Source organism: Oncorhynchus masou, chromosome 32 (assembly GCF_036934945.1).
Source record: "Oncorhynchus masou masou isolate Uvic2021 chromosome 32, UVic_Omas_1.1, whole genome shotgun sequence".
Taxonomy (NCBI): domain Eukaryota; kingdom Metazoa; phylum Chordata; class Actinopteri; order Salmoniformes; family Salmonidae; genus Oncorhynchus; species Oncorhynchus masou.
Genome location: NC_088243.1, coordinates 57,845,481 through 57,982,118, shown reverse-complemented (window position 1 = coordinate 57,982,118; position 136,638 = coordinate 57,845,481). Strand labels below are relative to the sequence as shown.

The following is a 136,638-nucleotide window of genomic DNA, read 5'->3' as shown; positions in this document are numbered from 1 at the left end:
AGATTCTTGGTTCCAACAGCCGTGTCTTTGTGAGACGCAGAGTAGGTGAATCTCCGCATGTGTGGTTCCCACTGTGAAGCATGGGGTAGGAGGTGTGATGTTGTGTGGGTGCTTTGCTGTTGATACTGTCAATGATTTATATAGAATTCAAGGCATACTTAACCAGCATGGCTACCACAGGATTCTGCGGCGATACGCCATCCCATCTGGTTTGTGCTCAGTGGTACTATCATTTGTTTTTCAACAGGACAATGACCCAACACACCTCCAGGCTGTCTAAGGGCTATTTGACAAAGAAGGAGAGTGATGGAGTGCTACATCAGATGACCTGGTCTCCACAATCACCCAACCTCAACCCAATTGAGATGGTTTGGGATGAGTTGGATCACAGAGTGAAGGAGAAGTAGCCAACAAGTGCTCAGCATATGTGAGGACTCCAAGACAATTGGAAAAGCATTCCAGGTGAAGCTGGTTGAGAGAATGCTAAGAGTGTGCAAAGCTGTCAAGGTAAAAGTTGGCTACTTTGAAGAATATATTTTGATTTGTTTAATACTTTTTTTGTTACTAAATGATTCCATATGTGTTATTTCATAGTTTTGATGTCTTTACTATTTTTCTACATTGTGGAGAATTGTAAAAATAAAGAAAAACCCTTAAATGAGTAGGTGTGTCTAAACTTTTGACTGGTACTGTATACAGGGTTGGGTAGATTACATTATAAATGTAATCCGTCACAATTACTAGTTACCTGCCAAATTGTAATCAGTAACGTAACTTTTGCATTACCCAAACTCTGTAACGTAATCTGATATTAGATTACTTTCCCCTTAAGAGTCATTTGAAGAAAAAACTGTATGTTACCAATTGAAAGACATCTATTGCAGGATCAATCAATGTTAAAGTTTATGTAGTTGGCCATATATGGATGTTACATTTAACTTTTTATGTTGGTTATGTTGGCTTCCTCTAACCAATCTCTTTCTACTCCATGTAATAATACAATTAAATTATATCTTTACATTAAAAAACGAAGTTGATCAGAATTCCAGTCATTCCAATAAATGTTATATCCCCTGATCTTCAAGAATAGGACTAGGAAATATGGTAGTATAGATTAGCCAAATTGTTTTACCTGAGCATAACCCCAAAACAAAAGACTTATTAGCCAGTCCTACTCTGGTTATGATTTTGTTGTCATGGAGGATTTTGTTGTCATGAAAAGTGCTATTTACAGTTGTGTCTAAAAGTTTTGAGAATGACACAAATATTAATTTTCACAAAGTCTGCTGCCTCAGTTTGTATGATGGCAATTTGCATATACTCCAGAATGTTATGAAGAGTGATCAGATGAATTGCAATTAATTGCAAAGTCCTTCTTTGCCATGCAAATGAACTGAATCCCAAAAAAGCATTTCCACTGCATTTCAGCCCTGCCACAAAAGGACCAGCTGACATCATATCAGTGATTGTCTTGTTAACACAGGTGTGATTGTTGATGAGGACAAGGCTGGAGATCACTCTGTCATGCTGATTGAGTTTGAATAACAGACTGGAAGCTTCAAAAGGAGGGTGGTGCTTGGAATCATTGTTCCTCCTCTGTCATCCATGGTTACCTGTAAGGAAACACATGCCGTCATCATTGCTCTGCACAAAAAGGGCTTCACAGGCAAGGATATTGCTGCCAGTAAGTTTGCACCTAAATCAACCATTTATCTGATCATCAAGAACTTCAAGGAGAGTGGTTCAATTGTTGTGAAGAAGGCTTCAGAGTGCCCAAGAAAGTCCAGCAAGCACCAGGACCGTCTCCTAAAGTTGATTCAGCTGCGGGATCGGAGCACCACCAGTACAAAGCTTGCTCAGGAATGGCCCCAGGCAGGTGTGAGTGCATCTGCACGCACAGTGAGGCAAAGACTTTTGGAGGATGGCCTGGTGTCAAGAAGGGTAGCAAAGAAGACACTTCTCTCCAGGAAAAACATCAGGGACAGACTGATATTCTGCAAAAGTTACAGGGAATGGACTGCTGAGGACTGGGGGAGAGTTATTTTCTCTGATGAATCCCCTTCCCTATTGTTTGGGGCATCCGGAAAAAAGCTTGTCCAGAGAAGACAGGGTGAGCGCTACCATCAGTTCTGTGTCATGCCAAAAGTAAAGCATCCTGAGACCATTCATGTGTGGGGTTGTTTCTCAGCCAAGGGAGTGGGCTCACTTACAATGTTGCCTAAGAACACAGCCATGAATAAAGAATGGTACCAACACATCCTCTGAGAGCAACTTCTCACAACCATCCAGGAACAGTTTGGTGACGAACAATGCCTTTTCCAGCATGATGGAGCACCTTGCCATAAGGAAAAAGTGATAACTAAGTTGCTCGGGGAACAAAACATTGATATTTTAGGTCCATGGCCAGGAAACTCCCCAGACCTTAATCCCATTGAGAATTTGTGGTCAATCCTCAAGAGGCGGGTGGACATTTTCTATAGGCCTATTGTTTACCTTTTTGTTGGTGACACTTTGATATCTCGATAATATGCAGCTGTTTAAAGGGCAAATCCCCAGATGAAACAATAATAAAATGGCCGCCACACCTCTGTTTTGGTAAAAACTGAGGGATGGGCCTGGAGAAATGTAACCACTCTCAGATTAATAGACAGAGCTATGACGCAAGGACTAGCCATCCATGATATCAAAATGATTGTTTTAACCATGTTATGAGGCTAAAAACAAGCTTATATGTTGGGTTCTCATTGAGTGTGACAACTCATCCATTACTGAGTTCAAATACACATTAGATTTGTGAACAGCCATCCACAATCCGTAAGGCGCAAATAGCTAAATGAGAGAGCAGCAGTGTGATTCACATCAATGCGTTATGTGGATATCAATAATGAGTGATATCCATACGGTTGTAGATTACACCACTGCTGTCATCCTACAACACCACTGCTGTCATCCTTACCTCCAAGCGTTTATTCAAGTTGGATAATCTTTGGATGCAGACAGCAGTCGCACCATTGGAAGGCAGCTTGGACTGTAGCCTACAAAAGCCTATTCCTGCTCTTTTCCCGCGATCCATCAAACACATTTGGTGTGTCATCATAGTGGTCTCTGACTTGTGGTCAGACTTGCTCAGGTGGAACAAACTTAGACTTGCGCCTTTTTCAATGCTGATTTGAATGTCATTGAGAAAACTTTCTGAATTTATAAGTAATCCTCAAAGGAATCATCTAGTTTTTCAAAAGTATCTGTAATCTGATTACAATATTTTTGCTGGTAACATAACGGATTACCTTTTTTTTGTAATCCCTTACATGTAATCCGTTACTCCCCAACCCTGCATATATACATACATATACACATCTCTTTTAAATGCATTTTGATTTATTTTCCCTTAACCCTACTACCACTTCCTTAATCGGAGTAAATTAATGAACAACAACACCTACGCTTCTACTTCCAGTTTATGCATACTATATACATTTTATGGACACAATGTATTTTATTATAGTTATCTTTTGTTTGTTTTTAATCTCATCCTTCAGCTACCATCAATTCCTCCCATCTATCTCTGAATCCCATCTAATTTGACTTCATTGGTATCATGTCTTTGCACATTTTGTTTGTGCATGCCGCCACCTACTGTGGTCAATCAAGTTACATTTTGTTTGTGCATGCCGCCACCTACTGTGGGCAATCAAGTTACATTTTGTTTGTGCATGCCGCCACCTACTGTGGGCAATCAAGTTACATTTTGTTTGTGCATGCCGCCACCTACTGTGGTCAATCAAGTTACATTTTGTTTGTGCATGCCGCCACCTACTGTGGTCAATCAAGTTACATTTTGTTTGTGCATGCCGCCACCTACTGTGGTCAATCAAGTTACATTTTGTGATCCAAAAATAAGAGGAAGGGGGAAAGGGAGAAAATAATTCCACCATCAACTAATCCTACGCCTACACACCACTATTTTATCAAATAAACAAAAACACCACCTCATTCCACTACTTTAACCTTAATTTGTCTCTGACCTCTCCATGCTTCTACCATCCATTTTCCCCAGAGATATCACAAAACCTGTAAATATTGGAAAACAATGATGCCGGAGAACTTCACATGCTGACCCGACCGGACAAATTGCATGTGTGAGCATTGTGAGCACAAAGAAATGTACACATACAGTATATGTTATTCAATCATTGCACCCACACTGCTTGTGAGCGAGCGTCTGCATAGCCAGGCTCTAAAATAGAACTTGGTTCTATTTGTGATGCCCAACGCGCTGCAAATCCTGCCTCTCCCATGTGGGTGGACATGTGGTCTGGTCAGCATGTAATAATAATGAAGAAAAAAAGAAGGAATCGTTTATGGAAAGATACAACTTTGAGGTTTCCAGCAAGGAATAAGGCCCTGTTATAAAAGCTATACCTACTGGGATAAACTCTACTGAGATAATGCATATTTTGGAACATATCCCATTGTAAGTGATATCCAGGTGAATGACATAGGTGTACTAGATAAGAAATTAAATGATTGTTTATTAAGGGATATTTTCTACAGGAATTCTATTCCCTCTGCTATATTTTGTTGGGCTTCATCGTTTGATGTAAACTGGCGCCGTGCTTGGCTCACTCCATACAAATTTAAGGTGACCAATAAAGTAGGAGATCACCTTTAAGATTATCCATAGATTCTACCCGTGTAATAGCTTGACTTCTAAATATATACCTGATGTTACCAGTGAGTGCAGTTTTTGTGAACTAGAAACTGAATCTATTGAACACTTATTCTGTAATTATTTACATAGTGAGGTGTGCTGGACTGAAGAAAATCGACCATTAACATATGGGGAAAAAAAGGGAAAAAGTACATTTTATAAAATATTTCCATATAACATTTATTGAAATCACTATTTGATCCACTTCCATTGGGGTCCGGGTTCAGGGTGAGCCAGGGGTCCCAGAGTGGAAAAGAAGTGCATAAGAGTGAAGCTGCAGGGTACTATCACTTGCTCTCTCCTCTTTCTCCCTTTTCATGTGTTCCTCTTTCCAGCGCTCACTTCATTCCTCACTCATCACAGTGAACCAGATAAAAGTAGGAATGCACATGTGGTTCAACGCTGAACACAGTAGGGAAAACAAGGATGTCTATTCAATTGAATTTAAAAACATGACTGTAACAGCACTATGTAATTTGATGTCTTAATAACTTTTGTGTACCATAATAAAGCATAGTTCTGTAAACAAAAAAGAAGGAACTGGAAATGGTGGAAAATGTCACTCTTGCACTTTCTGCTCATGGCAGCAACATTAAAACTTCCGGTTTTCCGATTTTGCCTTCAAAATAAAAGTATTCGGGAAAACGCTATGTGTGTGATACGAAATCAATCATTTTTGCAGCTTTGTATAGTGCATAATGTTAAAATAAAGTTACAAAATTACATCGGGGTCTAAATTTAAGAAAATTACTAATTTATATAAAATAATACTATTACAAGCAAGGTGGAGCACATGTAAAATGGTTGGAGTATAAGTAAATGAATGTAAAGAACAAAATTTTCTACAGAATCTATTGATCTAGCACTAGAGTCTATACAGTGCCTTGCAAAAGTATTCATCCCCCTTGTTGTTTTCATATTTTGTTGCATTACAACCTGTAATTTAAATGGATATTTATTTGGATTTCATGTAATGGACATACACAAAATATTCCAAATTAGTGAAGTGAAATGAAAAAAATTACACCACCACCCCCACCACTACCACCAAGCAAGCGACACCACCACCACCACCAAGCAAGCGGCACCACCACCACCACCACCACCAAGCAAGCGGAACCACCAGCACCAAGCAAGCGGCACCACCACCATCACCACCACTACCACCAAGCAAGCGGCACCACCACCACCAAGCAAGCGGCACCACCACCCCCACCACCAAGCAAGCGGAACCACCAGCACCAAGCAAGCGGTCCACCACCATCACGACCACTACCACCAAGCAAGCGGCACCACCACCACCAAGCAAGCGGCACCACCACTCCCACCACTACCACCAAGCAAGCGGCACCACCACCACCACCACCAAGCAAGCGGCACCACCACCACCAAGCAAGCGGCACCACCACCACCAAGCGAGCGGCACCACCACCACTACCACCATGCAAGCGGCACCACCACCACCAAGCAAGCGGCACCACCACCCCCACCACCACCACCAAGCAAGCAGCACCATGAAGACCAAGGAGTTCTCCAAACAGGTCAGGGATAAAGTTGTGGAGAAATACAGATCAGAGTTGAGTTATAAAAAATATCTGAAACTTTGAATATCCCACGGAGCACCATTAAATTCATTATTAAAAAAATGGAAAGAATATGGCACCACAACAAACCTGCCAAGAGAGGGCCACCCACCAAAACTCACGGACCAGGCAAGGAGGGCATTAGTCAGAGAGGCAACAAAGAGACCAAAGATAACCCTGAAGGAACTGCAAAGCTCCACAGCTGAGATTGGAGTATATGTCCATAGGACCACTTTAAGCCGCACACTCCACGGAGCTAGGCTTTACAGGAAGAGTGGCCAGAAAAAAAGCCATTTCTTGAAGAAAAAAACAAGCAAACACATTTGGTGTTTGCCAATAGGCATGTGAGTCCCCAAACATATGGAAGAAGGTACTCTGGTCAGATGAGACTAAAATTGAGCTTTTTGGCCATCAAGCAAAATGCTATGTCTGGTACAAACCCAACATCTCTCATCACCCAAGAACACAATTTTTCCATTGCCAGGGACTGGAAAAACTGGTCAAAATTGAAGGAATGATGGAGGGCGCTAAATACAGGGAAATTCTTGGGGGAAACCTGTTTCAGTCTTCCAGAGATTTGAGACTGGGACGGTGGTTCACCTTCCAGCAGGACAATGACCCTAAGCATACTGCTAAAGCAACACACAAGTGGTTTAAGGGGAAACATGTAAATGTCTTGGAATGGCCTAGTCAAAACCCAGACCTCAATCCAATTGAGAATCTGTGGTATGACTTAAAAATAGCTGTACACCAGCAGAACCCATCCAACTTGAATGAGCTGGAGCATTTTTGCCTTGAAGAATGGGCAAAATCCCAGTGGCTCGATATGCCAACCTTATAGAGACATACCCAAGAGACTTGCAGCTGTAAAAGGTGGCTCTACAAAGTACTGACTTAGGGGGTGAAGAGTTATGCACACTCAAGTTCTGTTTTTGTAATTTTGTCTTGTTTGTTTCACAGAAAATATTTTGCATCTTCAAAGTGAAGATAGGCAAAGGGAAGGTAGGCATGTTGTGTCAATCAAATTATACAACCCCCCCCCCCCCCCATGCCAAGGGGGTGTGTCACAGCTTCAATAAGTAGTGAGTGCAGGAGTCAGGCGCAGAGAGCAGGTTAGTTCAAAAGATGTGGATCTTTAATATTCCAACAAAACCAGAGAGACGGTCACGTCACACACACAAGGGCGCGTAAAGTCCCAGTCCAAACAAACTGGACGAAACTGATCGGAAAAAAGAAACCACAAGAATAATCAAACACCATAAACAGAAAAACAAGCACAAAAGCCGGCGGGCCTGCTGGGTTTAAATAGCCCACAACCAAACCTAAACACGAAACAGGTGCAACACATCAGACACAACTAAATGAAACAGAAAAGGGGATTGGTGGCAGCTAGTAGGCCGGCGACGACGACCGCCGAGTGCCGCCCGAACAGGAAGAGGCACCATCTTCGGCGGGATTCATGACAGGGTAGAACAGGAAGAGGCACCATCTTCGGCGGGATTCATGACAGGGTGACTACTTTTGCAAGCCACTGTGTATGGTTCTATTTCTTGGGTGACTGATCTAAACACCCAACAGTCCTTTCTACTCCACCCATTCCATTAGTCCAAATGCAATACACTGTCGGCCTGTAAATTACGTATTGGTTTAGATAGCAAAACTATTCTAGCAGCGCAAAAACACGGGAAGGAAGTACAATTTCTTGCTTCTCTGAGCATGTTCTTCGTATAGCCTAAACCTATAGTATAGGCTATGGATCATTTGATTGTGACCACACTTGATATTGCGCGGCCAGCAGAAAAACATGGTTCGGCATACATTTGACTTCGCCACCTAGAATAGTTCTCTTTATAAGCCAATATGTAATTTACAGTGCATTCGGAAAGTATTCAGACCTTTTGACTTTTTCCACATTTTGTTACATTACAGCCTTATTCTAAAATTGGTTAAATTATTTGTTTTTTACACTCATCAAGCTACACACAATACCCCACAATAACAAAGCAAAAACAGGTTTTGAATTTTTTGCAAATGTATCAAATTTACAAAAAAAACTGAAATTTCACATTTACATAAGTATTCAGACCCTTTACTCAGTACTTTGTTGAAGCACCTTTGGCAGTGATTACAGCCTCGAGTATTCTTGGATATGATGCTATTTATGTCGTGTTGTCTCTCTTGTCGTGATGTGTGTTTTGTCCTATATATATTTTTTAATTTTATCCCAGCCCCCGTCCCTGCAGGAGGCCTTTTGGTAGGACGTCATTGTAAATAAGAATTTGTTCTTAAATGACTTGCCTAGTAACAAAAAGGTTAAATAAAAAATAAAAAAACAAGCTTCACAGACCTGTATTTTGGGAATTGCTCCCGTTCCTCTCTGCAGATCCTGTCAAGCTCTGTCAGGTTGGATCCAGAGATGTTCGATCGGGTTCAAGTCCAGGCTCTGGCTGGGCAACTCAAGGACATTCAGACTTGTCCCGAAGGCACTCCTGCGTTGTTTTGGCTGTGTGCTTAGGGTTGTTGTTGTGTTGGAAGGTGAACCTTCTCCCAGTCTGAGGTCCTGAGCACTCTGGAGCAGGCTTTCATCAAGGATCTCTCTGTACTTTGCTCTGTTCATCTGTCCCTCGATCCTGATTAGTCTCAGAGTCCCTGCTGCAGAAAAACAGCCCCACAGCATGATGCTGCCACCACCATGCTTCACTGTAGGGATGGTGCCAGGTTTCCTCCAGATGTGATGCTTAGCATTCAGGCCAAAGAGTTAAATCTTGTTTCTCATGGAAAAAGTAATTTAGGGGCCTTTTGGCAAACTCCAAGTGGGCTGTCATGTGCTCTAGGAAGAGTCTTGGTGGTTCCAAACTTCTTCGATTTAAGAATGATGGAGGTCACTGTGTTCTTTGGGACCTTCAATGCGGCTGAAATGTTTTGTTACCCTTCCCCAGATCTGTGTCTTGGCACAATCCTGTCTTGGAGCTCTACGGACAATTCCTTATACCTCATGGCTTGCTTTTCGCTTTGACATGCACTTCTTCTATGGTATAATGGCATTGGCAACAATTAAATGTTCATTCCACCACCTACTGTGCAGATGGATAAGGATCCCAAAAAAGGAAAACATTTGGGTAAAAATTAAAAAAATATCATACAAACAAATCTACTGGCTTTTTTGTACAAACCACATTCTAATCAGGTCCCAACACAGTCTCAGAAGCCTCCTGTGAGGGCGAGACATTTCCTAGCGACAAAAGTCCTTGATGTGCTTCTGCCGTGAAGTCTTGGAGCCCCAAAAACTTCTCAGCTGCAGATATAATGATATCCAGCTTCTTGGACTTCTTAGACACTTGTGCTGTACAATTCATCACTGTGGCTATAAATGCCACAAAATCCACCTTCTTCACAACGAGTGTATCCAGATCACCCAATTGACTTAAAACACTAGCAACTAGTTGAAATGCATCCGCCGCCATATCTTCAACACTGATGCCTCTTGCCCCTTCGACTCTCTTCAGCGCCTTCACAAATTAGATCCGGCTGTGAAGCCTTGATCCTTGACACCTCGACCTCATTCCCCTTAACGGGGCACTCAAGGAAGTCCGGAGTATGATCCTCACCACAGTTGCAACATTTTCCATTCACAGATTCTTCCATATCATAATTATCTTGTTTGCAAACATTTGACACGTGACCATATCCTTTACAATTTCCACACTGTAATGGTTTGTACACAAATGCTCTCACTGCATAACTTACATATCCAAGCTTCACATATTCAGGTAGTCTCCTCAAACAACAATGATATCCACAGGCGTTTCTCCTTCCTTCCATTTACCATACGGGTCAGGCAACATGCACTGACCACTCCTGGGATTTTCGGACATACAGTGCCTTGCGAAAGTATTCGGCCCCCTTGAACTTTGCGACCTTTTGCCACATTTCAGGCTTCAAACATAAAGATATAAAACTGTATTTTTTTTGTGAAGAATCAAAAACAAGTGGGACACAATCAGGAAGTGGAACTACATTTATTGGATATTTCAAACTTTTTTAACAAATCAAGAACTGAAAAATTGGGCGTGCAAAATTATTCAGCCCCCTTTAGTTAATACTTTGTAGCGCCACCTTTTGCTGCGATTACAGCTGTAAGTCGCTTGGGGTATGTCTCTATCAGTTTTGCACATCGAGAGACTGAAATTTTTTCCCATTCCTCCTTGCAAAACAGCTCGAGCTCAGTGAGGTTGGATGGAGAGCATTTGTGAACAGCAGTTTTCAGTTCTTTCCACAGATTCTCGATTGGATTCAGGTCTGGACTTTGACTTGGCCATTCTAACACCTGGATATGTTTATTTTTGAACCATTCCATTGTAGATTTTGCTTTATGTTTTGGATCATTGTCTTGTTGGAAGACAAATCTCCGTCCCAGTCTCAGGTTTTTTGCAGACTCCATCAGGTTTTCTTCCAGAATGGTCCTGTATTTGGCTCCATCCATCTTCCCATCAATTTTAACCATCTTCCCAGTCCCTGCTGAAGAAAAGCAGGCCCAAACCATGATGCTGCCACCACCATGTTTGACAGTGGGTATGGTGTGTTCAGGGTGATGAGCTGTGTTGCTTTTACGCCAAACATAACGTTTTGCATTGTTGCCAAAAAGTTCAATTTTGGTTTCATCTGACCAGAGCACCTTCTTCCACATGTTTGGTGTGTCTCCCAGGTGGCTTGTGGCAAACTTTAAACGACACTTTTTATGGATATCTTTAAGAAATGGCTTTCTTCTTGCCACTCTTCCGTAAAGGCCAGATTTGTGCAATATACGACTGATTTTTGTCCTATGGACAGAGTCTCCCACCTCAGCTGTAGATCTCTGCAGTTCATCCAGAGTGATCATGGGCCTCTTGGCTGCATCTCTGATCAGTCTTCTTTTGTATGAGCTGAAAGTTTAGAGGGACGGCCAGGTCTTGATAGATTTGCAGTGGTCTGATACTCCTTCCATTTCAATATTATCGCTTGCACAGTGCTCCTTGGGATGTTTAAAGCTTGGGAAATCTTTTTGTATCCAAATCCGGCTTTAAACTTCTTCAGAACAGTATCTCGGACCTGCCCGGTGTGTTCCTTGTTCTTCATGATGCTCTCTGCGCTTTTAACGGACCTCTGAGACTATCACAGTGCAGGTGCATTTATACGGAGACTTGATTACACACAGGTGGATTGTATTTATCATCATTAGTCATTTAGGTCAACATTGGATCATTCAGATCCTCACTGAACTTCTGGAGAGAGTTTGCTGCACTGAAAGTAAAGGGGCTGAATAATTTTGCACGCCCAATTTTTCAGTTTTTGATTTGTTAAAAAAGTTTGAAATATCCAATAAATGTTGTTCCACTTCATGATTGTGTCCCACTTGTTGTTGATTCTTCACAAAAAAATACAATGTTATATCTTTATGTTTGAAGCCTGAAATGTGGCAAAAGGTCGCAAAGTTCAAGGGGGCCGAATACTTTCGCAAGGCACTGAAGGTACTCATCATTTATATCCAATGAGACTCCAGCTATAACTCCTTTGGTAGGTGCCCTGCTCCGAAGATCAATACATGTTTCTTCTGACGTGGACAATTCTGCTAGATTCTTCTGTTCTTCATCAACACAATTAACCAAAACAGGGCTGCTTCTAGTCCCTTGATTGAATTCACCTTTCCCACTGCTTTCTTCACAGTCCTCGATATTACAAATGGATTTCCCAAAAGAATCTCCTCCAAAAAAACGCAGCCCAATAAGGCTTTATCTTCTACTACAACTTTTGCTCATTTTGTTCCATTATTTGATTTCATTATTTTCCATTCATTATCACACACTTCCCTTGCCGCACCTTCGGATTCAAGCACAGATGCCATTTCCTCCTTCTCCCAACCTGACATTCACTGTCAACTGTGGTACTTTATATAGACAGGTGTGTGCTTTTCCAAATAATGTCCAATCAATTGAATTTACCACAGGTGGACTCCATTCAAGTTGTAGAAACATCTCAAGCATGATCAATGGAAACAGGATGTATCTGAGCTCAATTTCCAGTCTCATAGCAAAGGGTCTGAATACTTATGTAATAAGGTATTTCTATTTTTAATTTTTAATACATTTGCTAAAATAAAAAAATAAAAAAAATGTTTTGGCTTTGGCATTATGGGGTATTGTGTGTAGATTGATGAGGGGGTAAAAACTGATAGATTTTTTTTTAGAATAAGGCTGTAACGTAACAAAATGTGGAAAAAGTCAAGGGGTCTGAATACTTTCCCGAATGCACTGTATAGATTCTACAGACCCTAGTGAGTAATCCCAACCCCACTTTTACATCAGCACAAATAATGTTTTTTTTCTCTATAAACCGATATTTACTGTATAAAAGTGAACGTTATTGATTTTTGTTTTTGACGCTAAGACTGTATTTTATGTTTTTGAATAATAAAAGTTCAGAATTTGATTTATGAGTAGTGCCTGACCCTAGGGTGGCAATACATACATTCTAAGTGATTTCAATGGGTCGTTCTCCATTCTGATTGTTTTATGCTGTTCACTTCAATCTAAAATAATGTAGGGTTTTCCTGCACTCATTTGAAATCATTTCCACACTGCCACATAAGGACTGATGTGGTCATTCTGTCTGGGTTGGCGCCCGCCCTTGGGTTGTGCCATGGCGGAGATCTTTGCGGGCTATACTCAACTTTGTCTCAGGATGGTAAGTTGGTGGTTGAAGATATCCCTCTAGTGGTGTGGGGGCTGTGCTTTGGCAAAGTGGGTGGGGTTATATCCTTCCTGTTTGGCCCTGTCCGGGGGTGTCCTCGGATGGGGCCACAGTGTCTCCTGACCCCTCCTGTCTCAGCCTCCAGTATTTATGCTGCAGTAGTTTATGTGTCGGAGGGCTGGGGTCAGTTTGTTATATCTGGAGTACTTCTCCTGTCCAATTCAGTGTCCTGTGTGAATCTAAGTGTGCGTTCTCTAATTCTCTCCGTCTCTCTCTCGGAGGACCTGAGCCCTAGGACCATGCCCCAGGACTACCTGACATGATGACTCCTTGCTGTCCCCAGTCCACCTGGCCGTGCTGCTGCTCCAGTTTCAACTGTTCTGCCTTATTATTATTCGACCATGCTGGTCATTTATGAACATTTGAACATCTTGGCCATGTTCTGTTATAATCTCCACCCGGCACAACCGGAAGAGGACTGGCCACCCCACATATGCTCTCTCTAATTCTCTTTCTTTCTCTCTCTTGGAGGACCTGAGCCCTAGGACCATGCCCCAGGACTACCTGACATGATGACTCCTTGCTGTCCCCAGTCCACCTGGCCGTGCTGCTGCTCCAGTTTCAACTGTTCTGCCTTATTATTATTCGACCATGCTGGTCATTTATGAACATTTGAACATCTTGGCCATGTTCTGTTATAATCTCGACCCGGCACAGCTAGAAGAGGACTGGCCACCCCACATAGCCTGGTTCCTCTCTAGGTTTCTTCCTAGGTTTTGGCCTTTCTAGGGAGTTTTTCCTAACCACCGTGCTTCTACACCTGCATTGCTTGCTGTTTGGGGTTTTAGGCTGGGTTTCTGTACAGCACTTTGAGATATCAGCTGATGTACGAAGGGCTATATAAATACATTTGATTTGATTTGATTTGTACGATATGGGCAAACAATATAGGCCTTATTTTAAACCAAATCTTGCAATTTGATTTAGAGCAAAACACTTGGTTGAACTGTTGGAATCATAGAAATAGAATGATTATTCTAATACAGTGTTTGAAGTGAAAACAAATGAAAATGCCAGGGAGGAGTTATTGTGACAGAGTAGACACCAAATTATTATTTTTTTTCGAACCTTTATTTAACTAGGCAAGTCAGTTAAGAATAGTGTAATTATAGAAAGCTATAGTGTAATTATAGAAATAGTGTTATTATAGAAAGCTAGTGGATGTATGTGTGGAAGCAAAGTGAAAACAACCTCTTGGTCATCAACATTGTTGTATGTGCTGCATTTACCATGCAGAGATTGAACGCAAGCGTCTCGTGCTCCAGGAACAACAAATACGCTCACTGATTGACAGGGGGCGGGGCAAGGTCTGTGTGGGACGTATCATGGAGAGAAAAAGCAGAGAGAAATTACTCAAGTAGCGAAGTAAACAACAACAAAAAATGCACGTTACACACGGCGTATGACATTTAACAAACCGAACATTCAAATACCGTTATATATATTTTTTAAAACAGTCAATGCATATCGTATAGTATATCGTAAATATATATCGTAAAATACTGTATATTGGTATATCGTAAAATAAAGTATACTGCCCAGTCCTAATTGTGGCCAATGTAATGGGTGGTTTATTCAGAGCCCCATGAAATGACACCATATAGATTATACAGGCCCTACTGAGTATTCCCTACCCAACTTTTACTGCGGAACCAAGAATAGTTTTTGCTCTATAAATCAATGTGTATACCATCTACAATGATTCACATTGGGGCATTTATGTTTTAAAACACAAATGTAATGCAAATGTAATTTAAATATGAACAAATATGAATAATTGTTAATGTTTAGACAAGTATTTTTACATCATGAATAAATCCAGGTTATTGACACTTTTCTACTATTACATGGGGACTTTTATTTGGAAATGTTCCGAAATTCCGTAACCCGGAAGTACCTTTTTTTGCTGCTGACGAGACACTGATCTCTTTCTAGCGTTGAACATGGCGCCTGAGGTAGACTAGCTGGAAACGTCAGCCAGCATCAACATGAGCAAATAAATGGTTACCAGTTTGACCTTTTATCGTTTCGAATTAAATGGTTGATTAGTTAGTATGCAGGAAAGTGACGCGTGTAATTAACTTTCTCAACCTACAGATTAGGTGAAATAATGGAAACTCGAGGAATAGAACAGATGTTTGACTTCCAGCGGTAAGAACAAGAAGTGTTGTTGTCAAGACAAGCTAGCTAGCAGCTAAATGAGTATCAGTCCACCGATACCCATGGCAGAGATTTCCAATAGTCTTGCTCATAATCGGCTCTGGCTATTAGCTAGCTAAGTCACCGTCTTCTTGGTGTTCATTTAACTTGTTAGTTACTGTAAGCAAATTAGCCTACAAGATAGTAATACTATTATCCATTAGTTTGGTCGGTAACAGTTACATTAGTTTCCTAGTTTGAAGCATATAATCTGTCCCCTTGGACTCGGAATATTCTTCCTGTCAAGGATAACACTGATCTGTGTCTGTCTCAAACAGGTTGCCAAACGATGGACTGGTCCTTTTGCTGGTATTACTTTACTCTCCAGTTGGCCTTTGTTTGATGTTACTACGACTCTTCGTAGGTGCACATGTGTTTTTGGTGAGCTGTGCACTCCCAGACAGTCTTGCTAGAAGGTAAGGGTAGTTTTGCAACTGGTTATCTTACTAAATGTTAGGTTGACTCCGCATAATGACATCATCATACACAGTGGGGTGACTTCCTGCTTAAAATAAAAACAAATCTGTCAGCACTGCCACAGTGGTGAAGGGGCGTAAAGATGTCGGAATTCAGATAAGTCATTGTTAAACCGCTATCCGTAGTGCTGAAACTCCAGGCGGCATTCTGTCTTCTCCCTACAGTTCTGAGCGATTAGTTTCGGTCATCTGAACTACAATCCCGACGCTGTGTTTAGACACGTCAATAATCAAGGCTTTCAAAACATATGGCCCTTGTCTCCTGTCTGTTTTTTGTAAACAAGTGATGTAGCATGGATATATGGCCGTGTGGGAACATTAACCGAATAAAACGTGTGTAGTAATTTAACCTTTTATTTTTAGAAAAGTATTTCTCGCTGATATGAAAGATATGTTCCTTATCTTTCAAAACACTGCCATCAGCGATGCGTGTTAATGTTTAAAGCAAGCGTCAGGGCTTTTAAAAAACTCCCCCAGTCAGGAGATACTAACATCAATAGGCGCTAAAGCAGTTAGCGTCTATAAATGGGGTACACTGTCCACTGAGGATTTAAACGATGGCTTTTTAAATGTTTTTTAAACATGGTTCAATGCACCAATAAATCAGCACAATATAGTTTTTCAAATTGCTGTTAACCTGGAGCTAGAATTGGGATCATGTATACTTTGGTAATGACGACACAAAAAAAGAGTAAAGGAAAGAAATGTACTGTACAACAAACTTAGACAACGAGGCATTTGGTAAGTAAATGGGGTCTAAAAAAACATGAGCTGGCGCACACCAAGAACAATAGTTTGTGTGGATGTGCTTACTAATGGTGAATAAACTATCAAAATAAAGTCCCAATACCCATTAAATTGCTGGGAGATTATACATGGAGTGTGCGACTTTCTTTATTTTGATAGTTTAAAGTACATGGGGGCCACCATCTTTATGCACCTCTGCTATTATTAGCTTCTCCCAATATGGGTATGCCTCAACCAAAGAAGGGTGCACATTTGAAGGAACCAATTGTGGGAAGTCTTGGCAAATTTGCTGTTTGTCTAGTATCTCTCCATTTTAAAACATATCCTGTTTTGTGTTCACTGGATCAAACTCAAAGAATTCTTCCTGTTCCAGATTCATTGTGAGAATAATGTTCTCAGTCCTTGGTATGCACGTCAGACAGAACAGCCCACGTTCAAGAGACAAAAGCACAAAACTGTACATCTGCAATCACGTGACCCAGTTTGACCACAACATTGTCAATCTTCTGACTTCCTGCAATACTGTGAGTGTTTTGTTGAAGTGAAGCTATTCATTGTGTTGCACTTTGAGCTCCTTGAGTTCATCTCAATGATTTTGTATATACAATAGATGACTGATAGGGGGCACTGTGTTGAAGCCACCGTGCCTCCATCTTGGCACTCCCCCACCATTGTAAAAAATATTCTGGAAGCTACAGAAATACATTTAATGTCTACATTAGTTTTTGCCACATTTGTTATATTACAGACACCTTCATGCATACTTTGACATTATATGATATGAGCTAAACATAAAGAAATATATAAATACATTATTTTTTACATATGACTAATGTGATTTTGTCCTTGAAACATTTAATTGAAATACTGTAGAATTCCATTAATTCCTATAGAGGTCCTACTGGGGAGTGCCAATATGGCAGACCGGTGGCGTCAAAGCCGCTCAATGGCCAATACATGGTACCAGCAATCCAGGGTTTGTAAACATCATTGGTTGTTCTTGCCCAGCTGAACAAAGAGATATTTTTCAAAAAATGCACCTGCGTTGACTCAACCTTACACCATCAGCCAGTGTTTGTTTGTTATTTTTACCGTGACCTGTTCCTCTGCTCAGCCTATGCTGGAGGACTCTGCAGGCTTCGTGTGTTGGGCCCGAGGCTTCATGGAGCTGGGTGCCATATCGGGCCAGGATGAGATGGAGGAGTCCCTCAGGAGATACTGCTCCTCTCCAAAAACTCTGCCCCTACTCTTATTCCCCGAGGAGGACACCACCAATGGGCGCGCTGGCCTGCTGAAGTTCAGGTGAGCCACAACACACTGCATTATCCCTGTCATCAAGCTGATTGAGTTCTCACTCTCTCTCGCTTTGGTTTTGAAGTGTTCTTTCATTATTAAACTTAGTGTCCCTGCCCCACAGCACTGGTTTAAGCATAATGTGCAGATCAGTACTATCCATGGGATTTATCTTGTGTATAAGACATTTATTTTTGTAATCGATTATATCTGCCGTCTTTGTATATACAAATACGTTTTTCTATTTTCCCTAATCACCAGTAGAACACAGAACTATTGCTTTTATTAATTTAACTGGAAATAGTGATTTATTAACGGGTCTTTAGAGGAGAATGAGTCCTGAGCAGAATGCCAACACTGCTGTAAGGTGGCTCTGTACTGCCCCTGTATTACTGATTCTAAGAATTACTGAGCTAACAGAACTATTGCTGTTATTAATTTAACTGGAAATAGTGATTTATTAACGGGTCTTTAGAGGAGAATGAGTCCTGAGCAGAATGCCAACACTGCTGTAAGGTGGCTCTGTACTGCCCCTGTATTACTGATTCTAAGAATTACTGAGCTAACCTGTGTTTTATCTCCCTCAGCTCCTGGCCTTTCTCCATGACTGATTCCATTCAGCCTGTGGCCTTACAAGTGAAGAGGCCATTTGTAGCTCTGGTAATACCATCAAAACTAAACTGCCTCTGTCATATTAGTTTAAAAGCAGTACTCGTGACATATTTAACCATCTACATTTGGTGAGTGTTTGTGTAAAAAGTTGGGCTTTCAAAAGTTGAGGGTTTCCTCCAATAGTCCATAGAAGGCCAGTACTTTCTTGTAAAATTGGTTTTCACTCCAGTGATAGACCTAAAGATTTTGTGTTAATTTTTCACTCTGCCTTTACATAATTCTGTCAGACAAATGCAGAGGATTTCCTGAAATGAAAGTACTAATGCAGTTTGTTCCTCTTTCTCAAGAGCACGCCAGACTCCTTTTGGCTGACAGAACTGTTGTGGACCTTTTTCGTCCCATGTACAGTGTACCATGTAAGGTACTAAATAATTACTGTCTCTCACTACTTGTCTTTGTCGGGGCTCTGGTTGGACCTTGTAAAGGTATCACTTTGATAATTGACACATTTTATGTATGTCCTTAAAGTCCAGTCCATTACTCACTGGAAAATTCTGCTAGAATTAACAATGGTTTTTGTAATGGTTTTGCCGTTTCAGAGTTAACATTTTGTCAGGATCAGCAATATATTTTGTGTTGTAATATAACTTTTCATTCAGCTTGATTAGAGGCCAAAGCAAGCTTTCATCACAGGGAAAGTTTAATATCCCTTTTATACTAAATGTTTTTCTGCCAAATTTACCACACTGTCAACTTTTTTTTGTTGTTGCCGTTTCCTTATACCTGAAAGGTATAGTTGGTATCAAAGCCAAAACTTTTTTATTTTCGCCTAGCGGCCTAGTAATAATTTCGGTAAACTTCTGCCTACAGCTTAGTATGAATCGTAGCCGTAAACCTGAGGGGGCATTGGCATGCGCTTTGTTCTTAAACTCTTCATGAATGTTAGGCAGCGCCAGTTAACCATCCTCCTGCTAGTTCTAAAATTTGAATAGCCCACCATGAAGCATGCATTGTTTTCTTAACCACAGCTGGGGGAATAAATATAATTGATTTTATGAAAAAAAAAAAAAAAAAAAGAATCAAGTAGGCTAATGCAATTGACGGCATGTATCTAATTTTATGTTGTCTAGTTTTAACAAGTGGATTATTTTGCTGTTCAGTCGCTTCGTATCCTAGGCCTACTCCCGAACCAAAAGCCTGTGACTTCACTGACTTGTCTCAATCAATGTGATATTGTTTCCCTGAATCTCTGTCTGTATAGGTTCATTGGTTTCTGGCTGGTTTTCTGAGGTCGTACAGCTCGTCTATTTCGTTTGCTCTTCTATCACTGATCAGAAACATGTTGCATGCAATAATGTAGCCTAAATGAAGTGTAAGCCTATTATTTTGCTAGATCGCGGATAGACCACTCCAAAAGCCTGCGGAGGTTGTGAAATATAAACACGAGACTCTTTTGAAAATAGGATTGCTATTATTTTCTATGGGTATCATGATGAAGCTACTCTCAATGTAAGACCTTTACGCCTGCTTGCTAACAAAGTTGAGTGAGGATAGGAAAGAGATGAAGCATGGATAAAACAATATATGTTATTTTATGACAGCGATTCTACACATTCCCTTGACACAAGTTATGTGGGAAAAATATTATTTGAATTTTATTCTGTTATATTCCTTATATTCTCACTACAAATATGCACTGAGTGGACAAAACATTAAGAACACCTAAATTTGTCGGGGCATGGATTCTAAAAGGTGTTGAAAGTGTTCCACGGGGATGCTGGCCCATGTTGACTCCAATGCTTCCTACAGTTGGCTGTATGTCCTTTGGGTGGTGGACCATTCTTGATGCACACTGGAAATTATTGAGTGTGGAAAAACCCAGCAGTGTTCCAGTTCTTGACACAAAACAGTGCGCCTGACACCACATACCCCATTCAAAGTAACTTATATCTTTTGTCATGCCTATTCACCCTCTGAATTGCGTAGACACAATCCATGTCTCAAGGTGGGGAAAAAATCCTTCTTTAACCTGTCTCCTCTTCATCTACACTGATTTGAAGTGGATGTAACAAGTGACATCAATAAGGGATCATAGCTTTCACCTAGATGGTCGATGTCAAGGAAAGAACAGGTGTTTATAATGTTTTGTACACTCAGTGTTTGTGTGATTGTGATTGGATTAGGTGTGTCTTGTCTGTTTATTGAACAAAATAATGAACTATTGATTTCATTCATTTGGACGTAATATACTTTTAGTGTATGTGGACACCCCTTCAAATGAGTGGATTCGGCTATTTATAAAATCAAGCACACAGTCATGCAATCTCCATAGACATACATTGACAGTAGAATGGCCTTACCAAAGAGCTCAGTGACTTTCAACGTGGCACCGTCATAGGATGCCACCTTTTCAACCATAAGTGCTGTTATTGTAAAGTGGAAATGTCTAGGAGCAACATCGGCTCAGCAGCGAAGTGGTAGGCCACACAAGTTCACAGAACAGGACTGCGGAGTGTTGAAGCACGTAGCATGTACAAAAATAAAATAACATTCACTACCGCGTTCCAAACTGCCTCTGGACGTAACGTCAGCACAAGAACTTCGTTGGGAGCTTCATGGAATTGGTTTCCATGGTTCAGGCCAGGCCCCTTAGTTCCAGTGAAGTAAAATCTTAGCATACAATGACATTCTAGACGATTCTGGCGCATCCAACTTTGTGGCAACAGTTTGGGGAAGGCCCTTTCCTGTTTCAGCATGACAATGCCCCCATTCACAAAGTGAGGTCCAGCATGACAATGCCCCTGTCCACAAAGTGAGGTCCATACAGAAATGGCATGTCGAGATCTGTGTGGAAGAACTTGACTGGCCTGCACAGAGCCCTGACTTCAACCCTATCAAACACCTTTGGGATGAATTGGAACGCCGGCTGCGAGCCAGGCCTAATCGCCCTACATCAGTGCCCAAACCTCACTAATGCTTGTCCCCGCAGAAATGTTCCAACATCTTGTGGAAAGCCTTCCCAGAAGAGTAGAGGTTCTTATAGCAGCAAAGGGGGGACCAATTTCATATTATTGCCCGTGATTTTGGAACGAGATGTTCGACGTCCACATACTTTTGTTCATGTAGTGTAATTAAACTCAGTATGCCATTATTTTGAAAATACATTTTATTTATCTTATCTATCTTATGACCTGCCTAAACATGTATTTTTTTTAATGATGTATATTCATACAACTACAACCACTCGTCACTGGCATGCGCACGGGAGGTATAAAAGGCGTATGCAGGAAAGAATGTCGTAAAAATGGGTTATGTAAACATTGACTTTAAAAAAATATTATTTTTTTTTTTACATACCGTAAAACCGTTGTGAAAGCAGAATAAGTTCACTATTAAAGCTCACAAGGCTTGTAGAGACCCTGTTTTGTTTATTTTCACAGATGGCTCCCCCCTGTATCTAGACAAGATGAAGAGTCCCTTCAAGAGTTTGCCAACAAAGTCCAAGAGGTATAAAACCTTTTGTCATTCTCATTTTAGCACCCTTATTCTGCACTGCCTTCTATTCAGTACCGCCCACATTTTATATCAAACAAGCAAAGCAAGTATGTATCTTATCAAAGGGTTTGTTGTATATTGCAAGTTATTATCACATTGGGAGCTGAAAATTCACAATGATATGGAACACTAAAGAGAATAATTATTATATTGTCCTCTGATTGGTCTTTGTGTTGTCCATTTTCAGCTTCTAGCCACTGAGCTCAGCGTGGTCTCTACACAGATTACCAAAGCAGACAAAGCGGAGCACATCAAGAGGAAAAGGCACATTGCACCGCGCACCACAACCTCAAGTAAGTAAGGGAGAGCCCTGGAGAAAACTTCCCTGACAAGGCCCTTCCTACAACATGGCCTTGGTGCTTGTTATGCTTACTTGGAGGGTGGTTGGCACCATTGGTGATGGTGTGTATTTGCTGCTGTCTGTCCAGATGTGGGTGCCAGACCACATCCAGTTCCCCTGGGCTTCATGATCCGCAGCTCTGGGGTGGAGGAGCTCAGGATCAGCAGGATGGCTCAGCAGGTGAAGGAGGTTCTGCCTGACATCCCCCTTGGCATCATCACCAGAGACCTGGGTATGCCACCTTTTTATTTCCACTTTGCATTTCCAGTGCAGTGACTGGGAATTTGGAATGGTGATGATCAGTGCACTGACTCGAGTCCTGTATTTGCATGTGAATTTTATTCAAATGGTGTTTGTATTAGGATCAATGGGAGAAAAAGGCACAGAAGTTTGCAGCTTTCCCCAAATCTTTCCATTTACCCTTTTTACAGTGCAAACCAACTGTGTGGACACCACTATCACTAATCTGCTGGAGAGCACTGAGGTGTTCCCAGTGGAGGCCACAGGCGGTGCCACGTCTGCACCAGGCCCAGCCTGGCGGCCCCTCTCTTCTTCAGCTGCACCTGCTCCCACCATTAAGGTTTGCCAATGATCTAAATGATGTCTTACGTACACTGGTAGTCTATATTACCTTGCTCGCAAAGTAATTAATGTACCATCTTGCTACGCTATTCTATTCATCAGGGGTTTGCTATATAGTCTGATTTTGATCATTTTGACCCATAGCCTGCTGCCACATCTTTTGGGAAATCACCGGTAGACAGACACATGTCCTTACAAGAGAGGAAAGAGGCCTTGTATGAGTTTGCAAGAAGGTGAGATCAAAGCTGCAATTCAATCTCTGATTAATTTATAATTTCACCTACATTTTACACTCAGTCATTGTTGTCCACCTTTCAACTCTGTTAGTTGTTTCCACCCTCCTTTCTCTAGACGCTACATCGAAAAGCATGAACTGGAGCAGGATGAAACCTCTGAACAAGATCTGATTGCTGGGAAACGTGTTAGGAAAGACAGTTGTTAAAATCAAAAAATTGTACAGACAATAAGTGTACTGGAGTGTATGCAGAGCAGAGTGGAGTTTTTGTTGACCCACACGTACAGGAAGAAGACCTGAAGATTTCAATGGATTTATTTGTATTTTTTTTATATATTTTTTTGCATGGCAATCATGCATGTCTTCTTAAATGTTTGTCCTGGTAAAAATATTATTTTGATAACAATTTCTATTAAGACCCAGTGACGTCAAACATCTCATTATTTTTTATAATGGCAGAGGTGGTGGTAAAAACGAAATCTTTCTTGCTCTGCTTTCAGCGAATACTCCTCAGGTCTTAGGTTCATTATGATTTGTGAGTACGTGTTTCTGCAGTATACATTTTTAAAGTCAATAAAATCAGTCATTTATAAATGCAAGAGATTGTCTTGAATAGTATCACAATTCCAGTATTTATCTTTGATTTACTCTGGCTGGAATCAATGAGCGCAAAGCACCATTGGGTCATGAAATCAGTGTATGTCATACTTTTGAACTCTACTTCAGAGTAAATACATTTGTGTATAAACGTTTGCAATTATCAAGTCAAAAACCCAACTATAAAACCGTAAACTAGAGCATATAGCTTTTGAGGGAGGTCATTCAAAGTGATTCCTATTGTTGGCAGTAGATAAGACAGGCTGGTCATCCCTGTGATTAACTATAGAAACTCTTAACATTAAACAAATGTTTAATAGTTAGACGAAACAAGAATAGCACACCATTGTGAATGAGGTGTTATGCTTGTGTAGGCGTGGCATATGAGTGTTCTTCTGTCTCCGCCTGAGGCCCGTGCTCTTGTTGCACAGCGGGTATATCACGCTCCTCATAGGGCTGAGCCCCCCCCCCCCCCCCTTCAGCTGTTCTCCCTCTTTCCTACACTTGTTTGAGAAGTAGGCAGCCACTGACCCGGTACATCACCTATAGTTATCTGCCCCACTATGGGCACTGTGGCAGTATCGTATACACGGGGTGGATTTTACCAGTGACCTCAATATATTATCACAATACTTGGGTGCCGATAAGATATGTGTTGCGAATCAATACTGTGATTTGATTGCAATTTGATGTTCCAAACTTATTGCTCACCATATGTCTGCTACAGAGACAAGAGAGCCATGAGAAAACAAGTTTTGATCAGTCATGAAATAAAAGTGCTGAAAACAAATTGGCAGGTATAGCCAACTAGCTCAAAAATAATCTTGCAATATTGTCAAAACAATATATTTCTTCAAAAATAATATCTCTATAACTAGATTTTTAAAAATATTTTTACCACCAATGTGTATATCTCAGTCAGGAAAGCGAAGGGAAGAATGGGTGATACAAAAAATGTTAATCGAGTAGGCCTATCTGTAATCTGAGTTTTCATCCTAACAATGGTTAGGTGAATGTTGCAGATTTTAAAAAAAATATGTGGAAACTTAAAGGTAAACTATATATTTTGTCTGTAACTCATATAATTCAGATAATGGATTACTGTCTTGAAGATGGCATTGAATCACTTCAGCAAGAGCCTTAACATTTCAAATATCTAGTCTGTCGCTGGTTTGTTGCCTCCAAGGAAATAGACCAAGTCAAAGGTAAAAATAATGTAAATATGATCATAATTTCTCCCTAATTAGTGTAAGTGATGGAGCGCTGTTTCATGATGCAAACATTATGATTGAAGGCATTGAATGCTGCAAAATTGAACAAATTCATTCTGTCACGGCATACATGCTAGATTTTTGAGAAACTGATAACGCGAGTATGACGCACGATCTGAATGTAGGACTGGGTTTATGAAGCCAGAATTTTATTCTAGCTTCATTTCATATGGTCCTATAATATTCGGCCTATTACAACACGTGATGTCGCACTTCCAATCAGAAATCCACCAATCACGTCGCTTACAACGCGGGTACTGCGACCAAACGGACCAATATAATTGCTGTGAATTGAAACGGTTTTAGAGAATGACCTAACAAAAATACCCTGTACGCACCACCGAGGTATATATAAATACACATATGAGCGCAAAAGTTTGAAGATTGTAGTCATTCGAAGAAGGAAGTTAAATTAATTTTACTCCACTAACAAAATGAGAGAGATTGTTCATTTACAAGCAGGGCAGTGCGGTAATCAAATTGGCGCAAAGGTTTGTACATGTTTAGGCTTTTAAAGCCATATATATTTATCTTTTTAAATTATATGTAGAATTATTATTGGTAAAAAAAAATCTACGGCCAAGAGGCCTCAATATTGATCTTTCAAAGTGTGCGCGAAAACACGTAACCCCTTTGTTCTCAGATGATCAGTAATTGTTTGGCGGAAAGTATCATCCTCTCGATTATACTTTGTTTGCCTTCCTGTTCCAACAAGTTCAATGATTTTTAAATTGTATGTACTTGTTTTATTTGGGACCATTCAAATGATCGAGGTAATATAATTCAAGGTTGTTTACTGCCCGGCGTTGGACGAGCTCGCAGTTATGTCTGGTTCAGGTCATGGAGTGCGCCAAACCGGTCAGCGCGCGCTCTTTGCGATTACATTATAGCCTTGCTGTTTTTAGTTTGGTTTATATTTACTTATCGATGTACTAATACATTGAGCCTAATTTTCATGTTTTATTTGTACATTTATCGAAGGACAACGCAGAAAAAAAAATATATATATATATATAAAATGGGTGCCAACTTTTGAAACTCCATTTTGTTTTTGACACTTGACGCATGGGAGCCAGAAAGCAGAACTCTTTTTTTTTTCGTTTTTTTTTGGGCGGGTGGCCTTGTTCAAAATGGCTTGTTTGCATCCATTTTGTATTTAATTAAACTGCAAAAATGTTAACAGTGAATTGACTCTGGATTGGCATTAATTGACGTCTCCCTATACTAGTTCTGGGAGGTGATTAGTGATGAGCATGGCATTGACCCCACTGGAAGTTACAATGGGGACAGTGATCTTCAGTTGGAAAGAATTAATGTGTACTACAATGAAGCTTCAGGTGAGTTAAGTGGTGTGATGTCTTGACCCACAATGGTCTGGTAAATCTGGCAATTGTCCAATTTGGGTTAAATGCAACAATCAAAAATGGATCTCCTAGTTACCATTGTTAGCCAGGTACGATTGTTTTGAATTTCTTTAAGTGTCATTTTTTGACTTTTCAGGTGGAAAGTATGTGCCACGCGCAGTTCTTGTGGACTTGGAGCCTGGGACCATGGACTCTGTGAGGTCCGGACCATTCGGTCAAATCTTCAGGCCTGACAACTTTGTCTTCGGTAAGAAACTTGGGAGTGGTCTATGGACCCGGATTAGTTGCATGTTACTACAATAAACCTTCATTACTTGACTACAGGCACCACAGGCAAACGGTTGGCATTAATTACTCAAAGAAAGGGTTGCCATGTCACATAATTAACTTTGTCATCTCCTGCTTTAGTGTTTGTGTAATCCATCACTAGGGCCCAGTTTCATCTCCTCTTTACTTTGGCATTATACTTCTGTCCATTACAGGTCAGAGTGGCGCAGGTAACAACTGGGCCAAGGGCCACTACACCGAGGGTGCAGAGCTGGTTGACTCTGTCTTGGATGTGGTGAGGAAAGAGGCTGAGAGCTGTGACTGCTTGCAGGGCTTCCAGCTCACCCACTCCCTGGGAGGTGGAACCGGCTCTGGCATGGGCACCCTGCTCATCAGCAAGATCCGTGAAGAGTACCCCGACCGCATCATGAACACTTTCAGCGTGGTTCCCTCCCCTAAAGTGTCAGACACTGTGGTCGAGCCCTACAATGCCACCCTCTCAGTCCACCAGCTGGTAGAGAACACAGACGAGACCTACTGTATCGACAACGAGGCGCTCTACGACATCTGCTTCCGTACCCTCAAACTCACCACGCCCACCTACGGAGACCTCAACCACCTGGTGTCTGCGACCATGAGTGGGGTCACCACCTGTCTCCGCTTCCCTGGCCAGCTCAACGCTGACCTGCGCAAACTGGCAGTCAACATGGTGCCCTTCCCCCGTCTCCACTTCTTCATGCCTGGCTTTGCACCCCTCACCAGCAGGGGCAGCCAGCAGTACAGAGCCCTGACGGTTCCAGAGCTCACTCAGCAGATGTTTGACTCGAAGAACATGATGGCCGCCTGCGACCCTCGTCACGGCCGTTACCTCACCGTGGCTGCAGTCTTCCGTGGGCGCATGTCCATGAAAGAGGTGGACGAGCAAATGCTGAACGTACAGAACAAGAACAGCAGCTACTTCGTTGAATGGATCCCCAACAACGTCAAGACTGCAGTCTGTGACATTCCTCCCCGTGGCCTCAAGATGGCTGCCACCTTCATTGGAAACAGTACTGCCATCCAGGAGCTGTTCAAGCGCATTTCTGAGCAGTTCACAGCTATGTTCCGCCGTAAGGCTTTCCTCCATTGGTACACAGGAGAAGGCATGGATGAGATGGAGTTCACTGAGGCAGAGAGCAACATGAACGACCTGGTTTCTGAGTATCAGCAGTACCAAGACGCCACTGCAGAGGAGGAGGGCGAGTTTGAAGAGGAGGGTGAAGAGGAGTTGGCTTAAATTGTCTGTTTTCTTTCCTTGTGAAACATCTGACTGGTGTTTGTTTTTTTCACTTCATGTTTCCTTAACTGACAAGCTTCAGCTGTACTACTTTTTTATTTTAATTTTTGTTTTGTTTACTTCAAATAAAAGAAACATGGTTAAACACTTGTTTGTCATTTAATACGATCATTGGATAATGGTGATTTCTTAAATGTATACTATGTTACAGTAATTTGTGAGGGAGGTGATGGTGAAATTTGTTTCCTATGCAGTTCAGTGATACTGAACAAATATACATGCAACTATTTTGAGTTACAGTTCATATAAGGAAGTCAATTGAAATAAATTAATTAGGCCCTAATCTACGGATTTCACATAGCTGGATATGCGTCTGTCTGTCAGATACCCAAAAAGGGGGTGTTGGCCAGTGTCTGGTGTGAACACCATTTGCTGCATGCAACGTGACACATAATCCAGAGTTGATCAGGCTGTTCCTTGTAGAATGTTGTCCCACTCAACTTCAATGGCTTTGCAACGTTGAAGGATATTGATGGGAACTGGAACGTGGTTGTACATGTCTATCCAGAGCATCCTGAACATGCTTAATGGGTGACATGTCTAAGTATGCAGGCCATGGAATAACGAACATTTGTAGCATCCGGGAATAGTGAACAGATCTTTGACATGGAGCTGTGTGTTATTGTGCTGACACATATGGTGGCTGCTATATGGCACAACAATGGGCCTCAGTATCTGCATTCAAATTGCCATCGCTAAAATGCAATTGTGTTGTCCGTAGCTTATGCCTACCCATATCATGGGGCACTCTGTTTACCACTGCACTTCCACACAACGCCATAAACGTCTGCAGTTGTGAGGTTGGTTGGACGTACTGCCAAATTCTCTAAAGATACAATGGAGGCCACAGATCTGGACATTGCTGCAGTCAGCATGCCAAATGTATCCTCCCCAGGGAAGCAGGTAGCCAAGTGGTTAGAGCGTTGGGCCAGTAACCGAAAGGTTGCTGGATCGAATCCCTGAGCTGACAAGGTAAAAATCTGTCTCTGAGCAAGGCAGATAACCCACTGTTCCCTTGGTGCTGAAGACTGTTGATTATGGCAGCCCCCTGCACTTCTAATTCAGAGGGGTTGGGTAAAATGTGGAAGATGCAATCAGTTGAACAATTGACTAGGTATCTCCCTTTCAACTTGAGATCTGTGACAAAACGGCACATTTTTTGTGGCCCTTTTTTCCAGCACAAGGTGCACCTGTGTAATGATCATGCTGTTTAATCAGCTTCTTGATATGCCACACCTGTCAGGTGGATTATCTTGGCAAAGAATAAATACTCAATTGCAGGGATTTAAACATATGTGGACAACATTTTAGAGAAATAAGCTTTTTGTGTTTATGTAAAATATCCAGAATGTTTTATTTCAGTTCATGAAATAAACACTTAACATGTTGCATTTATATTTTTGTTAATTGTAGTTGTACACAAGCCTTTGAATGGTATTCATGTTTGCATTAGAGAATATTGTTATTTGCAATACATTTTTTAAAGTTAAATATTGGATCTCAAGGATTTTGGTTCCTAAAAGGCAAATATGTAGTTGATTCAAATCTGGTTAGGAAAATCCCATACTAAGAGCATCTGCTAAATGACTAATATCGATTTTGAGCATGAAACCCAAAACAATGATGCAAAATTATTTTAATTCTAGTGAGGTCAAGGCCAATGCAATCTCATATTCTCTATTGCTAAACATTATGTAGGTAGGACTACAATATAATACAACATGTGAAATTCCTTTCCTGAAAAGGGGTCATCGGGGCCCAGTTTTTCAGAACATTCAACCCTGAGTTCCCCCTTCACTTTAAATTATATTTTGCCCAAATGTCATTGGAATATATAAATGATCTTTGATGATCATATAAATGATATTTTAACATAACATGATGTATGTTAGAGATTTGGTTCAGTTCTCTCTTAACTACATCCAAAAACGAGGGACCCTAACGCTACACAATTTTGATCTGGATTTAATGTTTTGGAGAAACTGGGTTCTCTTTAACTGTTGGGCTCCCGAGTGGCGCAGCGGTCTAGGGAACTGCATCTCAGTGCAAGAGGTGTCACTACAGTCGTCCGGGTTTGGCCGGGGTAAGCGGTCATTGTAAATAAGAATTTGACTTCCCTAGTTTAAAAAAAATACAAATTAACTGTTCATGTCATGTGAGAGTAGTCGGTTGTCTTTTCACCCAAATACCACTAGGTGGCACTAATTGTTCTTTGCCCAGAATGCCAGGGACGAGATGAATGGCAGAGGCCAGGGTTTATGATGAAGCACACCTATGCGCAGGCCGACGTTATGGGCGGGCGCAATCGGGCCTGGCCCCACTCTACCGTATCTCCTTGTCTTTACAAATAAAATACAAAAATATTGATCAAATATTGACAGAGACTCGCGCCGACAGAAAGACCCACCAGTCTCATCTAAAGCATCAGAGCGAGCGAAACAGTGCCCCTCTGTCTCCGTAAGTGTAGACCATGTATCTGAAGCTGTCTGGACAAAAGGAGTATTGCATGTCATACTTTTTCTGTATTGACAGCTTCAGATGATATTGTACATTGGCTACATATCGTAAAACGGGCGCTGTTTCGCTCGCTTGTTTCAGCAGAGGAGAATACGCGAAAGGGCTCACTCTCTCACAAATAAAAAATCTGTGCTGAATAATCCCAATGCGTTTCTATGGGCATAATATGTAGACCTAACTTCTCGCCTGCATTTTCGCCCTTTACAATCTATCACAATCGCGGCGTTGGGACAATGGCTTGTATAGTTAGGGCGGGAAATTAGCATCTCATTAGTATATAGAGATTTCTGGTTTCAGCCATTTGCACTGTTTGTACGCTGGCTTCCCCTACAGTAAATAAAAAAATCGAAATACTTTACCAGAGAGCTTGATTTAGCCACAGATGACCATTAGCTTAAAAAATAGTTGTGGATTGTTTCAAATCACAAGTGCATAGGCTTATGCCTATTTGGGAAGCCAGCAATTTGGGCAGTGTGCGTGGCAATAGGCCTAGCTGTTTATTGAGTTGTGTCAGTCAGTGAAAATCACCTAAAATGTGGGAAGATAATGTGTTTTGAGTATAATTTAAAATGTTGAGACAAGTAGAAGGGAAGGGTGTATGGGTGAAGATATGGGCATCTCTCTCCAGAATGCCTGCACTCAGCTCTCCAGAATGTGCTCTGCTGTCTCCTGACAATTATTGGACATTCATTGTGTGTGTGGTTTGCCCTTTGATTGTTTATTTTGATCAATTCACCATTACATATGTCACTAGTAGGCCTAGTAAATGTACCCTTAATCCACATAATTTAGTTACATTTATTTATGTTAATGCATGTATTAGAGTCATTTACCATTATCATTCTGGAAGAGGAAACGTTGTTTGCAGAGTTCACAACCTGCTACACTAGTGAGAAACATGTTTTGGTTTATTTCATAAGCCTCGTTTAGGAATTTTGTCCACAAAAACAATTCTCCATGTGAGCAATGAGCATGTGTGTGGTTACTCCATTGAGGGAGCTGGAGAGTACCCAACCTGCTGAGTTTATACAATGTTGCACTTCAGTGGTGATAGCTCAAATTAAGACAGAGAAAGGGAGGGAGACAGGCGGAGTAAAGAGCTTAATGCGATTGAAAAAAAAAATGAATTTTCATCAGGATATTTTGTACTGTTTGTATTTGTTGGCTTTAGGCCTTTATAATTTACTTAGTTGGCAATGGAAGTTATAGGCCTATTGCTGCATTGGCCTATAGAGGCTATCTCTGAGTTCCATGACGTGAGTACTTTCTTTATCTTTATACACTACCAGTCAAACATTTGGACAACCTACTCATTCAAGGATTTTCTTTATTTTTACTATTTTCTACATTGTAGAATAATATTGAAGACATCCAAACTATGAAAGAACACATATGGAATCATGTACTAACCAAGAAAGCGTTAAAAACAAATCAAAATATATTTTATATTTGAGATTCTTCAAAGTAGCCACCCTTTGCCTTGATGACAGCTTTGCACACACCTGGCATTCTCTCAACCAGCTTCATGAGGTAGTCACCTGGAATGCAGTCGCAAAAACCATCAAGCACTATGATGAACCTGGCTCTCATGAGGACCGCCACAGGAAAGGAAGACCCAGAGTTATCTCTGCTGCAGAGGATAAGTTCATTAGAGTTATACCAGCCTCAGAAATTGCAGGCCAAATAAATACTTCTCAGAGTTCAAGTAACAGACACATCTCAACATAAACTATTCAGAGGAGACTGTGTGAATCAGGCCTTCATGGTCGAATTGCTGCGAAGAAACCACTACTAAAGGACACCAATACAAAGAAGAGACTTGTTTGGGCCAAGAAACATAAGCAATGGACATTTGACCGGTGGAAATCTGTCCTTTGGTCTAATGAGTCCAAATTTGAGATTTTTGGTTCCAACAGCCGTGTCTTTGTGAGACGCAGAATAGGTGAACGGATTATCTCTGCAAGTGTGGTTCCCACCGTGAAGCAATGGAGGAGGAGGTGTGATGGTGTGGGGGTACTTTGCTGGTGACATTGTCTGTGATTTATTTAGAATTCAAGGCACTGTCAGAACAGAAATTACAAGATAATGTTATAATGCTGTTATTGCATCAAATGGTTGTTTTATGCAACAGAATAAGGGGTTGTTAGAACACTCATCTGTGTGTTTTCTACTGAGGAGGGGCCTCTGTGTGATTTAACACTGACAGAAGGTTTACGATGTCTTTTGGGTGATAAAACCTAAAGAGACCGCATTCCATAGCATGAGTTAATGTTTCTGTTCTACACAATTAGATACTGTCTGCTGTGAATTCTAAGTATCTTTCATACTAATCTTAACCTTTTGACCCATTCCATACATCTGTTGTTTGTCATGTAGGGGTGTATCTTGGCTATAAAATACCTTTGTACTTTTGTCCCGGGGCTCTCAACAAATCATCTGAGGGTGATTCGTCGACCAGCCTTCATTAACGTAGAACACTCAATCGATTCACTTTATATGTGTCTGTTGTATTGACCTGCTCCCTTATAAATAAGTGAATAAAAATTTAGTTTAAGTTTGACTTGTGTGATAAGTTTGTCTCTCCTAATTTGATAGTAAAGAAATTAACCACCACAGCACACTTAACCAGCATGGCTACCACAGCATTCTGCAGCGATACCCCATCCCATCTGGTTTGCTCTTAGTGGGACTATCATTTGTTTTTCAACAGAACAATGACCCAACACACCTCCAGGCTGTGTAAGGGCTATTTGACCATGAAGGAGAATAATGAGGTGCTGCATTAGATGACCTGGCCTCCACAATCACCCAACCTCAACCCAATTGAGATGGTTTGGGATGAGTTGGACCGCAGAGTGAAGGAAAAGCAGCCAACAAGTGCTCAGCATATGTGGGAACTCCTTCAAGACGGTTGGAAAATCATTCCAGGTGACACTGATTGAGAGAATGCCAGGAGTGTTCAAAGCTGTCATCAAGGCAAAGGGTGACTACTTTGAAGAATCTAAAATATAAACTGTTTTTGTTACTACATGATTGTTTTTTTCATCATTTGATGTCTTCACTATTATTCTACAATTTAGAAAATAGTCAAATAAAGAAAAACCCTTGAATGAGTAGGTGTGTTCAAACTCTTGACTGTTACTGTATGTGTCCATAAGACATCATTTTAATTCAGATTTTTATGATTAACCACATTACAATAATTTTGAGAAAAGAAACTGTTATCATCTAAATTAAACTGTTTTACAGCCTCAGTGAAACGACCTGTCCTGATTTGTCATAGACGCTTGCTAAAAAACTTTAATGAGCAAGCCTTCCTTCATGAACTGGCCTCTGTAAAATGGTATAGAGTCAGCTTGATCCCCTCTGTCGAAGATGCTTGTACCTTATTTTTTTTAAATATTTTCAGTGGTATTGTTAACAAACACGCCCCCATAAAGAAAATGAGAATTAAAAACAGGTTCAGCACTTGGTTTGGCAGTGATCTTGCAGAGTTACTCCACCTCAAGAATTGCATTTGGCGAAAGGCTCAGCACACGCGTACTCGGGCTGACTGGCTCTCGTTCAGGCAAATGCAAAATAAGTGCACTCAGGCTATTCGGAAGGCCAAAGTGAGTTACTTTAAGGAGCAGTTCTCTCTCTGTGCGTCTAACCCCAAGAAGTTCTGGAAAACGGTTTAAGACCTGGAGAACAAACCCTCCTCCTCACAGATGCCCATGTCTCTTAATGTTGATGATGTGGTTCTTACTGACAAGAAGCACATGACTGAGCTCTTTAATCACCACTTGATTAAGTCAGGATTCCTATTTGACTCAGCCATGCCTCCTTGCCCGTCCAACATTTCTTCATCTCCCACTGCTTCTAATGCTACTAGCCCCGACGCTCCTCCCTTTTTTTTTATCCCTGCCCTGCTACAAAGTTTCTCCCTGCAGGCGGTCAATGAGTCCGAGGTGCTAAGGTAGCTCGTTAAACTTGAACCCCAAAAAACATCTGGGTCAGATGGTTTAGACCTTTTCTTCTGTAAGGTTGCTGCCCATATAAAGGGGGAGATCAAGCTGATCCTAAATGTTATAGGCCTATTTATATTTTGCTCTGTTTATCAAAAGTGTTGTAAAAAGTTGCCAATAATCAACTGACTGGCTTTCTTGATGTCTATAGTATTCTCTCTGGTATGCAATCTTTCCGCTCAGGTTATGGATGTGTCACTGCAACCTTGAAGGTCCTCAATGATGTCACCATTGCCCTTGATTCTAAGCAATGTTGTGCTGCTATATTTATAGACTTGGCCAAAACTTTTGATACGGTAGACCATTCCATTCTTGTGGGCTGGCTAAGGAATATCGGTGTCTCTGAGGGGTCTTTGGCCTGGTTTGCTAACTACCTCTCTCAAGAGTGCAGTGTATAAAGTCATAACATCTGCCCTCTCAGCCACTGCCTGTCACCAAGGGAGTACCCCGAGGCTTGATCCTAGGCCCCATGCTCTTCTCAATTTACGTCAACAACATAGCTCAGGCAGTAGGAAGCTTTCTCATCCATTTATATGTAGATGATACTCAGCTGGCCCCTCCCCGGACTTTTGTGTTAAACGCTCTTCAACAAAGCTTTCTTGGTGTCCAACAAGCTTTCTCTGCCCTTAACCTTGTTCTGAACACCTCCAAAACAAAGGTAATGTGGTTTGGTAAGAAGAATGCCCCTCTCCCCACAGGTGTGATTACTACCTCTGAGGGTTTAGAGCTTGAGGTAGTCACCTCATACAAGTACTTGGGAGTATGGCTAGACGGTATACTGTCCTTCTCTCAGCACATATCAAAGCTGCAGGCTAAAGTTAAATCTAGACTTGGTTTCCTCTATCGTAATCACTCCTCTTTCACCCCAGCTGCCAAACTAACCCTAATTCAGATGACCATCCTACCCCATGCTAGATTACGGAGACTTAATTTATAGATCGGCAGGTAAAGGTGCTCTTGAGCGGCTAGATGTTCGGACCATTCGGACATCAGAATTGCTACCAGTTCTCCTTATATGACACATCACTGCACTCTATACTCCTCTGTAAACTGGTCATTTCTGTATACCCGTCGCAAGATCCACTGGTTGAGATATCTACTCCAGCCCTCATCCTCCACATACAACACCCATTCTGCCAGTCACATTCTGTTGAAGTTTCCCAAAGCACACACATCCTGGGTTGCTCATCTTTTCAGTTCGCTGCAGCTAGCGACTGGAACGAGCTGCAACAAACACTCAAACTGGACAGTTTTATCTCAATCTCTTCATTCAAAGACTCAATCGTGGACATTCTTACTGACAATTGTGGCTGCTTTGCGTGATGTATTGTTGTTTGTACCATATGTTGTTCTGCTACCATGTTGTGTTGCCACCGTGTTGTTGTCATGTTGTGTTGCTACCATGCTGTGTTGTCATGTGTTGCTGCCTTGCTATGGTCTTGTCTTTGGTCTCTCTTATGTAGTGTTGTGTTGTCTCTCTTGTCGTGATGTGTGTTTTGTCCTATATTTGTATTTTTTACATTTCTAATCCCAGCCCCCGTCCCCCAGGAGGCCTTTTACCTTTTGGTAGGCCGTCATTGTAAATAAGAATTTGTTCTTAACTGACTTGCTTCGTAAAATAAAGGTTAAATTAAATAAAAATAATGCAATTCTTCAGAAACTGGGCGTGGCTTCATAACTTTTCAGATTTTAAGAAAATGGCAGAAAATATGCAGCCGAAGTCCGACGAGAGCGGATATACATTTATTGTTTTAACTAATTATGACAATTGTTAAGAAAATGTTGAAAAATATAATAAAGTCATGCCTTTTCAAATAAGTTGCGTTACATGTTATTTTGGATGACAATTTGTTAGCTACGCTATCCTTATGAACCGCATAGCATTACAGAAGTATGTACTGGTATGTTAGCTAGTTACCTAAGGTTAGTCGGCCACTAATACACTACTAGTCCAGTGTGCGTTCTGAACGCTCCGAGAGCAAAATTCTCTGAATTTACTAATGGACAATCTGACAACGCTCTGGATTTAGGAATGCCCAGAGCGCACTCTGGCACTCCAGATTGAATTTACGAACACACACGAAATCGTAAAAAGTTTAGCTAGCTAATATGCTAACCCTAGCAAGAGGTTGCATAGTAACAGCATCAACTTCCTGTAAGACAGGTGAAGCTCTAGTACGTTCAACTGAAACGATACCATTCGTTTACAGTATACTAAAATAAACTAATAGTATATAGTATGCAGTATGTTAGTATGGGTTTTCGAACACAGCTCAGGTCTACCCTTGTGACTATTCAGCAAAACTCACATAAACCAGGTCTACCATTTGTGCAAGAGACACTAAACAAACCTTTTGACATTAAATATGTGTTAAGTTATTACTCTAATTCAGTTTATGGGTCCATTATGACCAATTCCCCTTGAAATAACAACATTTTATGTTTTTCAGTCAAAATCACTGATTTAAACATATGTAAAGGCTAATGGATAATAGTAAAATCATCTGTAAAATAAGTATATATATAAGTTTATCCATAACCCAACTCAACTTCAATCTACTGAAAAAATAAATAATATGCTATGATTAAATATACTGTATATAATAGCAAATGTAACGCTAAGATATTTTAATATACTGTACCACAAGAATCCATGGATTCAATGTATTGAAAATGAAGGCACATACGTAAACTATACCCTTTAATAAACAGTATACACTGAACAAAATTATAAATACAACATGCAACCATTTCAAAGATTTGACTGAATTAACATTTGGAACATTGGAACATTTCTGGGATTTTTTTTTTTAGCTCATAAAACATGGGACCAGAACTTTACACATTGCTTTATATTTTTGTTCAGTGTATTTACAAATAAAATATTTTTATATTTTTACTTTTTAAGCTGTTGAATATAGACTTCTGGTGCCAAATTCATCTGTGAAAGTACACCTTGGAGATTTATGCTTGTGGTCTTGTGACCATTTTGAGAAATCATATGAAACTTCTCTGAATCATACTTGACACCTTAATAAGGCATAATATATAACACATTTGTTGATAAATACAGCTTTAGCTTCTCTAGAGCCTGTAAAGTACAAAAGTGTTTTTTCTTCAGTATTGTGACTGATGGGATTAAATGGGTTAATATCACAGATTTTCTTAACCCAGGTTATTGAACAATTTGAACAATTTTCCATATCGAAGTAGTGCCTTTGACCGCCTACACATGCACAGTTCTGCGCGAGACGATGAGAAGCCCCTGACTGTAGTGTGCAGTTCGGGGCGGCTCAATGTGGGCTGAGTCAAACATCAGGGCCGGGCTCAATGTGGCGTCGAAGGTATCAACATCAACGAAAGCGAATATTAATCGAACCTAACCTACATGGATAAAAATTATGACCATGGAAGTAAGTGAGAATGTCATTATGCATAATCTACTTTGAAATATTCATGTTATACCAGTGCAGTGGTATATTTTTATATGACCAACTACCGCACCAATGTTAGCATATCGTTAATAGTATATACAATTATGAAGTCACCTGGTCACAACATACATGGCAAGTCAAGAAAAGCAATTGTAACTTGTCCACACTGCAAACTGAAGATAAATAAGAAAAACTTCAAAACACATTTACGAAGAAAGCATACACATTGCTTTGAAAGTGTCCAAGGAAATATTTTTGTCATGTGAGTGCATTGATATGAGGAAATGGTGTGTTTGCAGCCGAAAATACATTTTCTGGTCCAGCAAAACCCATACATGTTGTGAAAAATACTTGGGCTAATTCAGTTCCAACTGTGTTCAAAACGGTTATGCATGCTGGAGTATAAAAAGCTGTTGAATTGCACTTTTTCTTTACTTTGACATAAACTGTGTTCACAGTGCTCGGATCTGGTCCCCTGGACCTTGGAGGACTTTTGGTGTGGATGGTGTTCAGGTTAGATATTCCTTTAAATGATTCCACTGCACTGTACCATTTACATTTACATTTACATTTAAGTCATTTAGCAGACGCTCTTATCCAGAGCGACTTACAAATTGGTGGATTCACCTTCTGATCACCTTTACCTTGTCCAGGTGTTTACAGCATGTATCACCTTTACCTTGTATCACCTTTACCTTGTCCAGGTGTTTACAACATGTATCACCTTTACCTTGTATCACCTTTACCTTGTCCAGGTGTTTACAACATGTATCACCTTTACCTTGTATCACCTTTACCTTGTATCACCTTTACCTTGTCCAGGTGTTTACAACATGTATCACATTTACCTTGTCCAGGTGTTTACAGCATGTATCACATTTACCTTGTATCACCTTTACCTTGTATCACCTTTACCTTGTCCAGGTGTTTACAGCATGTATCACCTTTACCTTGTATCACCTTTACCTTGTCCAGGTGTTTACAACATGTATCACCTTTACCTTGTATCACCTTTACCTTGTCCAGGTGTTTACAACATGTATCACCTTTACCTTGTATCACCTTTACCTTGTATCACCTTTACCTTGTATCACCTTTACCTTGTCCAGGTGTTTACAACATGTATCACCTTTACATTGTATCACATTTACCTTGTATCACCTTTACCTTGTCCAGGTGTTTACAGCATGTATCACATTTACCTTGTATCACCTTTACCTTGTATCACCTTTACCTTGTCCAGGTGTTTACAGCATGTATCACATTTACCTTGTATCACCTTTACCTTGTATCACCTTTACACTGTCCAGGTGTTTACAGCATGTATCAACTTTACCTTGTCCAGGTGTTTACAACACGTATCACCTTTACACTGTCCAGGTGTTTACAGCATGTATCACCTTTACCTTGTCCATTTGATTGTCATTCCTTTATTGAAAAGTGTACCGTGTTCACACCACAGGATCTACCAGAGGATCTACCAAAGATTCTATTCAGTATATTATATTAGTCCTATTTTATGTTATAACATTGAAAAGTTATTATTTCTGTGCTTGCAGCATGCATAGCACACTGTTGTTATTGCTCATACTTTTTCTTGTTTATTATTCTTGACACTTTTTGGTACCTATTTCCTACAGTTTTTACACTACATACACAATTCATACATCAAACTCCTGCAGAGCTGGATGCTGATGTGACATCCTGTGCCTTCTTGGGGGGGGGGGCGTCTTCTATATCCTGAAATATATTCGGGGGGGGTAATTATTTACTATTATCATCATTATTGTTGTTGTCATAACTATCAAACTTAACAACCTACTCTTTCTTAACTTATAGTACGTTCTGTACATTGCAATGGAAGCAGTGATTTCACTGAGGTATGTATAAATTCTCATCACTAGTGGATAAATTGTTTTTTTGGGATCCCCATCCAATTGTGTGATTTTCTTTTTCAAAGGAAAACATGCAGCAAATTAGGCAATGGTGGTGCCTAGTTTTCCTGCAGAACTTTCTCATGCTGTAAGTCTTAAACATTATAAAGACATTTCCTTTGCATCCTTAAAATCACTTGTTTAACTGTAGCCAGAACGACCTGAATATATTATCATATTGAATGTATGCCATTCATTCACTAAGGTCTGAATAAGAGAGGTCGAAAGATCGTAAAAGGCGGCGAAAACAAAACACACTACAGGTAGGTGTCATAAGATGAGTGGTATAGTCTTAAACCAATGTTTAAAGACTTAAACCCCCCTCATATGATGAGTGGTACAGTCTTACACCAATGTTTAAAGACTTAACCCCCCCTCCAATATATTTCAGGATGATGTAGAAGACGCCCAGTCTGTCCCTTTTTTTTCCTGGAGAGAAGTGGCCTCTTTGCTGCCCTTCTTGACACCAGGCCATCCTCCAAAAGTCTTCGCCTCACTGTGCATGCAGATGCACTCACACCTGCCTGCTGCCATTCCTGAGCAAGCTCTGTACTGGTGGTGCCCCGATTCCGCAGCTGAATCAACTTTAGGGACTTTGCAATTCATCTGATCACTCTTCATAACATTCTGGTGTATATGCAAATTGCCATCATTCAAACTGAGGCAGCAGACTGTGAAAATTAATATTTGTGTCATTCTCAACTTTTGGCCACGACTGTATATATCTGCGCTCAATGAAACAATATAATTACAACGTAACATTTATCAGCACAATTTTAACAGTACATGACATACATAACAAGTCTGTTCACTGCAACAATATCAGTAGCTTGTCTTGTAGCATGAAGCAAAACGCGTTACAACACATCTGCTGGTACTTTATATAATATTTCCTACGATCTGTGTGTGCCTTGTGCAAACGTGTGTTTGTAATCAGTGTGTGACTGTCACCTCAGATGGACAAAAAAAAGTGGGTGGGGTCAAATGTGAGCGGAGTCAAATTGAGCCCGGCCCCGAATTGCACACTGCAGCCAGGGGTACTTTTTAAATATATTTTTTGTATTTTAATAATTTTTTTAAAACCTAAAAAGTTAGGTTTTGAATTCGACCATTTGTATTTGTGAATATGAAATTTACCTAGTATTATTAGCAGTTTATTTAAATATACTACATCTTTATTTATGTCAGAATTTCTGAAATAAATAATTAGATCAAAACCATTAAATAGTACAACCAGTCCTATTTTTTTGTAAAAAAATTCTGTATGTCAATCCCAAAAATTCTTCTGTAAATACAGGCAAAAAACAAATGCATTGTGGTCTCCTCCATTCCACAGAATCACATGTATCGGCAATATTCAGCTTGAATCTTTCCAAAACATGTTTCACAGTATAAATTCTATGTAACATTTTAAATGAAACTTCCTTTACCTTGTTATTGATACAATATTTGTTAGCAATTTTCCATGCTCCCCCCAATGTATATCACCATAGATATTTGACCAAAATAATCTTGCTGAGGGAATTGTAGTATCACAAACAATATTCCTATTTTGTTTATTACTACATTTATCTTTGATGCTAATATTGCCAATTAATATATTTTCATGTAAATCTATGTTACTTACCCCCCCCCGATTGGAATCGCATCAAAAACAATTACATATTTTTTCGGGGTGATTGGAATTTTAAGATCATCAAGAAATTCCCCACATGAGAGTAGATATCCATCCTCATTCAGTAACTGACCAACCAAAATAATTTTATTCTCAAACCAGTTATGAAAAAAATATATACTTATTTTTAAATTGTATATCTTTGTTGTTCCAAATAAAGAATCTGTGAGGGGAAATTGTGTTTATACGCTAACATCCAAGCTAAAATTGCCTGCTTGTGGAATTTAGCCAATTTTACTGGGATTTTATCAACATTAAAATTACATCGAAGCAAAAAATTCTAAAACACCAACAGAGTCAAATAAATACTTAGGGAAGACATTCCAAATACTGTTCTGCTTCTTAATATCCAATTTATTTTAAAAGTATTATTTAGAGTATTGAAATCTAAAACCTCAAGACCTCCATGTTCTTGGGTATTAGTGAGAATATCTTTCCGTAGTGAGGCTTGTTCCTCCAAATCAAATTATATTAATCTTATCTAAGTCCTTTACAATTTTAGGGGATAATTCAAGAGATAACGAGACATAAACCGATCTGGATAACCCTTCAGTTTTGGACATTAAAACCAGACCGTGTAACGAAATATCTCTCAGCAACCAGAGGTTAAATTTCTTCTTTGTTTTCTCAATAATGGGGTCAAAGTTTAATTCACTCCTTTGTTTTTCATCCTTGCATATAACAATTCCAAGAGAAGTAAACTTAATCTTTAATTTGGATACCATATACTTCCTGTAAAACACAATCCTTGAGTGGAAATAAGACTGATTTATTGATATACATTTTCAAACCTGAAACGAAGGAAAAGTCTTCAATACAGGAAACTGCTATAGAAACCTCATTCCTGTCTTTCAAAAATATGGCGGTATTATCACCCAGTTGACATAGTTTAAATTCATTGCAGTCAGGGGTACTTGGAGACGACAGATAACCCGATGACGTTTTTCTGCGTCTGAGTTTAGCTCGCCAACGTCGCCATGACATCGCCTACAAACGTTATCGGGGATTTCTATTGGAGAAGCAGTTTCTGCTTATCTTCATACTGTGCTGTCTTTGATAATTTTATCTGACGATAGTCACTCACTCGTTTTGCCTGGACGCGGAGGGCGGATGTAAACGACTACACAGAGCTATGAAAACTGCGGGCGTAAAAAATTAGCTAATTAGTTATGCGGGCATAAAAATTTGCTAATTAGTCATGTTGCTTTTGATGGATTTTCGTTGAACTTGCTTTCTTCCTTGCGAGCAAATGTAGCCTGCTAGCTAACGTTCGTCAGTAAGCTTATTTTTAATGTTTCCATGTGACGAGGGACACGACTCAGGTAAAGTGTATTGTTGTGAATTAACCGTCGTTCTGGATCATTCAAGACGTATTTTTATAAAATATTTTGCAATGCAGCTAACTGCCATGTCTAACGTTATTGTTGTTAGCTAGCTCGCTAACGTCATGCCCGCTTGGCTTCAGCAGCTGTCGCATCTCGTTCCAAGGTGTAATGAATGACACAGCCGCGGGGGATAACGCGTTGCTTGGAGCTCGCTAGTTTACCAGCGGAAACACATTTGAACTAACTAAGTTTTCATTGTACTGGACCCTTGTGATGCACAGATACGATGGCAGACAGCTCTAAGAATGATAATTCCATAATGGAAAGTCCACCCGTTAGCCCCTTGTCCAGGAGGGGAAAGCCTCCAGAGTCCCCTGGCTCTCGCTCAAGGTACCAGGTCAGCGCACCCGGACACAGTTTTAGGAAAGTGACTCTCACCAAGCCAACGTTCTGCCACAACTGCAGTGATTTCATATGGGGTCTTAACGGATTCGTTTGTGAAGGTAGGTTGGTTTACATGAGAACGTGACGGTTGTTTTTGTATCTTAACTTGGCCAGACTGAGTTGGAACCGCTCAACTGAAATGTCAAATGTATTTGACATTGGGGAATTCACTTTGAATTGTTGAATGGATGCACAAACTTAATCATTATGAGCTTAAATAAAACTTTTCTAGATATTGTCATCGTGTACAGTATGTTCATAGAGCAGTACTCAGGGTGATGGCATGCTTGTGTGTGTGCATGATAGGAGAAGCTGTGTGTGTGTGGGAGAGAGAGGGAGAAAAGGTGCCTTGGTTCTGTGTCCAATTCGTTTTTGTATGTGGAAAATCACTGGCTTTTAGGGCCATGCCAATATCATGCACAGACTGTGATCAATTAATGTGAATTGAGTAAATTCCCTCTTTTCCTACATGATTTATCCATCATGGTTGACATCAGAAAATATTGCTCCCTTGAAAAAGATTGAAAACGTGAATAGAACATGTAGTATGCAAAGCTACCCCTCGCCTAGCACTAAAGCATATAGGAGCAGCACTGCACAACACAACAGAAGATGATGGATAACACACAGTGTTAACCATGCAGAGGGGAGATGCAAAGCCTCTGTTGTGCAATCAGCTGCAGATATACTTTAACTGGTCGGCATGGCAGCAGGGACCTGGATGCTGGAGAGCAGAGGCAGAGCATCTGTAAAAGCATATCATCCTAGACACAGCATAAAAAATGTATAATGCTACAATGGTGGTATATTTTAGACTAATGTGCCTACTTAAATGCAGTAACGGCCTATTTGTTAATGTGTCAAATTCTAGCAAAACTATGCTGGACTAGTACCTGAAGCGTATACTGCATGTCGCCTCCATGAAATTGGATGCTTCTCATGAACTCTTGTTGTTAGACAGGTTGCCTTATTAAGAGGGCAATGGATGCACAAGGACTAAAGCCTCCCGAGCCAGCTTGAGGTCGACTGCTCCTTTGTGACAAACCTCTGCTCTAAGTAATGCACTATGACTGAGTTTGAAGATACGTGGATTTATTAGGCTACTGTGAATGCTTAGCAAATACCATAATGCATTATTGGGTGAAGGCATTACTAATGCATTTATAATGCATTAGCCTATAGAAAGGCAATGTTTCCATTTAGGATTTATTTCAGCAGGGGTGGTAAAAGGACATTCTATTCCAAAAAATATAAACTTGTAATTATGTTCTCTTCCTTTGAAAATTGAGGACAACTTAATTTGATATATTGATCTCAATGACATCACCAGCCAATCATATATTAACAAAACATTTTTTTAGCTAGCATAAAGTTACTGTATCTTAGCAAGCGGTGCACGGCTGCTAAAATAATATAGGGGAACACTGAAAGGTGGTTCATAGACGATGTTACAACAAAATCTAATTACAAGAATATGAATGGGACTTTGGATAGCCTAGTTACTTATGCTCCTGATGCGCCTCGACTGACTGACTCTGTTATTTGGTGTCTCCTCCCACCGCTAGTGTGTAACTTTATGTGCCATGAAAAGTGCCTGAAGATGGTGAGGACTGTGTGTTCATGCATGGCCCCAACACAGGTGCGGGTGAGTAACACTTACACCCTAAGGTTACACTGCTCTGTTACTGCCTGTGATCTGATGGATGAGTGCATGCTCCTGTTGAGTGCATGCTCCTGTTGAGTGCATGCTCCTGTTGAGTGCATGCTCCTGTTGAGTGCATGCTCCTGTTGAGTGCATGCTCCTGTTGAGTGCATGCTCCTGTTGAGTGCATGCTGGCACGGCAATCCTCTGTCATGGTCTTTTTGGTCATGTTCCTTTTTTTGTCCATTTGTGAACTCCAGGTCCCTGTCGCCCATTGCTTTGGTCCAGCAGGGCAGAAAAAGAGATTCTGCTGTGTGTGTCGAAAGCATCTGGAGGGAAACACTGCCGTTCGTTGTGAAGGTTGGTTTTTAAGAGCTTTCACAACATACAATGTACAACTTATGGCCAAGGTTTTGCAGGTTCACTTTTGTAGAAGTGTACAGATCATGATGGAACAAATGAGTGAAATGTAGCAAGCTAAACCTCAGCATATGTGTCGATGTGCGTTTACTTTGTCATGTAGCCTAAGTTTACACACATAAAGTACATTCTATGTACATTCAAATTGTATTTCAACTTCCTTGGGGGAAGTCTGATTGGGAGCCAGTCCATCAGTGGAAGTAGTGACTTTTACAGAAGTAACGTAACCATTGGTTCTGCTTTCAGTTTGTGAGCTGCATGCCCACTATGACTGTGCTACGTTCAGTTGTGGCGACTGCCGTCTCTGTCACCAGGATGGGAGTCAGGACTTTGTAAGTGTCACAAGCCTTCTGTCTAAAAGGTGCATTCTGTTCACAATGTTCATTTAATTCCCCCAGTGGCATGTTAAGATACTATAAACTCGTTAGGCAAAGAAGCAAAACAAAAGACAAGTGCACCTTTGAGTTAAAATGAAAGTCCAATGCAGCCATTTTTATCTCAATATCAAATCATTTCTGGGTAACAATTAAATACCCTACTGTGATTGTTTTCAATTACAATGATCGAAAAGAAGCAAAGAGAAATTTCTGAAGCAATATTTTTGCTAGGACTTTCTAGGAGTGGGCTGAGTGGGGAGGGGAAAGCTGAAAACTAGCTGACAGAGAGGTTTGGAACTCTCTTTCTTATTGGTCTAATAACTAATTTACTGCCTATTGATGTCACCAGGTAGGCCAAAATTCCATCCCACCTAAACAGGCTGAAATTTCAGGCAATATTTCACAGTATCATTCCAACCTCCGTAGTGTGAAAAATATATATAAAACACAGGAAAATCACATTTATCACCTGCCACTGTCAAGGGAGGAATCCTCCATAGGAGAGTTCCATAGAGAGGCTTCGAGGGCCTGATTCTGAGAAATCACACTGGAACGACCTGAGAGAAATTACAGCTGTGCTGAGCAATACCAAATATGTTTGGTCCTTTTAGGTTGACATAAAAGCACATCCAACAGGATAATGAGTTTCTTCCTATGTTTTGACTGGTCTACTTTTTGCTTATTGTAACATATCTGTCGGTTGTTTTTAAAATAAAATATATATTTATATTTTTTAATCCTCTTGGCCAAGGATGCATTCCCCCACCACTGGCGGGAGGGGAACATTCCTTCAGGTGCACGCTGTGAGGTCTGCCGGCGCACCTGTAGCTCCTCAGACGTCCTGGCGGGGATGCGGTGTCAGTGGTGTGGTATTACGGTAAGACTCAAAACGAAAATAAAAGTACCGCCACAAAACTACTGGAGCTAATAATGCCAGACAGCATGTTGCATGTGCTTGTTTTAACAGTGTTTGTGTCATACTTTGCAGACACACGCTGCCTGTTATCTCATTGTGCCGCCAGAGTGCGGTCTGGGACGGCTACGCAACATGCTTCTTCACCCTGCTTGTGTGCGAATATGCTCGAGGAACTTTAGCAAGATGCACTGCTACCGCATCTCTGAGAGCTACCAGAATGAGCTGGGTAAGCTTGTGATCCCCAACATCCATGGGGCGGCAGGGTAGCCTAGTGGTTAGTGTTGGACGAGTAACCGGAAGGTTGCAAGTTCAAATCCCCGAGCTGACAAGGTACAAATCTTTCGTTCTGCCCCTGAACAGGCCATCATTGAAAATAAGCATTTGTTCTGTCTTACCTAGTTAAATAAAGGTAAAATAAAAAATAAATCCATTACCCCTCCCTTCCCCCTACCCAAAGTCACATCCTCTCAGCAATTTCACTCACAGAAATGTACATGCAAAGGAATATTAAATTGGACAAAAAATATACACAATGGAAAGACTGAACAAAAATATAACTGCAACATTTAAACAGTTGGTCCCATGTTTCATGAGCTGAAATAAAAGATCCAACAAATGTTCCATACGCACAACAATTTGTTTACATTACTGTTGGTGAGCATTTCTCCTTTAACAAAATAATCAATCCACCTAACAGGTGTGGCATATCAAGAAGCTGATTAAAAAGTATGATCATTACACATGTGCTGGGGACAATAAAAGACCAGTCAAAAATGTATAGTTTTGTCACACAACACAATGTCACAGATGTTTTGAAAGAGTGAAACTGGCATGCTGACTGCAGGAATGTCCACCAGAGCTCTTGCCAGAAACGCTGGAGAAGTGTGCGCTTCACGGATGAATCCCCGGTATGGCGTTGTGTGGGCAAGTCGTTTTCTGATGTCAACGTTGTGAACAGAATGTCCCATGCAGTTGTGGTTTGGGCAGGCATAAGCTATGGACAAAAAATGCAATGCCGTTTTATCTATGCCAATTTAAATGCACAGAGACACCATGACGAGATCCTGAAGTCCATTGTCGTGCCATTCATCCGCCGCAATCACCTCATGTTTCAGCATGATAATGCACGGCCCCATGTCGCAAGAATCTGTACACAATTCCTGGAAGCTGAAAATTTCTCAGTTCTTCCATGGCCTGCATGCTCACCAGACATGTCACCCATTGAGGATGTTTGGGATGCTCTGGATCGACTTGTACGACAGCATTTTCCAGTTCCCGCCAATATCCAGCAACTTCGCACAGTCACCGAAGAGGAGTGGGACAACATTCCAAAGGCCACAATCAACAGCCTGATCAACTCTATACGAAGGAGATGTGTCACGCTGCATGAGGCAAATGATGTTCACACCAGATACTGACTTGTTTTCTGATCCACTCACCAACACTTTTTTGTTTTAAGGTACAGTTGAAGTCAGAAGTTTATATACACTTAGGTTGGAGTCATTAAAACTCATTCTTCAACCACTCCACAAGTTTCTTGTTGACGAACTATAGTTTTGGCAAGTCAGTTAGGACATCTACTTTGTGCATGACACAAGTCATATTTCCAACAGTTGTTTACAGACAGATTATTTCACTTATAATTCACTGTATCACAATTCCAGCAGGTCAGAAGTTTACATACACTAAGTTGACTGCCTTTAAACAGCTTGGAAAATTCCAGAAAATTATGTAATGGCTTTAGAAGCTTCTGGTAGGCTAATTGACATAATTTGAGTCAATTGAAGGTGTGTACCTGTGGATGTATATCAAGGCCTGCCTTCAAACTATGTGCCTCTTTGCTTGACATCATGGGAAAATCAAAAGAAATCAGCCAAGACCTCAGAAAAAATATTGTAGACCTCCACAACTCTGGTTCATCCTTGTGAGTAATTTTCAAACGCCTGAAGGTACCACGTTCATCTGTACAAACAATATTACGCAAGTATAAACACCATGGGACCATGCAGCCATCATACCGCTCAGGAAGGAGACTCATTCTGTCTCCCAGAGATGAACATACTTTGGTGCGAAAAGTGTAAATCAATCCCAGAACAACAGCAAAGGACCTTGTGAAGATGCTGGAGGAAACAAGTACAAAAGTATCTATATCCACAGTAAAAAAAAGTCCTATATTGACAACCTGAAAGGCCACTCAGCAAGGAAGAAGCCACTGCTCCAAAACCGCCATAAAAAAAGCCAGGCTACGGTTTGCAACTGCACATGAGGACAAAGATGGTACTTTTTGGAGAAATGTCCTTTGGTCTGATGAAACAAATATAGAACTGTTTGGTCATAATGACCATCGTTATGTTTGGAGGAAAAAGGGGGAGGCTTGCAAGCTAAAGAACACCATCCCAACATCTCAAGACATCAGTCAGGAAGTTAAAGCTTGGTCGCAAATGGGTCTTCCAAATGGACAATGACCCAAAGCAAAGTTGTGGCAAAATGGCTTAAGGACAACAAAGTCAAGGTATTGGAGTGGCAATCACAAAGCCCTGACTTCAATCCCATAGAAAATTTGTGGGCAGAACTGAAAAAGCGTGTGCGAGCAAGGAGGCCTACAAACCTGACTCGGTTACACCAGCTCTGTCCAGAGGAATGGGCCAAAATTCACCCAACTTATTGTCGGAAGCTTGCGGAAGGCTACCTTAAACGTTTGACCCAAGTTAAACAATTTTAAGGCAATGCTACCAAATACTCATTGAATGTATGTCAATTTCTGACCCACTGGGAATGTGATGAAAGAAATAAAAGCTGAATTAAATCATTGTCTGTATTCTCAGTCATGTGAAATCCATAGATTAGGGCACAATGAACTTATTTAAATTGACTGATTTCCTTGAACTATAACTCAGTATTATCTTTGAAATTGTTGAATTCTGCATTTATAATTTAGTTCAGTGTCAATCAAGAAAATGAGTTTCCATTATGGTAATGTAAGACATAGGCCTAATTCATTCACTGCTAACTCCACACAGTCAACTTTGCACTCCCTTTGTAAGCATTCGTACTTGGGCACCTAGGCTGCCAGGAATGAGAGGTGCTTGGAGCAAGTGACATGTTGTTGGTCACTTGTTCTACGTCAGGCAAGATGAGTCAAGCCATTTGTCAAACAAGATGAGCAATGGTGAATTTGTGCTTTAACCTGAAATGAAAGAGGCATCCATTCTTCAGTAGACTGTTTGCACACAGAAGTGAAACAATGTAAAGTATGTGGGAAAAACCTGTAGCAAATGTAACGTTCATTCTATTTCATTGTTGTTTGCCTTCACGTACCTATAACTTGAACTTTGCTTCATCAGATAACTTGGAAGATGCTGACAGACCTACAAAGGAGAGCCAGCTGGCAACCACACCAGATTCCGGTAGGTACAGGATGAGTTGTCACACTGTATTTAGCCAAGCATGTCACCATTGAAGCCACATGTAAACATTATGATTTTCCCATGTTTCAGCTAGAAAAAAGATTCCCTAACGTTTCTGGTTTAAAGTTATTTTAAAATGCTTTAACTCTGCTATTTAGAGCATGACACAAAGCTAACAGTAGTCCTACCGCTCCTGATGTTCTGCAGCATTTGCTAATGCTTAGTTATCAAATCCAAGTCTACCCTAATCCTAATCATACGGGTCCATAGAATTGACCACATTGGTCTAAATATTTTTTGGTGTGCAAAACTGCAGGGAAGCAGGTTCTCAAGGTGTTTGATGGGGATGATGCAGTCAAGCGTAGCCACTTCCGTTTGCTCTCCATTCCTCGGATAACCAAGAATGTGGAAGTAGTGGTGAGATTCTCCCCATTTACTAAAAACAGATTTACACTAAGTGCTTCGTTGTTTTAAGAGTGCATTCATTTGTGTTACCACAACTCCTACTACTGTAATACTGATCTAATATTGTTGAACTACTACAGCAACAACAGGTACTAATAATATTTATACTATCATCACCAATACTACTATCACTAGTAACATCAATAATGATGATAATAACAATAGTTTTGAACAACCTAATCCAAGGCCAACCCTCCTGGAGAGCAAGCTTTGGCTCCAGCCCTGCTCTAACTCACCTGATTCTTCTAATCAAGGGTCTGACATGCAGCTCAGTAGAATCAGGCCAGGTGTGTTTCTTAGAGCAGGGATAGAGTAAAAGCCTGCACATCCAATAGGTCTCTCCAGGAGGAGGGTCACCAGTCCCTGATCTAATCCTTGTCTGCAGGAGTCAGCGTTGAGGGCCTTTTACATCCCAGATGACCCCCTGGAATATGAGCTCCAAGACAACGGCCAGCAGGCTCTAGTTGATGACGACGTCCTCAACCATAATGGCACCCCCGATAAGGCAATCTTTAAGGAGAATGTGCCCGAGGCGTGGCTCCTAAGGGCCAAACCTCAGGAAACCGAGGTCCTCAGGATCTATGCCGGCTGGCTCAAGTGAGTAATGTATAGGGAAACTGCTCAGTTATGGCGCAAACTAGTGATGCATGGGTCAGCTGTTTGTTCACCCGCCTGTAGTTGCTATTAACCCATCCGCAACCGCCCAACCATATGTGATAAATGGAAAGTCTGAGGCCTGCACCTGACCCTAACCCGCTAATATAGAAAATACGCTGTAGGTTACAGTCAACGACGGCGGAACGATTTGCCTGATTTAGATATGTTTCTGCTTAGAATTTTCAAAGTTTTGGTAAGCTATTTGTTAGACAAGTTGACTATCTATAATTAGATACATCAGCTTCTCTTCTGTCATATGTTGCCCTAGAAGACTAAATAAACCCTTGCTCACCAGAATGTCATAAATCAATAGAATGAATGCTTCAATCTTTACTGAACAAAAATATAAACGCAATATGCAAGAATTTCAAAGATTTTACTGAGTTACAGGTCATATGAGGAAATTAGTCAATTGAAATAAATAAATTAGGCCCTAAACTATGGATTTCACATGACTGGGAATACAGATATGCATCTGTTGGTCACAGATACCTTAAAAAAAATGGGCCTCAGGATCTCGTCACGGTATTTTTGTGCATTCAAATTGCTGTTGATAAAATTAAATTGTGTTCGTTGTCCGTAGCTTATGCCTGCCCATACCATAACCCCACCGCCACCATGGGGCACTCTATTCACAACGTTGACATCAGCTAACCGCTCACCCGCACGACGCCATACACATGGTCTGCAGTTGAGGCCGATTTGGATGTACTGCCAAATTCTCTAAAACAACATTGGAGGCGGCTTATGGTAGAGAAATGAACATTAAATTATTTGGCAACAGTTCTGGTGAACATTCCTGCAGTCAGCATGTCAATTGCACGCATTGTGTTGTGTAACAAAATTGCACATTTAGAGTGGCCTTTTATTGTCCCCAGCACATGGTGCACCTGTGTAATGATCATGTTGTTTAATCAGCTCCTTGATATGTCATATTTGTTAGGTGAATGTATTATCTTGGCAAAGGAGAAATGCTCGGGGCCTCCCGGGTGGAGCAGTGGTCGAGGGCACTGCATTGTCTAGGGCACTAGCTGTGCCACCAGAGACTCTGGGTTCGCGCCCAGGCTCTGTCGCAGCCGGCCGCAGTTAGATATAGTCTGTAGAGGTGCTATCTTTACCGGAATCATCGGACCGGACACAGTGCACGCTAACCAGGTCACCAGGTGCACAGTGTTTCCTCCGACACATTGGTGTGGCTAGCTTCCGGGTTAGATGCGCGCTATGTTAAAGAAGCAGTGCGGCTTGGTTGGGTTTTGTTTCGGAGGACGCATGGCTTTTGACCTTCGTCTCTCCCAAGCGCGTACGGGAGTTGTAGCGATGAGACAAGATAGTATAACTACTAACAATTGGATACCACGAAATTGGTATCCAAAGGTGGTAAAATTCAAAGAAGAAAAGGAGAAATGCTCACTAACAGGGATGCAAACAAATCATTTTTTTTCATCTTCTTTCACGGGGAGCAAAGACATTTAGGGACCGGAGAGGAAATGCAATAACACAAACAAAACTGAAAAATTTCCAAATTACATCAGTTTGACCGGTTGTAAGATAATGGAAATCTGTGAAAACGACCCAACATGTTTCTAAGATTTCAGGTCGGCTTGGATGCATACTTTACGTGGTTGAAATACTGTCAGCTTTTATGATTCTGGTAAAGGTAGCACCTCTACAGACTATATCTAACTGCGCATTCTCTCAAGATGCTGAAATAAATCATATTTCTCCACTCCTGTTCCCGAGTCAAAATTTTGCCTACATTTAATGTATCAATTTACTGCAAGAAATGCTTAATTCTGCGGGAGTTCATATTAAGGCTATGTGAGAGGTTATAGACCTACAGTTTCAATGTAACCCATCTGAACAGTAGGCTCCAGTTCCCTTGACCTGCCATAGGCCTATTTGAAGTCCCCGTCTTGTGGCTGTCGAATTTGTGTAGCGCCTCACAATCATCACATAACATAGCCGGCCCGTACTGCTGTAATTCTATTTTACCACTTCACAAAATCTTTCCCAAACATTACTTTCCTGGCCCTCCCTTTTTAGTTTCAACTCTCCATGTTGCAGCTTTTCTCTTGTATTAAACTGTGACATTGTCCTTTTTGCTTCCGTGGATGAACTTTTTCTGCCCATTCCCAAAAGCATTTGGTGATTGGTGTGTAGGCTATTTGGTGCATATGCATTTCGATCTTAAAGCTTAGGCTTAAGCACTTAGCCTAAAATAATTAAAGAAAAACCTCAATGTAGCCTATAGATGTAAATTGCACAAGAATTATAAATGTATGTATGTGTTTTTAATGTATTGTTTTCTCTTTATTCAACCCGCCTGCCAACCACCTGCCCTTCATCCACACTATTTAATTAACCTAAACCTGTTCGCCCAGCTGATATAACCACATCACTAGCACAAATCTCAAATGCGCTAATGAGTTAATCTCAAAGGACTCATTAGGCATCAGAAAATGCTTTGGTCAAAAGAGCATTGGGCCAGTAATGCAAAGGTCGCTGGTTCGAATCCCCGAGCCGACTAAGTGACAGTTGCCCTCATACTATACCTTTTGATATCTTCCATTGCTACTGCCTGGGTCTGTTTACAGGGTTATTGTGGCGTACATATCCATCTCCAAGAACAGCACTGTGGATTCTGTCATTAAGGAGGCCCTCACTCAACTGGAAAAACAGGTACAGGTTAACAGCAGGTCACCAACATAACACAACCACTCTATCTTAAATACAACTTGGCATAAGTATTGTATGGGCGGCAGGTAGCCTAGCGGTTAAGAGTGTTGGGCCAGTAACTCGCTGGTTCGAATCCCTGAGCCGACTAGGTGAAAAATCTCTTGATGTGCCCTTGAGCAAATCACTTAACCCTATATGCTCCTGTAAAATGCTCTGGATTAAAGCGTCTGCTATATGCCTAATATGTAAATGTATTGTACCCGGAAGTTTCAATTAATGGTTGAACTATTGCTCTGACTATAATATGTATCTGTTAATGACAATACTAGTTCAATACTCTTGTTTGGCGATACTCTTTTCTCCAGAATGAAGACCCATCAAGCTTCAATCTTGTGGAGGTTTACATGGGCAGTAAGCAAGGTAAGAAACAGGAATATGTCTGACCTATACATCAACGCTGTCCTTATCCATAAAATAAGAAGTCTCTTCGTTTATATGCCTTCATTTATTGTATCTTATCAAAGTTCATTGACGGTGTGTTTTTTCTTTCTCCACATCCCAGTTCAGAGGCGAGTGCTGACAGGCCACGAGCTGCTGCTGGACAAACTGCAGGAGATAAGGAAGGTACAGTATGAGGAACTTCCAAGTTGACATTGAAGTTTATGGGTAATTCGGGGGGTGTTTGTTTATAGCTGTGTCTTTTTTTGTTTCTGACAGATCTCCCTGAGGCAGATGAACCAGACCCGTTTCTACATCGTGGAGAGCAGGAACAGGATTGTGCAGGTCAACCTGCTTCTAGAGGGACTGCCTGTACAGCTGAGCAAGGAGGAATATGCAGACCTGCTACAGGAGCACTTAGCTATCAAGAGTGAGTCTACACACATCGGATCACGATTCCACTCTTTGCAAGAAATAAAATGGACAGAATCCCATAGGGTTCAGTGCTGTCCACCTTTCGTTTCACTTTACCACAGAGATCCTCCTGAACATTTTCCTTGAAATGGACTATAGTTGATTTGAAATGTTATTTAAAATTGTTAACTGACTAGATGCTTATCTGCTCTCCCCCATAGGTCACTTGGTCACCATCACACATGTTTACGGGAACCAAGGTGTGTAAGTCGCCATGGAAACAGCCAGTGGAGCACCCCCCCCCCCCCCCCATCTCGTCCCCCTCTCTAATCCTGCTGTCCCCTTCCTAAGTATCACGCTACTCCCCACAATCCCCTCCCTGTCCCCCTCCCTATGCCCTCATTCCACATCCATCCCCAAACGGCCTGTTCTGGGCTGTGTCTCTGCTTGACACTGCTCAAGTCGCTGCTCTTTTGCTGCAGGCCACTACAGCAGGTTCCTGCCACATTCAGTGTTCCATAAGTCCCTTTCTTTCAGACTGTGAGTGCCCCACTGCTGCTGCCACTGCCCAAGAGCTAAATGGTCCATTTATATCAAGCCTGCTGTATGACCCACAGCCATTTATCTTGTGACGTCTTTATTATAATAAGCGATTTCTATGCGGAGCAGTTTTAGTGCATTACATACAAGGTCGTAAATGTCATCATAACATTGAATGTGGGAGTTCATCGATTCTGAGGTTTGCCTGTCTATCGGTCTGCGTTGAAGGTGCAGTGGTGTTGCAGATAAAGTGTTTCTCTGAGGCTGAGAGGATCTTCATGTTAGCCAAAGACACGTCTGTCAGCAACCAGCAGCTCACCTCTCTTGTCCTACCAGAGATCATGGTAATGTTACGTCAATGTGACGTAAACAAACCCAGATCCCAGTTGAATGTGTAATTTACGGGAACTGAACCTTTTTAAAGAAGCCGGCTTGCTTTACTCCATTGACATTGCTGTTGTAACTCCCCTGCAGCACAACAAGTTACCCAAAGGTGACTCGCCCCTACTGGTGTTTGTCAACCCTAAGAGCGGTGAGCTGAAGGGCAGAGAGCTCCTCTATGGTTTCCGGAAGCTTCTGAACCCCCACCAAGTGTTTGATATGACCAATGGGGGACCATTGTCTGGGTGAGACAGTGTGATGTTACAGCTGTTGTGTTTGTAGAAGGGGGATCTTTGAAATAGTTTTTTCTATCATGTATGTTTGTGAGCCATGGCACAAACACAGAGTAATGTCAACCAGTGAATATATGATTGACTCTAATATATATATACAGCTGAAGTCAGAAGTTTACATACACCTTAGCCAAATACATTTAAACTCAGTTTTTCACAATTCCTGACATTTTAATCCTAGTAAAAATTCCCTGTCTTAGGTCAGTTAGGATCACCACTTTGTTTAAGAATGTGAAATGTCAGAATAATAGTAGTGTGATTTCAGCTTTTATTTCTTTCATCACATTCCCAGTGGGTCAGAAGTTTACATGCACTCAATTAGTATTTGGTAGCATTGTCTTTAAATTGTTTAACTTGGGTCAAACGTTTCAGGTATCCTTCCACAAGCTTCCCACAATGAGTTGGGTGAATTTTGGCCCATTCCTCCTGACAGAGCTGGTGTAACTGAGTCAGGTTTCTAGGCCTCCTTGCTTACACACGCGTTTTCAGATCTGCCCACAAATTGTCTAAGATTGAGGTCAGGGCTTTGTGATGGCCACTCCAATACCTTGACTTTGTTGTCCTTAAGCCATTTTTCAACAACTTTGGAAGTATGCTTGGGGTCATTGTCCATTTGGAAGACCCATTGTATATATCAATGATGATATCAATGATGTTGCTCTTGCTGCGGGCGATTCCCTGATCCACCTCTACGCAGACAACACCATTCTATATACTTTCGGCCCGTCATTGGACACTGTGCTATCTAACCTCCAAACGAGCTTCAATGCCATACAACACTCCTTCCGTGGCCTCCAACTGCTCTTAAACGCTAGTAAAACCAAATGCATGCTTTTCAACCGATCGCTGCCTGCACCCGCTTGCCCGACTAGCATCACCACACTGGATGGTTCCGACCTTGAATATGTGGACACCTATAAGTACCTAGGTGTCTGGCTAGACTGCAAACTCTCCTTCCAGACCCATATCAAACATCTCCAATCGAAAATCAAATCAAGAGTCGGCTTTCTATTCCGTAACAAAGCCTCCTTCACTCACGCTGCCAAGCTTACCCTAGTAAAACTGACTATCCTACCAATCCTCGACTTCGGCGATGTCATCTACAAAATTGCTTCCAACACTCTTCTCAGCAAACTGGATGCAGTTTATCACAGTGCCATTCGTTTTGTCACTAAAGCACCTTATACTACCCACCACTGCGACTTGTATGCTCTAGTCGGCTGGCCCTCGCTACATATTCGTCGCAAGACCCACTGGCTCCAGGTCGTCTACAAGGCCATGCTAGGTAAAGCTCCGCCTTATCTCAGTTCACTGGTCACGATGGCAACACCCATCCGTAGCATGCGCTCCAGCAGGTGTATCTCACTGATCATCCCTAAAGCCAACACCTCATTCGGGCCGCCTTTCGTTCCAGTACTCTGCTGCCTGTGACTGGAACGAATTGCAAAAATCGCTGAAGTTGGAGACCTTTATCTCCCTCACCAACTTCAAACATCAGCTATCTGAGCAGCTAACCGATCGCTGCAGCTGTACATAATCTATTGGTAAATAGCCCACCCATTTTCACCTACCTCATCCCCACAGTTTTTATTTATTTACTTTTCTGCTCTTTTGCACACCAATATCTCTACCTGTACATGATCATTTATCAATCCAGTGTTAATCTGCAATATTGTAATTATTCGCCTACCTCCTCATGCCTTTTGCACACATTGTATATAGACACCCCTTTTTTTTCCTACTGTGTTATTGACTTGTTAATTGTTTACTCCATGTGTAACTCTGTGTTGTCTGTTCACACTGCTATGCTTTATCTTGGCCAGGTCGCAGTTGTAAATGAGAACTTGTTCTCAACTAGCCTACCTGGTTAAATAAAGGTTAAATAAAAAAAATTGCGACCAAGCTTTAACTCAAAACTCAAAACTTCAAAACTGATGTTTTGAGATGTTGCTTCAATATGTCCACATAATTTTCCATCCTCATGATGCCATCTGTTTTGTGAATTGCACCAGTCCCTGCAGCAAAGCACCCCCACAACATGATGCTGCCACCCCTGTGCTTCACGGTTGGGATGGTGTTCTTCGGCTTGCAAGCCTCCCCCTTTTTCCTCCAAACATAATGATGGTCATTATGACCAAACAATTATATTTTTGTTTCATCAAACCCGAGGACATTTCTCCAAAAAGTACTATCTTTGTCCCCATGTGCAGTTGCAAACCGTAGCCTGGCTTTTTTTTTTAGGGTGGTTTTGGAGCAGTGGCTTCTTCCTTGCTGAGTGGCCTTTCAGGTTATGTCGATATAGGACATTTTTAACTGTGGATATAGATACTTTTGTACTTGTTTCCTCCAGCATCTTCAAAAGGTCCTTTGCTGTTGTTCTGGGATTGATTTACACTTTTCGCACCAAAGTACGTTCATCTCTAGGAGACAGAATGCCTCTCCTTCCAGAGCGTTATGACGGCTGCGTGGTCCGATGGTGTTTATACTTGCTTACTATTGTTTGCACAGATGAATGTGGGACCTTCAGGCGTTTGGAAGTTGCTCCCAAGTATGAACCAGATTTGTTGAGGTCTACAATAATTTTTCTGAAGTCTTGGCTGATTTCTTTTGATTTTGCCATGATGTCAAGCAGAGGCACTGAGTTTGAAGGTCGGCCTTGAAATACATCCACATGTACACCTCCAATTGACTCAAATGATGTCATTAGCCTATCAGAGGCTTCTAAAGCCATTACATAAGTTTATGGAATTTTCGAAGATGTTTGAAGGCACAGTCAACTTAGTGTATGTAAACTTCTGACCCGCTGGAATTGTGATACAGTGAAATAATCTGTCTGTAAACAATTGTTGGAAAAATTACTTGTCATGCAATAAGTAGATGTCCTAACCGACTTGCCAAAACCATAGTTTGTTAACAACAAATTTGTGGACCGGTTGAAAAACGAGTTTTAATGACTCCAACATAAGTGTATGTAAATGTCCGACACCGTGTGTGTGTGTGTGTCAAACATTAGGAACATCATCCTAATATTCAGTTGGCCCTCCCCACCTAATCTCTTAAGTTTTTGTTTTCTTATATCCTCCACAGACTCCACACGTTTAGGGCGGTGCCCCGCTTCCGGGTGCTGGTGTGTGGGGGAGATGGGACAGTGGGCTGGGTCCTGGGAGTCTTGGAGGCCATCAGACACAAGCTGGTCTGTCCCGAGCCCCCCGTCGGCATCGTCCCACTCGGCACAGGTGAGTGGGACCCCTGATGACATACCCTTCTCTTCTAATTGCTGTATTTTGCATAGGTTAGCTTCAATCAGCTTCCATCAGTAGTTTTTTCACAATATTCCCACCCCCTAATGCCTCCCATCAGGTAACGACCTGGCGCGGATCCTGCGCTGGGGGGCGGGCTACAGCGGAGAGGACCCCCACCACATCCTGGTATCTGTGGACGAGGCGGAGGAGGTGCAGATAGACCGTTGGACTATTTTGCTGGATGCACAGGAGATCACAGATGACGGCAAGGAGAACGGCTTGCTGGAACCACCAAAGGTCCAATCAGAATAATGCAGATATGATTAATGTTTTTGCAATTGTAGTTTTTGTTTACTTTCACAATATAACAATGCACACAAAACAATAACTTGACAAACATGAATAGGTATAGAAATATATGATTTATGTTATAACTATTGTTATAACTACATTGCCATTTTAATCGATGCATGGGTGTACTTTTTGGCGTGACCATTCAACTGGTGGTCTCCCTTGTTACAGATAGTGCAGATGAACAACTATTTTGGGCTGGGCATCGATGCTGAAGTCAGTCTGGACTTCCACCATGCCCGTCAAGAGGAACCAGGGAAGTTCAACAGCAGGTAATAGACCACCTCCGGTGAGAAGTTGCTTTAAAATATCCCCAAAAAGGAATTTCTCCAAAATGACTTATCTTTGGTGTCTGTGTAGGTTTCACAACAAAGGTGTGTACCTAAAGGCGGGTCTGCAGAAGCTGAGTCACACACGGAACCTTCACAAGGACCTCAAACTACAGGTGGACAAGCAAGACATAGAACTGCCCAGCATAGAAGGCCTCATCTTCCTAAACATCCCCAGGTAGGAAATACACACAAACGGCTAAACTCTACACACGGCTAACAATCACACTCATGACGTATGACATTCACTTTAAGATGCATGCTCCTGAACAAGAATGGCCTCGCACACTGGCTTAAACACACTGGCCCCTGACTCACTCACACCTTCAGTACATAATGATCTGAAACACAGCACTTACAACTATGTGTGTGTGTGTAGCTGGGGCTCCGGGGCAGACCTGTGGGGATCAGAGGGTGACTCACGCTACGGGAAACCTCGCATTGACGATGGCATGCTGGAGGTGGTGGGGGTGACTGGGGTGGTACACATGGTGAGTTAATCACTCACTACAAGTCTTTCCTTACTCTGTTGAGTATGTCCTGTTGCCACAAAGAAGAGATCAGAGCTAAAAAAAATGATCTCAGTGATCCAAAATGTTTTATCCAGATCAAAATGTAAATAACTCTCATTGATACAGTGCATTTGGAAAGTACTCAGACCTCTTGACTTTTTTCACTTTTTGTTACTTTACAGCCAGCCTTATTCTAAAATGAATTAAATATTGTTTTTTTTTTCTCATCAATCTACACCAAATACCCCATAATGACAAAGCGAAAACAGGTTAAAACATTTTCGTTGCAAATGTATTAAGTATTCAGACCCTTTGCTAATTAACTCGAAATTGAGCTTAGGTGTATCCTGTTTCCGTTGATCATTCAATCAGGTTTCTACAAATTGATTGGAGTCCACCTGTGGTAAATTCAATTGGTTGGACATGATTTGGAAAGGCACACACTTGTCTATATAAGGTCCCACAGTTGACAGTGCATGTCAGAGCAAAAACCAAGTCATGAGGTTGAAGGAATTGTTCTTAGCGACTCCGAGACAGGATTGTGTCGTGGCAAAGATCTGGGGAAGGGTACCAACACATTTCTGCAGCATTGAAGGTCCCCAAGAACACTGTGGCCTCCATCATTCTTAAATGGAGAAGTTTGGAACCACCAAGACTCTTCCTAGAGCTGGCCGCCCAGCCAAACTGAGCAATCGGGGGAGAAGGGCCTTATTCAGGGAGGTGACCAAGAACCCTTATTCAGGGAGGTGACCAAGATGGGAGAACCTTCCAGAAGGACAACCATCTCTGCAGCACTCCACCAATCAGACCTTTATGGTAGACTGGCCAGACAGAAGCGACTCCTCAGTAACAGCACATGACAGCCCGCTTGGAGTTTGCCAAAAGGCACCTAATGGACTCTCGAACCATGAGAGACAAGATTCTCTGGTCTAATGAAACCAAGATTGAACTCTTTGGCCTGAATGCCAAGCGTCACATCTGGAGGAAATCTGCCACCATCCCTACAGTGAAGCATGGTGGTGGCAGCAAAATGCTGTGGGGCTGTTTTTCTGCAGCAGGGACATGGAAGACTAGTCAGGATCAAGGGGAAAGATGACTGGAGCAAAGTACAGAGAGATCCTTGATGAAAACCTGCTCAGGACCTCCGACTGGGGCAAAGGTTCACCTTCCAACAGGACAACAACCCTAAGCACACAGCCAAGACGACACAGGAGTGGCTTTGGGACAAATCTCTGAATGTCCTTGAGTGGCCCAGCTAGAGTTCTGACTTGAACCCAGTCTAACATCTCTCAAAAGACCTGAAAATAGCTGTGCAGCGACACTCCCCATCCAACCTGACAGAGCTTGAAAGGATCTGCAGAGACTAATGGGAGCAACTCCCCAAATACAGGTGTGCCAAGCTTGTAGTGTCATACCCAAGAAGACTCTTGTCTGTAATCGCTGCCAAAGGTGCTTCAACAAAGTACTGAGTAATGGGTCTGAATAGTTATGCCAATGTGATATTTAAGTGTGGAATTTATAATTTTGCAAACCTTTAAAAAAACTTGTCACTACTGAGTGTTGTGTGTGTGTGTGTGGAAAGATGAGGGGGAACAAATTATTTAATCCATTTTAGAAGAGGGACGCAACGTAACAAAATATGGAAAAAGTCAAGGGGTCTGAATAGTTTCCGAATGCACTGTATGTTTATTAGGTACAGTCCGTTCACAAAAATGGATCGCTCCTACAGACAGTGAGTCACGTGGCCGTGGCTTGTTATATAAAGCAGGCAGACAGGCATCGGCATTGTTTGATTTGAACATCGGAAAGGGCTAAATGAGGTGCCAGGCACGCCGGATCCAGTATCTCAGAAACGTCCGCCCTCCTGGCCTTTTCACACACATTGTCTCGTGTTTACAGAGAAGGGTGCGACAAACAAAAAACATCCAGTCAGCGGCAGTCCTGTGTGCGAAATGAGGTCAAAGGAGAATGGAAAGAATCGTGCAAGCCAACGGAATGTGTGTTGTGTTGTCCAGGGCCAGGTGCAGAGCGGCATGCGCTCTGGGATCCGTCTCGCCCAGGGCAACTACGTGCGTATCACAGCGACCAAGCCCATCCCTGTGCAGGTGGATGGAGAGCCCTGGATCCAGGCCCCCGGACATATCATCATATCTGCAGCAGGCCCAAAGGTAACAGTTTTTTTTTGTTACTATAATGGGACTAATAGTTACAATTTCACTGTTGTATCCTTTACTATGGTTGCAAACCTCCCATACCTTTCTATAAAGTCAACAGCTATCAAGTAATTGTGTTCCTGTTCAGGTGCGGATGTTGAGGAAGTACAAACACAAGTAGAAGAAGCAGTCAGCCCCTCTTTTAGGCTGGCAATCTGAATGCCCTTCGTTCAGCGATGGGGGACAGGTGTATAAAATCGAGCACACAGCCATGCAATCTCTATAGACAAACATTGGCAGTAGAAGGGCCTTCCTGAAGAGCTCAGTGACTTTCAACGTGGCATAGGATGCCACCTTTCCATCAAGTCAGTTTGTCAAATTTCTGCCCTGGTAGAGCTTCCCCGGTCAACTGTAAGTGCTGTTAAAGTGGAAACATCTAGGAGCAATGGCTCAGCCGCGAACTGGTAGGCCACAGAACGGGACCGCCGGGTGCTGAGGTGTGTAGCTCGTAAAAATTGTCTGTCCTCTGTAGCAACACTCCCTACCGAGTTTCCGAACTGCCTCTGAAAGCAACGTCAGTACAAGAACTGTTCGTTGGGAGCTTCATGAAATGGGTTTCCATCGCCGAGCAGCCTCACACAAGCCTAAGATTACCGTGCGCAACGCCAAGCGTCGGCTGGAGTGGAAACCCATTGGACTCTGGAGCACTTGAAACATGTTCTCTGGAGTGATGAATCACACTTCACTGTCCGACGGACTAATCTGGTTATGGCGGATGCCAGGAGAACGTTACCTGCCCAAATAATGGTCTGGGGCTGTTTTTCATGGTTCAGGCTAGCCCCCCCATGCACAAAGAGAGGTCCATACAGAAATGGTTTGTCGAGACGTGTGGAAGAACTTGACTGGCCTGCGCAGAGCCCTGACCTTTGGGATGAATTGGAATGTTGACTGCGAGCCAGGCCTAATTGCCCAACATCATTGCCTGACCTCACTAATGCTCTTGTTGCTGAATTGAAGCATGTCCCCGCAGCAATGTTCCAACATCTAATGGAAAGCCTAACAGTAGAGTGGAGGCTGTTTATAGCAGCAAAGCGGGGACCAACTTTTGGAATGAGATGTTTGACGAGCAGGTGTCCACATACTCTTGGTCATATAGTGTATTTATAAGATGTAATTACACTGCTACCATGTAAATACCAGACTGTAAAATAAAGTGTAAATGTTGCTTTTTCGAAGTTCAGACATCGAGCTGCTTCAGAGAGTCCTCTGAGTAAAACACTGGATTAAAATGTAAAATATTCCAGACACTTGTGCTTGGTTTCACAAAGTACTAATGTTTAAAAAAAAGAAGGGAAAAAAAGAACTTAGCGCAAAATTCTTACGAAATTAGATTAGAGGAAAAGAAAACTGACTATACATCTAAAACCACACAGTGGCCATTTAATAACAATTTTATAAAGTTAATGTGAGACATTATTTCAAGTGGAGGCTTACGACAGTCTCGGAAATATGCACAGCCGCACACACAAACACACTCACATCTTAATATTCAGTCTGTAGCTAAGTACCTCATATTTCAGTACCTCAGCCTTTCTTTGTAGCAGTCAACCTCACTGCAGAATGTGTTTACCAACACTTAATGCCTCACAAATGTATTCCAAACATAAGTATCATTGGGAGACGGGAAAGCTGAAAGCTGTCGAGGAAGCTGTAGGTAGGAAATTTGAATGGAATCATGACTTAAACGTTGCACTCCATACATTGTCTTACAGTATCTCTGTTGCTGCTAATTTTTTATAGTTGATGGAATGAATGCAGGGAGGAGACCACTAGCCAATCCTAAACATGCATTATAAACTAGAGGCTTGTATTGGATTTCTCCAGTCATTTAGTTGGCCTAGAGATCATGTTTCATCCATAGTAGAAAGTACGCCTGAGTACCTGTTCTCTTGTCAGCACTTCGTCCACATTCCTGATGATGTAGAATGTACAAGAAAATGCAATCATGAAAAGACTGCATAATATGAAAGAAGATCTCTTAAAAAAAAAAAAAAAAAAAAAAAAAAAATTGTTTAACATCCCAGCACATGTGATGTAGCTGGAACAGTATTTGATCGATTGTGTTATTTTTTTTAAATTGAAGTTGTATGTAAGTTGACTCACTTTTGGCTTGGAGCTAGTGTGTAGCAAAACGTTTGAATCTTTCACCCCACTAGCAGCTTCCGGGCCCTTTTCAATCAAAGCTGATAAGCAGGTGTCAGGGTTGAGTCTGAGTCTGCAGTCCTTTTATGCAGTGTGAAAGCTTTTGAATTGACATGCAGTTGATGTTCTTGATTTTGACTACAGGAAATCAAATGTGCATTGACAGCTAGGCTTGAATGAATAGGGTCCTAGACTGTTGGGTCATCATGGCCATCTAGACACACTCACTGTGGTTCCTCATCGGCCGTGTTCCAATTCTCTCAATGGCTTCCTTTCCTTGTCTCCTCTCCTTTCTGACCACTAGTAAATGAAAGGATTGGATAGGTATTCACTATATACAGTACCATACTTTCACCATTCAAGTCAAGAGACTTATGGGTTCATTAACTTGTCATAAGACTGAGGGGACACATGTACTGTCAAATGCATGTACTGTCAGCACCATGTGTACAGAAGTCACATGGGTAAACATTGAGTTTTTATATTGTCCATGTTTATTCCATTTAGAGGCAGAAAGTGTTTATGCATGTACAGTATGTAGAGGTAAGTATTGTGTTTCAGATCAATATGTATCTTTGGTATCTGTATTTGGTGTCAATGGTCAGCTCTGTGCTGCAGTGCCCATTGGAAAATACAGTATTTTAGAATAATTGCTGTGAGGCTAAAGTCACAACATAACTCCATCCCCAAAAGCAATCCACACCAATGATGGCGATAGTCCAATATGTTTGCCCCTTTAACCTGTTTCATAAGACTGAAGAATGTCCACACCAAGGGATGAAATGAAAAGACATGGGAGAAGTGATGACTGTTTGCTGGTAAATGCATCGGAACACAGTTTGATCAGGGTTTTCAATGTGTTTACCTACAAAAGTGTCATTGTTTTTATTTTTTCCATTTTTCCTCAATGTTGCTTCGCTGAAAAGTGCGTAACAGCGTTGATGTCAATGCCCAAGATACTATTTTTTTTGTGTGTTGAATGTCGCTTATGTGCGTCTCGTAGTAAGTTTACAGCTTCTGCGTAAATTGTGCCTGTACGATGAACCTTCAGGCCAAAGTGTCGTTCTGTGGTGTCATTCGGCCTAAACTCCACGTTGTGCCTCATTGAAGTGCTTGGTGGTATTACTTGTGTGTCAAAATGTTTAACATGATATGTGGTCCACTCTTGCTGGTGCAGTGATTTGAATATCTTAATCTCTGCATTTCTAGACCAATTTGAGTTAATGTGATTTATGTTGTCAATTCTGTATTTTTATTTTGTTTTCCTAATTGAAGTTATTTTGTTTTTTACCAAGTCTTAATGGAAGTTAAATGTTAAAATGAATAAATATTTTTGCAGACAAAAGCTGTTTTTTAGTTTTAACTGTAAATTGCACTAAATGTATTGTTTTACAGACGCTTTTAGGTGATAAGATTGTTTACTGTTAATGTTGAAATAACTAAATAAGAAAAAATAAAGATATATCAAACGATACCGTGTAACAACTGTGTCCATTTAAAATTAAAATGGGACCTCTTATGTAATATCTACCTGAGTTATTGTCGTTGGGTGTCATGTCTGGGGCTGATAATACAAGGCAAAAACTGGTAGCATATTTTTACGGTACTGAAATCACAAGGTATTTTACATTTCATTAAGTAAAGTATCATTTGGTACAAAACATTTAATGGCCCAGTGCTGTCAAAATGCAGTTTTTTGTGTTATTTCCTGATAGTTGATGATTGAAAATACAATTTACACAGGACCTTTTAATCAGGAGGTTTTGCATGGGTTAAGTTTTGGCTTGCCTGGTGACATCCCCAAGCGGTATAAGTCAATAGACCAATAAGAGTTCCAAATCTCTCTGCCAACAACCTCTAGAGTATACTATAGACATCAAGAAAGCCAGTCAGTTGATTATTGACAAGTTTTTCCAACACTTGATTAACAGGGCAAAATAGAAATAGGCCTATAACAGTTAGGATCAGCTTGATCTCCCCCTTTCAATAAAGGACTAACCATGGCAGCCTTCCAAGCAATGGGAACCTCCTCAGAGGGTAGAGACAAGTTAAAATGGTCAGAGATAGGCTTGGTGATGATATGGGCAGCAACCTTAAGAAGAAAGGGAATAAACCATCTGACCCAGATGTTTTTTGGGGGTCAAGTTTGACGTGGTCTCCCCACCATTTGTTTCTGCAGTGAGGATTCACCCTTTTTAGATAATTTATTGTGTAATTATCTGCAGACAAACGTTCTTGCAGTAATAGAGGTATACAAATCCGGGAGCCAAATAAACGGCTCATCCACCGATGCAATTCGGTTCACCAAAAAGAGCCGATCGTTCGCGAACGACCCACTACGACACACTGGTCTTGACGAGGAGTAAAACAAACTTTTGAGGCAGGTTATATTCTGTAATGTTAAACCAATCCAATAAATGTGGAGGAGTTAAAATGGCGTGTCGCCTTGTGAAAAGCTTAAATTGCGTCAGGTTGTTGGCGGCGGGGGGGGCCTTTAACAAAGACAGACCAATGCCTCTCGTTTCCAATGTGAACAAATGAGTCATAGTGGGCAGAACAAGCTAGGAGGTGGGCAAAGCCAAGCGCGAGATCCTATTGGCGCGTTCTAGCAGACATCTGCACATTTTCCGTTAGGGAACGCCTCCTATGTGAAGTGCGCGTGTGCAATAACTCAATTCGCCCTTTGCAGTCCTTCTAAACAACGATATGTATTTTTTATATTAATTGTTTTACTTTTGTAAAGGGTAAAGTCCACCAAACTTCGTCCACTCTGTTCATAACCGATGTTAGTTTTGCGAACAGAACTGCATTAAGATCAAATGTTAAATTGATGAGAACATTTGCAGAATGTTGGCTAAAATCCATCTCTTTACATCTTCTCCCACTGCCGGCCAATGGGCTTCTTCTCACTACCATACAGTTAGTGGAAACACTAAGCGGGTGCTTCGTATCCGGTGAAATATCCATCTCATTGGTCGATATGTGGCTCGGCCATTGGAGAGGGTCGTTCTTTTACCCTCTCATTGGCTAGAATGGTCGCACCTGATCTCGCCTCAGTCATTGAGTAGATGTATTTTCATTGTTAGAGCGGCCACTCGGTTATCTTGTTAATTTAATGATCATCTTTGCTTGGGTTTGTTGTTGCCTTAGGAGGCCAAGTTGTGAGGAAACATATCCCAGCTTTGGCCACCTGGGGGCAGGTGCTGCAAAGACCTTCACAAGCCTACGTCACTGGGAATTTCCAGTGGGGAAGTGAAGTTTCTGAACAACTGTACAAGTCGATGTTGCTAGCGACCACTGTCATATTTCATCCTCGTTAACTGAAGCAAAATTATTAACATAGAAGTGTTGTATAATATGAACGTTTGACGATAGGATACTGTTAGATTCGGTCAAATCAGTTTACCTAAGCATGGCGCAATAATGTGCAAAACTCGACTCATCTGATGTGGATGTAGGAATCGCATGTGACCTAGGTAAGCTTTGGCTACAATATTTAAATGTAATGATATTAGTAATTATAAAAAGTAACCAATTTAAGTTTATTGTTATAACCTTTCTAGCTAGCCAAGTCCACTTCCTCATTGTCAAATTAGCTAGCTATTTGAATGCTAGCCACTAAAAAATGAAGTTGAGTAGTTAGCTAACTGACTTAGTTAGACCAGAGCAAACGGACAGTTGGCTTTGTCTTTGTTTTGGTGTCTTGAAAAATTGACTTAAGAGAGGGTGCTGTTTTAGCTCATTTATATTGACACTTGTGTTTTAGTTAGCTAGCTGGTTAGCTTGTTAGATAAGTGGATTTATACACAGCATGCCAGTAGCAAATCCAAATGTCACGAGAGGTGTCTAATCAGGGCACATTTGAGATTGGATGAGATGCAGAAAATCACTAAAATCTTTAATTCCGGTAAAACATTTTGCTATGTAATAAAGCATATGTACACTAAACTACAATTATATTTTATAAGTCATGACTTTTCTCGAGGTATTTGTCTTCTCTCAGACGCCATGGCAGAAGAGGAGGCTTACCTCCCTCACCCACAGGTAGGCTTGGTGTTTCATGTCCATGCTATGTCTACACTGGATCCCTGTTTTTGCTATATATTGTAGGCTATATCGTTTGTCACAAAGTTTGAAGCAGAAATCTATAGATTTAAAAAAAGTCTTCAGAACAATATAATTATTAAAGTAGAGGTTAACATTGGTGAAAGATGTACAGTGCCTTCAGACTTTTTTCAAAATATTGTTGTTACAAAGTGGGATTAAAATTGATTTCATTTTTTTAAATTGTCAACTATCCTCACAAAATACTCTGTCAAAGTGGAATACATTTTTATTTTTATTAATGGAAAATAATAAAATACACCCATCTAGCCTTGGGTTGGTCCCCCTTTGCTTCCAGAACAGTCTTAATTCCCTGGGGCATGGATTCCAACATGTGGCATTCAAACTTTGCTCAATTGGTATCAAGAGACCAAACGTGTGCCAGGAAAACATTCCCCAAACCATTACACCACCACCACCAGCACGTATCTTTGACACCATGCAGGATGGGGCCACCACAAACAGGCAAACAACAGTGCAGTACAACAGTGGTGTGCAGAACAGCATCTCAGAAGGCACAACTCGTCAGTCCTTGTCATGGATGGGCTATTGCAGCAGACAACCACACCGGGTTGCACTCCTGTCAGCTAAAAACAAGAAGAAGCGGCGACTTACGCCAAATCCTGATATCGCCATCAGCATGACGCAACAGGAAACGGGATTTGTCGGATCAGGCAATTTTCCACTCCTCAATTGTCCAATGTTGGTGGTTGCATGCCAAATGGAGCCGCTTTTTCTTGAACGGGGTGGGGTACATAATAAACGGGAAACTGAGTGTATCTTGATTATATACAGCCCTATTCTCAAAATGATTAAATTGCTTCCCCCCCCTCATCAATCGACACAATACCCCATAATGACAAAGCAAAAACAGCTTTTTAGAAATGTGTGCAAATGTATACAAATAAACTATCACATTTACATTAAGTATTCAGGCCCTTTACTCAGTACTTTGAATAAACTTTGGCAGTGATTATAACCTCAAGTCTTGGGTATGACGCTACAAGCTTGACACACCTGTATTTGGAGTTTCTCCCATTCTTCTCTGCAGATCCTCTCAAGCTCTGTCAGGTTGGATGGGGAGCGTCGCTGCACAGCTATTTTCAGGTCTTTCCAGGGATGTTGGGGTTCAAGTCTGGGCTCTGGCTGGGCCACTAAAGGACATTCAGAGACTTGTCCCGAAGCCACACCTGCGTTGTCTTGGCTGTGTGCTTAGGGTTGTTGTCCTGTTGGAAGGTGATCCTTCGCCCCAGTCAGAGATCCTGGGCGCTCTGGAGCAGGTTTTTAGCAAAGATCTCTCTGTACTTTGCCTCAAATTTTTCCCAGTCCCTGCTGCTGAAAAACATCCACACAGCATGATGCTCTTACCACCATGCTTCACCGTAGAGATGATGCCAGGTTTCCTCCAGACATGACGCTTGGCATTCAGGCCAAAGAGTTCAGTCTTGGTTTCATCAGACCAGAGAATCTTGTTTCTCATGGTCTGAGAGTACTATAGGTGCCTTTTGGCAAATTGCAAGCGGGCTATCATGTGCCTTTCACTGAGGAGTCGCTTCCAACTGGCCAGTCTACCATAAAGGCCTGATTGGTGGAGTGCTGCAGAGATGAGAGAAACTTCCAGAAGAACAACCATCTCTGGAGCTCTGTCAGAGTGACTACCGGGTCCTTAGTCACCTCTCCCGATTACTCAGTTTGGCCGGGCGGCCAGGTCTAGCAAGAGATTTGGCGGTTCTAAACTTCTTCCATTTAAGAATGATGGAGGCCACTGTGTTCTTGGGGACCTTCAATGCTGCAGAAATGTTTTGGTACCTTCCCCAGATCTGTGCCTCGACACAATCCTGTCTCTGAGTTCTACGGACAATTCCTTTGACCTCATGGCTTGGTTTTTGCTCTGACATGTATTATCAACTGTGGGACCTTACATAGACAGGTGTGTGCCTTTTCAAATCATGTCCAATCAATTGAATTTACCACCAGTTATAGAAACATCTCAAGGATGATCAATGGAAACAGGATGCACCTCAGCTCAACTTCGAGACATAGTAAAGGGTCTGAATACTTATGCAAATAACTATTTCTGTGTTTTTTTTATACATTTGCAAATCTTCTACAAATCTTTTTTCGGTTTGTCATGTTGGGGTGTTGCGTGTAGACTTATTTAATCAATTTTAGAATAAGGCTATAAAGTAACAACATGGAAAAAGGGTAGGGGTCTGAATACTTCCCAAATGCACTGTATTCAACCCACTGAGTCAATACATGTTAGGATAACCTTTGTCAGCAAATACAGCAGTGAATCTTTCTGGGTCTCTAAAATCTTTGCAAACCTGGATTGTACAGTATTTGCTTATTACTCTTTTTAAAACAATCTCAAGCTCTGTCAAATTGTTGGTCATTGTTAGACAACCTTTTTCAAGTCTTGCAATAGATTTCCAAACCGATTTTTAAGTCACAACTGTAACTAGGTCACTCAGGAACATTCAATGTTGTCTTGTTCAACAACTCCATTGTATATTTGTTGTTTTAGGTTATTGTCCTGCTGAAAGTTGAATTTGTCTCTGTCTGTTGGAAACCAGACTTAACCAGGTTTTCCTCTTGGATTTTGTCTGTGCTTAGCTCCATTCTGTTTATTTTTATCCTAAACTCCCTAGTCCTTGCTGATGACAAGCGTACCCATAACATGATGCAGCCACCACCAGTCTTGAAAATATGAAGAGGTACTCAGTGATGTGTTGTTGGATTTGCCCCAAACATAACGCTTTGTATTCAGGACCAAAAGTTAATTGCTTTGCCATTTTTTTGTAGTATTACTAAAGTTTAGAGCCTTGTTGCAAACAGGATGCATGTTTTGGAATATTTGTATTCTGTAGAGGCTTCCTTCTTTTCACTCTGTATTTACCCATAATACTAACATAAATTACAATGTTGTTCCATCTTCAGTTGTCTGCTATCACAGCCATTAAACTCTGTAAAGGTTTTAAAGTCACCATTGGCCTGCTGAAATCTCTGAGCAGTTTCCTTCCTCTCCGGCAACTGATTTAGGAAGGGCACCTTTATCTTTGTAGTGACTCGGTGTATTGATACACCATCCAAAGTGTAAAGTTAATAACAGCACCATTCTCAAAGGGATATTCAATGTCTGCTTTTTTTTTATTACCCATCTACCAATAGGTGGTGACCTTCTTTGCAAACAATAGGAAAAGCTCAATCAAACATTTTTGATCGTGTACACATAATTTGCAGATGTTACCACAGTTGCTGTGAAATGCTTATGTTTCTAGCTCTGACAGTGCAGCCATTTCATATAAATATGTAGTGTTACGTTCCCCAGCATGAAAACCAATAATGTCGCTCAAACAGAAGGGAGAACTAACAGACCGACAACCAAAACTTAACTGCTGGGGAGGGGTTCTGAGATACTCATGGGGGTGTCCCACTGAAAGTTGACTAGCCACAACAACTGGAACCTAAAAGACACCCACAACATTTTTCCAACAAGAGGTAAACAAAAGTTGAAACCCACACCACACTTAGACAGTAAGCAAACGGAAAAGGTGGCGCTAAACAAAATCAGGGAAATCAGAAAAAGGATTTTTTTTGTCTAGCAATCAAAATAGGGAGAGCCAACTAAAGGTGTTTAACCCTCCACATCTCTCAAGAGCACTGGGCCAACCACTCTTAAATAGCACCTGGGCCAGCACAGGTGAAACACCTCCCCACTAACGAGATGGCAACCAACACCGGTGTAACACATACTGACTAATGAGGTGACTCCAATCGGTGCGCCTTATGCGCTAATGAGCTATACTCGCTAAAGTCCAAACTCAAAACATTAACGGAACAACCAAAACCTGTAACAATATGTGAACTCAGCAAAAAAAGAAACATCCCTTTTTCAGGACCCTGTCTTTCAAATGTAAAAATCCAAATAACTTCACAGATATTCATTGTAAAGGGTTTAAACACGGTTTCCCATGCTTGTTCAGTGAACCATAAACAATTCATGAACATGCACCTGTGGAACGGTCGTTAAGACACTAACAGCTTACAGACGGAAGGCAATTAAGGTCACAGTTATGAAAACTTAGGGCACTAAAGAGTTCTTTCTACAGAAAAACACCAAAAGAAAGATGCCCAGAGTCCCTGCTCATCTGCATGAACGTGCCTTAGGCATGCTGCAAGGAGACGTGACTGCAGATGTGGCCAGAGCAATAAATTGCAATGTCCGTATTGTGAGACGCCTAAGAGAGCGCTACAGGGAGACAGGATGGACAGCTGATCATCCTCGCAGTGGCAGACCACGTGTAATAACACCTGCACAGGATCGGTACATCCGAACATCACACCTGCGGGACAGGTACAGGATGGCAACAGCACAGGAACGCACAATCCCTCCATCAGTGCTCAGACTGTCCACAATAGTCTGAGAGAGGCTGAACTGAGGACTTGTAGGCCTGTTGTAAGGCAGATCCTCACCAGACATCACCGGCAACAATGTCGCCTATGGGCACAAACCCACCGTCGCTGGACCAGACAGGACTGGCAAAAAGTGCTCTTCACTGACAAGTCACGGTTTTGTCTCACCAGGGGTGATGGTCGGATTCGCGTTTATTGTTGAAGGAATGAGCGTTACACCGTGGTCTGTACTCTGGAGCGGGATCGATTTGGAGGTGGAGGGTCCATCATGGTCTGGAGCGGTGTGTCACAGCATCATCGGACTGAGCTTGTTGTCATTGCAGGCAATCTCAACACTGTTACAGGGAAGACATCCTCCCTCATGTGGTACCCTTCCTGCAGGCTCATCCTGACATGACCCTCTACCATGACAATGCCACCAGCCATACTGCTCCTTCTGTGCGTGATTTCCTGGAATGTCAGTGTTCTGCCATGGCCAGCAAAGAGCCCAGATCTCAATCCCATCGAGCACGTCTGGGACCTGTTGTATCGGAGGGTGAGGGCTAGGGCCATTCCCCCCAGAAATGTCTGGGAACTTGCAGGTGCCTTGGTGGAAGAGTGGGGTAACATCTCACAGCAAGAACCGGCAAATCTGGTGCAGTCCATGAGGAGGAGCTGCACTGCAGTACTTAATGCAGCAGGTGGCCACACCAGATACTGACTGTTACTTTTGATTTTGACCCCCCCCCCCTTTGTTCAGTGGCACATTATTCCATGTATTCCATTTCTGTTGAATCGTGTTACGTTCATACAAATATTTACACATGTTAAGTTTGCTGAAAATAAACGCAGTTGACAGTGAGACGATGTTTCTCTTTTTTGCTGAATTTATATGATGTTGTGTATAGACATTATGCACAGTATATGATTAGAAAAGGTGTGTATGCAGTATGCAGTATATACAGATGAAGTGGGTTAAACAGTATTAAAGTGACCAGTGTTCAATTACTCTTTGTGGTTGAATCTGTACTTGAAATTTATACATGTTTTATTGAACCTGGGGCGGCAGGGTAGCCTAGTGGTTAGAGCGTAGTAACTGAAAGGTCGCAAGTTCGAATCCCCGAGCTGCCAAGGTACAAATCTGTCGTTCTGACCCTGAACAGGCAGTTAACCCACTGTTCCTAGGCAGTCATTGAAAATAAGAATTTGTTCTTAACTGACTTGCCTAGTAAAATAAAGGTAAAATAAAAACTAATAAGCAAGTCATTTAAGAACAAATTCGGCCTATCAAATGGCCTCCTGCAGGGACACGGGCTATAAAAAAAATAGTAATTATATATAGGACAAAACACACATCACGACAAGAGACAACACTCCATAAAGAAAAGACCTAACTTGGGGGCCTTACAGAGAATTGTATGTGTGGGGTACAGAGATGGGGTAGTCATTTTAGAAATCATGGTAAACATAATTATTGCACACAGTGAGCCCATGTGACTTGTTAAGCAAAATTTTACTCCTGAACTTATTTAGACTTGCCATAACAAAAGGGTTGAATACTTATTGACTCAAGACATTTCAGCATTTCATTTTTAATTAATTTGTAAACATTTCTAAAAACATAATTTCACTTTGACATTATGGGGTATTGTGTATAGATCAGTGACACAATCTAAATGTAATACATTTTAAATTCAGGCTGTAACACAGCAACATTTTCAAAAAGTTGAGGAGTGTGAATTCTTTCTGAAGGCACTGTATCTTGAGCTGACAGGTTTGCCTGTGTCTCTTTCATAGTCGTACCCCTACATTTGTCAGTGAAATGAGATTTCAATAACCTTCTCCTCTCTTGTTTTCTTTTCCTGTAGTACTATGACATAGAGCCAATATGGGATCCTCTAAATTTTACTCCCATGTCACTCACCAACTCACTCCGGACAGGTAAGAAGAAGTCATGACTTCATGGCAGAGCATAATCTTTTTATCTGACCAAAGTAAACAGCCTATTTCTCAAGACCAGATGCTAGAATATGCATATAATTGACAGATTAGGATAGAAAACACTCTAAAGTTTCCAAAACTGTCAACATTTTGTCTGTGAGTTAAACAGAACTGATATTCCAGGCTAAAACCTGAGGAAAATCCAATCAGGAAGTGCCACAGTTTTTGAAACCTCTCTGTTATGCATCTCTATTGCACCACTTAAAATGATTACAACCAGATTCCTTTTTCTATGGCTTCCCTAAGGTGTCAACAGCCTTTAGACATAGTTTCAGGCTTTTATTTTGAAGAATGAGCGTGAACGACCACATTGCGTAAGTGGATAAGTGGGGGCTCTCAGAGTGAGTTGTGCGCAAAAGAGAAAGGCGGCCATTGTTACTCCCGGTCCCAGTGAAAAGCCAACTGTCCCGGTTGATATATTATCAAATAGATATTTGAAAAACACCCTGAGGATTGATTATAAAAAACGTTTGACATTTTTCTGTGGACATTATGGATATAATTTGAGAATTTTTGTCTGCGTTGTCGTGACCGCTCTTTCCGGTGGATTCCTGGGCATAACGCACCAAACAAACGGAGTTATTTGGATATAAAAAATATCTTTATGGAACAAAAGGAACGTTTGTTGTCTATCTGGGAGTCTCGTGAGTGAAAACATCCGAAGATCATCAAAGGTAAACAATTCATTTGATTGCTTTTCTGATTTTCGTGACCAAGTTACCTGATGCTAAGTGTACTTATTGTTTTGTCGAGCGAGCGATCGATAAACTTACACAAACGCTTGTATTGCTTTCGCTGTGAAGCATAATTTCAAAATCTGAGACGACAGGTGGATTAACAAAAGGCTAAGCTCTGTTTTGCAATATTGCACTTGTGATTTCATGAATATGAATACTTTCTAGTAATATTATGACAATTATACCGGATCCGGGATGGGTGGTTCAGAGAGGTTAACTAGGGAAATTGTGTCACTTCTCTTGCGTTCTGTGCAAGCAGAGTCAGGGTTTATGTAGCAGTTTGGGCCGCCTGGCTCGTTGCGAACTGTGTGAAGACCATTCCTTTCTAACAAAGACCGTAATTAATTTGCCAGAATTGTACATAATTATGACATTACATTGAAGGTTGTGCAATGTAACAGCAATGTTTGGACTTAGGGATGGCACCCATTAGATAAAATACGGAACAGTTCCGTATTTTACTGAAAGAATAAACGTTTTATTTTCGAAATTATAGTTTCCAGATTTGACCATATTAATGACCGAAGGCTCGTATTTCTGTGTGTTTATTATAATTAAGTCTATGATTTGATATTTGATAGAGCAGTCTGACTGAGCGATGGTAGGCAGCAGCAGGCTCGTAAGCATTCATTCAAATAGCATTTTCCTGAGTTTGCCAGCAGCCCTTCGCTGTGCTTCAAGCATTGCGCTGTTTATGAATTCAAGCCTATCAACTCCCGAGATTAAGCTGGCAATACTATAGTGCCTATAAGAACATCCACTAGTCAAAGGTATATGAAATACAATTGGTATAGAGGGAAATAGTCCTATAATTCCTATAATAACTACAACCTAAAACTTCTTAACTGGGAATATTGAAGACATATGTTAAAAGGAACCACCCGCTTTCTTATGTTCTCATGTTCTGAGCAAGGAACTTACATGGCTTTTTTACGTGGCACATATTGCACTTTTACTTTCTTCTCCAACACTGTTTTTGAATTATTTAAACCAAATTGAACATGTTTCATTATTTATTTGAGACTAAATTTATTTTATGTGTTATATTAAGTTAAAATAAGTGTTCATTCAGTATTGTTGTAATTGTAATTGTCATTACAATTGTAATTGTATGTATTTGTGTTCATTCAGTATTGTTGTGTGTATGTATATATATATATATACAGTTGAAGTTGGAAGTTTACATACAACTTAGCTAAATACATTTAAACTCGTTTTTCACAATTACTGACATTTAACCCTAGTAAGAATTCCCTGTCTTAGGTCAGTTAGGATCACCACTTTATTTGAAGAATGTGAAATGTCAGAATAATAGTAGAGACAATTATTTATTTCAGCTTTTATTTCTTTCATCACATTCCCAGGGGGTCAGAAGTTTACATACACTCAATTAGTATTTGGTAGCATTGCCTTTAAATTGTTTAACTTGGGTCAAATGTTTTGGGTAGCCTACCACAAGCTTCCCACAATAAGTTGGGTGAATTTTGGCCCATTTCCTCCTGACAGAGCTGGTGTAACTGAGTCAGGTTTGTAGGCCTCCTTGCTCACACACGCCTTTTCAGTTCTGCCCACAAATTTTCTATAGGATTGAGGTCAGGGCTTTGTGATGGCCACTCCAATATTTTGACTTTGTTGTCCTTAAGCCATTTTGCCACAACTTTGGAAGTATGCTTGGGGTCATTGTCCATTTGGAAGACCCATTTGCGACCAAGCTTTAACTTCCTGACAGATGTCTTGATATGTTGCTTCAATATATCCAATATATCTTAAGCCAGCTATTTTGTGAAGTGCACCAGTCCCTCCTTCAGCAAAGCACCCCCACAATATGATGCTACCACCCCCTTGCTTCATGGTTGGGATGGTGTTCTTCAACTTGCAAGCCTCCCCCTTTTTCCTCCAAACATAACGATGGTCATTATGGCCAAACAGTTATATTTTTGTTTGATCAGACCAGAGGACATTTCTCCAAAAAGTACGATCTTTGTCTCCATGTGCAGGTGCAAACCTTAGTCTGTCTTTTTTATGGTGGTTTTGGAGCAGTGGCTTCTTCCTTGCTGAGCTGCCTTTCAGGTTATGTCGATATAGGACTCGTTTTACTGTAGATATAGATACTTTTGTATCTGTTTCCCCCAGCATCTTCACATGGTCCTTTGCTGTTGTTCTGGTAATGATTTGCACTTTCCGCACCAAAGTACTTTTATCTCTAGGAGACAGAACGCGTCTCCTTCCTGAGCGGTATGACTGCTGCGTGGTCCCATGGTGTTTATACTTGTGTACAATTGTTTGACAGATGAACGTGGTACCTTCAGTTTTAATGACTACAACCTAAATGTATGTAAACTTCTGACGTCAACTGTATATATAAAAATCGGCCGATTTAATCGGCATTTTTTGGTCCTCCAATAATCAGTATCGGCGTTGAAAAATCATAATCGGTCGACCTCTAGTGTATATAGTGCATTTGTAAAGTATTCAGACCCCTTATACTTTTCCCACATTTTGTTACGTTATAGCCTTATTCTAAAATGAATAAAAAATAATTGTCAATCTACACACAATAACCCATAATGACGAAGCAAAAACAGGTTTGATCTTGTTCAAATCCGGGCTCTGGCTGGGCCACTCGAGGAACTTCAGAGACTTGTCCCGAAGGCACTTCTGCTTTGTCTTGGCTGTGTGTTACGTGTCGTTGTCCTGTTGGAAGGTGAACCTTCGCTCTCTGGAGCAGGTTTTCATCAAGGCTCTCTCTGTACTTTGCTCCATTCATCTTTCCCTCCATCCTGACTAGTCTTCCAGTCCCTGCCGCTGAAAAACATCCCAACAGCAGGCTTCCATCTGACCACTCTGCCATAAAGGCCTGATTGGTGGAGTGCTGCAGAGATGGTTGTCCTTCTAGAAGGTTCTCCTATCTCCACAGAGGAACTCTAGAGCTCTGTCAGAGTGCTCATCGGGTTCTTGGTCACCTCCCTGACCAAGGCCCTTCTCCGCCGATTGCGCAGTTTGGCCAGGCGGCCAGCTCTAGAGGGAGTCTTGGTGGTTCCAAACTTGTGCCATTTAAGAATGATGGAGGCCACTGTGTTCTTGGGGACCTACAATGCTGCAGAAATGTTTTGGTACCCACAATCCTGTCTCGGAGCTCTAAGGACAATTCCTTTGACCTCGTGGCTTGGTTTTTGCTCTGACATGTTCTGTCAACTGTGGGACCTTTATATAGACAGGTGTGTGCCTTTCCAAATCATGACCAATCAATTTAATTTACCACAGTTGGACTCCAATCAAGTTGTAGAAACATCTCAAGGATGATCAATGAAACAGGATGCACCTAAGCTCAATTTCGAGTCTCATAACAAAGGGTCATAATATTATGTAAATATGATATTTCAGTTTTATTTTAATTTTTTATACATTTGCAAACATTTCTAAAAACCTGTTTTTGCTTTTTCTTCATGGGGTATTGTGTGTAGATTGAATGGGGGAGCTATTCAATCCATTTTAGGTGAAGGCTGTAACGTAACAAAATGTGGAAAAAGTGACGGGTCTGAATACTTTCCGAATGCCCTGTATGTATGTTTCCAAAATACAGATTAAATGGGTCTATCCAAAGATGTAATTTCGTGAATGCCAGTGGTAGCCTAAAATTGGAGGGCGCTTTTATTGTCAGGAGTAAGCTCTTCCTCGCCACCTCTTTTATGTAAAAGTCGTTTTTTTAAAACTCAGTTTTATGTCATGATATTGTTGCAGAGTTATAATGTAGACATAAGCCTACTTCTCCTTCTCTAACTTTCACTTCTCCATTGTCCTCAAGTGGCCTGTTTTAAAACCAATGTTTAAGCAAGACTAGTGGTTAGGTTGTGGGAATGGGAATAATGGAAACTACTACTTTCTCGGGGGATACCCATCTCTTTACCCACAAATGGCATATTCAAGAGCAGTCTAAATGAATTGACATACCTCTCAATCTTTTATATTGATGCTCATTACTTCATTAATCTTACAGGTATGGATACAGCCATCCTGTGAGGGCTCTGCTCCATTCTTAGAGCTGAAGGAAAATGTTGAATTTCAATGTCCTGAAGAAGGTTGTCTGTTCTATAGAGAGCTGAAGCCGAGTATAATTTGGCTGATAAGGTGTTTGATTGAAGTTACATCGGAGGGAGGATGTGGCTTAGGCAGCTGGCTCTGCTTTAGGCAGGAAGAGGAAGAGACTGGCTCAGCTAACAATTGTTTGAGGAGCAAGATGAGACGACTATCACAAGCGGTTTTGTCATATTTGGTAAAAGACTCAACCATTGTTTTGTTGACATGGAACTACAGAGCCCAGGCCCCCATTCCTAAAAGGTCATAACTTTGTTAGTTTTGTTTATCTGATTCAAAATACAACCTCTACTACAGCACCTGAGCTCAATTAAAGATATTTGTTAAGAAGAGGGATGGCCCTAGAGAGCTACTGGCTGTTCAGGGTTTTGTTCCAGCCTTGCTCTAACACCTGCTTTTGTTAATCAATGTCCTCATTGGCCGCTTATTAGTTAGTAGAATCAGGTGTGTTAGAGCAGAGCTGGAGCAAAAGCATTCACACCCAATACAGTAGGAGGAGGGTCAGCCAGTCCTGCTGTAAAACTAATGTAAACCATTGTTTATTTGTTCTTAATTACAGCAGATGGACCCTACCTCGAAATCATTGAACAGCCTAAACAGGTAACCCTTGTCTTCAGTGTGCTCCTTTTCTCAGTTACAGCATAGGCTATGTAATCAAAGTACACTCAAAATTAAAATGTTAACATATTTCAAAGTGATATTAAAAATGGTTTATTTGACTATCATTCATGTCTGTTCCAGCGGGGCTTCAGGTTCCGTTATGGATGTGAGGGACCCTCTCACGGTGGGCTTCCAGGGGCCTCCAGCGAGAAGAACAGGAAGTCATATCCCCAGGTCAAGGTAAGTCCCACCCATAAAGAATGATAGAGGCCTCTTGTGACCAAAAGGCTGTATTAGCATGGGCAGTGCCATTGAGGGTAGAGGTGGACCCGTTTCGAAATGGACCAGGGTCTTTCCCACTCAGACCCAATATGCATAAATATTTTTTTAAATATAGAGACCCGTTTCGAGCGATCCCGAAGACAGCTAGATCTCATCTGTATAGACCTGGTTGGATGCAGACCCGGTCCGATCCGAGTTCGGGAAGAAGGAGAAAAGTAATTTAAGCTACCTTATTAACCGGCGCTGATAAAGCGCGAGTGACAAGTTGAGTAGGAAGAGACGGCAACCAACCAAGCTGACGCGCGCTATAGTAGACTAATAGCTGCATAGCTAGGTTATTTATCATCCAATATGATTACATAGTACCAGTCTTGACTGCATCAAACCGGGAGAAGCTAGTTAAGGTAGCTAATGTTAGCTAGCTAGGCTAATTGAGGCTGCATGCGCTTTCTCATCCTACAGTTAATAATAACAACTCCATTCAGAAAGTTAAGTAGCAGCCTACACATTGGCTCTTGGTCGTTGTGGCCTATCTTCCTTCTTTAACTTTTAATTGTCATTTTAGTTCCATCTTCCATTGATTAGATATCTCCTAACCTTTGCCAGAGACGGTGTGAGGCTCTGACTGTAGCCTATTGCCGCTTTGTTGACTTAAGATTGTCAAACAACGAGCCACACACTCCACTTTCGTGAAAAGCAAGAGCAGCAGCATAAAGGATCAAATGTCTCTCTCTCTACTGCAGCAGTCGTGTTTGGATCTGTACGGGCCCTTCCGGACAAGTCATTTTAAAATTATACATACCCAAGACATATCAGATCCGACCCAGACCTGTGACATTATTTAAAGTTCTTGATCGGGTATTCGGGTACAGGTGGATCTGTGAAGACCTCTAATTGAGGGCTTCCACCATTTTCATGTAGTTAACTGGGTGGGACCTGTGTGGGAGTCATGTCTAACTGGGTCATAAGGAGGGATCAGCCAATTGTGAAGAAGAAAATTGACTACATGAAGACGGAGATTGCCTTAATGACCCATGCTGTCACAGATGCTATAATGGCATAGATACAAAGATGAGTCCTTTATGTATCTCTATGGTCCCACCAACATGTCCTTCCTGATGTTATTTTTTTCCTTCCATTCTTCAGTCACACCGTCTGTCCTTCATTCTGTCTTTCCATCCATCCTTCCTTTGTTCTTTCCCTTCCCTCCTTTACTTTCTTTTTTCCTTTCCCTCCTTGAGGCCCGCTGTCCGTCCTTCTCGCCTTTCTTCTTTTGATTTTTCAACTAAACAAGCGGAAGTAGGAATTCCCCATGAGATTCTTAGGAATTTTGTGTCTCACCTGTTTGAGGCGTAATCATTTTTTTCGTGTGAATGAAAACTTATTTTTTTTTTCAAGCTAACATCTGTCCATCCTGACAGAAATCTGTTCATACAAATAACACAATTTTCCCCCACACAAACACACACAGATACATTATTTGTATCTTTAGGCAATTCGAACTATGTTCAGACTGTACTCTGGGAAATCCCCTCTTGTTATGCCTCCAAATATTTCCCTCAAGCAGTAAGAGTAGGTATTGTCTGTTGGTGATGAGTCACTTACTCCAACTTCTCATCTTCTGAGCGTGCTTTTGTTTCAATACATTTTAACCTTTACACCTGAGAGTTTTTTGCTAAAAGGTTTTAAGTGATATTTTATTGGAGCAAGACATGAGAATGGATAGTCATTCAATGGTCAGGGGAAAGAGGAATGTCCTCTTAATTTCTTCAGTAAGCTCTAAGTTCTGTTCACAGGATTGTTTTTGTACTTTTTTGTACTTATGTTTTTTTTTAGAATATACCTTTATTATTCCCTGCAAACCCTACCACCCTTCCCCCAATTGGAGAAAACTAATAAACAATAACACTTAGGCTTCTACCTTCAGTTTTATATCTTATACATATTTTACAAGAGTTATTTTGTTTGTTTTTTTAGTCCTGGCCTTTCTCTATTTCTGATGTCCATCCAGTTTGATTTCTATTTGTAACTGTGCTATTTCACAACATTTCTGAACCTATATACATTTTACAGACCCTGTATGTTTTACATTTGTTATTTACATTTACATTTTATCTTATTAGTCCCACTCATCCATTTTGGATTTCTATTTGCCATATATTTTCCAACTGTGCTGTGATGCTTCACAACAGCACTGAACTTTTCTATTCTCATAGCTTCTACAGATTGTAAATTAAAGATACATTTTTGTTTTTGCTAAAATAATGATTATATTATTGATCGATTGACTGTGGCTTTTCAAATCACCCAGTGTTGCTATCTGCAGCGTTAGTTCTAGGTAAATGTTGCAATTCTTCAGCCATTCCTGGACCTGTGACCAAAAAACGAGCTACTTATGGACCCAATCAAAATAAATGATCTAATGACTCTGCCTCCTCAAAGCCGAATCTGCAGAGCTGGGAAGATTGTATCCCACATATATATAACATTCTATTGGTTGCAAGAATTTTGTATAATCATTTCAATTGAAAAGTTTTGAATCCGGGGTAGTTTTTTGCGTGTCAATTCATAAATCACGTGCCATGGAATCAGTACATCGAAAATCTCTTCCCAACTATTTTGCAACTTATATGGCACAGCTGTCAATTTTGGTCCTTAAATGAAACTGAAACAATTTTCTTTCACCATTTATGTTCTTTAATGCAGGGCAGACAGATAAGTTCCTTACTTTTTCCCCCTTCCACTTGCCTCTTCCATTTTTCTGGTAATGCAGCAATTAGTTGGTTGTAATTTTGGGTAGAGCAGACATTCTCATGTCTGCATTAGCTGCATGTGTAACTCCACCAGTCCTATTTATGATACATTATTTTTAAATGATAAATTACATAGAAAAATACATTTTTTTTTATCAATTGGTGTATTTGAGTTTAACCACTATTTGTTGTATTATTTGTTCTGTCTTTTCAGGTGGATTAAACTGAAATGAAATCATACCCGCAAAACACCAGTCTCAACATCAAGAGTGAAGAGGCGATTCCGGGATGCTGGCCTTCTAGGCAGAGTGTCTGTGTTCATTTGCCCATCTTAATCTTTTATTTTTATTGGCCAGTCTGAGATATGGCTTTTTCTTTGCAACTCTGCCTAGAAGGCCAGCATCCCAGAGTTCTTCACTGTTGGCATTGAGACTGGTGTTTTCCAGGTGCTATTTAATGAAGCTGCCAGTTGAGGACTTGTGAGGTGTCTGTTTCTCAACCTAGACATTCTAATGTACTTGTCCTCTTGCTCAGTTGTGCATCGGGGCCTCTCACTCCTCTTTCTTTCTATTCTGGTTTGAGCCATTTTGCGCTGTTCTGTGAAGGGAGTAGTACACGGCATTGTACGAGGTCTTCAGTTTCTTGACAATTTCTTGCATGGAAAAGCCGTAATTTCTCAGAACAAGAATAGACTGACGAGTTTCAGAAGAAAGTTCTTTGTTTCTAGCAAACTTGTAATCAAACCCACAAATGCTGATGCTCCAGATACTAAACTAGTCTAAAGAAGGCCAGTCTTATAGCTTCTTTAATCAGAACAAGCAGAACCCATCCAACTTGAAGGAGCTGGAGTAGTTTTGCCTTGAAGAATGGGCAAAAATCCCAGTGGCTAGATGTGCCAAGCTTATAGAGATACTTGCAGCTGTAATTGCTGCAAAAGTGTTAACTTTGGGGGGGTGAATAGTTATGCACGCTCAAGTTTAGTTTTTTTGTCTTATTTCTTGTTTGTTTCACAACAACAACAAAAAATATTTTGCATCTTCAAAGTGGTAGGCATGTTGTGTAAATTAAATTATACAAAACAAGGGGGAAAAATGCCAAGGGGGTGAATACTTTCGCATGTCACTGTATATAAAGTGCTTTAATTTCTAAGTGATAAAACATATTTATAACAGTACCCTCAAATAAAATGTGACGTTCTGACGTCCCTACCTCATATGAAATCCCAAATGCTAGAGTATAAGGCCACATTTACAATTTTAGCTTCACTGTCCAAATACATATGGAGGGGAGAGTATACAAATCATCACCCCCTCCTCTCCCTGCCATTTACTTTGTTTCAAGCCTGTTGGGAATTTCCTCCTGTGTCATAAAGGTTATTACTAGGGACTGTCGAGTGGCATCACCAACAGGAAACTGTGTTTTCAGATCGCCTCCACGGTCTCAGAATCTTGACTGCCTCAGTGTAAAACATAGAGGTGTCTCTCAAACCTGTTCTATAGGTTGTAGAGGCAGATATAGCCCACTGTCTATGCTGTGCTTCTGTACATAAAGTTACATAGTACATTGATATGAGTTCTCTTTTAAATGCAGTGGATAAAGACGGGGGTTGAGGCGAGAGACATTTGAACTCCAGGGCAGGCTAACGACTTCTAGGTAGGCAAATTCAAAATGTGTTCTTCAGTCTCACCCTCTGACTGCTGCACCTAACAGCATATGTACCATTTCTTGGAACGTGGTTGGTTTTGTATGTAGGCCAATTTTGGCTGGGAGAACCAGAAAGAGGTGAAGTGAAGACATTTGTCTACAGTGTAGTAATTCTTTTGTGTAAGATTTCAAAGTGGTTAGTTGGCATACTTTTACGTTTTGTGTCTATTACATGTGTTGATATCCATAAGCATCCGTCACTCCCAGAGTTAATCATTTACAGTACCAGTCAAATGTTTGGACACCTACTCATTCAAGTTTTATTTTTTTATTTGTACTATTTTCTGTTGTCGAATAACACTGAAGACCTCAAAACTATAAAATAACACATATGGAAACATGTAGTAACCAAAAAAGTGACAGCTTTGCACACTCTTGGCATTCTCTCAACCAGCTTCATGAGGTAGTCACCTGGAATGCATTTCAATTAACAGGTTTGCCTTGTTAAAAGTTAATTTGTGGAATTTCTTTCCTTAATGCGTTTGAGCCAATCAGTTATGTTGTGACAAGGTAGGGGTGGTATACAGAAGATAGTCCTATTTGGTAAAATACCAAGTCCATATTATGGCAAGAACAGCTAAAATAAGCAGAGAAATGACAGTCCATCATTACTTTAAGACATGAAGGTCAGTCAATCTGGAAAATGTAAATAACTTTGAAAGTTTCAAGTGCAGTCGCAAAAACCATCAAGTGCTATGATGAAACTGGCTCTCATGAGGACCGCCACAGGAAAGGAAGACCCAGAGTTATCTCTGCTGCAGAGGATAAGTTCATTAGAGTTACCAGACTCAGAAATTGCACCCCAAATAAATGCTTCGGATTTCAAGTAACAGACACATCTCAACATCAACTGTCCAGAGGAGACTGCGTGAATCAGGCCTTCGTGGTCGAATTGCTGCAAAGAAACCACTACTAAAGGACACCAATAATAAGAAGAGACTTGCTTGTGCCAAGAAACACAAGCAATGGACATTAGACCGGTGAAAATCTGTCATTTGGTCTGATGAGTTGCGATTTTTGGTTTGCCTTTGTGAGACGCAGAGTAGGTGAACGGATGATCTCTGAATGTGTGGTTCCCACCGTGAAGCATGGAAGAGGAGGTGTGATGGTGTGGGAGTGCTTTGCTGGTGACACTGTCAGTGATTTATTTACAATTCAAGGCACACTTAACCAGCATGGCTACCACAGCCTTCTGCAGCGATACACCGTGCCATCTGATTTGCTCTTAGTGGGACTGTCATTTGTTTTTCAACAGGAAAATGACCCAAAACATACCTCCAGGCTGTGTAAGGGCTATTTGACCAAGAAGGAGAGTGATGGAGTGCTACATTCAATGACCTGGCCTCTACAATCACCTGACCTCAACCAAATTGAGATGGTTTGGGATGAGTTGTACCACAGCATGAAGGAAAAGCAGACAAGTGCTCAGCATATGTGGAAACTCCTTCAAGACTGTTGGAAAAGCATTCCAGGTGAAGCTGGTTAAGAGAATGCCAAGAGTGCAAAGCTGTCAAAGGCAATATCTAAATATTTTATGGTTTACTATATGATTCCATATGTGTTATTTCATAGTTTTGATTTCTTCACTATTATTCTACAATGTAGAAAATAGTAAAAATAAAGAAAAACAATGTAATGAGTAGGTGTGTCCAAACTTTTGACTGGTACTGTATGTGATGCATCATTGTGACGGCATTAAATGAGTGGTATCAGCCTTTGGCAGATCAAGCATGTGTACACTATTGTTTGATCTATGTTGGCTTCCTGTTAGTTCGAACAGAACTTTGTGAGACGTTGGTGTGTGTGTCATAGAAAGTCATTCATCTGCATGCAATTCATATCTGTTCACTGAAGAGAAATGTGCATTCTCTTCTCTGTGAAGAATGGGTGACTGATAAGCTGAGGGGTTTCCTGTGAAGGGTTTTAGAAGAATGGGATCTTTAGCTGAAGTTGTGGAAGAACTTGACATTTTACCACTGTTTGAAAATAGCCCTGGTTACATGAAGGACTGAGATTGTGAAACCTACCCTAACTCAGGGTTCTACACTAACGTTTTCCACTGGTGGCACTTGTGCTACTGACATTTTTAGTTGGTGGCACCAGAACATGTTTTGATCGCACCACTTTTGAAAAACAATTTTGAAAATTAATTTATTTTAGAGGAGGACTGTGATTTTCCCCCAGTTTTCACTATCAAAATCACACTTTTTATATAGAAAAACAAGATTGGAGTTGTTAACTGCACAACTATTCTTAAGCAACATAAGGGACAATTCTTTTAGGTATGGGTAAAATATTAGAAATGTTGATTTGTTTTTGTGAAGTTACCCTTTTAATTCAGATGTGCACCAGCCAGATGGTTTTGTTTTGGCTAGCTGTGTTTCTGTAGCACACTTGTGATGGAGTGTTCAAATCAAATGGCCACTGGATTGATAGGCATAGGTAGGCATAGTTACCTTTTTAATTGCCTTACCCTAACTGTTTTAGCAGTGGTGGGAAAAGTACTCAATTGTCATACTTGAGTAAAAGTAATAGAAAATGACTCAAGTAAAAGTGAAAGTCACCCAGTGAAATATTACTTGAGTAAAAGACTAAAAGTATTTAGTTTTAAATATACTTAAGTATGAAAAGTGAAGTATAAACCATTTCAATTTTTTTATATATTTTTTTATTGACGGATAGCCATGGGCACACTCCAACACTCAGACGTAATTTACAAACAAAGCATTTGTGTTTAGTGAGTCCGCCAGATCAGAGGCAGTAGGGATGACCAGGAATGTTCTCAAAACAAACTCTGAATCAACTATATTTGGGTGAAGGTTGAAACACACATGAAACATTCATGGACATGTAGCTATCCTGATGTTGCTATCTAATTTGTCCTGAGATATAGACATGTCCTTTTTTTTTTTTTTTTGCTGGATCTTTGTAGAATTTTGACCCATTTTTGAGTCACACAAAACGTGTGTTCTCTACTCTGACAATTAATCCATAGGGGAAACCTAGTTAGTTTCTAGTAATCTCTCCTAGTTCAGTCTTCTTCTGTGGATTTTTTTTTATGGCGGTTGGCAACCAACTTTTTCAAGTGCATTACTGCAACCTACTGAAGTATGGACCTTGTTCATCTGTCAATCACCCACGTGTATGTGTGTGGGGAGAGGTGGGACTTGACAGCGCCTCAAGTGTCTAAAATAGAACCATGTTCTATGTTAGCGCCTGGTAACGTTTGGATGAAATGATTGAATAAGATGTATGTGTACATTTATTTTGCAAAGCTCTCCCATACAACACAGGCGGTGTGGTCAGCATATAACCCTTTGTCAAAATCTGAGCCATGTGTAAAACTGTTTTCATTCAGCATTTCTTTCATGTATTCATTTGGTTGATACATCACTCAGAAATTGTTTACCATTTTTACTGGCATATTCCACTGTTTTGAATGCTGTGTGTTTATGTGTGTGTTTTTTGATGTATGAGTGACACACTTCCCCCCTAGAGAAAGTGTGTGACTAACCTCATTTGGTTAATTCATCACTCAGAAATTGTTTACCATTTGGACTGGGATTTTTAACTGTTTCGAATGATGTGTGTGTTGTTGTTGTTGCAAAAGTGACTAATTTTCCCCCTAGAGAAAGTGTCTGAATAACCACATGAGAAACAAAGCACAAAGTGACAGTAACACTCTAGCTCCTAACTGTCACTCAGTAAAGGTATGACTGAACTAGCTACACAGGCCAAGAGCCAATAAACCCGAGAGCACATTTTAGATTTGACAAGATTCTTTTTTTTTTTTTTTTTAAACACCACCATACTATGTAAGCAGTCTGGCACACTAGGCTATCGTTCTAATAGCTTGTCTAAAAAGTGTCTCCCTCTAAAAAGGACATTGGTGTTGTCTTTGCAGATCTGTAACTACCAGGGGTTGGCACGTGTGGTGGTACAGCTAGTGACCAACTCTAAAGATGCCCACCTCCATGCCCACAGTTTGGTGGGCAAGCAGTGTGACAAAGGCATCTGCATCACAGACCAACAGCCCAAAGACTCCAGCATCAGGTGTGTCTCCACCGCTCTCTCTAGTTAGCGTTGCGCATGAACACACACTAGGGCTGGTAAGGTAATTGTATAAACATGTAACCAACCATTTATGGGTGAAGACCATAAATAAAATACAGTTTAATAGATCACTAAAAAAAGTTTAAATGAACTTTATTTTCAATAGTAGATATATTTGACACAATAGCAGTAGTGTAAATGAATGATTATGAACAATTGTGTTGCTACCTTAATCCATCTAGATATCAAACGGTCTCCACCTCCTCCCGACACACTCTGTCTTGGCACACCCTGTTCTTCAAAATGCACACTCCCTTAGATGCTGCTGTAGCCAGCTCCAGCGCACATAATTCTCCGGTTTGTAAAGATGTAAAAATATGCCAAAATCCGACCTGAATCGCCACTCTGTCTGCTGAATTTAGCTATCCAATGTCATTATTGGTGAGTGTGGACATTTTCAGTGCATTCAGCAAAGTATTCAGACCCCTTGACTTTTTCCACATTTCGTTACAGCCTTATTCTAAAATTGATAACATTTTAAATACATTTAATCGTCAATTTACGCACAATAACCCATCATGACAAAGTTAACAGGTTATTTGACATTTTTGTCGATATAAGGTCCCACAGTTGACAGTGCATGTCAGAGCAAAAACCAAGCAACGAGGTCAAAGGAATTGTCCATAGAGCTCCGAGACAGGATTGTGTCGAGGCACAGATCTGGGGAAGGGTATCAAAAAATGTCTGCAGCATTGAAGGTCCCTAAGAACACAGTGGCCTCCGTCATTCTTAAATGGAAGAAAATTGGAACCACCAAGGCTCTCCCTCGAGCTGGCCGCCCGGCCAAACTGAGCAATCAGGGGAGAAGGACCTTGTTCAGGGAAGTGACCAAGAACCCAATGGTCACTCTGACAGAGTTCAAGAGTTTCTCTGCAGAGATGGGAAAACCTTCCAGAAGGACAACCATCTCTGCAGCACTCTACCAATCAGGCCTTTATGGTAGAATGGCCAGACAGAAGCCATTCCCCAGGAAAAAGTTACATGACAGCCCACTTGGAGTTTGCCAAAGGGCACCTAAAGGACTCTCAGACCATGAGAAACAAGATCCTCTGGTCTGATGAAACCAAGATTGAATTGTTTGGCCTGAATGCCAAACATCATATCTAGAGGAAACCTGGCACCATCCCTACGGTGAAGCATGGTGGTGACCGCATCATGCTGTGAGAATGTTTTTCAGAGGCAGGGACTGGGAGACTAGTCAGGATCGAGGGAAAGATGAAGGGAGAAAGGTACAGAGTGATCCTTGATGAAAACCTGCTCCAGAGCGCTCAGGACCTCCGACTGGGGCGAAGGTTCACCTTCCAACAGGACAACGACCCAAAGCACACAGCCAAGACAACGCAGGAGTGGCTTCGGGATAAGTCTCTGAATGTCCTTGAGTGGCCCAGCCAAAGCCCGGACTTGAACCCAATCTAACATCTCTGGAGAGACCTGAAAATAGTTGTTCAGCAACGCTCCCCATCCAACCTGACAGAGTTTGAGAGGATCTGCAGAGAAGAATGGTATAAACTCCCCAAATACAGGTGTGCCAAGCTTGTAGTGTCATACCCAAGAAGACTCGAGGCTGTAATCCCTGCCAAAGGTGCTTCAACAATGTACTGAATAATGGGTCCGAATACTTGTAAATGTCATTTGTTTTTTTGTTTAAAAATAATGTACGAACATTTCTAAAAACTTGTTTTTGTTTTGTCATTAGGGGATATTGTGTGTAGATTGATGAGGGAACAATCAATTTGAGAATAAGACTGTAACGTAACAAAATGTGGAAAAAGTCAAGGGGTCTGAGTATTTCCCGAATGCACTGTATAAGCAAAAGTGAATTATCAATATTATAAAAACGAATTTGAGATCAAATAGGCTTGCAAACGTCAGGTCTATGTACATAACCCAGAGGCATGACCACTGCACGTTATAGATTGACCCACTAGAGGACAGAAGATTTACCTGCCTTAATTTTGCAAACCATTAACCAAAATTCCATGATCTTCACAGCCCTAACACACACCACCGACAGAACCAGTTAGCTTACCGGTAAATGAGTATGTTTAACACCTTTAACTGTTTGCTTATTGACAACATTGCAGAAATGTCTGGACATCCTATAGGACCATTGTGGATCCTTCATCCTTAATGATGTTATTTCTGACTTAGGGTTTCCCCATCTAACTTGAATTGACCTTATGGTGTTATATCTTGCAGTAATTCTTAAAAACGTACCACATGTAAATCAGACATTCCTTGTGACAGTTTCCCCAACCTGGGCATCCTCCATGTGACCAAAAAGAATGTGATTAAGACACTGGAGGACCGCATGACTGAGGCCTACAGGGTGGGCTACAACTGTGGCATTGTCATCCACCCCGAGATAGACGCCATCCAGGGAGAGGTTCGCATCCCCCGGGAGCTCACTGGTCAGTCACCTTTAAGACAATTTGATTGAATTAATGTATTTCTGCAGAGCACTAAGAATATTTGTTGTTTTGCATATATATGAATATATACGCATCGCCAACTTCACACTCAACCTTCGTGTGTGTGTGTGTGTGTGTGTGTGTCTGCCTTCAGATCACCAGAGAAGCATGATCTGCAGTGCAGCAACCAAGCAGGCTAAAGAGATGGACCTAAGCGTGGTGCGCCTCATGTTCACTGCCTTCCTCCCAGATAGCGACGGGGGCTTCTCCCGTAGACTGGACCCCGTCATATCAGACCCCATTTTCGACAGCAGTAAGTCACTAACAGCCACCTCGTCACTAAGCGCCAAATCAACTACAGTTCTTGTGAAAATGTGCCCGTTGACATCAATGCATGATTTATGAAAAAAAAGATTAGGCCATTAGTGCTGTCTTTCCCAGTGTGCTGTGACCCCAGCAAGACAACGGTTCTAGCTAGCTAGCTGAAACAGTCTTTAGCCATGACCCAATAAGAACTGTCTGTGCTCCACCATTTTGTTTCTTCTTTACATTATCAGTGAAGGATGTTCCATTACCCTTCACGAAGTCCATCTATGACAAAGGTCCCCCACCTCACCATAGACACACACCATATTAGGCTACATAGTACCCAGTAGTGCCTCAGCTTAATGAAGCTCAGGAAGGAACTACTGTTTGAACAAATGAATAGAACCATTCTTGTGCCTCTCAATACTGAATTCATGTAATTAAGTCACTGAGTTTAAGATGTATTGAAGTAAAAACCACATCAGTGTGCACTGGTTGCATTTTCCTAGCTCTGTTCTTCCTCTACGTCACGTTTCTTACTCGGCTTCCTCTCGCAGGCTGAAACTAGGCTTTCAATTTCATTTTGATGCCTGCCCTTTACTGTGTGAAAGCATCCACACAGTTTGTGTCAAGTCTTTTTTTTTCACATTTGGTGTCTCTGTGGTTTTTTGAAATTAGAAAATATTTTTGAAGAGAAATAAATAAAATAGTGGTTCCAGTTTGATAACAATGGCAATTTCAAGGATTTACAAGGAATCCAATATGAATCATGCACAGTAAAGAGAAAAGTGTTTTTGTTTCAGTGCCTTCAAAGTATTCACACCTCTTAACTTTTTCCACATTTTGTTTGTTACAGCCTGAATTTAAAATGAATTACAATTTGATTTTTGTCACTGGCATACACACAATATCCCATAATGTCAAAGAGAAAAATGTTTATTAGAAACGTTTACAAATTTATTACAAATGAAAAGCTGAAATGTCTTGAGTCAATAAGTATTATACCCCTTTGATATGGCAAACCTAAATAAGTTCAGGAGTAAACATTTGCATGGATCCACTCTGTGTGCAATAATAGTGTTTAACATGATTTTTGAATGACTGCCTCCTCTATGTACCCCACACATGCAATTTATATTTAAGGTCCCTCAGTCGAGCAGTGAATTTCAAACACAGATTCAACCAAAAAGACCAGGGAGGTTTTCCAATGCCTCGCAGAGAATTGGTAGATGGGTACTTTTTTTTTTTTTTTTTAAGCTGACATTAAATATCCCTTTGAGGGCCTCACGAGTGGCGCAGTGGTTAAGAGCAGAGACTCTGGGTTCGCGCCCAGGCTCTGTCACAACCGGCCGCGACCGGGAGGTCTGTGAGGCGACGCACAATTGGCCTAGCGTCATCCGGGTTAGGGAGGGTTTGGCCGGTAGGGATATCCTTGTCTCATCGCGCTCCAGCGACTCCTGTAGGGGGCCAGGCGCAGTGCACGCTAACCAAAGTTGCCAAGTGCACGGTGTTTCCTCTGACACATTGGTGCGGCTGGCTTCCGGGTTGGATGCACGCTGTGTTAAGAAGCAGTGCGGCTTGGTTGGGTTGTGTATCGGAGGACGCATGACTTTCGACCTTCGTCTCTCCCGAGCCCGTACGGGAGTTGTAGCGATGAGACAAGATAGTAGCTACTAACAATTTGAAGCCACGAAATTGGGGAGAAAAGGGGGGTAAAATTCACACATACAAAAAAAGAAAAATAATATCCCTTTGAGCATGGTGAAGTTATTAACTACACTTATATCAATATACCCAATCACTACAAAGATACAGGCGTCCTTCCTAACTCAGTTGCTGGAGAGGAAGAAAACTGTTTCGGGATCATGAGGCCAATGGTGACTTGAAAACAGTTAGAGTTTAATGGCTGTGATAGGAGAAAATGGAGGCTGGAGCAACAACATTGTAGTTACTCCACAATACTAACCTAATTGACAGAGTTAAAAGAAGGAAGCGTGTACAGAATAAATATATTCATTCTGTTTGCAACAAGGCTCTAAAGTAATACTGCAAAAATGTGGAAAAGCAATTAACTTTTTGTTCTGAATACAAAGTGTTATGTTTGGGGCAAATCCAATACAACACATTACTGAGTACCACTCTCCATATGTTCAAGCATAGTGGTGGCTGCATCATGTTATGGGTATGCTTTTAAACATTAAGGACTGGGAAGATTTTTAGGATAAAAATCTTTTATGGAGTGACGCTAAGCACAGGCAAAATCCTAGAGGAAAACCGGGTTCAGTCTGCTTTCCACCATACACTGACAGATTAATTCACCCTTCAGCAGGACAATAGCCTTAAACACAAGGCCAAATGTACACTGGAGTTGCTTACCAAGAAGACATGTTCCTGAGTGTCCGAGTTACAGTTTTGACTAAGATCTGCTTGAAAATCTATGGCAAGACCTGAAAATGGTTTTCTATCAATGATCAACAACCAATTTTGAAAATAGTAATGGGTAAATGTTGCACAATCCAGGTGTAGAAAGCTGTTAGAGACTCACAGCTGTAATCGCCGCGGGTGTGAAAACCAAACATTTTTAAATAAAACAAAAAAAAACACGTTTTCAACTTGTTCGTTATGGGGTATTGTGTGTAGATGGGTGAGATTATTATTTTTTAAACCATTTTGAATTCAGCCTGTCATAAAACAAAATGTTAAGGTGTTTGAATACTTTTTGAAGGAACTGTACCTATTAGCTGTCAATAAATGAGAAGTAACGGTATTCTGCCTGCACTAAACAGAAGATCTGAGTTCCCTTATTCTGTTTGTAGAAGCTCCTAATGCATCCAACCTGAAGATTGTGCGGATGGACCGCACAGCTGGCTGTGTGACAGGAGGAGAAGAGGTCTACCTGCTCTGTGACAAGGTCCAGAAAGGTACAGTATGTGACTGGAATGGATTTGTCATCTATGATCCCGAGTGTGATTTATCACCATTATCATGAAGATAACGTAGTCTGGAGCAACATGTAGTCTGGAGCAACACGTAGTCTGGAGCAACACGTAGTCTGGAGCAACACGTAGTCTGGAGCAACACGTAGTCTGGAGCAACACGTAGTCAACACGTAGTCTGGAGCAACACGTAGTCTGGAGCAACACGTAGTCTGAAGCAACACGTAGTCTGGAGCAACATGTAGTCAACACGTAGTCTGGAGCAACATGTAGTCAACACGTAGTCTGGAGCAACACGTAGTCTGAAGCAACTTGTAGTCAACACGTAGTCTGGAGCAACACGTAGTCTGGAGCAACACGTAGTCTGGAACAACACGTAGTCAGCATGCAGTCTGAAGCATTATCACTCCGGCTCTTAGTTCTGTGTGACATCGTCAGACTGTTCAAGAAGGAGGTCCCCCGCCTGTTTTTCCAGGAAGAGGTTTATAGCGGTGTATTGTCCTCTATTTACCTTTTTTGTTTTAGCCGTATTGGCCTGTTGGCAAAATGTCAAGAAACCTGCAATGCAAGATCCTCTCTTGGGACAGAAGTTCAAGTCTTTTTTGGGCTCTGCTGTTTGACCACCAAACAAAAGGCCTAATCTCAAGTGTCTTTCTACCTTTTTATTTATTTATTTTATTTAACCTTTATTTAACAAGGCAAGTCAGAACAAATTATTATTTAAAATGACAGCCTACCAAAAGGCCTCCTGTGAGGACGGGGGCTGGGATAAAATACACATCACGACAAGAGAGACACCACAACACTATATAAAGAGAGGCCTAAGACAACAACATAGCATGGCAGCAACACATGAAAACACAGCATGGTAGCAGCACAAAACATAGTACAAACATTATTGGGCACAGACAACAGCACAAAGGGCAAGTACAGTTGAAGTCGGAAGTTTACATACACTTAGGTTGGAGTCATTAAAACTCGTTTTTCAACCACTCCACAAATTTCTTGTTAACAAACTATAGTTTTGGCAAGTCGGTTAGGACATCTACTTTGTGCATGACACAATACATTTTTCCAACAATTGTTTACAGACAGATTATTTCACTTATAATTCACTGTATCACAATTCCAGTGGGTTAGAAGTTTACATACACTAAATTGACTATGCCTTTAAACAGCTTGGAAAATTCCAGAAAATGATGTCATGGCTTTAGAAGCTTCTGATAGGCTATTGACATAATTTGAGTCAATTGGAGGTGTACCTGTGGATGTATTTCAAGGCCTACCTTCAAACTCAGTGCCTTTTTGCTTGACATCATGGGAAAATCAGAAGAAATCAGCCAAGACCTCAGGAAAAAAAGATGTAGACCTCCAAGTCTGGTATCTATATCCACAGTAAAACGAGTCCTCTATCGACATAACCTGAAAGGCCTGAAGGTCCCACATTCATCTGTACAAACAATAGTAAGCAAGTATAAACACCATCGGACCACGCAGCCGTCATACCGCTCTGGAAGGAGAGGCATTCTGTCTCCTAGAGATTAACGTACTTTGGTGCGAAAAGTGTAATTCAATCCCAGAACAACAGCAAAAGACCTTGTGAAGATGCTGGAGGAAACAAGTACAAAAGTATCTATATCCACAGTAAAAAAAAAAGTCCTATATCGACATAACCTGAAAGGCCACTCAGCAAGGAAGAAGCCACTGTTCCAAAACCACCATAAAAAATCCAGGCTACGGTTTGCAAATGCACATGGGGACAAATATCGTACTTTTTGGAGAAATGTCCTCTGGTTTGATGAAACAAAAATATAACTGTTTGGTCATAATGACCATCGTTATGTTTGGAGGAAAAAGGGGGATGCTTGCAAGCTGAAGAACACCATCCCAACCGTGAAGCATGGGGGTGGCAGCATCATGTTGTGGGGGTGCTTTGCTGCACGAGGGACTGGTGCACTTCACAAAATAGATGGCATCATGAGGATGGAAAAGTATGTGGATATATTGACGCAACATCTCAAGACATCAGTCAGGAAGTTAAAGCTTGGTCGCAAATGGGTCTTCCAAATGGATGCTTGACCCCAAGCATACTTCCAAAGTTGTGGAAAAATGACTTAAGGACAACAAAGTCAAGGTATTGGAGTGGCCATCACAAAGCCCTGACCTCAATCCCACAGACAATTTGTTGGCAGAACTGAAAAAGCATGTGCGAGCAAGGAGGCCTACAAACCTGACTCAGTTACACCAGCTCTGTCAGGAGGAATGGGCCAAAATTCACCCAACTTATTGTGGGAAGCTTGGAGAAGGCTACCCGAAACATTTGACCCAAGTTAAACAATTTTAAGGCAATGCTACCAAATACTAATTGAGTGTATGTAAACTTCCGACCCACTGGGAATGTGATGTAAGAAATAAAAGATGAATGAAATCATTCTCTCTACTATTATTCTGACATTTCACATTTTTAAAATAACGTGGTGATCCTAACTGACCTAAGACAGGGAATCGTTACTAGGATTAAATGTCAGGAATTGTGAAAAACGGAGTTTAAATGTATTTGGCTACGGTGTATGTGAACTTTTGACTTCAACTGCAGGTAGAGGAGACAATACATCATGCGAAGATAATGTTCTATACACTGCTCTATACAGGAAACCTACTGATCGTAAAAGTTTGTTGTGGGCCGATAGTTGTCACCCACTTGCCTTGAAAAATAGTTTGCCCTACAGCCAATTCTGTCGAATCAAAAGAATTAGCAAAAAACACTTCGATTTCGACAGAAAGAAAATTCATGGAGAGGGGCTACAAAAATGGTCAGATTAATGCTGACATTGAGAAAATTCAAAGCAAAACGAGATATGACCTTTTTCAAGGTCAGTCTCGCAAAAATAAGCATTCTTGCGTTCTAACTACCCGCTATTCAAAGTGCGCTGAACAAATTAAGGGAATCACAAACATTGGCACATTCTAAGATCCGTTGACGGTATCGTGTTTTCAGACCCTCCCTTGATCGTATTCTCGCTGGGCAGGAATCACAGAGATCAACTGGTAATCTCTGATTTACCACCCCAAGATATCTGCACAACAACAACCCTGCAATGCAAGATCCTCTTTTGGGACCTCAGTTCGTCTTTTTTTGTGCTCTGCTGTTTGACCTCCAAACAAAGGGCCTCATCTCGAGTCTATTTCTACCTTTTTATTTAACATGGCAAATCAGTTAAGAACAAATTATTTACAATGACAGCCTACCAAAAGGCAAAAGGCCTCCTGTGGGGACAGGGATGTGATTCAAAATATAGGACCAAACGCACATCATGACAAGAGAGACAACACGACATAAAGAGAGCCCTAAGACGACAACATAGCATAGCAGCAACACAAGATAACACAGCATGGTAGCAACACAGCATGGTAGCAACACAACATGGTAGCAGCACAAAACAGGGTACAAACATTGTGGGGCACAGACAACAGCACAAAGGGCAAGTAAGTAGAGACAACAATGCACCACGCAAAGCAGCCACAACTGTCAGTAAGAGTGTCTACTCGCTGTATCATGCTTTGCAGAGTCAATCAGTGGTATACTACTCCAGCCCTTCAGGCTTTTGTTTCAGCCCAGTTCTAAGACACTTCATTCAGACAAAACATACTGAAGATTGCGATTTTAGTCGATTCTTTTAAATATTAGTGTTGGGTTGGAGCAAAGGTCTGCGCACCCAGCAGCTCTCCCAGGACTTGAGTTTTCTTGTCAAGGACATGTACGGTGCAGCTAAAACATTCCAATAGGAAATTCAAATACTTCTGTAGTTGTGGGACGGTCAGTAGTGGGTGGCACCACTTCCTTGTTATCGTGGAAAGATATTGACGTTTTCTTGTGGTTCCATGACCGATGACACGTGAAAGATTCTCATCAACCCTTGAAGGCTATATGCGCAAACATGTTGCTTTTGAAAATAAGTCGTTTTTTTTCTAGTCATCTGTTATCCTCCAATATCTTTCACGTCACCAGTTTGTTCTTTTACTCCTAGTTTGAAAGTGGGTTTGTGACAGTGTACCTTTTCCCCTGTCATTACAGATGACATCCAGGTGCGCTTCTATGAGGATGACGAGACAGGGCTGACATGGGAGGCCTTTGGGGACTTCTCCCCCACTGATGTCCATCGACAGGTCCGTGACACACAATAAAGTCTGTTTATATGTCCTCCCCTGTAACAGTACTATAACCTAACCACTGGTAAAATCTCCACTCCCTTCCACAGTTTGCCATTGTTTTCAAGACCCCCAAATACAGAGACCTGAACCTCCAGAAGCCCACCTCAGTGTTTGTGCAGCTGAAGCGTAAATCGGACAACGAGAAGAGCGAGCCCAAGCCTTTCACCTACCACCCACAGATCATAGGTGAGCCGGTCAGAAAACCCCCATACCTGGTCCTGGAGACCCCCTGTGCATGCTGGTCTCTATCCCAACCCACTATAGTTTGTGCCATTCTTATGGCACAGGGTTCAAATTGGACATAACCCACTATTCTGTCAACTGTCATGTCAATCTGCTCATCTTGCCCCTGGTCTTAATCCTCAGATAAGGAAGAGGTGCAGAGGAAAAGACAGAAGACCCTGCCTAATTTCCAGGACTACAGCGGCCAAGGTGGAGCAGGGGGCATGTACCGGGGACCAGGGGGAGGAGGCTCCGCTACAGGGGGAGGACCCAGCTCAGGGGGAGGAGGTACACCCCTAAATGTTTCTGATGAGTCGTTATTTTTACAATGAAAGGAATGTGATTTTAAGATGAACGAGACAAGCCATGTAAACTTCAAATGGGAAATTTCTCAAAGTTCTTCACACGAGACGAAGTACAAGTTCAAAAGCTTTACTGTCTATTTAGGCTAAAAGGAAATGTGAAACCACTTAAAAATAAAAACTTTGTTTTATCTTTTAGGTTACTTCCAGGCCTATTCCACCTACAATAACTACGGCACCGGCTATAGCGCTGGCTTTTCCCCTGGCATGAGTGGTGGCGGGGCGGGCATTAAACATGGTGAGCGTGTTTGTCTGTCTGCAATTCCATTTTAAGTTCAAGATAGGAATGAAGCTCAACCATGTTCCCTCGACACAGCTACACAGGGCAGAGCGGAGGACAGCGGTGATGACTGCGACATGGGCGATGACCCGTCCTCTGGGGCAGTGGTGGCGGACCGAGCCCAGTCGGAGGAGGATGCCTCTGCTGGGGAGACAAGTGAGGAGAGAGGGGCTGGTGTGGAGCTAGGACCAGGGGACAGGACTGGCGGTGTGGCCAACAGGGAAATTAATATAGTGATTAGCCAGAGTGGGCCACTGGACAAGGAAACAGACTACTTGTCTTGTCAGTGTAGGACTGTGTGTTTGTGTTGGAGGCCAGGGTAGTTAATGACAGTGGTTTTGTGTCCAGAATGCATGCTGGAGGCTAGGCTGGTGGATGTGGCTGAGAGGCAGGCTGAAGCCCTCTTCCATTACGCCGTCACTGGAGACGTCCGCTACCTGCTGGCTCCACAGCGCCACCTCATGACAGCTCAGGACGAGAACGGCGACACGTACGTCCCCCCAACCTATCACTTCAGACCTAATCATAACTCCGACTTTCACTGCATTTGTCTAACTTTTTTAACTGCATTGATTTGCTTCCATCTTGTGTCCATCAGCATTCAGCTTTGCATTGATGCCAATGGGAAATATAACCCTGATATGGCATAGTTTCTCCAGTAGCACATGCCAATCTGGACTTGTCCTCTGTTTTTCCAGTGGTCTCCATCTAGGGGTGATCCACAGCCAGACAGACGCAGTCAGGAGTCTAGCCCAGGTGCTCTCTGCCCTGCCTGGAGAGGAGGTCCTCAACATGAGGAATGACCTCTACCAGGTAACAAACACGTACACTGACAAGCCTTGTGTTTCTGTGGTGATCTTAGTCCGTCTGTGACAGAGCAGGCAGTAATATCCTATATTTGTGTCCCTCTATCCCAGACTCCTTTGCACCTAGCGGTGATAACCCAGCAGAAGGAGGCGGCCGAGGCCCTCGTATTGGCTGGGGCTGATGTCACTCTGTCTGATCGCCATGGAAACACAGCTCTACACCTGGCCACTCAGCAGAAGGAGGGAGGGATGGTGGGATTTCTACTAAGACACAGAGAGGTGGTGGAACTAGTGGACCTCCCCAACACAGCAGGTACAACACACTCCTATACACACAGACACATGCATAGTAGAAAGTGAAGAGTCAACTAGAGCATGACAGTGCTTTTGTTCTCCAGGATTTTGCTCCCTCCACCTGGCTGTGCTGGCCAATAGCCTATGTTCCCTTAGGGACCTCTTGGTGAGCGGGGGCAATGTGGAGGGCCAGGAGAGGAGCTGCGGCCGCACGGCACTCCACTTGGCCACTGAGCTGGACAACGTCTCCCTGGCAGGCTGCCTGCTACTGGAGGTATGTACCGTAGAAGCCTTGTCTACCTCCATACCTACCACCCTGCATCTTTCTACTGGCTGGCATCTTGAGGCTAAGCAGAGTTGGGCCTGGTCAATACCTGGAAGGGAGAGCTATAGTGTATTAAGTAAGGTGAAACTAGAACGTAACAAACTAGCACAACTCATGTAGCCCTTTCCTTGTGACGGTGGATGGGTGTAAGCAGTGGCGATTTTAGCATGCACATCTTGGTGGGGCAAACTAAATTTAAAAATAATAATTACGCATGCCAGCAAAGACACTACACTAAACAATACATTAATTGCACTATAACGGTGTCAAACGGTTCCCACAAACTGTTAGTGCCTACATAAAACTGTCCTGACACCTTACCACTGCTACACCTGGTTATCAGCGGAGCCTTGTCTGGCAGTGAAACTGTTCATTCAGCCTCATTTACATGTCTTTTTTAAAAACATAGCTGATATGGCTGACTTGTTTAAACGAATGTAGTTTCTACTGACAATTGAGATGTACAAACTATGGCATAAGAGGACGACAAGCGGATAAGAGGCAATGCGAAATTTTGATTAAGACTTTAAAGAGCAAGTAGTCGATATAACTATTTGTTCAGCACTTTAGAAATGTACAGCAACAGAATTCAGGACATGAGCCGTTCTTACAGTATTCTCCCTGTACACCAAGTCAGAACCGTAGGATAGATAACGTGAGCATATAAGCAAAGAAAGCTCTTACAATATTCAATGATTACATTTCTCTAAAACAGGCTATAGGCTAATTAAGAGGGGAAAAGGGACCAAATTATTAGCGTGAGTCACATGGAGGTATAGATGATTACTTTCTTAGCTACAGTAACCATATCTCCCTGGCATATTACATAGTTTATGCGGCAGCATACAATACATATTTGGACTCACCTTCCAAACCACTCACTGTTGAATTTGCGATTTCCAACTTGTTGTGTAATGTTTATGTGCAATGGCCAATGAGCACCGATACGTTCTATCTAGAATTTCTCTTCATTATTTATCGTCACGTGACAAGGATTGAAAAGGATTTGCCAGTAGATTGTCAACTTGATTCATGATGACTACTAGCTAAGCTCTTGAAAGTATGATGTTGACATGATCAGTCCAATCAGAGCCACTGTACATATAACATGATTTGACATCATTTTATCTGTGGCCAATGACCTTGAGCCTTCATGGATGGGCACTTCTCATGTCAGAATGACGGGTCACCACTGGGGTGTAAGATGTGTGTTGACAGTGTTCTCTCCCTCCGCAGGGGAATGCTGATGTGGACTGCTGCACCTACAACGGCTCCAGCCCTCTCCACATAGCAGCAGGCCGGGGCTCTGTCAAACTGACCGCTCTCCTCATGGCTGCAGGTATGACTGAGTTTCTTCAAACTGTCCCCTTTTGTGAAAATGGCTTAGTTTGCTGTCTTTGTTTTCTCTGTAACTGCTCTTTGGTAATATAGTTCAAGCTCAAAGGCAGACATGACTTGATCAATCTTTTCATGTCTAGGTGCCAATCCTCACAAAGAAAACTTTGAGCCCCTGTTCTTCAGAGAGGATGACTGCTGTGTGGATGAGGAAGAGGAGCAGGATGAAGGCTACATCCCAGGGATGACTCCTCTTAACATGGCTGCCACTCCTGAGGTGGGTTTCACATGCACACACTTTGATGTGTTTTCTGGAAGTAATTTTCCTCCATGTTCTGCTATCGTCTTGCACGTATCTCACTCAACTGATTAATATTGCTACAGTCCTTTCTCACACCTTTACTCTAAAGATAACATGCATGTCATTTTATGACGACGAAACTACTGACACGTGAATTCACGAGCTGAAAGAACATTTCCTTTTTATCTATTTGAATGTTCGCTAAATATTCTCTCTCTTCCTTGTACTTCTAGGTGTTGGAAATTCTGAATGGCAAAGAGTACAAGCCACGGGCCACCATCCCAGTCTTCATCCCCCCTCAAGGTTAGCTCCTGCACTTCAGTTTAAACAACCCCCTTCATTGTAATCTCTAAGCCATAGGGATATACTGCTGTCTCATCTTGGTTCTTGTCCACTGTGGAGTACAGCTAACGGTGTCATGTTTCTGTAGGCGACATGCGGAGCCTGGGCTCAGACACAAAGCGGGCATTATGCCAGGCCCTTGAGTGCCAGGGGGGGAGCTGGGAGAGCCTGGCAAACACGCTGGGGCTGGGCATCCTCAACAGCGCCTTCAGACTCAGCCCCTCCCCCGCCAGCACACTGCTGGACAGCTACGAGGTACACACACACTATCCCAACCTAAGAAAGCCGATGTTTCTCTGAAAACTTACTCCTCCTTTTCTCTGTTGTTGTGCCAGGACACATTAATCTACATTCAGACAAAGACATGAGGGGGAAACATAGGCATTGTAAGATTATACATTTCACATTGATAGCTTCTTCTTTTTTACTCAGATTTCTCCCACCTTGAATTCAAGTCAGCACAGAAAATGAATTCGTATGTTCTCATTGAAACTTGGGGACTTTTTTTTTTTCAACACTTCCGTATAATTTGGACTCAATAGTTTGTAGATAAGTAACACTTCTATGCCCCTGTCTGTAGGTATCCGGGGGAATGGTCATGGACCTTTTGGAGGGACTCAGGATGGTGGAGAACTCCAACGCGTTGACAGTACTGCAGGGGGCACTGTGTGAAACGGAGCAGGCTCCTCTAGCTCCCCGAAGCACCACAGAGCTCTTAGGTAAGCTCAAAAAGGACTCAGCCAGTAGCTCAATGTACTATATATATATATATATATATACTAGCATACCTTATAAGATTTAAATAGAATCATCTGGCATATGTCACCTGCCCTTAACCCCCTCCCCCACTTGTCTCTCAGGACGTGTCCAGGATCTGAAGCTGGACGGACAGGAGGACAGTGGCGTGTGTGACAGTGGGGTGGAGCTCTCCACAGCGTGACTGCCAGATTGGTCAATCACACATCAGGGCCCTGACCTTGTCAGGATTTCATGAGGCTTCTACTTCCTATAAGCAGGCTACAGACAATTTCTCTCTGAAAGGGACACTAGCAAGCTCGTCTCCTCACACATCATGCTAAATATCCTTACTTTTAATGTTTTGAAAGTGGCTTTGTATACGTAAACATAGTATGCATGTTATGTTTGCATAATGACATTTTAGGAAACCTGAATGTAATCTATTTGAATCTTGTTTGAATTAACATCATGAATGTGTTTTATTCAGGGGAAAACTCAGAGGCTTGTTATAAATGTGGAAAATGCTTTTTTAATCATTTTTAATTTTAAGAGATTATTAGATTAAAAATCATATGATCAGAAATGTTCTCCCCACACTACAGTTCATTTGGAGCATGGCGGTCAAAAATGCAGCCGATTCAAATAACCAATTTTGAGTGTGGCACTCTGGACCTTGGCAAAGCCCGATATAATTAAGTTCCAACACCCCCTGATTTACAAGGCGTAAGCCACTTTGGAAAAAAAGTGTCTGATAAATGATATTAAATGAAAATTGCCTCTATATACAGCAGTAGTTGCCAAAAGGATAGATAGCCCGTTATATATCCCCCTCATAAAGTGGACCCCATAATATCACATGGATAGAATGGTTACTGTTGAGTGGTTTGTATTGAAACCAAGCAACCACTAATACATGCTCTTGTATCATGTACAACAAAGTCCAATTAAATTTCCTATGGAAGTGGTGCTACCAGTGATTTGTACGTATGATAATGGTTTATTGTAATAATCATGAAGCCTGTTAAAGCACAATCCTCAGCCTTGACTACAGTACACAAACCACTTTTGAATAGCCTTGAGTTCATTCCTGTGTAGACAAGCTTTTCATCGTACCCCTTGACATCTGTATGAAGTAGGGTCTAAACTCACTTTTGAAAGCCATTTGTTTATAGTAATATTTACTTTTGTTATCAATGCACTTGATTTAAGTTTGAATTGTTTTATCAAACGTTCATAGTCAGGTTATCAAGTTCTGCTTCAAGACCACGGTGAAGACATGTTGGAGAATGAGTGGTGCTTTATTTTCTTCATTGTTCTTTCCCATTTTGCAATTAAGTATTCATTGAGTCATTTGGTATTCATAAACCCTCGACATCAGATGGACATTGAAAGATTTGTTTCAACCAAGTTTGAAGCTGTTCCAACATTTTCCTGACAACACTGGCATTTTGAGATCAATCCTAAACCAAAGGTTTAATAGGCAAGCACCGCTTCACTTTGTGTGGAGCTTCAATATTTATACCTGTACCCTGTGAAACTTTTGTATAGTCAAAGGTTTGCTTTTTAATGGGTTCTATTGTAATACTTTTTTAATAAAATTGTTAATTGTGTGCATGTCTTTCCCCCATATTCTAGCAGCTTCTTAGTGGTGGACAAAGGCCCGTACATATTCACGCACTTGCACAACAAGTTGGGGGAAGATGGCAAGTATCTGACCATGGAATTAAAATACTAGAATGGACATTAATCTTATGTCAGCCAGTGCTGTGATAAGATATGCATTTTAAGAGTTTATCTCCACTATGTTCTGATAGCTAGCCACAGTTTGAGGAATGATACCATATATTTTTCATATTCACTTCTAACATTCCATTCAAACAATGCAGTTAATCCACAGCCTGGCTCAAATCTGTTCATGGGGCTTTTTAGACAAGTTGAATATGCAACAAGTACTAATATTGCATCATAGTAGCATTCAAAGCTTTCCAAGAAAACCAAATGTAAGACATTGAGGCTATTTATAGAGAAAGAAAAAACTGTTTTCAGTCGTGGCCAAAAGTTTTGAGAATGATACAAATATTAATTGTCTGCTGCCTCAGTTTGTACGATGGCAATTTGCATATACTCCAGACTGTTATGAAGAGTGATCAAATGAATTGCAAAGTCCCTCTGCTATGCAAAAGAACTGTACCCCCCCCCCCCCAAAAAAAAAAAAAATTCCACTGCATTTCAGCCCTGCCACAAAAGGACCAGCTGACATGTCAGTGATTCGTTAACACAAGTGTGAGTGTTGACGAGGACAAGGCTGGAGATCACTCTGTCATGCTGATTGAGTTTGAATAACAGACTGGAAGCTTCAAAATGAGGGTTGTGCTTGTAATCATTGTTCTTCCTCTGTCAACCATGGTTACATGCAGGGAAACATGTGCCGTCATCGTTGTTTGGCACAAAAATGGCTTCACAGGCAAGGATATTGCACCTAAATCGACCATTTATCGGATCATCAAATACTTCAAGGAGAGCGGGTTCAATTGTTGTGAAGAAGGCTTCAGGGTGCCCAAGAAAGTCCAGCAAGTGCCAGGACCGTCTCCTAAAGTTGATTCAGCTGCGCGATCTGGGCACCACCAGTACAGAGCTTGCTCAGGAATGGCAGCAGGCAGGTGTGACTGCATCTGCATGCACAGTGAGGCAAATACTTTTGGAGGATAGCCTGGTGTCAAGAAGTGCAGCAAAGAAGCCACTTCTCGCCAGAAAAAACAGCAGGGACAGACTGATATTCTGCAAAAGGTACAGTGATTGTACAAGAGAGCAACTTCTCACAACCATCCAGGAACAGTTTGGTGAAGAACAATACCTTTTCCAGCATGATGGAGCACCTTGCCATAAGGCAAAAATGATAACAAAGTGGCTTGGGGAAACAAAACAATATTTTGGGTCCAGGGCCAGGAAACTCCCCAGACCTTAATCCCATTGAGAATGTGTGGTCAATCCTCAAGAGGCGGGTGGACAAAGAAAAACCAACAAATTCTGACAAACTCCAAGCATTGATTATGCAAGACTGGGCTGCCATCAGTCAGGATGTGGCCCAGAAGTTAATTGACAGCATGCCAGGGCAGATTGCAGAGGTCTTGCATAAGAAGGGTTAATACTGCACATATTGACTCTTTGCATCAACTTCATGTAATTGTCAATAAAATCCTTTGACACTTATGAAATGCTTGTAATTATACTTCAGTATTTCATACTAATATCTGACAAAAATATCTAGACACTGAAGCAGCAAACTTTGTGGAAATTAATGTGTCATTCTCAACTTTTGGCCACAACTGTACACTGTATACTAGGACAATATTTTATACAGAAAAATAAACCTGCAACAAGTAAGATTTTGCAGTTTCAGTCAAGGAAAGTCAATTTAAACAAATTCATTAGGCCCTAATCTATGGATTTCACAGGCCGCAGCCATGGGTGGGCCTGGGAGGACATAGGCCCACCCAATCAGGATTTTCCCCACAAAATTAGACAGAATTACTGTTTGGCATCCCCTCCATCTGGACATGAAGGTCCTGGCGTGGTTACTTATGCGGTTGTGAAGTCTGTTGGACGTACTGCCAAATTCTCTAAAATGACATTGGAGGCAGCTTATGGTAGAGAAGTGGACATTCTCTGCAGTCAGCATGCCAATTGCATGCTCCTTCAAAACGTGAGACTTTGTGGCATTGCGTTGTATGACAAAACTGCACATTTCAGCGGCATTTTGTCCCTGGCACAAGGTGCACCTGTGTAATGATCATGCTGTTTAGTCAGTTTCTTAATATGCCACACCTGTCAGGTGGATGGATTGTCTTGGCAAAGGAGAAACGCTCACTAACAGGGATGTTAAATGTGTACAAAATTTAAGAGATATGATTTTGGTACATATGGAACATTCCTGGGAAATATGGAACCAACAATTTACATGAAGGTTATATTTGTATTCAGTATAATCGGGTATCTAAGTTGCTCTGGTATGTCTGCTAAATGACCAAACTGTAAATAAACATTTACGGATTCAAAATGCAGGCATTCAGCATCCAGAGAACAGCATCCAGGTGCATCTCAGTACTGATGTGGACTTGCTCTGACCAGTCCAAGTCTTCAAAGATTTGCTTAAATGGAGGTAAGGACTCTAGGAAAAGACGTGGCTACGATTACATCTGAAAGGCCATAGCTGCTCTAGTCATGGGGGGCATATAAATAGCCCCACAGTTGTTGAGGGGTTCTCAGCAGCATATCGTTTTCTACTTGTAGTGCAACCAGAACAGACTAACAACAACAGTCCCAATGCATCTCCATGTTCATACATTTAAAAAGTAGTTGTTACAAAACACACCAGAATACCAGAAGGTTAATTTGTTCAACTTTATTGAGAAAAAAAATAAAAGTAACCATTAAATAGCAGAGCTATTAGTTGATCAATCAGCCATAGAGCTTTGAATAACGTATTCAGTGCAAAAGCGAGAACAGTGTTGTGGATGATGGATTAACTAATGGCGCCCGTTCTAAAAACAACAAAAGGAAAAGGATTAACAAAAAAGGTGAAACTTTAAAAAGTGGACACGTTTGCTCTCAACTCTTTTCATTCTCAGCAGCACATAAACCAATTATTTATCTTATCAACATGCATAAAATGTTTGTCCTTATTTACTGCAGATATAGCTAACTTCAGCAATTCTCCATTCAAACAGTTAAGAGTAAGTGTATAATATTCACAGACCTCAGTTCTCTAACGATATTGGCAAATCTTACAAAAATGTGATTGCACCATGTTGATCCTCTCAATACAGAAATTGTGGCATTTGGAGAATCCTTATTCCTTTTAGTTGGCACTTTCTGCGCGAACTTAGAGAAATCAAGAGCTCTTCCCAAAGTGGCTGTGGTTGGCTTTATACAGATACATGCTCCAATGAGAGTTCTGATCAATTAGCATGTTTTGGAAAGAAGGGGGCCATGGAGACATTTTTCCTTGTTAAGAGCATGTAAATAAATGTATGGGGTGTGGGGGCTAAAAATATAATTACTGTTATTGGCTGATGGTAACGGATTGCGGCCGAATGGGCAAAAGAATTACAGTAATTGAAAGTTTATTCCATCTATAATGCAAGTTGTTACGACCATGACAGATTATCACATGGCATACTTCTGAGTCCATTCCCGGGCTATTCTGTTGTACCTGTGGAGATAGAACAAAATCAGCAAAAAGAAAATGGGGTGTGAAGATCAAGAACGCCATGCATTACAACACAGCAACAGGTTGCCAACTACCCAAGTTGAACTTGAGATCTACGATGTACACACATAAAATCCCCCATAGTCCCACCAAAATGGCATTTAAACAGTCCCAGACAGTGGAAATACTGTCAGAACCAAGCACAAATCTACCGAAGCAAAGGCAGATTTATTTAGAGCAGCCAAATATGTCTGCCTAGAGTTAGTTGAAGTGCTGTCAATAATATCAGTCACAACCAATGACTGTATATATCAACTGTATAAAGGCAGCGGTGGTCCCGGCCCATCCACTGAAGAGCCAGGACCACCCAATCATATTGAGCAACAAAAGATATATACACACTGAACAAAAAATAAAATGCAACATGTAAAGTGTTGGTCCCATTTTTCATGAGTTGACATAAATTCACAGAAATTTTCCTTACGCACAAAAAGTTTCTCTAAAATGTTGTGCACACATTTGTTTACATCCCTGTTAAGTGAGCATTTTCCTCCTTTGCCAAGATAATCCATCCACCTGACAGGTGTGGCATATTAAGAAGCTGATTAAATAGCATGGCCATTACACAGGTGCACCTTGTGCTGGGGACAATAAAAGGCCACTAAAATGTGCAGTTGTCACACACAAGACAATGTCACAGATGTCTCAAGTTGGAGGGAGCGTGCAATTGGCATGTTGACTGCAGGAATGTCCAACAGAGCTGTTGCAGGATAATTGAATGTTAATTTTTCAACCATAAGCTGCCTCCGTCGTTTTAGAGAATTTGGCAGTACATCCAACGGGCCTCACAACCACAGACCACATGTAAGCGCGCCAGCCCAAGACCTCCACATCCGGCTTCTTAACCTGCGGAAGCGTCTGAGGATGGAGAGGGGGGTGCTCAGGAGTATTTCTGTCTGTATTAAAGCCCGTGTGGGGAAAAACTCATTCTGATTGGCTGGGCTTGGCTCCCCAGTGGAGGGACCTGGCTCCCAAGTGGGTGGGCCTATGCCCTCCCACGCACACTCATGGCTGCGCCATTGCCCAGTCATGTGAAATCCATAGATTAGGGCCTAATTTATTTATTTCAATTGCTAGATTTTTTTTCTACAAACCCAAACTCGGTAAAAATCTTTTTTTTTTCTTCTTAGGGGTGGATCAGCTTAATATTGCGGAACGATTGTTGCTTCCATCAATGTAATTGTCTGTATCATTACCAATCCCCCATATCTTTTTTTTTTTGGTGTGTGTTTATATATATATATATATATATATATATATATACACATATATATACACATATATATACATATATATACATACACACACACACACACACATTATTATTTTATTTTTTAAATATACCTTTCATATTCCTTGCAAACCCTACCACCCTTCCCCCAATTGGAATAAACTAATAAACAACACTTAGGCTTCTACCTTCAGTTTATACTTATTATACACATTTTACAGACAATCTATTTTACAATCATTATATTGTTTGTTTTTAGTCCTTCCTCTATTTCTGATGTCCATCCAGTTTGATTTCTATTTGTAACTGCTATTTCACAACATTTCTGAACCTATATACATTTTACAGACCCTGTATGTTTTACATTTGTTATTAGTCCCACCCTTCAGCTCCATTCAACCCATCCCATCACCATCCATTTTGGATTTCTATTTGCCATATATTTTTCAACTGTGCTGTGATGCTTCACAACAGCACTGAACCTTTCTATTCTCATAGCTTCTGCAGATTGTAAATTAAAATAAACATTTTTGCTAAATTAATGATTATATTATTGATCGATTTGACTATGGCTTTTCAAATCACCCAGTGTTGCCATCTGCAGCATTAGTTCTAGGTAAATGTTGCAATTCTTCAGCCATTCCTGGACCTGTAACTAAAAACGAGCTACATATGGACAGTATCAAAATAAATGATCTAATGACTGCCTCACAGCAAAATGTGCAGAGCTAGGAAGAATGTATCCCGCAATAATTTTGTACAGTAATTTAAATTGAAAAATTCAAAGTTTTGAATCCGGTGTTTTGCGTATCAATTCATAAACCCTTTGCCATGAAATGGGTACATCGAAAATCTCTTCCCAACTATTTTGCAATGTATTTGGCACAGCTGTTAATCTTTTGGAACTTAAATTGGTATATATGTTTGTATTTATCACACTTTTCTTTAACCATTTATGTTCTTTAATGCAGGGCTGCCAGACAAGTTCCTAACTTTTTTCCCCTTCCACTTGCCTCTTCCATTTTTGTGGTAATGCTGCAATAAGTTGGTTGTAATTTTGGGTAGAGCAGACATTCCCATGTCTGTGTTAGCTGCATGTGTGACAACTCCACCAGTCCTATTTATGATATCATTCACTAAAATTATACCTTTAAAACATTTCATCAAAAAGTTGTTTTTTTAAATCAATTAGTACATTTGAGTTTAACCACAATATTTGTTGTATTATTTGTTCTGTCTTCTCAGGTGGATTAACTGAAATTGCAACCAACTTTCTAAAGCTTGTTTTAAAATATGACGATATTTTGGAAATTATTTTGATTTCAAATAACCGAAAGTGAGCAGTTGTATGATGTATTCTTGAAGATGGGGTGAGACATTCCTACCAATTTACAAGAGAACCAGTTTGGATTTAAGTATAACTTTTGTATGACTGATGCCTTTAGTGAGGTCTAATGCTTTAATATTTAATCATTTCTGCCCTCGTAATTGATATTCGTTATATAAATAGGCTTGTCATTCCAAATAAAATTGAATATTTTTTGTTCATATAATTTAAAAAGCAGGTCACTAGGTGTAGGCAAAACCATAAGCAAATAGGTAAAGTGTGATATGACTAGAGTTAATCAGGGTGATTTTTCCACAAATAGACAGGCATTTTCCTTTCCATGGTCGCAAGATCTTATCTATTTTTGCTAACTTTCTATAAACATTTATTGGAGTGAGATCATTTCTTTCTTTTGGGATTTGTATACCGAGTATGTCCACATCCCCATTAGACCATTTTATTGGTAAACTACACAGTAATGTAAAATGTGAGTTTTTTTTAGTGATCCCATGCATAATATAGCACATATAATTAGGTTTTAATCCAGAGAGGTTAGCAAAACTCAGTAGAATCTTTGCATGTTGCGTTTATATTTTTTGTTCAGTGTATATACACGCACAGTGTACAAAACATTAAGAACACCTGCTCTTTACATGACAGACTGAACAGGTGAATTCAGGTGAAAGCTATTATCCCTTATTGATGTCACTTGTTAAAGCCACTTCAAAACAGTATAGATGAAGGGGAGGAGACTTGTAAAAGGATTTTTAAGCCTTGAGACATGGATTGTGTGTGTGCAATTCAGAGGGTGGTAGTAGGTGCCAGGCGCAACAGTTTGTGTCAATAACTGCAACGCTGTTGGGTTTTCCCACACAACAGTTTCCAGTGTGTATCAAGAATGGTCCACCACCCAAAGAACATCCAGCCAACTTGACAACTGCATTGGAGTCAACATGGGTCAGCATCCCTGTGGAAAGCTTTGGACACCTTGTCGAGTCCATGCCCTGACATATTGAAGGCAAAAGGGGGAGGGGGGGTGCAACTCAATATTAGGTAGATGTTCCTAATGTTTGGTATACATCTCACACAGTACAAATCAAAAGTTGACACCTACTCATTCAAGGATTTTTCTTTATTTTTCCGATTGAAGACATCAAAACTATGAAATAACATATGGAATAATGGAGTAACCAAAAAAAAAGTGTTAAAACAAATCAAAAAACATTTTACACTTGAGATTCTTCAAAGTAGTCACCCTTTGCCTTGACTGCTTTGCACACTCTTGGCATTCTCAACCAGCTTCATGAGGAATGCTTTTCTAGCAGTCTTGAAGTAGTTTCCACATTTGCTGAGCACTTGTTGGCTGCTTTTCCTTCACTCTGCGGTCCAACTCATCCCAAACCATCTCAATTGGGTTGAGGTCGGGTGACTGTGGAGGCCAGGTCATCTGATCCAGCACTCCATCACTCTTCTTCTTGGTCAAATAGCCCTTACACAGCCTGGAGGTGTGTTTTGGGTCACAGAACGCTGTGGTAGCCATGCTGGTTAAGTGCATCTTGGGCCCTCCCGAGTGGTGCAGTGGTCCAAGGCACTGCATCGCAGTTGCTAGCTGTGCCACTAGAGATCCTGGTTCGAGTCAAGGCTCTGTCACAGCCGGCTGCGTCGTCCGGGTTAGGGGAGGGTTTGGCCAACAGGGATGTCCTTGTCCCATCACGCTCTAGCGACTTCTGTGGCGGGCCGGGTGCATGCACGCTGACATGGTCACCAGTTGTACGGCGTTTCCTCCAACACGTTGGTCTGGCTGGCTTCCAGATTAAGCAGGCATTGTGTCAAGAAGCAGTGCGGTTTGGTTTGGAGGACGCATGGCTCTCGACCTTCGCCTCTCCCAAGACTGTATGGGAGTTGCAGCGATGAGACAATTGGACACCACGAAATTGGGGAGAAACAGGGGTAAAAGTTTAAAAAATAAATTTTAAAAAAGTGTCTTGAATTCTAAATAAATCACTGTCAGTGTCACCAGCAATGCACCATCACACCTCCTCTATGCTTCATGGTGGGAACCACACACAGACAGCGGTTGGGACCAAAAATCTAAAATTTGGTCTCATTAGACCAAAGGACAGACAGTAATTTCTCTTTGCTTATTTGAGCTGTTCTTGCCATAATATAGACTTGGACTTTTACCAAATAGGGCTATCGTCTGTATACCACCCCTACCTTGTCACAACACAACTGATTGGCTCAAACGCATTAAGGAAGGAAATTCCACAAATTAACTTTTAACAAGGCACATGTGTTAATTGAAATGCATTCCAGGTAACTACCTCATGAAGCTGGTTGAGAAAATGCCGATTGAGAATGCCGATTGTGCAAAGCTGTCATCAAGGGTGGCTACTTTGAAGAATCTCAAATATATGTTTAACACTTTTTTGGTTACTACATGATTCCATATGTGTTGTTTTCGTTTTGATGTTTAAACAATTATTTTACAATATAGAAAATAGTAAAAAATAAAGAAGAACGCTTGAATGAGTAGGTGTCCAAACTTTTGACTGGTACTGTGTATATTTTTTTAATGCTCTCTACTTGTTAGTGTTCCAAAAAGGATATTTGTCTTTTTACCTAAACATGCAAACACCATCAGATAGAATTCATAGCAAGCAATGCACTGGAATGACATTCAGATGAACTGGAATGACTTAACTGAAAGCCACACCACTAATAAGCCAAGAATATGACTGCATTGAGGCAGAAACCACTGTGCTTCTATGGCTATATGCACCATGCCACTGCTTACTTCATTAGCAAACAAGACAGCTCATAATCCAGTGCCTTTATCACAGTCACACTTATACTTTAACTTTAATTAGCTTTCAAATGCAAAATTCTTTCAACCTCATGGCTAAATGTGTAGAATAGCATGAGATTAGCTATAAAACGGCACAGTTTCCTCTCTACCCAATGACAAAATGTGTAGAATTGCAGGAAGTTAGACGTTGTGTGTTTATTTTTGGGCCCGCTCACATTTCTGCAGGCCCACCCACAAAAAAATGTCTGGCCAAAGCTATTGATCGCATGACACCACTCATTCCCACATTTGAAGTCAAATAAATCAGTTGCGATGGCGTCTCATGTCAGAGATTTATGTAGACATAACATGCAGTTTGAGCTACACCGGGAAGTGACGTTGCAGGCAAGCTCAGTGCTGCCCCCTCTCATTGAGTATGTCAAATTGAAGGCCGACCGGGGTACTGCAGGCTGCCATTTGCTATAAAATTATCCTCATAACCTGTGTACGATTTTAAAATAGTCAGGAAATACACCTGGTGTAGTAAAAGTAATTATTGGTGCCATGATTGTCATCAAAAATTATATTTTTATTTACACAAAGATTGTCATTTTCCACTTCACTATAACGGGGGTCTTGTTTTCCGCAAACAATGCCTGCAGTACCACGGTCGGCCTTGAACTTCGTGGCTTCAATGAGAAAGGAGAGGAGTCCTTCTCCCCTGGTCACAACCCATAAAGCTCCACCACAGACACACACACGGTCCACTCCCTTCACAATGCAGGGCAGTCTTACCCTAAAGCATAGCGTACTTGTCTGTCCATTCTCTCGCTAGTCTATTATACCTGATATGGAAGGAAAGGTCCTATATTATAAAGATATGACATTATAGGAATTAACTATCATTTAGCACCTATCTCGTTCAAGTCTCGGATCAAAAAGTGGCATAATATTTTTCACAAATATTAGAGTATGCAGTTCATGAACAAAATGTAGGACAAAGCTGGGTCTACAGTATACTTACTTTTCAGTATCTGTTTTGTAGATACGGGCGATTTCTGGCACTAACGGGTCGTCAGGGTTGGGGTCACATAAGAGAGAACAAATGGACAAAAGTACTGAAAAGGAGATTAGAAACAAGTATTAGAAGTGGATCTTAGGCATGTGAACTGAAATGAAGTCAGGGTAAAAATGTGTATCAAAAGCATGAAAAACAACAAACATCCTACCTTTAGAGATAGTTAATGCTGGAGACCACTGTGATCTCAAAATATCCAGGCAGATGCTGCCGTTACTGTTAATATTTGGGTGATAAATTCTTGTGGTGAATGCTAGCTGCAATGAAAAGGTTGGAGCAGCAATCAAACACATGATTACATAAGATCAACGGAAACCATACTTCCTCAATCGTCTACATGCATCAAGAAAACTATTAATTGTAATAGAACAGAGGAACAGGAGTGGAAATAATTACCTTAGGTGGTTTGAAGGGGTAGTCTGTGGGGAAATGAATGGTCAGGAAAAAAACGCCACCTTGGTATGGACTGTCATTCTGAAAAGAAACAAAAATGTCAACGACACACTGACCATCCAAAACTAATGCAACTTCAACGAGCAAACACTTTATAAAATATACTTACAGGCCCCATAATTGTAGCTTGCCAATGAAACACTGGAAAACAAGAAAGTAGATACAGTTAGAAACATGTTTCAATGTTGAGAATGTTCGCTCAAATAAAAGTGCTTAGTTTGGCCTTACTGTCATCTCCAACAGGGCCGGCGGAACACTGTGCAGGAGGGTCCCTGGCCAGGTCGTTCAGCTCCTGAAAGAGGGACCAAACCAGGACAACATCAGTCCCACTATTCCCCTACCAACATGGTTATTGAGTTTCTCATCCCTTCAACTCCACCTATTTAGCTGATCCAGCATAATAGCTGTGGTTGCAAACACATGTGCATTGGTGATTCTTTTATAGGACAACTGGAAACAGCAAACTCCATGATACTGCTACTGTACAGACCTCACAGTTGTATTTCGAAGGGCATTTACATTGTATTTACATTGCTGTCATTGCAAAGAGCACTGCACAGTAAGTATTTCTAAAGGTTAATTAGGGACGGAGGAAAAGAGGAATCAATTTTCATAATGACAATGCACAATGACTAGTCTTGGCCCTAGTGGAAGTGGGCAGTGACTTAACAGGTTTCTTGTATTGCAGTGGTAGAGAATATGGTCTCTTGCAGAGCCCTGCCAGAGCAAACAATTCAGGAAACCAGTTTAGGTAAGAACTTCTTCGGCCAATAAATACAATTATATTTGTCATGTGCTTCGTAAACAACAGGTGTAACCTAGTGATGTCACAATACCACAGGGTTAAAAATTCTGAGTAGCCTAGAGTTCTGTTCGCCCAGTCACATTTTCTAAATGTTCTGCGCATGTGCTTTGCAAAAACCTGTCACTGAAATTCACGTTCTACTCAATACAACAAACTGAATTTAATTTCACACTGTTCAGTGTATAATAAGAGTACTGCATATAATTTCTGATTTGCAAAGGACTACCTGTGATTTGGCTGGAGGAATAGGAGGAAGGAATATACATGTATAATGATCTGCAAGTCATTGTGGCAGTAAGCGAAAACACTGCATTAAACTTTTACTCAGTTAACACACACACACACCTCCCAACTTATAACTTTAGGCACCATATAACATTTAAGAACCACCAGAAAGATAATTTAAATTGATTTTAAGCTTACATTGAAGCACATCTCATGAGTAGCAGACCCTTTTCCTTTCTTCCTGTGCCAATCAAATTTTCCTAGACCTACTGTCAAGGCCAAGAAACTCCTGGCAGATTAACTTAAACTGGATCCTAAACTCATCGAGATAGAGGACGCATATGAATGGCACTTTCATCCCCGATGGACAGCCCAGATCTATAGTGGTGAAACTGCCCAGGTTCAAAGACAAGGAGGAGATTCTCAGGTGAGCCATGTGCCTGAAGGGAACCAAAATCTTCATTAATGAAGACTTCTCCGAAAAGGTACACCTCAAAAGAAAGGAACTGCTGCCACGACTAATTGAAGAACAAAAAAAAAGGCAACATTGCATACCTGAAGTATGATCAGCTGGTCATTCACCCCCCCATCTCGTAGGGCTTTGGTAAGTCACTCAGCTATATTACACTGATTTGACACAAACGCATTCACACCAACAGATACACATATTTTCTGTACTTTGTTCATGTGTTTCGCCTAACCTCAAGCGGATCCTTTGTCGGAACCACCCAGGGCATTTGAACTGATTCCAGAGGCTGACCCAAAAAGTCGCCGAAGAAGAGGCGGACGGAGTGGTCTTCTGGTCAGACTTTGTTGGCTTGCACAACCCCCACCGCTGCCGAGTATATTACTCGCTAATGTCCAGTCTAGATAACAAGGTAGACGAAAATAGGCCAAGGGTTGCTTTCCAGAGAGACATCAGGGATTGTAACATACTCTGTTTCACAGAAACATGGCTCTCTCGGGATATAGCCATCTGGATTCTTTGTGTGTCGCGCCGACAGGAATAAACATATCTCCTGGAAGAAGAAATGGCAGGGTGTGTGTTTCATGATTAACGACTCATGGTGTAATTGTAATAACATACAGGAACTCAAGTCCTTTTGTTCACCCGACCTAGAATTCTTCACAATCAAATGCCGACCGTATTATCTCCCAAGAATCCTCCTATTGTCACAGCAGTGTATATCCCCCCTCAAGCCGATACCACGATGGCCCTCAAGGAACTTCACTGGACTTTATGCAAACCATATATCCTGAGGCTGCATTTATTGTAGCTGGAGATTTTAACAAGGCAAATTTGAGAATAAGGCTACCTAAATTCTATCAGCATATTGACTGTAGCACTCGCGCAAGAAAAACACTGGATCACTGCTAATCTAACTTCCGCAATGCATACAAGACTCTCCCCCGCCCTCCCTTCGTCAAATCTGACCACGACTCCATTTTGCTCCTCCCTTCCTATAGGCAGAAACTCAAACAGGATGTACCCGTGCTAAGGACTATTCAAAGGTGGACTGAACAATCGGAATCCACACTTCAATATTGTTTTGATCACGTAGACTGGAATATGTTCCGGGTATCCTCAGAGAATAATATCGATGTAAACGCTGATTCGGTGAGTTAGTTTATAAGGAAGTGTATAGATGTTGTACCCACTGCCTATTAAAACCTACCCTAACCAGAAACCGCGGATAGATGGTGACATTCGCACAAAACTGAAAGCGCGAACCACTGCACCATGGAAACAGCGTAGTTATTCCCACCACAAGTCAATCAAACAAGTGAAATGTCAGTATAGAGACGAAGTGGAATTGCAATTCAACGGTTCCGACGCGAGACGTATGTGGCCGGGTCTACAGACAATCACGGACTACCAAAGGAAAACTAGCCACTTCAGACAAAACACCCTTCCTTGCCTGCTTTGAGGATAATACAAGGATTGTGGGCTCTCCTTCTCCGTGGCCGGAAGACATTTAAGCGCGTTAACGCTCGCAAGGCTGCCGGCCCAGACAGCACCCCTAGTCACGTCCTCTGAGCATGCACAGACCAGCTGGCTGGAGTGTTTACAGACATATTCAATCTCTCCCTATTCCAGTCTGCTGTCCCCACATGCAAAGAAGGCAAAGATACCAAAGTAGGCAAAAGGTAACTGAACTAAATGACTACCACCCTGTAGCACTAACCTCTGTCATCATGATGTGCTTTGAGAGACTAGTCAAGGATCATATCACCTCCACCTTACTGGTCATCCTAGACAAGGCCTGGGCAACTCCAGTCCTCTGGGGCCTGATAAGTGTCACACTTTTGCCCCATCAAACACACCTGACTCCAATAATCAATTAATCATGATCTTCAGTTAAAAATGCAATTAGTTTAAAATAAGGTGAGTTTGCTAGAGATGGGGGGAAAAGTGACACCAATCAGGCCCAATAGGACTGGAGTTGCCCAGGCCTGCCCTAGAACCACTTTGCTTACCTCCCCAATCGGTCCACAGATGATGCAATCGCCATCACACTGCCCTATCCCATCTGGACAAGAGGAATACCTATGTAAGAATGCTGTTCATTGGCATGTTCATTCAACAGCTCAGCATTCAACACCATAGTACCCTCCAAGCTCATCATTAAGCTGGAGGCCCTGGGTCTCAACCCCTGACGGGCCGCCCCAGGTGGTGGAGGTAGGAAACAACATCTCCACTTCGCTGATCCTCAACACTGGGGCCCCACAAGGGTGCGTCCTCAGCACCCTCCTGTACTCCATGTTCACCCATGACTGCGTAGCCATGCATGCCTCCAACTCAATCAGAAAGTTTTCAGACGACACAACAGTAATAGGCTTGATTACCAACAACGACAAGACAACTTACAAGGAAGAGGTGAGGGCCCTGGGCGAGAGCTGCAAGGAAAATAACCTATCACTCAACATCAACAAAACAAAAAGGAGCTGATCGTGTACTTCAGGAAACAGCAGAGGGAGCAACCCCCAAACCACATCGACGGGACAGCAGTGGAGAAGGTTGAAAGTAAAGTTCCTCGGTGTACACATCACGGACAAACTGAAATGGTCCACCCAAACAGTGTGGTGAAGGCACAACAGCACCTCTTCAACCACAGGAGGCTGAAGAAATGTGGCTTGTCACTAGAGGAGCTGCTGCCTATGTAACAGTATAACTTTAGACCATCCCCTCGTCCATACCAGGGCACGAACCAGGGACCCTCTGCACACATCAACAACAGTCACCCACGAAGCATCATTACCCATCGCTCCACAAAAGCCGCGGGGAACCACTACCACACAAGCGGAACCACTACTTCAAGGTCTCAGAGCAAGTGACCTCACTGATTGAAACGCTATTTAGCACGCACCACCGCTAACTAGCTAGCCGTTTCACATTCGTTAGAATTGAAATCAATGTCCACTTTAATAATTTGATCACTAGTCACTTTAATAATGTTTACATATCTTGCATTACTCATCTCATACGTACAGTTGAAGTCCGAAGTTTACATACACTTAGGTTGGAGTCATTAAAACTGGATTTCAACCTTTCCACAAATTTCTTGTCAACAAACTATAGTTTTGGTAAGTCTGTTAGGACATCTACTTTGTACATGACACAAGTAATTTCTCCAACAATTGTTTACAGATTATTTCACTTATAATTCACTGTATCACAATTCCAATTGGTCAAAAGTTCACATGCACTAAGTTGACTGTGCCTTTAAACAGCTTGGAAAATTCCAGAAAATTATGTCATGGCTTTAGAAGCTTGGAATGGAATAAGAATATATACATATAAATATATGGATGAGCAATGATAGAGCGGCATAAGCAAGATGGTTTAAAAAAAACAATATATACAGTTGAAGTCGGAAGTTTACATACACCTTAGCCAAATACATTTAAACTCAGTTTCACAATTCCTGACCTTTAATCCAAGTAAAAATTCCCTGTCTTAGGTCAGTTAGGATCACCACTTTATATTAAGAATGTCAAATTCCAAAATAATAGGAGAGAGAATTATTTAATAATTCAGCTTTTATTTCTTTCATCACATTCCCAGTGTGTCAGAAGTTTACATACACTCAATTAGTATTTGGTAGCATTGCCGTAAAATTGTTTAACTGGGGTCAAACGTTTCAGGTAGCCTTCCACAAGCTTCCCTAAATAAGTTGGGTTAATTTTGGCCCATTCCTCCTGACAGAGCTGGTGTAAAAGAGTCAGGTTGGTAGGCCTCCTTGCTCGCACATGCTTTTTCAATTCTACCGACAAATTTTCTATAGGATTGAGGTCAGGGCTCTGTAATGGTCACTCCAATACCGTGACTTTGTTGTCCTTTAGCCATTTTGCCACAACTTTGGAAGCATGCCTGGGGTCATTGTCCATTTGGAAGACCCATTTGCGACCAAGCTTTAACTTCCTGACTGATGTTTTGAGATGTTGCTTCAATATATCCGCATAATTTTCCCTCATGATGCCATCTGTTTTGTGAAGTACACCAGTCCCTCCTGCAACACAACATGATGCTGCCACCCCCATCCTTCACAGTTGGGATGGTGTTCTTCAGCTTGCAAGCCTCCCCCTTATTCCTCCAAACATAATGGATGGTCATTATGGCCAAACAGTTCTATATTTGTTTCATCAGACCAGAGGACATTTCTCCAAAAAGTACAATCCTTGTCCCCATGTAGTTACAAACCGCCGTCTGGCTTTTTTATTGCGGTTTTGGAGCAGTGGCTTCTTCCTTGCTGAGCGGCCTTTCAGGTTGTCGATATAGGACTTGTTTTACTGTGGATATAGATACTTTTGTACCCGTTTCCTCCAGCATCTTCACAAGGTCCTTTGCTTTTGTTCTGGGATTGATTTTGGCACCAAAGTACATTTATCTCAAGCTTCTAAAGCCATGACATTTTCTGGAATTTTCCAAGCTGTTTAAAAGACACAGTCAACTTAGTGTATGTAAACTTCTAACCCACTGGAATTGTGATACAGTGAATTATATGTGAAATAATCTGTCTGTAAACAATTGTTGGAAAAATTACTGGTGTCATGCACAAAGTAGATGTCCTAACCGACTTGCCAAAACTATAGGTTGTTAACAAGAAATTTGTGGAGTGGTTGAAAAACGAGTTAAATGACTTCAACCTAAGTGTATGTAAACTTCCGACTTCAACTCTTTACCAAATCTATGCAAACTGGTATTGTTCCTAAAGATTAGAAAATTGTTATCCATCATTAAAATCTGTGGATCAAAGATGTTTTACAAATAGTCACCCAATATCTGTACTACCATGTTTTTCTAAAATGCTAGAAAAATTGGTGTACAAAAGAACGTTGAAACATTTTTTTTTTAATCAACTATTCTCTGTGAACACCAATATGGTTTTCGTAAAAAATATTTCACAGATATGGCTCTTTTGCAACTTGTGGATGAAATATTTACAGCCCTTAAAAATGAATACGCTCTTGGCATCTTTTTGGATTTATCCAAAGCATTTGACATGGTTGACAAACTATTACGTTCTAAATTGCATTATTACAGTTTTCATGATTATATAGTTATGTTTATGATAGAGAATTTTTTTAGGCAAATGGCATTAGCATCTACCAGGGCCAAGATATCCTGTGGCGTCCCACAGGGTTCGACAATTGGACCTTTGTTATTCATAATCTATATCAATGACCTTGCTGCTGTGTCCTCTACCGTACTTCCCATTCTCTTTGCCGATGATACCAATTAGATGTTCATCACACAAGAATTTTGATTTACTAATTGATGAAGCCAACTCAGGCATGGCCACATTTTCTGAATGGTTCCAGATAATTTGTTAATCGTTGACAAAAATCCAACTTTATTGTATTCCCTAGTAAGAACACAAAATATTGTAAAACTGAGCAAGGATTTCAATTTGTGGGAATGAAATGGAACAAGTCACATCCACTAGATTCCTTGGAGTTCTAATTTATGAAAAGTTATCCTGGAAAAAACATTAAAACTTGTCTGCAGCAAAGTGATGAAATATGGTGGTATCATCAGAAAAAAATTGTGGTTTGGTTCATCAGGTACACCAACAGATTCACCAACAGATGCACATCTGCATCCCCGGTCATGTGAAATCCATCGATTTGGGTCTAATTTAATTAATTCCATTGACTGATTTGCTTATAAGAACTGTAACTCAGTTAAATCTTTGAAATTGTTGCATGTTGCATTTAGATTTGACCAGTATAAATTAGCGCAAATCAAAATACGAAGAAAAAAAGGTAGCACCTGTAATACAGGTTATTTTTAAAAACCATTTAGGCTAGAGACAAGCCGTTCTCTGCTGTAAAGCTACAAGCATGCCAGCCGCAAAGCTGTGCTCCATTTCCCCTCTCTGGCGCTCAGTCTGCATGACAGCGAAATTGCAGTGTAATCAGACTGGCCTGTGCTCATGGTTATAACAGGCGATTACATTATACAATGTATCAACTTCTCTCGCTCTGCTCCAATGTCACAAATGTACAAATATAACAGAAGACTCATCAGGGTCTGCATCCCTGCTCGCCATCACAGTTAAACTATATTTTAAAAACGGGTGGCGCAACAGATGCGCAGGAAAAGCGGATGGAGAGAAGCAGGTGAGTGAGGGTTGGCAGGAGATGCGGCTGGCGGATTACAGCTGCCACGTGATTTACACATTAAAAGTGAAGTGGATATTATTAGACCGACGCATACCAGTGGATTTTGCTTAAATTCAACTGAATTTAGGAACAAAACTGCCTTTATAAAACTTTTATAATAGGTGCCAGCTGGTTCTTTAGAAGAGCTGAAAAATGTGGTAGTATCATATGAAACGGTACTACAGAATTCAAAAGATGTTGGTATCATAAGTATCATGATGTTTTGGTACTGTGATATTACCGTGTTATCGGTATACCGTGCAACTAATAGTGAAATATTTACTTATGGGCGCTTCCCAACAATGCAGAGAGAATAATAGAAATTATAACACAAGGAATAAATACACAAAGAATAACGATAACTTGGCTATATACACGGGGTACCAGTACCATGTCAATGTGCAGTTGTAATTGAGGTAGATATGTACATATACAGTAAAGTATGTAAGTAGTCAAGACACCTCGACTTTTTCCACTTTGTTACGTTACATTAAAATGGTTTTTCCCCCCTCAAATCAATCTAAACACAATATCCCATAATGACAAAGCAAAAACAGGTTTAGCTCTAGGAACAGTCTTTGTGGTTCCAAACTTCCATTTAAGAATGATGGACTTCACTGTGTTCTTGGGGACCTTCAATGCTGCAGATATTGTTTGGTACCCTTCCCCTTATCTGTGCCTCTGCACAATCCTGTCTCAGAGCTCTACGGACAACTCCAACCTTGTGGCTTGGTTTTTGCTCTGACATGCACTGTCAGCTATTGGACCGTATATAGACAGGTGTGTGCCTTTGCAAATCATGTACAATCAATTGAATTTACCACAAGTTGTAGAAACATCTCAAGGATGGTCAATGGAAACAGGATGCACCTGAGCTCAATTTCGAGTCTCACAGCAAAGGGTCTGAATACTTATGCAAATAAAGGTATCTGTTCTTATTTTTAATACATTTGCAAACATTTCTACTAGGGATGCACAATATAAATCGGTGAACATAATGGAATCTGACGATATTAACTAAAAATACCAACATCGGAATCAGCCGATACATGCAAAACCGATGTCAAAGCTGTCGTGCATACCTATATAACGTAGGTACATGACGTAATGATGGCACGTTAAATTGTGCAATACAGCATTCCTAAACTAGCCCACAATGTCTTCTGTGTGGATCGAGCAGTCATTTGAAAGAATAACATTTCAAATGTGAAATCCATTAAAGCCAAGATAATGGAATTCATTGCCCTTGACAATCAACTGTTCTCTGTCGTGGGTGATGCTGGCTCTCGCCAACTGGTTGAGCACCAGGACACACTACCAAGTGTGCTATTTTTCAGATGTTGCCCTACCGGAGTTACACAGTGATAGCGTCACTGCTATTAGCTTCACGACATACATACTATGGAACGCTTTTTGGGTCTTTGCGTGTCAACAAATATAAAATAGTACTGTCAAAGCTGTTCGAAAAAGTCTGCAAACACCGGCCACGAACGATGTGTTTACAATAGCACTTTGGTAATATAGCATCATTTGTTCGACCGCAACTTCTAGGGTAGCTAGCTTTAGCTTGGTACCCAGCTAGCAACAATACAACCAGCCTGAAAACAATGACCAGTAAAAACTGAAGTCATTTCCATTATTCTTAGCAACGATTTAGGAATCCTTGTAAGTATTAGCGAGGTTGCCACTTGTTGTTCGCCTATTGAAATCTTACTTCAGCTCATGAAAATAAATAGCTAGCCATAAGCATATATAAGCATCCAGCTAGCTTCATCTGGCTATTTAGGCTCGACTGGACCGGGTTGTTTTGTGAAGCTAGCCACAAAACGAATTAGGCACAATAGTGGGATTTGCGCTTCGCCTTCAAAATAAAAGTAATTGACAGTGATGGAAATTAATAGAAACAGCAGAATTACGCCATATTTATATTTTGAAGGCTAACTGCAAATTCCACTACTGTGGCTAATCCTTATTGTGGCTAGCTTCACATAGATGGGTCCGACCATTAATCAAATAAGAACTGTCTTATAAATTACTGTTATTTTATATGATGACACACAGCAATCTAGTTAGCTAGCTAACTATAAATAATGAAACAATGTTTTGCTATGTTTTGGCAAAGAACATTGTTTGCATCCATAAGCTTGCTAGCTTTTTTTTAATGACCAGCACTGTAGGTGCGTGAGACAACCTTACCAGCATCATAGCATACGTATCAATGAATCGTTGTGACATGAAATATGAGTGATAGTGTAATCAATGTGTAAAAACTACATAAAAAATGAACGCATTAAATTATGTGATGTGCAGTCATATTCATGTCCTGATTGGTCAACAAGCTTATTTGACACGCCAAACGACTTAACAACGAAACGGCACAGCAAGTAAGTGAACATTTTTTGGGGTTTTGATTAAGTTTTACTGGTACTGGGGGACATACGTAAATGCCAACACAATAACTTGGTCAGTGTGATGTGTGTAACCTGTATTTAACTAGGCAAGTCAGTTAAGAATTTGTTCTTATTTACAATGACGGCTTACCCCGGTCAAACCCTGTACGACGCTGGGCCAATTGTGCGCCGTCCTATGGGAATTACAATCACAGCCGGACGTGATACAGCCTGGATTCGAACCAGGGACTGTAGTGATGCCTTTTGCACTGAGATGCAGTGCCTTAGACCGCTGTGTCCATATGTGTGTTTTTTAACTATTTAACTGTACTAGAATGCTTAAAAGGCTGCTCTTTTTTTAATATTGGTTATTGGTATCGTTTTTTTTTTGGCAAGGAAAATATCACTAATATCTACAAACCTGTTTTTGCTTTGTCATAATGGGGTATTAGGGGGAAGATGGGTTAAATAATATATTCAAATCTATTTTAGAATAAGGCTGTAATTTAACAACATGTGTAAAAGGGGAAGTGATCTGAATACTTTCCAAACACACTGTAGGTAGGGATAAAATGACTAGGCAAAATGATAGATAAACAGTAGCAGCAGCATATGTGGTGAGTCAATAGAGTTAGTGCAAAAAGGGTCAATGCAGATAACCAATAGCTACCCGGACTAACTATTTAGCAGTCTTACGGCTTGGGGGCAGAAGCTGTTCAGGGTCCTGTTGATTACTGTCTATATTGCATACGGGTCTGATTGGGAGAGGATGAGACAATGTTTGTCATCAAATAGATTAGTAAAAGATGTGTAAGTCAAGCCTTGAACAGGTAGGAAGCTGTGGGCTGTATTTCAGTCAGGCACAGGTGGTGTCTGTGCAAATCTGAGCTAGCGTATAAAGATACACAGCTGTCACTCAACCAGTAACAGCCTGTGTGACATTGGCCTAGGATTCCACCACTATGGTCAACTAACCGGTTAGAAAGATCAACACTGAACCATTATGTAAACACGGACCTGCTATAACTCAGAAATAAACATAGGCCTGTAAAGACTTGAGTGATGCGTATGTGAGTTGGGGCAAGTAATTAGCATCGGACGATAGAATACGGAACTTTGCATGATAGATGAAAGCTTAACCCTGACAAATTGTGGCAATGTGTTATTCAAACACCTGAGTCAGAATGAGGATTGGCCTGACCAGTGTTATACTGTGGGAGCCCAAACGGGAGAGAAAGACAACAGCAGCATTGCTGTCAGTGTGTGTCTATCTGCACTCAAGCACTTCTCTGTGGTTGAGCAAACCTAAAGAGTGGGCTTAGTGAAATTAGAAAGGTTTTTGATAAGCAAATTAATAAATCTGAGTTATATGCATTGTACTTAACATTTAGGTCTACATTTTGTTGTTGGTTTCATAAACTATGCTGGGTTCAATTCAGTTGAATTGTGTCAGTATCTTTGAAACTATAATCTATCAAAATAAAGTTGCATACTCCATATATAAACTCACAGCACTTTAAATGGGTATTTACCAACGTGTCGGCATCACTGTACCTTATTGTTTATTCACCGTTAGTCAGCACCTCCACACAAACTAATTTTTCTGGGTGTGCGCCAGCTCATGTTTTTTAATCTACTAGTACCTTTGAAACTAATTCCAATAGGTTCTTTATGCTCAAAGTTATTTGTACAGTAACAACCAATGTTCCCCTTTATTTTCAGGCAGGACTCAAAGGGCTTTGAAGCAACATCCTGGAATACCAACAATTTATTTTTAGGCATGGGCCCTGTCCCACTTAAGGTGAACAGCTAGCAGCATAGGCCAACATTCGTTTAAATCTATTCAAAAGGAACATTTATAAGATACTCCTTACATAACCCCCCTGCCCTAAAAAAAAACGTTACGGGTGTAGACATTGGTTTAACACCTACTACAGCAATGTAATGTTGGTGACCTCATCCATGGTGTTTTAGTTTGAATATTTGCCAATGACAATAGAATAGGCATACCTATCACTTAACACCATGGCCCTATAACATTCAAAGCTCAGTAATATGGTATGCGTTCAACTAACTACATTTACTTGCATTTTCAACTCAAGTGTCAGTGAATGCCACCTCTAAACCAATATTAGGAGAGGTGTTTAATGTTGAACTTGGCTTGGGGGGGGGGTACAGCAATTCCAGACTAACATAGTAACACCACAGCAGCTAGCTAAGTCTATTTTTTTATGCCCGTGGTTTCTTAAAATAGTAGAGGCCAGAATAAAATACCCACACCAGGATAACACTTGACTTGGCCAGCTTGCATGACAAGGTTTATATTTCCAGCAAGGAACTCCAACCCGAAACATGCCACGAGCTGGTAACGTTAGTGGTATGCAACAGCCTTATCCTCCCTCTCATCAGGTTTCACCATATCTTCTTAGCTCCAGTAGAAGTTTAAGGGACAACGTTACTAACTTACAGACTTTACACTAACTAACCTAACGTTGGTCAAGTCATTTGGATTTTAGCTACTTAGATTCTTTACTAATGTTTTGGTCACACTCACTTTAAAGTGGCTAAAACTAGCTAGCTAAGCTAGGCCCTGTTGCCACTTTGCTACTGCTAGCTAAAATGGCTAACCAAAAGCCAAGGCAGCACGCTTGGCTAGCTAACGTTATAGCGAGCTAAGGTTATAGCGAGCTCGCTAACGTTATAGTCAGCTGCCCACTGTACGACATTAACTAACGTAGTTAACTAAAACGACATAGCAATTTCACCACATTAGCTACCTGCTACAGAAGATCTAACTTATTAAGCAGTATTTACGGCAAAGCGTCAAACAACATTCCATTTACCTTGTGAATTCGTTTTAAGGCCATTCTGCCAGTGCGTAGCAGGGAGCGGTTGTCGAAGGAGAGCACAGGCTAACTACGTGATGCTAACTAGCATATATCAATTAGCTGTAGTGTAAGGCGAACTACCTAACGTGTTAGTTACCTATCTAGCTTTACAAAAATTGACAATTTTACTTTTACAGTTGAGACAAGTGTATCAATATAGAATGATATTCTTGCTTTCCTTTGTCGACAGCCTTTGACTGCACTGATATTTTAACGTTGCCGTTACAAACTTGACCAGCCGAATGATTACGTTAGCTCAGCTCGTTCTTCTGGTCACGACTGTGAAGTGAGCAATATTCGCGATGAGTGCAATCAGCGGTTCGCCTTCAAAAGAAAAGTCCTGCATTGAAACTGGTGCAAACGGATACAAATAGTTCAATCATGCCACAATTGGACTAGGTAATGCTAAACAAGGTTGTAATGTCCTTACATAAAGACAATAATGTATTCATTTTACAATAAACGGTAAAAATCTGTTGAAATCTCAAAAGGTTTGACAGTGCTACCATGAGCGCCCTCGTGAGGGAAACCCTGCTAAGTAGAAACATCATGATATGACCGTATATAAAGCTTGATGTTACAGATTACACTTTTATGGCGGGTCTACTAACCACTGGTCTGGCAACCATCATTGCGCACACCTGTTCCCCATCGTTACGCACACCTGGACCTCATCATCACCTTGATTATTCTCCCTTTATTTAGCCCTCAGTAGCTTCAGTCATCAGCCAGTATTGGTTTTGTCATGTCAGTACACTGCTCCTGTTTTGTTTATCTGCCTTTTTCTAATGATTAATTAAACTCACCTTCTGCACCTGCTTCCTGACTCCCAGTGTATACATTAAAGAATGCTTCCTCACTATATGGAAGCAGCAGAAAAGAAAGACATCTCCCAGACGCTTGGCGAACAGGGACACCTACTCCACCAACACCACGATCAGCTGGCGCAACTGGGTGCGGCTATGGATGATGACCTCCACATCCTCCACCGCCTCGACACCATCCGAGAGGATTCACCTCCAACTAGTGGAGGGCCTCCTACCACGAGTAGTTCCAGCGAGCCAGCCCCCAAGCCTACACAGCAGTCCGCCCAGTGAAATGATTTCCGACTGTCCCTCCCGGACAAGTATGACGGGACTCCATCCAAATGCTGTGGATTCCTACTCCAGTGCTCCCTCTATTTCACCCATCAGACAGGAGCCCCCACCACGAGAGGTCCAAACTTGCTACAGTCATTTCCCTGCTAATCGGCCGGGCGTTGGAGTGGGCTACAGCTGTCTGGGAGAGAGGAGAGGAAGAGCTGGGTTCCTACGAGAGGTTCATGGCTCTGTTCAGGGCGGTCTTCAAGCATCCACCGGAAGGCATAGAGGGAGGTAAGTGAATATTCCAACTCCCACAGGGTGCCCAGAATGCACCCTGCTGGCCCTTGGCAACCTCCCACGGATGGATTGAGCCGGCGCTACACATCCTATTCTGAAGACTAATGTGCGAGGAGGTCCAGACGGAGTTGATGTGCCGGGACTACCACCTTTCCTTGAGACGGGCTCATCGCAGTGGCCATCCGTCTGGCCAACCTTCTTCGGGAGCGCCGGCGGTCCCCTTCGCCTCTCGCCTTCCTCCTTTGGCCATCCTGAGGCAGAGCCTGGACCCATGGAGGTAGGGGCCACACACCTCTCCATCGCCGGAGACAGCTAGGGCTGTTTCTATTGCGGCCAGAAGGGGCACCAGCTTCAGCGGTGTCTGGTGTATCCCAACCCTGGGTCCACGGGGGCAGAGGGGCGGCCTCATGATCATCCGTCTTCCGAGGTAGGCTTGAGTATTCCATCATCGCTTTCAGCCAAACTGTTCCTGGTTTCCATTTCACTGGCGAGACGTCCATCATGTGTCACTTCAGCTCTAGGGGACTCCGGTGCCATGGGGAATTTAATCTACCAGGCCCTCGCCTCCTCCCTGAACACCCCCTTGTACCCGCTCTCTTCTCCTTTTCAGGTTCTAGCCCTGGATAATCGACCATTGGGATCTGGTACAATCACACACATCACAGCACTATTCACCATTACATTTACATTACATTTAAGTCATTTAGCAGACGCTCTTATCCAGAGCGACTTACAAATTGGTGAATTCACCTTCTGACATCCAGTGGAACAGCCACTTTACAATAGTGCATCTAAATCATTTAAGGGGGGGGGGGTGCAACTCTCGCTCTCTTGAAGACGGAAGGGACGTAGCCAGCGGTCAGGGATGAGTTGATGAGCGAGGTGAGGTAAGGGAGAAGGTCTCCGGAAATGGTCTGGAGAAGAGAGGAGGGGATAGGGTCAAGCGGGCAGGTTGTTGGGCGGCCGGCCGTCACAAGAAGCGAGATTTCATCTGGAGAGAGAGGGGAGAAAGAGGTCAGAGCACAGGGTAGGGCAGTGTGAGCAGAACCAGCGGTGTCGTTTGACTTGGCAAACGAGGATCGGATGTCGTCGACCTTCTTTTCAAAATGGTTGACGAAGTCATCTGCAGAGAGGGAGGAGGGGGGGGAAGGAGGATTCAGGAGGGAGGAGAAGGTGGCAAAGAGCTTCCTAGGGTTAGAGGCAGATGCTTGGAATTTAGAGTGGTAGAAAGTGGCTTTAGCAGCAGAGACAGAGGAGGAAAATGTAGAGAGGAGGGAGTGAAAGGATGCCAGGTCCGCAGGGAGGCGAGTTTTCCTCCATTTCCGCTCGGCTGCCCGGAGCACTGTTCTGTGAGCTCGCAATGAGTCGTCGAGCCACGGAGCGGGAGGGGAGGACCGAGCCGGCCTGGAGGATAGGGGACATAGAGAGTCAAAGGATGCAGAAAGGGAAGAGAGGAGGGTTGAGGAGGCAGAATCAGGAGAAGGTATGAGCAGAGGGAAGAGATGATAGGATGGAAGAGGAGAGAGTAGCGGGGGAGAGAGAGCGAAGGTTGGGACGGCGCGATACCTTCCGAGTAGGGGCAGTGTGGGAAGTGTTGGATGAGAGCAAGAGGGAAAAGGATACAAGGTAGTGGTCGGAGACTTGGAGGGGAGTTGCAATGAGGTTAGTGGAAGAACAGCATCTAGTAAAGATGAGGTCGAGCGTATTGCCTGCCTTGTGAGTAGGGGGGGAAGGTGAGAGGGTGAGAGGGTGAGGTCAAAAGAGGAGAGGAGTGGAAAGAAGGAGGCAGAGAGGAATGAGTCAAAGGTAGACGTGGGGAGGTTAAAGTCGCCCAGGACTGTGAGAGGTGAGCCGTCCCCAGGAAAGGAGCTTATCAAGGCATCAAGCTCATTGATGAACTCTCCGAGGGAACCTGGAGGGCGATAAATGATAAGGATGTTAAGCTTGAAAGGGCTGGTAACTGTGACAGCATGGAATTCAAAGGAGGCGATAGACAGATGGGTAAGGGGAGAAAGAGAGAATGACCACTTGGGAGAGATGAGGATCCCGGTGCCACCACCCCGCTGACCAGAAGCTCTCGGGGTGTGCGAGAACACGTGGGCGGACGAAGAGAGAGCAGTAGGAGTAGCAGTGTTATCTGTGGTGATCCATGTTTCCGTCAGTGCCAAGAAGTCGAGGGACTGGAGGGAGGCATAGGCTGAGATGAAGTCTGCCTTGTTGGCCGCAGATCGGCAGTTCCAGAGGCTACCGGAGACCTGGAACTCCACGTGGGTCGTGCGCGCTGGGACCACCAGATTAGGGTGGCCGCGGCCACGCGGTGTGGAGCGTTTGTATGGTCTGTGCAGAGAGGAGAGAACAGGGATAGATAGACACATAGTTGACAGGCTACAGAAGAGGCAACGCTAATGCAAAGGAGATTGGAATGACAAGTGGACTACACGTCTCGAATGTTCAGAAAGTTAAGCTTACGTAGCAAGAATCTTATTGACTAAAATGATTGAAATGATACAGTACTGCTGGAGTAGGCTAGCTGGCAGTGGCTGCGTTGTTGACACTACACTAATCAAGTCATTCCGTCGAGTGTAATAGTTTCTACAGTGCTGCTATTCGGGGGCTAGCTGGCTAGCTGGCTAGCAAGCAGTGTTGATTACGTTACGTTACGTTAAAAGAACAACAATAGCTGGCTAGCTAACCTAGAAAATCGCTCTAGACTACACAATTGTCTTAGATACAAAGACGGCTATGTAGCTAGCTAGCTACGATCAAACAAATCAAACCGTTGTACTGTAATGAAGTGAAATGAAAATGTGATACTACCTGTGGAGCGAAGCGGAATGTTGACCGGGTTGTTGAAGTTCTATTCAGTAGACGTTAGCTAGCTGTTGGCTAGCTAGCTAGCAGTATCTCCTACGTTAAGGACGACAAATAGCTGGCTAGCTAACCTCGGTAAATTAAGATAATCACTCTAAGTCTACACACTCTAAACTACACAATTATCTTGGATACGAAGACAGCAAAGACAGCTATGTAGCTAGCTAACACTACACTAATCGAGTCGTTCAGTTGAGTGTAATAGTTTCTACAGTGCTAGTAGACGTTAGCTAGCTGCTGGGCAGATAGCAGTGTAGACTACGTTAGGACGACGAAATACGATAATTACGCAATTATCTTTGATACAAAGACGGCTATGTAGCTAGCTAAGAAGAAATTGCTAAGATTAGACAAATCAAACCGTTGTACTATAATGAAATGTAATGAAAATGTAATGAAAAGTTATACTACCTGCGGACCGAAGTGTAGATGCCTAGTTAAATAAAATAAAAAATTTAAAAAAAAAAAAACAATTGGACCCATACACCAGTACAGGGAGGAGGTGAGGGCCCTCGGAGTGTGGTGTCAGGAAAATAACCTCACAAATAACCTCACAATCAATGTCAACAAAACAAAGGAGATTATCGTGGACTTCAGGAAACAACAGAGGGAACACCCCCCTATCCACATCGACGGGACAGTAGTGGAGAAGGTGGAAAGTTTTAAGTTCCTCGGCATACACATCAAGGACAAACTGAAATGGTCCATGCACACAGACAGCGTGGTGAAGAAGGCGCAGCAGCAGGCTGAAGAAATCCGGCCTGTCACCAAAAACACTCACAAACTTTTACAGACGCACAATCGAGAGCATCCTGTCGGGCTGTATCACCGCCTGGTACGGCAACTGCCCCGCCTACAACCTTAAGGCTCTCCAGAGGGTGGCGACGTCTGCACAACGCATCACTGGGGGCAAACTACCTTCCCTCAAGGACACCTACACCACCCGATGTCACAGGAAAGCCAAAAAGATTATCAAGGACAACAACCACCTGAGCCACTGCTTGTTCACCCTACTCTCATCCAGAAGGCGAGGTCAGTACCGAGAGACTGAAAAACAGCTTCTATCTCAAGGCCACCAGACTGTTAAACAGCCATCGCTAACATTAAGTGGCTGCTGCCAACATACTGACTCATCTCTAGCCACTTTAATAATGAAAAAATGTATGTAATAAATGTATCACTAGCCATTTTAAACAATGCCACTTTATATACTCATCTCATATGTATATACTGTACTCTATACCATCTACTGCATCTTGCCTGTGCCGTTTGGCCATCTCTCATTCATATATTTTTATGTACATATTCTTATTCATTCCTTTACACTTGTGTGTGTATAAGGTAGTTGTTGTGAAATTGTTAGGTTAGATTTACTTAGGTATTACTGCATGGTCGGAACTAGAAGCACAAGCATTTCACTACTCGCATTAACATCTGCTAACCATTGTGTATGAGACAAATACAATTTGATTTGATTTGAATTCGGAAGTTTACATACACCTTAGCCAAATACATTTTATCTCAGATTTTCACAATTCCTGACATTTAATCCAAGTAAAAATTCCCTGTTTTAAGTCAGTTAGGAACAACACTTTATATTAAGAATGTGTAATGTTAGAATAATAGTAGAGAGAATGATTTATTTCAGCTTTTATTACTTTCATCACATTCACAGTGGGTCAGAAGTTTACATACACTCAATTAGTATTTGGTAGCATTGCCTTTAAATTGTTTAATTTGGGTCAAATGCTTTGGGTAGCCTACCAGAGGAGTGCTATTGGGTCCAAGCGGCCAACATCCTGGACCCTAACATCGTCAGATATGTCCATATCTACCGCCAGGACCAGCCCACTCCTCGCCCTCGAGGCCATCCTCCGAGCCAGCATCGTCCTGTGGCTGGAGCCAGACGTTAGGTTACTGTCATGCCTACTCCCGCTCCTTAGTAGCCTCATTCATTACATTTACATTTAAGTCATTTAGCAGACGCTCTTATCCAGAGCGACTTACAAATTGGTGAATTCACCTTCTGACATCAGTGGAACAGCCACTTTACAATAGTGCATCTAAATCATTTAAGGGGGGGGGTGAGAAGGATTACTTTATCCTATCCTAGGTATTCCTTGAAGAGGTGGGGTTTCAGGTGTCTCCGGAAGGTGGTGATTGACTCCGCTGTCCTGGCGTCGTGAGGGAGTTTGTTCCACCATTGGGGGGCCAGAGCAGCGAACAGTTTTGACTGGGCTGAGTGGGAACTGTACTTCCTCAGTGGTAGGGAGGCGAGCAGGCCAGAGGTGGATGAACGCAGTGCCCTTGTTTGGGTGTAGGGCCTGATCAGAGCCTGGAGGTACTGGGGTGCCGTTCCCCTCACAGCTCCGTAGGCAAGCACCATGGTCTTGTAGCGGATGCGAGCTTCAACTGGAAGCCAGTGGAGAGAGCGGAGGAGCGGGGTGACGTGAGAGAACTTGGGAAGGTTGAACACCAGACGGGCTGCGGCGTTCTGGATGAGTTGTAGGGGTTTAATGGCAGTATGCGTTTTGACACATTCATGCTTATCCTGTCACATTCATGCTTATCCTGTTTTGTTTATCTGCCTTTTTCTTATGATTAAACTCACTTTCTGCACCTGCTTCCTGACTCCCAGCGTATGCGTTACAAACCAAGAACATGTCTGACGACGAAAGAGTTGAGGGAGGAGGAAGAGTATCTTACTTGAGGGGTGTCGATGTTGTCGATTCTTATTTATTTGATTCTTACCCAAAAAATATTGGAAAATTGAGCTTAAGATGGCAGCCGCTGTTTTAGAAACTGAGGCCGCAACAGCAGCCGGAGTCCCATCCCCAGGATCAACAGAATGGATGCAGTTGTGACAATTGCACTCCAATGCTGACAAATGTGCTGTAGAGGATTCAAAT

At 41.6% G+C, this 136,638-nt stretch overlaps 5 protein-coding genes and 1 long non-coding RNA gene across 14 annotated transcripts; 5 read left to right on the top strand and 1 right to left on the bottom strand.

The window, feature by feature from the left end:
* Positions 1-14,998: 14,998 nt before the first annotated feature.
* LOC135526307 (lipid droplet-regulating VLDL assembly factor AUP1-like) lies at positions 14,999-23,718 on the top strand. The gene is made up of 12 exons (XM_064954564.1): positions 14,999-15,231; positions 15,558-15,695; positions 16,876-17,026; positions 17,617-17,804; positions 18,383-18,455; positions 18,755-18,828; positions 21,848-21,914; positions 22,150-22,255; positions 22,391-22,534; positions 22,734-22,882; positions 23,029-23,117; positions 23,236-23,718. Exons 1-12 carry the CDS (start codon positions 15,191-15,193, stop codon positions 23,324-23,326), a joined length of 1,311 nt encoding a protein of 436 aa, XP_064810636.1. The 5' UTR covers positions 14,999-15,190; the 3' UTR covers positions 23,327-23,718.
* A 1,540-nt stretch (positions 23,719-25,258) lies between these two features.
* On the top strand, positions 25,259-28,039 carry LOC135526305 (tubulin beta-4B chain-like). Its single transcript, XM_064954563.1, has 4 exons — positions 25,259-25,478; positions 26,216-26,324; positions 26,488-26,598; positions 26,834-28,039. The coding sequence occupies exons 1-4, from the start codon at positions 25,422-25,424 to the stop codon at positions 27,892-27,894; spliced, it is 1,338 nt and encodes a 445-aa protein (XP_064810635.1). The 5' UTR covers positions 25,259-25,421; the 3' UTR covers positions 27,895-28,039.
* Positions 28,040-37,758: 9,719 nt separating this feature from the next.
* Positions 37,759-41,861, top strand: LOC135526304 (uncharacterized). The gene is made up of 6 exons (XR_010453281.1): positions 37,759-37,891; positions 38,371-38,425; positions 39,752-39,792; positions 39,873-39,934; positions 40,052-40,109; positions 40,238-41,861. It is a non-coding gene; the product is annotated as an uncharacterized LOC135526304 (long non-coding RNA).
* Positions 41,862-42,075: 214 nt separating this feature from the next.
* Positions 42,076-63,806, top strand: LOC135526303 (diacylglycerol kinase theta-like). 3 transcript variants are annotated; one of them, XM_064954560.1, is made up of 24 exons: positions 42,079-42,843; positions 43,128-43,349; positions 44,856-44,935; positions 45,193-45,292; positions 45,599-45,685; positions 46,476-46,606; positions 46,718-46,871; positions 49,990-50,052; positions 50,369-50,469; positions 50,903-51,114; positions 53,769-53,853; positions 54,216-54,270; positions 54,413-54,474; positions 54,568-54,718; positions 54,924-54,962; positions 55,471-55,586; positions 55,717-55,868; positions 59,004-59,152; positions 59,277-59,455; positions 59,681-59,781; positions 59,870-60,016; positions 60,218-60,329; positions 62,366-62,518; positions 62,652-63,806. In XM_064954560.1, exons 1-24 carry the CDS (start codon positions 42,813-42,815, stop codon positions 62,682-62,684), a joined length of 2,715 nt encoding a protein of 904 aa, XP_064810632.1. In that variant the 5' UTR covers positions 42,079-42,812; the 3' UTR covers positions 62,685-63,806. The 3 variants fall into 3 exon arrangements, with proteins under 3 accessions (XP_064810634.1, XP_064810632.1, XP_064810633.1); XM_064954561.1 differs by having other exon boundaries at positions 42,080-42,843; positions 45,599-45,684; positions 46,481-46,606; XM_064954562.1 differs by lacking the exon at positions 60,218-60,329 and having other exon boundaries at positions 42,076-42,843.
* Positions 63,807-67,927: 4,121 nt separating this feature from the next.
* Positions 67,928-105,969, top strand: LOC135526301 (nuclear factor NF-kappa-B p105 subunit-like). 6 transcript variants are annotated; one of them, XM_064954556.1, is made up of 24 exons: positions 67,928-68,181; positions 68,691-68,749; positions 75,073-75,145; positions 80,597-80,637; positions 80,779-80,877; positions 89,281-89,429; positions 91,737-91,900; positions 92,055-92,213; positions 95,023-95,127; positions 99,218-99,309; positions 99,402-99,540; positions 99,721-99,864; positions 100,078-100,176; positions 100,255-100,425; positions 100,567-100,708; positions 100,917-101,031; positions 101,136-101,337; positions 101,423-101,592; positions 102,880-102,982; positions 103,122-103,255; positions 103,513-103,582; positions 103,710-103,876; positions 104,202-104,340; positions 104,482-105,969. In XM_064954556.1, the coding sequence occupies exons 2-24, from the start codon at positions 68,714-68,716 to the stop codon at positions 104,559-104,561; spliced, it is 2,793 nt and encodes a 930-aa protein (XP_064810628.1). In that variant the 5' UTR covers positions 67,928-68,181; positions 68,691-68,713; the 3' UTR covers positions 104,562-105,969. The 6 variants fall into 6 exon arrangements, with proteins under 6 accessions (XP_064810628.1, XP_064810630.1, XP_064810625.1 ...); XM_064954558.1 differs by having other exon boundaries at positions 68,674-68,749; XM_064954557.1 differs by having other exon boundaries at positions 67,929-68,181; positions 68,709-68,749.
* Positions 105,970-108,746: 2,777 nt separating this feature from the next.
* Positions 108,747-129,777, bottom strand: LOC135526300 (ubiquitin-conjugating enzyme E2 D2-like). Of its 2 annotated transcripts, XM_064954551.1 has the most exons (8): positions 129,435-129,777; positions 116,734-116,797; positions 116,615-116,646; positions 116,449-116,526; positions 116,204-116,309; positions 115,999-116,092; positions 115,770-115,819; positions 108,747-109,571 (listed from the first exon to the last, which is right to left on the bottom strand). In XM_064954551.1, exons 1-7 carry the CDS (start codon positions 129,456-129,458, stop codon positions 115,771-115,773), a joined length of 447 nt encoding a protein of 148 aa, XP_064810623.1. In that variant the 5' UTR covers positions 129,459-129,777; the 3' UTR covers positions 108,747-109,571; position 115,770. The 2 variants fall into 2 exon arrangements, with proteins under 2 accessions (XP_064810623.1, XP_064810624.1); XM_064954552.1 differs by lacking the exon at positions 115,770-115,819.
* Positions 129,778-136,638: the final 6,861 nt, after the last annotated feature.

Bases quoted from the DNA above. Each gene is read 5' to 3' on its own strand.
- LOC135526307 (XM_064954564.1), top strand. From the start codon at position 15,191: ATGGAAACTCGAGGAATAGAACAGATGTTTGACTTCCAGCG. The intron at 18,829-21,847 runs GTACTAAATAAT...TTATTTTCACAG, and splicing joins TGTACAGTGTACCATGTAAG to ATGGCTCCCCCCTGTATCTA. The intron at 22,883-23,028 runs GTTTGCCAATGA...TTTGACCCATAG, and splicing joins CACCTGCTCCCACCATTAAG to CCTGCTGCCACATCTTTTGG.
- LOC135526305 (XM_064954563.1), top strand. From the start codon at position 25,422: ATGAGAGAGATTGTTCATTTACAAGCAGGGCAGTGCGGTAATCAAATT. The intron at 25,479-26,215 runs GTTTGTACATGT...TCCCTATACTAG, and splicing joins GTAATCAAATTGGCGCAAAG to TTCTGGGAGGTGATTAGTGA. The intron at 26,325-26,487 runs GTGAGTTAAGTG...TTGACTTTTCAG, and splicing joins GTACTACAATGAAGCTTCAG to GTGGAAAGTATGTGCCACGC.
- LOC135526303 (XM_064954560.1), top strand. From the start codon at position 42,813: ATGTTTCCATGTGACGAGGGACACGACTCAG. The intron at 46,607-46,717 runs GTAAGACTCAAA...CATACTTTGCAG, and splicing joins GTCAGTGGTGTGGTATTACG to ACACACGCTGCCTGTTATCT. The intron at 59,456-59,680 runs GTCCAATCAGAA...CCCTTGTTACAG, and splicing joins GCTTGCTGGAACCACCAAAG to ATAGTGCAGATGAACAACTA.
- LOC135526301 (XM_064954553.1), top strand. From the start codon at position 68,582: ATGCAGAAAATCACTAAAATCTTTAATTCCGGTAAAACATTTTGCTAT. The intron at 89,430-91,736 runs GTGTGTCTCCAC...TCCTTGTGACAG, and splicing joins CCCAAAGACTCCAGCATCAG to TTTCCCCAACCTGGGCATCC. The intron at 100,177-100,254 runs GTGAGCGTGTTT...CCCTCGACACAG, and splicing joins CGGGGCGGGCATTAAACATG to CTACACAGGGCAGAGCGGAG.
- LOC135526300 (XM_064954551.1), bottom strand. From the start codon at position 129,458: ATGGCCTTAAAACGAATTCACAAG. The intron at 116,093-116,203 runs GTAGGATGTTTG...TCTCCTTTTCAG, and splicing joins AGCATTAACTATCTCTAAAG to TACTTTTGTCCATTTGTTCT. The intron at 115,820-115,998 runs GTAAGTATACTG...CTTCCATATCAG, and splicing joins TACAAAACAGATACTGAAAA to GTATAATAGACTAGCGAGAG.